This window comes from Acipenser ruthenus, chromosome 20 (assembly GCF_902713425.1).
Source record: "Acipenser ruthenus chromosome 20, fAciRut3.2 maternal haplotype, whole genome shotgun sequence".
Lineage (NCBI taxonomy): Eukaryota > Metazoa > Chordata > Actinopteri > Acipenseriformes > Acipenseridae > Acipenser > Acipenser ruthenus.
Genome location: NC_081208.1, coordinates 4,978,003 through 5,106,911, shown reverse-complemented (window position 1 = coordinate 5,106,911; position 128,909 = coordinate 4,978,003). Strand labels below are relative to the sequence as shown.

General features: G+C 37.5%; 4 protein-coding genes across 5 annotated transcripts; 2 read left to right on the top strand and 2 right to left on the bottom strand.

Moving 5' to 3' along the window:
- The first annotated feature begins 8,170 nt into the window (after positions 1-8,170).
- On the top strand, positions 8,171-15,814 carry LOC117425934 (tumor necrosis factor receptor superfamily member 9-like). 2 transcript variants are annotated; one of them, XM_034043255.3, is made up of 7 exons: positions 8,171-8,297; positions 9,943-10,056; positions 10,755-10,886; positions 11,303-11,369; positions 11,726-11,937; positions 12,368-12,481; positions 13,031-15,812. In XM_034043255.3, exons 1-7 carry the CDS (start codon positions 8,210-8,212, stop codon positions 13,096-13,098), a joined length of 795 nt encoding a protein of 264 aa, XP_033899146.1. In that variant the 5' UTR covers positions 8,171-8,209; the 3' UTR covers positions 13,099-15,812. The 2 variants fall into 2 exon arrangements, with proteins under 2 accessions (XP_033899146.1, XP_058849233.1); XM_058993250.1 differs by lacking the exon at positions 10,755-10,886 and having other exon boundaries at positions 13,031-15,814.
- A 9,614-nt stretch (positions 15,815-25,428) lies between these two features.
- LOC117424997 (tumor necrosis factor receptor superfamily member 9-like) lies at positions 25,429-31,454 on the top strand. The gene is made up of 7 exons (XM_034041596.3): positions 25,429-25,674; positions 25,978-26,082; positions 26,397-26,528; positions 26,870-26,957; positions 28,059-28,132; positions 28,329-28,457; positions 29,382-31,454. The coding sequence occupies exons 1-7, from the start codon at positions 25,512-25,514 to the stop codon at positions 29,513-29,515; spliced, it is 825 nt and encodes a 274-aa protein (XP_033897487.3). The 5' UTR covers positions 25,429-25,511; the 3' UTR covers positions 29,516-31,454.
- A 2,308-nt stretch (positions 31,455-33,762) lies between these two features.
- On the bottom strand, positions 33,763-47,355 carry LOC117425478 (probable pleckstrin homology domain-containing family N member 1). Its single transcript, XM_058993249.1, has 12 exons — positions 46,903-47,355; positions 45,649-45,727; positions 45,176-45,217; positions 44,914-45,057; positions 43,573-43,659; positions 42,707-42,785; positions 41,457-41,593; positions 39,626-39,772; positions 39,357-39,443; positions 36,025-36,100; positions 35,490-35,566; positions 33,763-34,998 (listed from the first exon to the last, which is right to left on the bottom strand). Exons 1-12 carry the CDS (start codon positions 46,989-46,991, stop codon positions 34,930-34,932), a joined length of 1,113 nt encoding a protein of 370 aa, XP_058849232.1. The 5' UTR covers positions 46,992-47,355; the 3' UTR covers positions 33,763-34,929.
- Positions 47,356-49,660: 2,305 nt separating this feature from the next.
- LOC131698837 (protein polyglycylase TTLL10-like) lies at positions 49,661-78,805 on the bottom strand. The gene is made up of 12 exons (XM_058993248.1): positions 77,392-78,805; positions 75,951-76,486; positions 71,162-71,315; positions 69,864-69,982; positions 68,345-68,465; positions 67,068-67,153; positions 66,189-66,356; positions 63,391-63,566; positions 58,110-58,250; positions 56,579-56,695; positions 51,163-51,256; positions 49,661-50,609 (listed from the first exon to the last, which is right to left on the bottom strand). The coding sequence occupies exons 2-12, from the start codon at positions 76,363-76,365 to the stop codon at positions 49,870-49,872; spliced, it is 2,331 nt and encodes a 776-aa protein (XP_058849231.1). The 5' UTR covers positions 76,366-76,486; positions 77,392-78,805; the 3' UTR covers positions 49,661-49,869.
- Between the last annotated feature and the right edge of the window lie 50,104 nt (positions 78,806-128,909).

Sequence of the window (128,909 nt, the reverse complement as noted above, 5' to 3'; positions counted from 1 at the left end):
TATATGCACATAAAACTATTCTTTATGGGATTAGGTTGCATAGCATGCTTTCCTCAACCAACACTCACTTTCCCAGTCCCACTAATAAATGATGAGGATGTTCAGGTCAGGACTGTGCTTGCAAAGCTATGTGCCTAACTGTAGCCAGTTTTCTTTTTTTTTAATGTCTGTAATCTGTCATCAAGTTCTTTTTCAGATCAAATTCACATTTGACCGTGCTGTATAATCGTGGTATAATACCACCCACATCAGGAACTGCTTGAATTTGTCGACCATTCTAGTAGTTCCCTGTGTTTTCTGGCTATCTGCATTTTACAGCATGTGGTCTGGAAAACTGTCAGCGGACTGAATGAATGAAAGCAAAATGTTCAGTTTATGTTCGTATTTATTAACAGCTTCATTAACAACGGTCACCTTTGCAAACCACAGTTTCCGTACCGCAACCAAACTCTGGTTTTGCACCTTGAATGTCTGCAAACTTTTACAATCCAGTTCATTACCGCCACCCTGAAATGGGTTTCGTTCTCTCTAAGCAGCTTTGTGGTTTGAGCTATGGTTAAAGGTCAGCGGTTCCTCTGGTCAATGCTGCCGTACTCAGGAAAGGTGCAGACTTGTAATGGATTAAAAACCTGTGCCATAAATTACATGTGACACTGTTGGGTCAGAAATTTTAAATCTTTGGTACAGTGTTACCAGATCTTTGACCATCAGCCGCTATGATGTCTTTTCCTATTTTGAGCCATATATCTGACTCAACCTGTTTGAGAATTCGATATTGAGACTGAATGAATCTGCTTGCGGAGTGAGGGGAGGGCAGTCATTGGAACAGCGTGCTCATCGAGAATGGTGTTCAGAACTGGGTTTGAGGCAGTGGAAACACAGTTTGGGTATCTAGGTCGGAATTAAACCTGAATTGTGAAAGGTAAGTGTTACTAACTCCATTCTAGTACGTTTGAAAAGTGAACACAAGGATAGCAGCTAATCCTTGCACACCGTTCAGATTTGAAACAACCAGACAGGAGGTGGGATTTACTCATCTTTCCTTGACTCTGTTTTGTTTCTGGTCTGCTAATGGTAGCAGCGTGTTGATTTCATAAAAGACCCTCTTTGCGGCATAAAAAAGCCACAAGACTGAAGATGAAAGGAAAAATGTGTAATACTTTTCATCAAGGTTTGTGTGTCTAATTATAAAGCAGTTTTCACAAGTGGTTTCATGGTAAATGCTTTCTAAATACACATGTTTTTCTGAAAGTAAAACTGAATAAACTATTTAGTCATTGAAAAAAGACCCTCTGTTGCCCAAACCTACGTGGTTAAGTCGCCCTGGATAAGGGCGTCTGCTAAGAAATAAATAATAATAATAATAATATTATGCATAACACCAGTAAACGATGCCTTTCAAAATCCTTTGCAGTTGTTTTCCCCTTACAAAGCCCACTGATAGACCACAGTGGGCTTTGAAGCAGGTGAAAATCCAAAAGGCAAATTTGATATAAAACTCGCAAGCAACAACGGTAGCACTTTATATAATTTGGGGTTGTATGGAGGCTGCCTGTCTGTCCGCACGTCTTTCTGTATGACATTTTAGAGTTTTGTATATAGCTCAATTGTGATGCTGTTTGATGTGGACATTCTGTATCAAAATCTTGTAACACTTGCATTTTTTTACATGTGCACACAGTAGATATAGATCATGGTGATCTACTTTTCCATGTTCTTATCCACTGTAATTCTGAAAGAACATCAGTGCTGGGGGAGGAATGTCATTAACGCAGTTGTTTGTACAGCGGATTCTAAATCAGATTGCATGTAACCTTTGCAACCCTAAAGAAGGCTCAGTTGCTTCGCCTACATTGCCTTGTGATGTGCAACACCATATGCATTTCCTTCTGGTTCCTCATAAAGAAACTGTATTGAAAACACTATAACCCTGGAGTGGCAGAGACGCTCTTGGTGTGCCTTGACTGAATGTATGAACTGAGCTGAGATGCCTTCATATAACCTGATGAAGAGCACAGAGTGAAGCTAAATTTAATTTCCTGCAAGTGAAGACCACATCAGTTACGTGTTTAGTCAAGGTGTGAACGTGTGCGTCATAGAGAAGTCTCCAAGTTCCTCAAATAAACAATAAACAGAAAAGGGACTCATTGATGGTAAACTCTGTTTTTTAGTTCTGCACACAGTCTGTTGAGCTCTATTAAGGACCCACGGTGTGGCATGTATTAATCAGAGATAACTAAGTTATACATACATTACCACATTAGTTCTGTAAGGGGAGGTTGGTCTATTAGGTTTTTAACAGATATATGAAAATGTTACAGAACACCCTGAAGTATCTACAGAAATGTAATTTCTTTCCTGTGCTGTATCCCGTGTTGTCTGTATCGCAAACATGTCTTTTAAAACCTTGAGGAATACATCTCTCGATGTTTACAGGGGAGTGTTTAGCAGCAGAAAGGTGTTAAAAACATCCTTGCATGTCCAGCTTGTAATGAATCTCCACCTAGTGGTTAAAGAGTTAATAATACTAACACTAGCATGAGACATGTACTTACCTCTCCACTGGATAGCTTGATCTTCAGTTGAATGGGAAGACGTTCGTCTTTGAACCGTATGGTTTGTGCTTTGGGTCCAGCCCTGGCCTTCCATTCAATTCAATGGGCTGGCATGCCAGTTCATTACAAGTTCATACTAGCTAAGCATTATGTTGAAAGGTTATTGCTGCAATATGGATAATACAGAATAAAGCAATGGTAGTTATGCATTTCTTGTAATCACTGCAGGAAGTTCCCTTAAATATATAATTGCAAACTAAGTAGCAAAAACCTGTATGTTCATACCCTTTAGTCTATTAGTTATGCGTTTGTTTGCAGTAGATCAGCTGTCCAAAGTGTTCCCTTCCACTCCTGGTCTTTGTTCCAACCCTGTGCTAAATTGTTTAATTGAACCAATACAACCTCCATCCAGACCCTGAAGTAAATGATCTCATTTCACCTGTTAAACCTGGAGTGGAATGGCCCCCCAGGACCGTGATTGGACACCCCTTGAGTAAATGAACTTTTCAGCTCGAATTCACTAGTCATTTATGGTAAAACACGCCTCACAGGGGAGTCTTACAACAGTGAGTTTTTGTAATTAAATGAAAACACGGTAAAGTGACTTTTAAAGGTTTGGGTTAAAGATGAACTTTAAGATTAGGATTGGGTTACTGTGCAGATCTGGGGTGTTCAAAGTTAGCCCTTCCAGTACTGGTCTTTGCACCAACCAATTGAACACCCTTGCTCCGGATGAAGAGACAACATGCGTACTTCAAGCAAGTCTCAAGGCTGCCCTAGACTGGAGGACAGCCAGCTTGTTTGTTTCAGCATTAACCTACAATATTTTGACTTTGAACCCTTTGCGCCTGTGCTCTTGGTACATGTATTCTTTTGTAAATTAAAGAGCTTGGATGGGACTGTGTGTTGTCTCAGATTTTCTTTGTGTCATTCATGAGTTACCTGCACATGTGACAGGGCAGAGTGAATCAACAGCATTCATTTCACAAGCTTTCTGTTGTAAACGGTTTCACTACTGAATTATTCACGGTTTCAGATTAGAAGATTCAGAATGTCTCAGAGCTGGAAACGTATTAGTAAGAATATGACATTTGTGGAAAGAGACTTTTTATTTTATGAAGCTATACAATTAGAACACTTACTGGTTTGTACATATTTGCATAAACTCCACACAATACATTTGCCGTGGGCGGGCTAATATACTTTTTCATCCCTTTTATCAATGAAGTTCTCTGTTCGAATCTGGCACTGCTAAACTATAATCTCAAAGACTCTGGCACGGCAATTGGGAGCATTATTGTCTTGAAAGTAGCCATTGCCATCAGGGTACAAGTGCAGCATTTTTGGGTGAACTTGATCCATAACTTTGCTTAAGTAAAGTACAACATTTCTTTCTTCCTGAGTTATCACAGGACCCAGGATACACCAGGAGAATGTGCCCCACACCAGGGCGATGCCACATCCAATCAGGTAGACAGGTCCTTATGAAGTGGCCAGGCAGTGAATCTTACTGGTAATGCATGGGATCCTGCAGCCCCTTGTCTAAACACTTTGTGGTCAATGTTTTTTCCACTTGGGTCCAAGTCACTTTAATGCGGCCTTGTTTAATGTGTCACTCTTCTCTTTGATCTTCAACCCAGGCTCAATGAAAGATAAAACATAATGTTTGTGTTAGGGTATTTTTTTGTTGAATCTGTAAGGCGCTCGTTTTCAGAGTGTGGGGTGTGCAACCTTTCTTCTGCACAGCAAAACAAAACTAGCATGTTTTTTTTTTTTTTAGTGGAAACAGTTTGTACTTTGGGTTTTTATTTTTATTTTTGTATATTGTCAGGCGTTTAATACGTAGTTTCAGGAGTTTATAATTTTTTTAAGTGCAGTTATGTCTGCAACTGTCATTTTTTTTATTTTTCTATATTGCAGTGTTTCGTTAATTTCATTTTTACTTCAAAGTTTGGAAACACTTTGCACTAAGTGTCTAATTACTGTGTATTTACATAGTAGTTACTCAGTAAATACATGTGTACTAACACATAATTACAATGTTATTATGCATAGGTACAATGTAATGTGTAAATCTTTTTGCACACTCTAACCCTAACCCTAACCCTTTTCCAATACAATTGTGTACTTACTTTCTGTCCCAGTAATATTAGCCTTGTTGTTCTCCCTAATTTAGAATGCTCAATTATGCTCCCTGAATGAAGTAACTCCCCTCAGCAGCTCAGGAGAACTGAAGCTCGCTGGGCATCTTATGATCCCTCCCACGAAGCAGTGGTTTATACCTAAACCTGAAGGTACTGGAACACCGCTAAAATACAGATTTATTTGTATACCGAACTACTTGGAACACATATAACAGTTAATGCGTTTATCACATTTCTACAAGTATTTCCACAACGTCTTTTTCTCCAGCTTCATTTGTGTTTGTGTCCACAGTCATAGTCTGTCGCTGTCGTCTTCGTCAACATGTTTAGCCTTTTTAAAGTATTTCTTAATAGAAGACGTTCCTAATGCTCTTTTCATTGTATCAAGAGGACGAATCAGACAGTTGTGTGGGAGATGCGAGTCATGTGACTTAGCTTGCCTGTTACGCGAGTTCCGGCTTGACTACACCACTTCTGCCAGGCCAATCACCTCTTTACACCCAGGCACTTCACAGTAAATGTTGGTAAGATAGCGGCCACTGGAGGACAAAGGCCAGCCCTGCAGATGTCAGCTTGCGCTCACTCAGTGTGTGGCTGAAGTGCCAAAGTTTCCTCCCTAACCAGAAGAAAAGCCAGAGCCAATATTCTGCTCTGACGCTGTTGAATTCACAGCCTGGACCCAAACCTGAGCTACCCTGACTGTATGACTCACCCTGCACACTACACGGTTGTGCCTTTACCTGGTGAACCCCTATATCTTAGGATAAACTTCACTTGTCATGCGATGGGTTTGTGTGTAAGAAAGCAGTGTAATGTGTCTTGGTCGGTGTGGCAAAGTGCCCCCCTGTGTATGTTATATGTTACATGTTGTGTGTAAATGTTGGTGTATAGTCCTTGGTACACGGGATATAAAATGTATATTTGTATTTAGGCACGAGGATGGCACAGCACTTCACGTGCAAGTAAAATGTAATATGTGAGCACGGGGAATTGCACTTTATTGATTCACGTGCAGTTGTACCGCGACTCCAATTGAATGATTGATTAGCAGTCGAGTCTCGGTACAACTGCATATATAGATGCACATTTCATTCAGTCAGGGTTGGGTGTTCGGTGAGTGGAGAACGGGATTGGAGACGGAGGTAGTAATTGTTAAAATAATAGTAGTGAAATCTGCTCACCGTGTTTTGTCTGTGTAGTCCGTTTTGTTTGTCTGTTTATTTTGGCCTCACGCGCCGTGTCCTGTTTTGTGTTTGTATGTTACAACCGTTTATTTTCTGTTCTGTTTATTTATTAAATGCTGAGAGAAAGCATTCGCTCAGCTTCACCAAACTCCACCTCTCTCTGTCATTTGTGTTCCTGTTTCTGCCGTGACGTCACCGCCGAGTCAACCTGTCACAGTCGGTCATGCCTGGTTGTCTGTCTTGGATATTTTCTGTAGCTGTTGTAGGTTCTATAGACATTGTCATCTCAAATATATTGCAAATGTCATGGACTTTCTTATGTTATGTTCTTATGATATTGTATCAGGAATCTACATTGAATGAACTTTAATCTAATTAGTCTAGCTTTGCCTAGAGATAACGATCAACCTAACACCTTGAATGCACAAGGCACTCAGGAAACAAAAGGCTAATCAAACCCGTCTCCGTGATTTAATTAACCTGTCTGGTGAAAGAGAGGTGGTTAGCATAGGAGTCTGAAAGAAAGAAAAATAGCTTAGAGATTTAAGACAAATTTCACATCATATTGATTTAATACCACTATGAGTACAAGATGCAAGCGTTTTTATTTTTAAATTGCCTAACAAGTATAGAATAACCCAGGTAATAAATCCCTAAGAGAATTAAACTGTTTGCAATGTCTAACCAAAGTCGCAACCAGACATGTTTGGTGTCTGAAGAAATGTAATTTCTTATGGTAAAAATAACGGGAATTCAGAATAAAATCTGAATTATTTAGCAAAAGTTATGCATGTTTTAAAAGTTTCCCCTTTCCAGATTATGATAAAGAACTAATCAGACAGAGGAAGGGGGAGCAATCAATCAAGATTGCAAGCCCATTCGCTACAAAATAGTCAATCGGAGCATGCAGCAGGAAATTCAAATAATCTCTTTGTTTGAAAAGTATAAAACCCCCTGCTTTAGCCCCAGCTCCTTGTCCCCAGCACTACCCCGCTACGCTTGCCCCAGACCTGCGTTGGCCCTCTAATCTGAGTCCCCAGCGCTATCCAGACCTGCTTTAGCCCCAGACTGGCTGCTGATCCCTGCTTGCTCAGACTCTAAGAAACTACAAGACTGCACCTGGAGCCCTCAGCTCTCAGTATTTATCCATCAAGGTTGGGGGCCCTGACACTCGGAGAAACACAAGGTAACAGAAAGCTGAAAGTGAATGCTTGCCAGGCTAGGTAACAATACAATACTAAAATATCTATTCAGGTATTGTGCGATCCCTTCTTGTTGTGTCAATATGTACTAATATTTCTTTGGTAAATTGTTGTTTTAAACCTTAGTTCTCATTGTAATGCTTTTAATGTGACATTAATTGTGTAACTGTTTTGTGTGATTTTCAAACTTATATTGTTGCATGGTTAATAAATACCATCTTTCTAAGAAGAGATTCCCAGTATTGAGTCATTCGCTCATGTTGAACAAACACGATTTATGAACTTTGAACAGTCTGGAATGTGGTCTATTTTTGGCTTGTTGTACTGTGTAAATCCGCCATCGTTTTCAGAGAGTGATATTAAAAACGGATTTGTACATTATAATAGTACCCACAGCTCTATTTTGGAGGTCCTTTAATTCATTGCTCTTAAGAATATATTAACTGCCTACAATAGTACCCACACTGTTGTATGATGTCATACTTCAATAAGATTTTCCTACTAGGTATCCAGGTTCATATTTTCAATATAAAATGTGCTAGCTTGTTAGTCAGGGCATTGACTGTTTATTTGTTTACTTCTGATTGGTGGAAAATATTGCTGCTAAGCATTACGCCCCCATCAACTGTAATTTGATCCATGCTTGCAAGGGCTATATTACAGGGTGTGGACAGTTTATTAGGAACACTGGAAACTACAAAGAACTCCCATCTTAAATCAATGAACCCTTCTTTAGAAACAGCTGAAAAAGATTGATACCAAACCTTACTCAGTTTGTCAATCAATAACTTAAGAGGTGCCTTTTTTAATTACTGCCTGGAAAAAAATATATATACATACATACATGCACAAATAATAACTGAATTTATTTGTGAATTAAATCAAATGTATATATGCGAAATGTATTCTTCATTAAACTGTGTTACCTCACTGTTAGATATAAAAATAGTATTTAAATGGTATTTTGGTTTGGCTTGGTACAGTACTTATGAAATGTGTTACATTTAAGCCACTCTATGTAATGGAACTAGCTCAGCAGTGATGTCATGGGGCTGCTCCCACCACGTAAGACACTGTGACAGGGAGGTCTATGCCACTGTGCCTGTGACTTCACTCAGCACACCATGGTGGCTCTGCATGGCCCAACACTTTATTTCTCAACAGCACTGTGCTGCATACTTTTTCATGGAATTGCAGCTTTGTGTGGCCCAGGTAAGTCTGTTTTCTTCATTTAACATTTTGTAAAATTTCCAGTTTATTCAGGGTAAAAATATCATAGTAAATAATCTTCATAACTTCAGTTGTTTAATGTATCTGTCATACTCTCTCATACATGAGGCACATACTGCACATGTTTCATACAGGAGTCTATTTATTCAGTTGTAAGAAGTGCACATTATAACGTTGCTAAAATTCAATGTCACAAACGACCGATAGCTTCCACGCCTTTCAAATGCTCTAGAATATGAAAGCCTTCTACTGTAGATTGTAAAATACTTGATTATATGTGTGGTTACAGTGAAACAACATAATATAAGCATGTGGAAAACCAGATGTAGGCATAGCATTGTTAACAGCTTCATAGAGACTCACTAACACTGTATAACGAACGCTGCAGTCGTTCTGCTGTGCTTTGTAGCCTTCTGAATGTTACATTGTTTCCAACTTTGAAGCACAACCACATCCATGTCAATTGTAAACAACTTGTGCAACAGGAAACATAGAGTTTGAACTGCCTGAAGGAAATCCAACAGCAACCACCAATAATTGAAGGAGAGAATTATATATATATATATATATATATATATATATATATATATATATATATATATATATATATATATATTCCTGAGTGCATGGGGTATACATTTTAAGTATGGGCTATAAATATGGATAACATATACATTTTTAAATACATTTAACATATATCAATATATGTTTTATCACTTGAAATACATCAATTTGATCATTTTAAACATATTTTTCTATAAGCAGACTTCCATTGAGTATAATTATGTACCGTAATTATCAAAAAATAACAAGCAAATACTGCCCTCTACTGACAGGTGATCAGTTTTCCCCTGTTATCCGAACACTCCCTTGTTATTTCTGGTGTTTTCTTAATTTTACAGAAATAATCTGATTATCTAAACAAGTTACAAAATGTGACAAACAAAAGCTGCTTCCGATTAGTTTGGTAATGATTAAAAAAGAAAAAAAGGATCCTGTGATTCCACAACTGCAATACCAGTCCTGCTTATTGATATATTGATTGATTACTGACATACAGTACTGTGCATCAATAACATCAGTAGACATGTTTGGTTATTTTGTAGTAGTCGCTATGCTGCCTTAATGCAACTTTCGGTAACACTACATAACGTGTCTCTTATTACTCTGTATTAACATAGTAGTTACTTAGTAAATACATGTGTGCTTACATATAATTACCATGTTATTATGCATAGTTACAATGTACTTAATGTGTAAATCTTTTTCATATAACTCTAACCACCCTAACCCTTTTCTGATACAATTGTGTGTTTATATATGTCGTGCAAAAAGATTCACACATTCAAAACATTGTAACTATGCATAATAACGTTGTGTATAAGTACACATGTATTTACTAAGTAACTACTATGTAAATACACAGTAATTAGAGACACTTAATGTAAAGTGTCACCCAGGTTTACAATAATTGTCTGTATTTGCAAATGCAATTGCTTATGAAGAGCAGATTGCATGTGCGATCCCTGTTAGAAATCCCAGGCATTTTACTGGTCAGAGCAGCAGGTTGGTTTTGCTGGGTCAAGTATGTTATTTTTAATGCAGTCTTTCTTTCCACGTTTTCCAGGACAGAAAAGTATACGTGGCTCGGGGCACTGTGAGCGCTGTCCTGAAGGGAGGTTCCAGGAAAAGAACGCTGATGTGGATGTCTGTCAATCCTGTTTAGAATGTGAAGTGCAAAGTAAGAAACAAAATGAAAGTGGTTAACGCACTAAATGCATTGCAAAGAAACATAAAGCAAATGCTGATTTGCAATATTTCAGATTCTAACATGCTGTACTTTGTTATTATGACAGCTCTGGGGGAATGACCTATAAATATACAATGTAGGGTGGGTTGGTCTTTATAAACGTTTACCACTGTATTTTCGCAGTTCTACCATGCTTTTCCCATGGTTATAGTCTGCATTTACAATAGTTTACCCTGATTTGCCATGTTTATTAATATGCTTTACCACAGCTCGCTATTCTTTACAATGCTTACCTAAGCTTTATCATGCTTTCACTATGCTTTAGTACACTTTGCTATGCTTTTACTGTAGGAAACATTTATAAGGGAAAGCAAGTGAACAAATCTCGACAACAGAAAACTAGATTGAGTTTGAGACAATATTCAGATTAGTCATGTGGGTGGGGACTAGAACACTAGAAGAGAGTGTTGGTGTAGTATATATATATATATATATATATATATATATATATATATATATATATATATATATATATATATATATATTGTGATGACATCATATAGTTACAACCTTTGTAAAGGTTAATGTTTTTATGTTATCTCTTCTTGATCATAAGACAATGGCATAAGCAGTACAGACCATTTTTGTTACATATTTTAACCTTATTTTTTTCTTTCCTTTTTAATTAGAATGGAGTATTCAAATTAAGGCATGTACATCGGTTTCTAATACACAGTGTAAATGCACTGAAGGGTTTCAATGTTCAGGGCCAGAGTGTGAGGAATGCTACTGTGACATGGGCAGTGGCCAGGAGAATAATGGTAGGTGAAATATCAGTGTCCATTGTTTTCATGGCTGCTATTAAACAGGAGGCAGGCCATTTCTCATTAGTTACCTAAAGATAAAAAGGAACTGTTTGGTTAAGGGATGTTTTTAAAGCCCATTTTTGATTCATTCATTGAAGTTTGATTTCAACTAAAAAACAGTCCCAAAATGAGACCCAAAATGCCCAGTGATTGTCTGTGTAAATCTTTTAAACTGGCAAGTGTCAAAGCCAAAGGCAAAGCGTCTTTTTCAGCTGTCGACCAATCACTGACAGTCAGAGGAGGGCTGTTGACAGTGTCCAGGAAGTACCTGTAATTTCAAGCATTCTACACTATAAATGGACTCACTGAGCTCTTTCTGCAGTGCCATGCATACCATTTAATAATGTATTTTTTCTTTTTTGAATGAACAGCATGCCAGCCCTGTCCAGATGGATATTATACAAACAACCTGAACATGAAATGTAAAAAATGGACCAAGTACGTAAGGTGTAACGATTCCTTGAAAGTAGCTTTGCATGTTGATTGAAGTATCATTAACTTGATTTTCCTTGATTGTAAAGATATTTAGCCTAGCAATAAGAAAATCACTATCAATGAAGCAATAGTGTGTGTGCGTGCGTGCAGGCGTGTGTGTGTGCGTGTGTGCGTGTGTGTGTGCGTGCGTGTGTGTGTGTGTGTGTGTGTGTGTGTGTGTAGTGGGGGAGGGTCTGGAGTGTAGCTGGGTTTGGCCATGGTGAGGCGTCCCTTTGTCTCAAGGTCTAGGATTACCCCGATTAAAGCCATTAGCTGAAACATATTGGCAGCTTCATTTGATGACCTGTTTCTCAATGCAGCTGTTCAGAACTTGGGGTGAAAACAAATGGGTCGAAAACTAGTGATGTGGTCTGCCATGAGGCTTCTCGTACTATTATACCAGCGAGAACTACCTCAACAACCAGGGCTTCAACCCCAGCAGTGACTAAACCAGCACAATTCTCCATTCATACTGTTGTTACCAGAGGAACCACCATACATATGCCTGCAGATGACTCAAATGTTCTGTTTGGTGAGTGTTCTGTTTTTGATATTCCGTTTGAAGCTCAATTGAAAGTTTTGTTGGGGAGTGTGGTTTACATTTTCTGTCAAAATATTATAAAAATGATAATAAACTGTATAATTTACATTTATGTTAGGGGGCAATGTTTGGGTATATAGAAATAAAATACTTTAGGGAATAAGTGGTTATATATTATAACATTCTTACAACTTATTACAGGCAAAAAAATATTTAAAACGTGTCGAGCCATTCAGTGTTATTATAAATAATTATAATTTATAACTGCTAATCGCATAGTTAATATAAAGAACCGTGTCCACCCAGCTGTACATAAAAAGGCTGTAATTCCAGTTTGGTTTTTGGTGACTTGTGTTTCGATTTTGCTGTTGTTTAATACAGCTGTTGGTATTTGTGTTTATACTGTCCTTTTTCTCCACAGTTGGTTTATTTATAGTCGGCATGTTTCTGGTGTTTGCCCCAGTTGTTGCATTTTCCAGACTGGTCAGGCCTTTCATTATCAATAGGAATAAACCTATGGAAAAGACGGCACGAGGTGAGTGAATCTTAGCTGTTATTTGCAATGCTGTTTAACACATCAACGATGGTTTACTAATGATGTTGCTATGCTTAGTATGTGCATGTGGTTCTGCAATACTGAGTTATCAGGGCTGACTTTCAAAACCCTTTTCTCTAAACAGTAAATTACTCATTTCCTTTGAAAACCTAAGAACATGCGTTAAGATTACGCAACTAGCATTGAACACTGATAAATCATCTATAAATCTGCCTTTGAACTTGCTTTGAGCTTGCCAGGGCTTTTCAACTCTGGTAATCTGCTCTACATAGATATTGAAAGGAGGAGTAGGAGGGGCTGGCTGAGTTGCAAGGTCAACTTGTCAAAATATTTGAATGGGATGAGGAAGGCTGTTCAGTCCCAGACAAGCTCCGATTAGCTCAAAGTCTGTCGATTATTAACCATTGCCCTTTCTCAATTAACAATCTGGGGGGGTGGAGGGGGTTATTAAAAAAGGAGACAAAATACAAAATACAAAAAATAAGCTCTGCTCTTAATTCTACAACACTGTTTTCGTATTTGTTACAGACAACAGCTGCCGGATCCCAATTCAGGAGGAAGATGAGAAAAGCAATTCTACAATAGTTAAAAACTAATCCTCGGAAAAATAAGATGTCTTTTTTTTTTGTTTGTTTTTGCTTTTCTTTTGATACCAAATGTTTAACCTCAGGCTTGCGGTCAAACTTTAACATGTGCATTTTGCTATTGCAAAAAACAAACAAACAAAAAAAAAACTTAACATTTGTAATACAAATATTAAATGATTGTATCTTGCCAAATTTGCGATAGATACAACTTGAAAACAATATATGAGTTTGCTCATATGAAACTCCTTAAGTAGACCCTATAAAACAGTATATATAATGGCTGCACACTCAACTTTGAGCAAGACTCTTCCTCTTGCTTTATGACCTATATTCCTTGTTTTAAAGGCATTGAAGGACATTTGTGGACTTTGTGTAGGTCTCCTGGGATTACATTTTCTGATTAATACTGTGAAGTGGATTTGTTTATCTACAGCGATGTACAGGAGAAGTCTATCCTGAAGTCTAAAACAAACCTAACGAGCAAATGATTTAAATCAAGCAAGAAAATGTCTTTGGTGAGATTCTGTTCTGTGAATAGTGTGCAATATGTTTACTGTTCAAGGCCATTTATGTTATGTACGATTGTGGCAAGTGAATAATTAGTAATTGAATCCCAGCACGTGAATTAATTCTGTGCAACCCCGTGCTCACATATTACATTTAACCAGCACGTGAAGTGATTTGTGCTCTCCTCGTGCCTAAATACAAATCTACACTTTTAAATACACGTGAAACACAGACCCGTTTATATCCCGTGTACCAATCTATACACCAACATTTACACACGCACGCAACACACAAATGCACACAGGGACGGGGCACATTGCCACAACGATATAGAGCACATTTATGTACTATCAGCGTTTCTGATTAATGCTAAGGGAAAGCTGGCATAACTAATCGCATAGCACAGAAACAGGTACAGATTTCTAAAGTAAAACTGTAAGAAACGAAGTCAAGCATACAAACCCCTGAACCACACAATCATTTCTAGATGGGTACACTGAAGAAGGCGCTAGCCAAAACTTTTGTAGACTTGACTTAGTTTCTCATACTTTTACCTCAAAGCCCTGTATTTGCAGCCTTGTTCTTTCCAGCAAGGGAACCCAACAATGTGAATGAGGCTCACCTTGAATAAGCAACCACACAGCCCTATGGTGAAAGTGTAGTTCAGTTTTCACTGTAAAAAGACACGAAATACATGCATTCGTATCATTAGCCAGCAATGCGTAACTTCAAGCACCGATAACACTTTAATTTAGTGTCTCTAACTACACTCTAATCCCATTGTAAATATAGTGTAATTATAAAAGCCACTGACAACATTTTATATTGAGTAATTACAGATGCTTTGTAACTATGCAGCCCTATGTGTAATTACAGATGCTGTTGCTTTGTAACTATGCAGCCCTATGTGTAATTACAGATGCTGTTGCTTTGTAATTATGCAGCCCTATGTGTAATTACAGATGCTGCTACTTTGTAACTATGCAGCCCTATGTGTAATTACTGTTATTAAAGTATAATTACTGTGTAGTTCCAGCTCTTAAAGAAACTAATATTACTTAAAGTAAAGACATTTTGTAAAAAAAAAAAAAAAAGTGAGGATTTTGTTTTTCAATCAGGTTTTAAAAATAAATGTGTTAGTATTTACTAGTATTGCTAAAATCATATTACTTATGACTTATTTCTAAAGTTGTATTGCTCACATTTGTGGAGCACTTTTCGCAGTGTAATGTTCTATATTACAATCTTTTTTCTGATGCATCTACAGCACGTGTTAGAATGCTTTCAGTTGGGGTGTTTTTAGCATGGGGTTTTGACTTCCATACTCCTCACTCTAAAATGTTGAACCCAACAGTAATGTAATCTTTACATATTACCTTTTGAGTATTTATAAATCACTCATCAAATAAATAAATATATACAACATAATTTATGTCAAGCTTCTGTAAACTGTTTATGAACTATTTAGAACTACCAGGAGGTTAGGGAAATAATTGTGTTTTGAAAATTGGCTTTTTATTTCCTGGCATTTCACTGGCTAATACCCTTGGCAGGGCGGTACGTTGACTTTCAATAGATGACCAGAAAATAAAAAGTACCGGCATAAGTGCCTTTTCACCTGGACAGATATCCTCGAGCCACCTAATGTTCTTGTTTTAAACCAAAAAACTTGTTTCTGTCTTTTTTTTTTGTAATAGTTGCCCATTTTCTAAGCGCAAAAAGTCCCTCCAGGGTGGGTGGTATGGGGAAATACCGGACCTTCCAGGCGCTATAAGGGCAATACTGCCCACCCTGAAGGGTCTTATTGCTTACATATATTATATAGAAAATGTTAACACATTTGCACTGAGTGTTTTAAAATGTCTTTAAATTGCTTCCCATTAAGGTAGTTTTACCTGCTTCCTCACAAATTGAAACGTTTGATTTCTGATTGACTGTTTTAAAGGAATCCTGCAAAAGTCTAGAACACTATAATAAATATCAAACTTTAAAAAAAAAAAAAAAAAAAAAAAAACTAAAAGTACATTTTCATAGCTTAGTTTTTTTTTTTTTACATGATGTTTTCCAGGAAGCTGTTTATTCAAACTACACAAAAGCTTTTGGTTTAGAGATAAGATTCACGGAAAGCTACAGCACAATTTGGAAAAAAAAAAAAAAAACATTATCAGCAATTCAATCTTAATTATTGTATTTACAATAACTTTGTATGTATATAATAGTATGTTGATGGCACCCCTGCAGTATTATAAGATTATTAAAACCTCTACTTGCTGTGATAATCGTGGATACTGTACAGTACATTGATTTTACATTGTTGCAAACACTTCCAGTTGCATTGGACCTCTCTCACAGTCTACAGTGTTGCCTACAGTACTGACTCATTCATTTGATTCAGACCTGTTTCCCTTGTTTTACATAGTTCTGTTAGCAGTAAGTTAAGTTCCCCTTGGGCTCTTCATGCATATATTGACATTTATGAGTCATAGCTTAGTTCCATAAACTTTCCACTGGTGCTTCAACCACTCATTGTTCATCCATTACAAAATGTCAGATCATATTGTGTTTAGTTCTTCTATCATTAGCAGTCAAAAAGATAGATAAAAATGATTCACTGTACATTTACAGATTTGCTAACTCGGTTGCATCTTATCCTCTATTCAGATGTGTATAGAACGCATTTAAAAGTGAAGACGTTTTCATGATTTCTAATAAGTTGAGGGGACATAAAGCCACTTTGTGGCTTGGAGCTTGGTTTCAGGATACTAGGTTTCAGCCCACTGCATGGCACACCAGGGGAGAATTGGGGTCTGAGCAGAGATCTTTCCAAAAAGCTTTAGTATAAGAAATATGACTTTACTGTTCTTGCGCCCAAACTACACAAGATGACATCACTTTTTACAATTACCCAACTCACAATGTATTGACTTAGAAAAAATAGACTTTTTGTTTTAAAAGTGGAACCCATACAAACCAAGTCTGATTCGGTGTGGTTTTAACCTTTTATCCCCCAGCTACAGTATTTGCTAATTAGCATGAATGGAAATGATGGAAATTCCATTTTTATGTTTTGGTTGAAATATAACTGCTATGGAAATGAACGCACCAATGTTGTTTTGGTACATATTTTAATAACTGGTATTGATTGATATCATTGTCAACCAACACAGTACCAACCAATTTTTTTCTAATTATAACTGATGGTTTGAAAACATGTTTTTAAATCGAGTTCATTTAGGTGAGAAGAACTATAAAGGCTGAGAATTTATTACATATTTCGAGCTTGATTTACAAAGTTTTGCTTTAAAATATCAATGCTTTTTACCCTGTTTTCTGAAAGAACCCTTATAAAGTTTACTGTTGCTTTTGCCATGGTTTATTATGCACTTACCGTATTTTGCCATGCTTTTGTTTTTTATTGCTTCACCATACCTCTGTGTAATTTACAATGCTTACCTATTCGTTTCCATGCTTCCATCATGCTTTATTGCTCTTTGATAGGCTTTTACTAGTAAACTTTTATAAGGGAAAGAAAGTCTTTACAAAATTGCAAAGCCATTAAGTACAAAATGCAATGTAAAATAAAGCTGTTAATCATATAAAACTAATAACAAACAATGGTTGCTATTGTTAGCCAACTAATTTTGTAAACTTAAAAAAAAAATGTGTTTGACAAATTGCATTTTGGGAAACACGCAACCAGTAAAGTTACTAAAACTGAAATAAACAGATCAGACATTTCATTTCCAGTTGGTGATTCACGTGCACTGCACTGTGCTGTTAGGAATATTATGATAAATGAGATGAAATCCCTAGTTCTGTTCTCAGTGTTGACAGACGCATACATGGTTTTGGTTTTTGTGCAATCAGGCGTTTCCAGTTAACAGGTCATTCACTTTCTCACTTGTATTTAAATAGCAGTATACACATTAGAAAGTGTGTCAATATTAATGAATTGTGATTTCCGCTCTCTCTTTCCCCACCTTCACACACAACCCTCCATTCCCTTTAAAGATCTGCTGGGCGGATAACGTGTGACTCATTTTTTTCAACTGTGAATTCCAGGCTCGCTGTGATAGTTTATTATTTCAGTTTAAGTGGGTGTAATAAAATAATTTCATAAATCTTACTTGCCTTGCACATCCATTGTCTGTATAGGTCTTAGATGTAGTATTTTCAAATGAAGACTTGATGTTTCAAATGTGTATTTTCATTTTAAAACGTGACACCTGGTTCTAAAATAAGTTGAAGAAAGTTCTCTGTTTGTTTGCCTTGCCTTCCTGGAAATCTGTTACACTTCCTAGCTCATTTCACTCGGCAGGGTCAAGCATCTTACTGGCTGCAAAGATTGTCAGTCATTAGGGGAAGCAGCTGGTTGGTTAATGACGGTTAATAAGGGGTGGCGACAATTTCACTCTCCAGGTAAAAATGACCATGAAAGTGCGAACAGATGTTTCTATAAAGTGGTGTCATAAAGTGACACATTTGCTAGCTATATAGTGCATGTCATGGAAAATGCACAGTGTGTCATTATTTAGATATCAACACTTTAAAGGAAGTGTGACAGGGAAGATGACTCTTAAGAATGTAAAAACCTGAACTGCCCAAGCAAACTGCTTCAATACAAGTCGTTAACAGAATATGTTGAAGTTCTGTCTCCTCCTCCACCCTGTTGTCTCCTCAGCAGCTCCACTTCAGGGGTTCAGTGGAGCAGCCTGGGTTAATCTGGGGCTCATCTGATAAGATCCAGGGCCACACCTATTCATTACTATTCAAAATAATGAAGAATAAGAATTTCAGCCTGGCAGTATCAATACAAAAATGCAGTTCCCATAAGTCGTTTTCTCTTCAGCCTCTTCTGCAGCAGGTTCTGTGGTGTCTAAACACCAAACAGCTGTTAAATTAACAAAGCTTAAGAATGCCACGAAGAGAAAGACAATTTGATTCAGATCACCAGCATTGTGCAGGAGGAAGCATGACCTGGAGTCACGTTTGAGTAATAACTGACTACATTTTAACTAGGTTTTTTTTTTCACTCAAAAGGTTAAGTTTCAACGTTTTCTGTGTTATTGTTTTTAGCTCTGGATTAGTACTTGATGTCATATTGGCTTGTGGTGGACCTGGTACTTTTTCTTAGCTGCTATACACCCGTTACAGGAAGACATGCAATGCTGTGTATAAACACAAGATGGCGACAAAACAAAGGGAATGGACTGTTTCAACCTAGTATGCTTCAAACAGCCAAATCCTCGATAGAAACAACATTAAGTAAACATATGGCTCCTAATTTAAAATAACTAAATATATAATTATGTATTTGTGGCTGTATTCACACATACAACTGCTATAACATGATTAAAAATGTTTTTTTTTTAACCATCTAGCTACCTAGCTATCTATTTACCTATCTAAGTATCTGGAATAGTTTCCTCCTTCCCAAAACAGAAGAGCCAGGGTATCCAGGATGTAGGTAGAAATTATCCATCATACATAGTAAAATACGTAAAATTTTAAAATTCAAAATAATGCAATGCAGTATGAAACCAGAAGGCGGCGACATTACATAGAGCATGCATAAAGATACTATTGGATTTTTTATTTTTTTTTCAATTTCCACTTTTGTAATTTCTCTCCTGTTTCTGAAAAGCAGATGTAAGAATGAGAATCTCGGTGTTTGTCGTGGGAAGAGTGTTAATATATTTATTGTAAAACTAATTCACAGATAAACAATGCAACAGAACAGCCAATAAGCAGAGTTCATGGCACTGTGCCATTCCTCTTTGCAGCTTGCACAAATTCAGTAAGTGCTTAAAGACTGATGCCTTCAAGAGTTCGAGATTTCTATCTCTTTTACCCGAATCTGTTGCGTAAATGGCATAAGTCGAAACGAGCATGCGCATTAAGAGCAGTTTGTAGAACAGGATCTTCTTCTTACATGTTACTGCCCTTGAGTTTAGAGAAAAGGACAGGGGGGAAACTATGAAGTTCAGTATGAAACAACGTTTTTAAGGGTCCAGGCTGTGGTCTTGGTTGTGAATACGGTCTGTTTTTCATGCCCGCCCATCAGAAGACGAATCACACAATCTAATTGACTGCCCAGTCTGTGTTACCCTCGTTAGATCAGAATGTGATTGCTTTGGATTCTTAGAGACATCACTGTGGAATTCAAGGGAGCCATGGAACTTTGATAACGAATGCATAAAACTCAACATCAAGCAATATGGCACTACTATTGCAAACATATTAAATAGTTAAGAGAAGAAAAAAAAGGTTAATAATTGAAAGGTTAATAGTTACTGTAGAAATAACAAGTGTAGCCAAGTTCCAATAAGTGAAAACCACAGTGCAACCAAGACCAAACAGAGCAACCAACAATGCATTCCCTGGCTGTCTGAAGGGCTGCTCTGTGACGTGGGTGTAATTGAACAAGCTTTCCAGTACACAGAGGGAGGGCAGTACCGTTATTCTCCCCACCTTCTCATGCAAATTACCAAGCAAAGCAGACAATGACTAACCCAGGATAGCTGGAAACATCATTGTTGTCATCATTGTCATCTTTGTTTACACAACAAATGTTGAGAGATTTAGCCAGGAATAACTTGTTCATGTTAAATGCTGCAGAGTGTTTATTATTATTATTATTATTATTATTATTATTATTATTATTATTATTATTATTATTATTATTATTATTATTATTATTAATGAAAGTTATTCCGCAATCCCTATTTGTGGAATAACTACAGTTGGGTGCTTTGAATTTTCATAGTGTCTCCTCTCCTCTGTACCGGTATATACAATCCTGCTCTGCATTTGAATATCAAACAAGAAAGAAATGTAATTCTTGTAACATGCTTTCCATTACCTTGTACAATATTTACAATATATCGTAGTGTTGAAGAGAAACCGTCAATGGGACTGGAGCTCGGTTTCTATCAAACTTTTTTTATGCGCTCATTCTTATGAGAAAAAAGCAGGACAGTTGTGATGGAAACAGGCATTTATGCGAGTGAACAGACATATGATATAATTCTACTCAAATAATTTCACAGATATTTCGTATCTGCTCGGCCTGTTTTAGATTTTCTTGATATGCAGCGCTGTTCTTTCAGCACCAAGAAACGGAGTTTGGGAAAGTAATAATTAGCATTGTTTTGGTCTGTAACAATTAAAGTTTTTTTTTTAATTGGAAAACTGCTATAATGATATTTTTTTCACATGTGGGCTAAGCGGAAGAACTAATCCCAGACTAGACGCCTTCGCCTCGTCTGGGCAGTGTTGTCTTGGTCTGGCTTTTACCCACTATTTGTTTAAACTCGTGACGCAATTACGTACAGTTGTTTGTTCGTTAGAATCCAGTTTGATTGAAATCTGTTTTGCAAGTTCACTAGAATTGTGTTCGTCTTGTTGATGGAAACATAGCTTGTGTCACCTGAAAACTCTCCCTTCCTGTCAGCCGTTAAACCAGTGTCGGGGAACTCCACCACACTTAGAAGAAACTCACCTATATTTAGCCTCTTCCTGTCATCCAGCTGTAATCATTTCAATATTAACAGCTGAGTTACAGCACATTTAAAAGCAGTTTAAAGTGTAATAGCAGTGGAACGATACACGTCCCCACGTGTTGCTACAACTGTTTATATAATATACCTGTCATTTTTCTTTTGTCTGCTCTAGTGCACTGATAGGATTATTAACCGCATTGTCAAACAGGCAACACAGCAATAACAATCCATGATGCGGTATGAAACAGAAAAGAGCACTTGTTGTTATGTTTATTTTTTGTTTTGTTTTGTTTTTTGTAACAGATTTCAAATCCCAGTGCACTAGGGCAGATCTTTTGAAAAGAGCTTTAAACAAATTTCAAAATTATAAGTGTAAAAAGTTGTCAGAATGTTAACAATGAAAAGAAAACTTACAGGTACGCTATTTAAACAGCTGTAGCAACACCTGGGGACGTGTAACGAGATATAGCAACAAGACACAAGGTAGTTATACTGCATCAACAAGGTCTCTCCCAGGCAGAAATTTCAAGGCAGACAGGGGTTTCCAGATGTACTGTTCAAGCTCTTTTGAAGAAGCACAAAGAAACATTAGGAGGCATCTGATTGGTCCCAAATTTATTCTGCAGCATGACAACGACCCCAAACATACAGCGAAAGTCATTAAGAACTATCTTCAGCGTAAAGAAGAACAAGGAGTCCTGGAAGTGATGGTATGGCCCCCACAGAACCCTGATCTCAACATCATCGAGTCTGTCTGGGATTACATGAAGAGAGAGAAGCAACTGAAGCTGCCTAAATCTACAGAAGAACTGTGGTTAGTTCTCCAAGATGTTTGGGCCAACCTACCTGCTGAGTTCCTTCAAAAACTGTGTGCAAGTGTACCTAGAAGAATTGATGCTGTTTTGAAGGCAAAGGGTGGTCACACCAGATATGGATTTGATGTAGATTTTTCTTCTGTTCACTCACTTTGCATTTTGTTAATTGATAAATATAAACTATTAACATGTCTATTTTTGAAAGCATTCTTACTTTACAGCATTTTTTCACACCTGCCTAAAACTTTTGCACAGTACTGTATGTGTGTGTGTTTTGTTTTTTGTTTTTTACACTCCCCTTTATGGTCTCTCTCTCTTGCTGGTCTCTCTCTCTCTCTATCTGTCTTTACCATGCTTTAAGAATCCTAACTTCCAGGGCATTGAACAGACTTCCTCCTTCCATTAAAATCATGTGACAATGTGACCTTTCAACTCTCCCAGCTTTTTCGGAGATATTGCCAGTGTTAGAGAATATATGAACGAAAATTCGCTCCCACTAGAAACCGGTATTTGGGAATATTTGTACCCCCTTATTATTTTGTAACACGGTCATCTTTCTTTGCATATAAGTTGATATCCATGTATTTTCAACCAAACCCTTAATTTTAAAACCACTTTTCCTAAACCTAAACCTGCGCCATCCAGTCCTCTCTGACAGGTCCAGTCTCTCATAATTTACATAGATAGGATACATAACAAACAAATGTTCCCTGGTAAGAACAGCAATTTGTTCCCCTGGGGGTACTGGAAACTATGTTGTGTTTCTGAAAGGAGGATCCTCCCTCTAATCATACATAATCAGACTGTTCCTATAAATAGCTTTTTGCCTATGCCTCCTTGTCGTCGCATTGTTCGGTCCTCATCCTCCACAGCCTCCACTTGTCCAGCCCACTGGCTATAACTGTCACCAATCAATGGTCATTGCATCACAGTTCAGCCAGCTAATGGGGTGGCTATAGATCTCCAATGGACAAGGCCATGGGCCAAAATGTTTATTACGTTCCTTCATGGGCATGGCTCAGTCGAATGCAATAAAGAATTGTCAATTCAAATCATTGGTGGATATCACCTTTCTGAACAAATATTCAACGAAATTTTTTTCCTGGGGAACAAATATTTGAGGGAACAAATATTCGTTTACACCGGTACAAGACAAACCTACAAGATGGTTGTCAAATTGAACACACAGGTTTGCTGGACACACAGGCTTACTACAATGTTGCTGGACAGAGACTTATGAACATACAATACTGTGCATTGTGCTTATTACATATTTTAGTATGAAAATAATGTTTTCATTTAATGACAATAAACAGTTATAGTAAGGAGGTAGAGTAAGTACACAATGACCTCTGAGCTAGTGGCTTGCTGTGACAGTAATGTTATCTTTAATGTTATCGCTGACGTCTTCATGGTTTGCTGTGCCTTTCTGTCCCCAGACACTGCAAAGCTCCAACAGACACCATTTGAAGCAATACAAAACACGATATGATAACGCTTTATGTTCTACGTCAAATTCTCAACATTTTGGGTTAAAATGTTGGGAACTTGTAGTGAGACAAAATCAGTTAATGATTTGAAGTTGATTTTGCAATCTTACAGTTACACACCCCCTCACCCCCTGGAACAAAGCCAGTGCCAGCAGTGAACTTTCAGAACAGTAAATCAGAACCAAATTCTGGTGAGGGCAAATGCTGCAAGGTTGAATCAGAGGTAACATTTTACATTAAGTGTCTCTAATTACAGTGTATTTACATAGTAGTTAGTTAGTGAATACATGTGTACTTACATATAATTACAATGTTATTATGCATAGTTCCAATGTACTTAATGTGTACATCTTTTTGCACGATATATGTAAGAACACTTACATCAGAAAAGGGTTAGGGTTATATAAAAAATGACACATTAAGAACATTGTAACTATGCATAATAACATTGTAATTATGTGTAAGTACACATGTATTCACTAAGTAACTACTATGAAAATACACTGTAATTAGAGACACAATGTAAAATGTTACTGAATCAGGTTTATGTGACTGAAAGTGCATACATTGCTACGATCAAAAGGAATAAAAAAATACAAAATACAAAAAATCATGCGTACTGTAAGGCTGATATCTCTAGGCAATTCCTTTTCTGATGATGGGATACACAGCAGGTATTGCACCTGACTGATATGCCTTTGGTATTGGAGTCATTCCAGGGATCCTCGAACACAGACACCATGCATAACCTGCCCTGTTGGAATGACATTTTCCCCGCCCACACAAACCAGTAGGAGGAAATCGCTAATGGGAACAACAGACAAATTACTTTTGCACTTCTTGCTGGCAGATACACTCAGTACCTTTGATATTCTGTAGCTGTAGCAGAGCTTTAAAAAGCTATGCATATCGTTTACTGCTGCATGTATTAAACATACCTCAGGAAATTGCGTTTCAGTGTAAAATTGAACACGATGGATGCTGGGGCTTTGAGATAACAAATGTAAAAATATTACATAGAAGTACATACACACATATTATTATTATTATTTATTTCTTAGCAGACGCCCTTATCCAGGGCGACTTACAGTTGTTAGAAGACATCACATTATACATATATCACATTATTTTTACATACAATTACCCATTTATACAGTTGGGTTTTTATTGGAGCAATCTAGGTAAAGTACCTTGCTCAAGGGTACAACAGCAGTGTCCCCCACTGGGAACTGAACCCACAACCCTCCGGTCAAGAGTCCAGAGCCCTAACCACTACTCCACACTGCTGCTTATAATAATAATAATAATAATAATAATAATAATAATAATAATAATAATAATAATAATAATAATAATAATAATAATAATAATAATAATAATAATAATAATAATAATAATAATAGATGGGCTTCAGTAAGTGATAGGAAAATAATTCCATCTAGGGTTTCTCTTTTTTAGGATACCCTTGTGATGCTAATATTAAAGAAGACGAGGTTCAGCAGTACGGTTTGGTTTTTTTAACTGTAGTGTTTCAGTGCTGTACAGACGTCGTTTGTCATTTATGTCGTTATCCGTTAGTGCTTCAGCTTTATTTGGATGATTGCCTTTACCTTGTTTTAATTTCCTGTTCCTCCCCAGTTTCTCTGAGATACGAATATACCAGCTTTACATCTTTTTTTTTTTTAACGTGTTCTCATCTTGTTGATCACTAATGAACATTTCTGTACTGTGGCTGATTGAAAACGAGACATTTTGTATATATATATTTATATATATATATAGAGAGAGAGAGAGAGAAAGAGAGAGAAATAGAGAGAGATACTAATGCATTACTATTGCATTTCTTACACAGTTTACAATAGTTTTAATACAGCAGGTCACTTGTTGGAATTCACAGCAAAAGTGAACTGTTTCTCCACCTTTCCCCAAGTATTACATACAGAAACTAGTGAGTTAATGCTTTGTCAATAGTGCTCTTAGTTTTGTGTGTACAGCCCACAGAAATTCCTGCTAGCAAAGTTTATGAGAAACTCACACAAGCTACAGCACAGTTGCAGACGTCACAGGGGAAGCTATAAAGCCCCGAATACCACAGAGCAAGTCACACAATGCTAGTGACCGACAGAACAGTAACCATGCGGATAGCTCAGCAACTACAATCCACAGTGTGTGTGCTTCACCTGTTTGGGATGTGTATCTTTGGAGAGGGCTTTTCAAACAGTGCTGCTATCAAGAGCACACCAGAGCAGTGCTGTAACAGGTGCTCCCCTGGTAAGAAGCTTTTGTGACTGACATAACTGGCAGTCATTAACTAGGGATGTTGTTCCTGGTGCATTGCGCTGGAATCTGAAATATAACCATATACAATGCAAGATATGTAAAATAAGAGTAAGGTGCTGTAGAAAAGAGGCATTTTTGCGCATTTCCTTTTTTAAACTTTGTATATCCTCATTGATCCTGATTTTTTCATTTCATGTTTAGACATTTGAAAAGAGTTTCGAGAAGGTGCCCTGCCAAAACATTTGAATCTCTAAATGCCAGAATTGCCACACGGTTAACTTGTCTTCTTTTCAGGAACTTACAAGAGTGACACCAGCAATCCGTGCACGCCTTGTCCACTGGGCACATTGTCTTCAGAGTGGAATGCTGACAAGTGTAAGCCTTGCCAGTGCAACGAAGGTAAGTCCATACACTACACTGGTACAAAGAGAGTGCCATATCGGCATAGGTGCAGAAAGACTGGCCACGCCCTTTACCTGGTGCAGAAAGATGGGCCAACGTAAACCTCTACCACATTCTTTTGATTAGTGTAAGGGTTAGGGTTAAGCTGAAATCTTAAACTCAGTATTCAAATTCTCTCAGCTGGCCTGTTGCTGAAAAGCCAGACTCTTCTGTCTACACCTGTATGCCGTCATTCCTTTCTCAGTATAGTTGCATATAATGGACTTAAAGATCATGTTTTTATAAAGATACAATACTCTTTTTTTTGTTAGATAATTATCTGCAGTGCAATACTACCAGCAAGGAATGTCAGTGTAAAACTGGTTATATCTACAAGAATCCTGAACATAGTCGCTGTATACCAATGGAGAATTGCAAGAGAGGCACTGAACTTAAAAGATCAGGTAAGAACTCAAAACCTTATCCGAAAGCAAAGCAGATCTGTAAACACTCCATAGAAGTGAGAGGATTGCTCAAAGCCCATCTCCTATTGTACCATAGTTATTGGAAAACTGGCAGATATAGTGTGGTTATTTTTTTAAAGGTTGTTATTATTATTATTATTATTTATTATTTATTTCTTAGCAGACGCCCTTATCCAGGGCGACTTACAATTGTTACAAGACACGTACCATGAAATATATCAGCCGGTACCACATTGAGATTCTTCTGCCGTACTTTATTCTCAATATCAGCACATAGGCATTTGGTGCAATCAATGTTAAGCAGTCTTTTGTATTTTCAGGCACTATCAGCTATATATATACATGTGAACAGTGTATGAACAATACCTTTTCGGACACAGTAGGAGGCACCTGCAAGCCATGGACTGAGTAAGTACTACATGTTCAATTTGAATTGGCCTCCGAACCTTTATAAAAGTTGCAAACGTGTTAAGTGAAGTTGTAAAATCCATTTTCTCAAAGCAATACTATCGCTGTTATCTATTTTCTTCTATGAGATAAGGTTCTTTGCTCTCTGTTTTTTACTTATATTTAGAATATGCAGGTTCTTCAAAGATGAGTACTAATTTAATTGACTTGCTGAATAATATCTTAATCATGACTTTAATACAGGGACTTGTCCTGCGGCATAAAACAGGATTGCAGAATTACAAATGACAAACGTCTTCCCCCTCTATATTGCTTAGTTCTGCAAAATGTGCATGTGAGCATTTAATACAAAACCACAGAGTCTTAGAAACGTGAGAACTGAGTCCAAGCATATCTGTTTTCTGTAGCTCAGTGTCAGTGTCTTTCTTACAGTGGCGTCACATAGGTAAAAACTAACTCACCTGCTTGTCATTTCATAGATTTGGTAACAATTTATAATGTGTCTTTAATTCAGGTGTACATATGAACATGCATATTATATAAGCCTTAACAAGGTTATGTATTACCTGCTGGATAACTGACTTGCAATGACAATTTTGCATAACTCATGTGTACTTACACATCATTACACAGTTATTATGCATAGTTATTACTAATGTATACATCTTTTTGCATGACATATGTAAGTACACAATTGTATCAGAAAAGGGTTAGGTTTAGGCTTCGAGTTAAGGTTAGGGTTATATTGTGCAAAAACATTTACACATTAAGCACACTGTAACTATGCATAATAACATTGTAATTATGTGTAAGTACACGTGTATTTACTAAGTAAATACATACCCCAATATGAGGATGCACTGCGTGTATCCTGAATGTATGTTTACTTCACATGAATGCATAACATACTGACACTTATTGTACATGTAATCAAAATATCTCACCTGTATGTTAATGTGGACTGCCTTTCTGCTTGATTAGTGGTGGGCTGTGGAAGCATATGCCATTCTTAGGTATATCCGTTTTGAAACTGCAGTAGGGAGTTCTATTTTCAGTGATTTAAATGTGTTCTCTAAATATTTATGTTTTCCTGTCTGTCAGTTGTCAGGCTTTGGGTCTGATTACAGTCACCCCTGGTAACCATACCCACAATGCAAAGTGTGGATGTGAGAATGGTAAGGATAACATTTTATGTGGTTCCTCTTTTAAAAGTGATAGTGGTCTTTAAATTAGATGAAGAGTCCATTAAGATATTTAGTAGCCAAGTTGTGATTTTCCATTGTAATACAGGTGTATTCTGAAAGAAAAGTGTACAACGCTGACAAATGCCACTGAGTAATGTCTATTTCTTTCTTTGTTTTATTCCTGAAGATACCAGATACCAAACCATTGCTGTGGTGGCTGCATTGATTTTATTTATTTTGTCCTTGATACTTCTTTCTGTGAGTCTCTTGATATGGAAAGCTAAATATAAGAATAGGAAAATGACAATTATTGCAGGTAAGTTTTCACTTACTAATTATGTACCTACAATAATACCAAACTTGCACCATGGACCAGCCTGGGGTTATACTATTAGAATTGGATCATTTGCAATTAATTGCAAATACAATGTATGTAATTGCAATTCTAGTTGAACCATATACAGGATCCATTGCAGTTCAATAACTGTAATTGACCTCAGGTCTGGGCCAAGTTTCCAAGCATTCCAAAGCAACCTGGTAGATGGGCACTTCTCTATATCTGGTTTAATTGCTCTGGAATTACCTCTGTGTTTTCATTACTCACACCTTCCATTAATTACCTGCTAGTGGTGATGTGTGTCTGTGAACTTGAACATGATTTCTCCTACCAGAAATAGTACATTCAACATAACAATAGTGATGTAGTCATGTGAAACTCTTACTGAAACTCAACAGCACATCATGAGAGGAAACAGAAAACACACTGTGATGATTCTTCTTGTTTAAGCCTTCCACATAACAAGCTCCTTTTTTATCTTTTGCCAAGGCAGCATTTAGTAACTTTATGACTGACACTCTGTTAACACCTCTTAATCCTGGTAGCTAATTAACTTGAAATTAAGACTGCCTTTTAAACCAGCTCTAAATGAATGGCCTGCTTCTTTGTTGTTTTGTTTTGTTTATTACTTCAATACACTTATTTCTATGATGTGCTGGAGAGTTTAATGTTCTCTTATGTATAAGGTGGGTGTGTAACAGGGTGGAGTCTGGGTACAATCCGGCGACCCCGTACATCACAAGCGAGTGTCTCAACCACAGTGCAAAAGAGCCGGGCTCCTCTGTATTCTTGGTTTTATCTCAAGAATCATCTCATCTCACCGACAGAATCTGTAACCGCAGTGCATCACACAACGCTGATCTAAGTGTCCAAAGGTAATGTTTTATGACTTTAATCTTTCAGAAGCAGGTCCCGATCCCCTGTTGAAAGAAAGATGCCAACTAGAAGATACCTGTAGCTGTCAGATATCAAAAGAGGAAAGTGGAGACAAGCCAGTAGAGGACAACAGCATAAAAAGCTGCATTATCGGTGCATAGGATCCAAGTTAGAAGAGCAGCCAGTGGAAAAAGTATACCTCAGACAAGGACTGGAAGTTTGATGGGTCTTTAGAAACCTCTGATACTTTTGATGGGAGGTCTTGTCCTTTTCCTGTCTCTCGTAATGTGCCACACTGACCATGTGTAACCTACAACCTGCTTTGATCTTGTTAGGAAGTGGAAGTCACTTGAGATGCCATAGCTAACTAGGTTTAACAGGGGTAAAATGTATTTACTAGGGGTGTGCTGCTACTCTTACACATACTCCTAATTGCCTTTGAGAAGTATTTATTGGCAAGTAATAAATACATCCACTCATTAATGTGTTGATTTCAAAACAAGAAAGCTGTCCTTCCCTCACTTTTACAACTGAGAATTCACTTCTGCATTGAGTGTTTTAAAAGCCGAACAGAAGCGAAATAATATTTTTATTGTTAGTTTACGGCCTCGGTTCGGCACTCAGCAGCCTCGGTATGGTATGATCAAAGGAAAATGAATTCCAATTGGCTCTTAAAACAATTTGTAAGAACAAAATCTCTGGTTGGACGAACAACTTTACCAAAGTCCTAATTTAATAAATTTTTGAAGGCTAACCACTTTTAAGTCGTATGTTTAAACCTTTAGTTTATGGATTATAAATAATGAATATTATTAACAAGGGGATTGTTAATAATAATAACATGCTATAAATAGTTATAGAATGTGAACCCAATGGGAATAAACCTTATAGTTAATTTTCCACATGAAGAGTCATTCAAATAAAATAAATAGCAGAGGAATACCTAGAACGATAATCAGTGTTAGTAAGCTATGACCTGCTGAGCATTGCTGTTATCTTAAAGGAAACGTGTTTCCACTCGGATAAGATGAAACTTCACCAGGAAACCCAGTCCTGTCCACAAAACTTGAAGCTACACTTTCTTCCCTTTTTTTTAGCTCTCTAGTGCTTATAGATTAAACAATCAAAGAGCCTGACCTTGCACACACAACGTGTTGAATGCATTTCCCTGGGCTCTCACTATATGGCAGCATCAACTAAAGAGTTTGCAAAGAAGTCAAACCATTCTGGCCTCGTAGTTTTCACAGTCAGTTAAGCAAACAAAAAAAGAGACTTAAAGTGAATTCCACTGTGAGTAGACACTTTTACATCTCCTTATCAATGTCAACTCAGTCTAAAGAAAACTTAAAGTTTAAAAAATATTTAGCAAAGAACTAGATGCAGAGCACTCTCTAGACTTGGTGAAAGTATACAGGCAGTCATTAATTATCTCTGAGACATAATGAAAGCAGTTGAAATTTGCCACAACTGTGACAGTCTTGGAAATACCAGAATGCGTCTTCAGTACAGGGCATATCTATTCTGAGCAGGGTGATCAGACCGTTCTTTGTATCACAGTTTGAATCAGCTGACTTAATTATTCTTATTTAACAAAGTATTATACAAAATATAGCTTGTATCACAAAGCCCTCTTTACAATATGCTATATTTAGTACCATTGTACCAGTGTGATAATAAATCAGGACAACTGTGCAATATTTGCTTTCTTTACCCATAGTGTTGACATTGCTGTGAGCTGGTTATGGTCTAGGGTTCTGTGAAACTAATTCAGTATTAAAATGGTGTCTCAATTGTATTTCACTTTATTCTTTAAGGGAATGCAGGACTTAGAATAGTGCCATAAAGTGACACTGTGTTTTTTTATAGAATCTACCGTATATAATAGGTGGGTATGCAACTAATGTGTTTATAATAAGGTTGAACTACAGTGCATTAAAACAAATACTTGTATATACAAGCTTTATATGCATCTGTGTTGGCTAAAGGCGCTATAACAATGTAAATAAATAAATAAATAAATAAATAAATAAATAAATAAATACAAATCTTTGATGAATAGTGCGTACATTTTTTGGGGGGCGTTTCACAACAGAACTATTGAATGGCACTTGCAATTCTTAAACTGTGACCTTTTAAAAAGGTGGAAAATGTTGCATTTGTAAATTTGCAAATAAAGATATACAGCGTTGTACCTTTTCATTGTCTTACATGTTGCATGTTTGAAACACTGCAGCCTGGTTTATCTTTCCGAGAGTGATATATTTCCACGTACATCAGAAATAAACCGACACAAAAAAGAACACCTGAATTTAAAATAGGGTGGACGGGGACATCTACACAGAACTAAAACCCCTTCTTTCATGCGTGGCCTACCCATCAGTTTGTACATCGATCAATAGGGGCCCCCTGTAAAGTGCTGAAGCCCCAAATATAGTAGCAGTGAAAACATTTTAAAAAATCTGATTTAGGGCTTGACATAAATTAAAATGAAACTAAGTTAGTTGAAATGAAACAAGTTGGTCTGGTCACAGCTCAAGTTTCCCCACAGCTTTTAGGAATGAAAACACTTGTGCATAGCGGTACTGAGTTAATACCAGCACTACGTTTAAACACCCCAAAGTACAATAGGTAGATAAAAACTGTCCCCTTCATAAAAATGTAATTCTGTCTATGGCTTTTGCATGGTTACAAACCATCTATGATGCTTTATCAACACCCTATAACATAGTTATTAAGCACCTATGCAGCACCTTAATATAACGTGTTACCACTACATTTGTACACCTTATAATCAATGTCAAGTCATCTGCAGGTTCCTTATTACATACAGGCATATGAGCAGCCTACAGAAATGTGAGCGTTTCACTGAGATTACCTAGAAAAGCTGAACAGCCACAAGAAATCCTGGCTGGTGATTGCTATCGAGCCACAAGATGTAAACATTGACCAAACATGCTTTTCATTTCTAACAACAGCGGGGGAGTACACACAGCAATAACAGTAAATAGCAAGTTTACTATAAGAGAGACACGTGCAACATCTTCATTTACAAAAAACCGTTGTACCAGTGTATTGTGTGTGAAAGATTTGGGGTCACTTTCAGTAACTTTTTTTCACAACTTTTTTCAGTTAATTCGTTATTTTTTTTTATCTTGCAGTGCTCAAATCAAATATAAGGCTTAAACTTCTGAGTAAGTGTGATGAACAAGGAGCTGTGATGAGGGCTGAGTCAGGTTGCTAGAGATCAACCTTGTATTTTTCAGACCACTAACACATCATTTACCTGTAATAATATACCTAATGAAATACCACCCTTAAATCAATCACGATCTAGGGAGCTGAAGCACTTAGTAAAACAACAAGTCAAATGCACATGTGTTACATTCAGTTTGTCTAAGTTTAGATGAAAGCTAAATCAGCTCATTTCAGTTTTCTGAAAACTTTTCTGCTTCTATATTATTATTATTATTAGTTTATTTAGCAGACGCCTTTATCCAAGGCAACTTCCAGGAGATTAGGGTGTGTGAACTATGCATCAGCTGCAGAGTCACTTACAATTACGTCTCACCCGAAAGACGGAGCACAAGGCAGTTAAGTGATTTGCTCAGAGTCACACAATGAGTCAGTGGTTGAGGTGGGATGTGAACCGGGGACCTCCTGGTTACAAGCCCTTTTCTTTGATCACTGGACCACACAGCCTCCTCTATATGACTTTAAACCATTTATCCAATATCAATATCGCAACATGCGTTCTGAAAACAGTGCATTTAAGTAATAGAGCCTTTCTAATTAAAATATATATATATTTCTAATGTCATAACTTGATTCACAGACATGTGGTTAGCTTGATCACTCTAATGTTACCTTTACTTTTTAAATGGACTGTACTCCATGCGGACCATTTATGAAATATGCATTCCTATAGGATTGAAATAAGACTCCTATTGCACAGCAGTTTCACCCACTCCAGGTTTTAATATGTGGATCAAACTGCTGTGGAAAGGGATTGTATTTATTTCCCTATAAGCACATACTGTAGGTCTGTGTGCTGACTTCAATCCTTTTTAGGTCTGGTTTAACAAAGGTGTTCTCCCAATCCTCATTGCTTTGTTTTCATGTATGTCTGTGACACAGTGAGGATCGGATTTAAAGCTGCGTGGGTTTATATTTTACACCTGGGATTCAATCTTCAAAGACATGCCCAAACATTAGTCAAATGAGTTTTGATGGGTGTATGTGAGGGCACTACACTTCACATATACAGTAGCTTGGCATTTCTCTTAAAACCACTTAAATGTAACCTTTCACTTCTGACAGCGGTTCGACACATTTTGCAATATAGTCAGTAAGTGATTCAGTAAGAACTCAAACGAAAAGTTTTTTTTTAGTTTATTTTTTCTAGTAAAAGCCCAACAGCTGAAATGCAAAAGTGCCATTTCATGATGAGGTAATGTTGATGTCCCAAGAGTGGAATGTGTTGCGGACAGATTAATATTTCTGATAAATGCAACAGATGTTGGTTCATATTTATGTAGCAAATACGCTTTAATAACCACACTCTTTTTTCACATTACATTCATTGTCATAAAAAAAACAATTTCAGTCATACAGAACTTGAAGCATGGAGGCTGTTAAATATGTTTTATATGTATGTTATATTACATTGCCATTTCATGGTTGACATAAAGAGTAACTTGATTCAGGTCTGGAATATCACAGTTAATTTAACTAATGCCCTTTTTCTTGTTGTTTAGAATCACATTGTGGGAACTTGAGAGAAGTCCTGTTTTAGATCCCTTTTTGTGGCAGTTTTAGTTTCTTGTCCATTTTTAGTCCAGACCCGTTTCATTTTCAATTTTCACAGCATTGCCATATGGAACTACAGCTTTTTATTAAGGAAGTTTTCTTAGCAGATGTATATTTCTGACAGGAAGCCAAACCATTGTCATTGAGTTTAACTACATCATTGAACTATGGAGTTCCTTCATCGATAAACACGCACCACCACTTTATTTCTTTGACGTGACTCAGAAGATTTAGTAGCTTACATTTTTATTTCTTAGCTGAGAGTAATTCTTAACATATCTGTGTTACACCAACATAGTCAAGTTTTAGCAACCATATATGACAGGACTGTGAGAAGAACAAGATACTTTGTTTTTAAAGTGCAGTAATCGAGGCCTAGCGGGATCCAACAAGTCTCACAGAAGAAGCTATGGCATGTCATAAACAGGTTTTTTTTTTCTGGGGGGGGGGATGCTGTTCTCTGCTTTACAGTTGAGGGCAAATACATTTCAAGCAGCTTCTTGAAATAAATACTCTCCATTATTTGTTATTCAGCAGGTCTTTGAAAGGAACAGTTTGTCCATATTTTTAGTGTAAACTCTAGTCCATCTAGAGCCTGTCTGCTGATATGCCATCAATAGCTCGGCTATAAAAACACTGTCTCATGCTCTCAGATGATCTGGAGTCACGTGTTTTTTTTTCTGTTCATCATTTTCAGGAGAATATATACAAGGTGACTGTGGTTGATGTGCAAACTCAACAGCTTTCATCTGATCTTGGTACCACAGTATTAACTCTTCTGCTTCTTTGGTATCAGAGGGGGAGGCTGTTCTGTGATGGCACTGAAGATTTGTTCGGGCTGAAAGAAAAAAAAAAAGATTTGTATTATTTATCTATTGATCTCAAAATTTACAATGCTTCTCCAGCTGACCAGAATCATCGTGGTCCAGTTGACTGACTTCTCAACAGCCAGGGCACCATAGACAGGAGGTACAGGCCTGAAATAAACAGGCCTTCACGTGACTGTCATCATGGCGGCAAACTCAGACATGTTGGCCATGACATATAGAAGCACTTTTTATGACCCTATTTGTTTGAAGAAAAAAAAAAAGGTATATAGCTATTTTTGTACCTGTGATTACTGCTTGGTTATTTAGAATAAATAGAGTACACCTGTTACTTTTTAGTGTACATTATAATTGTAATTACTGCAGCATAAATGTGAACAAAATAGCATTGTAATTGTGATTGGAATTGGAATTGGAATTGGAATTTCAGTGAACAATTTGAATTATAACTGACCCCAGGTCTGCTACACGCTTTAAAGACTTGGGGAACAGCACACCATACCTGCTGCAGTCGGAAGAGCCAGTTCTCATAGTCTTCAGAAGAGAAGCAGGACACGAGCATGGGCTCCATCATGTGCCCTACAATGAGGAGTGTGGCTTTTAAAAAACTAGAAAACAGGCATCTAATAAACACACTGCAGTCACACATTGAAGAGATAGTGGTGTGAGGAGATAACCATCTTCTGAGTGGATACAAACTTTAATAAACACACTGCAATCACATACTGAAGAGATAAGGGTATGAGGAGATAACAGTCTTCTGAGTGCTTACAAACTTCGATAAAGTGTGTTTTATGAGCCCTTGCAGTTGTAGCTATTATATGTTACACATATTGGTCGTTCCTTTTTTTTTAAAGTCATGTGCTGCTTCTGCTCAGAGTCTGACTTTCAACTGACTTCTGAGACTGCATTTTATAAACACATTGTATACAGGAAGCATCAGATGAGCAAGTGTTTGGGGCTGTGAGTGAGGAACCAAATCAGAACCTGACTGTCATCTGAACCAGGCATTACTGAGCAATAAGTGCTCAACGCACCTGTAATTTCAAACTCCAGCCTTCCCGACACTGCTGATTTCTCCACAGCCTGGATGCTGGTTAGGGGTAGTCGTCCCTGAAGGGAGAGAAAGTCACATTAACCAGGTGGTATTAATAGTAGATTTCCGTGTGTTAGTAATTCTGGGCAGAAATCCCAACACGAGGACAAAAACGACTAGAAAAATTCAAATACAAATGTTCTTAAAATAATATTAACAAGCCATAATCCGAACTTAGCAGCGCTCTGTCCTCTCTCTGCTGCTGCTCCCCTAACCCCTCTAACCTCATCCCTCTGCCTCCCCCCCCCCCCCTCCCACTCTCTCCCCTCCTGCACTCTCTCTGGTGCCCTCTGGAACTATCACTCTTCTGCTAACAAAGTTGATTTCATCTCTGCCTTTGCCTCCCACCACCTCTCAAAATCTGTCCTCCTTTTCTTCCCCTCTTCATCTTCCCCCTCCCTCTGGAATCTACCACGCTCTCTCCCTCCTCCTCAGTCAAGAACCTCGGAGTAACCCTGGACCCCTGCCTCTCCTATTCCCCGCACATCTCCACTCTAGCACGCACCTGCCGATTCTTCCTGGGCAATACGAAGAATCCTACCCTTCCTCATCCACTACTCCATACAACTCCTCGTCCAGGCCCAGGTACTGTCCTGCCTAGACAACTGCAACTCCCTCCTTGCCGGCCTCCCTGCGTCTGCCACCCGTCCGCTCCAGCTCATCCAGCTTGCCTGGTGTTCTCTCTGCCTCGCTTCTCCCACGCTACTCCACTGCTCCACTCACTCCACTGGCTCCCGATTACCACTCGCATCCAGTTCAAGACTCTTGTACTTGCCCACCGCCTTAACCAGACTCCACCCAGCTACCTCCAGACCCTCATCTCTCCCTATGCCCCCACCCGACCTCTCCGCTCCACCTGCACTACAAGACTGGCTGTACCTCCTCTACGCTACCCTGCCTCCAGAACCCGCTCCTTCTCCACCCTCGCCCCTCAGTTGTGGAATGACCTACATACGGATGTCAGGACTGCCCAGTCCCTGACCACCTTCCGGCGCCTTTTCAAGACACACCTATTCGGACCTATTCTGGTCTTTATAGCACTCTGCCTTTAATGCACTTTAACTTGCACGTGTCTGTTCCATGTGCTAAGAAATAAATTATATATATATATATATATATATATATATATATATATATATATATATACATATATATATATATATATATATATATATATATATTTTTTTTTTTTTTTTTAATGTTAAAACACAGTATCGCATTTTTCATTTGGTGGTCTAACCGCTAAGAAAGGTAATCTGTAAATGAATGTATTACAGACTGCAGCCAAAAATCTGCCACCCCCACGTATGTGGTCTTTTATCTAGCTGCATGGTGACGTGTCATTGTAGTGCGCATTGACGGTGTGTTTCGTTGGTCCCACACCCTACTTTCCACACAGTCAAATACGTCATAAACCATAAAAACCACTTCTCTGTCAGATAGTACAAAGAAAGAGTTTTTGAAAAGGTTATCTTACCTATGAGTTTTGAGTGAAAAAAAAACTTGTACAGTGAACATCTAAATGTCTGAAGTTTACAGTAGTGATACCTCAAGAAGAAAAGGGAGACCCTGTTTGTACACCAGTGTCTTTAGCTAAAACACAATTGTGGCCTATCTTGGGCCAGGTCTGCCTCATTGTCTTGAAAGGGACACCAGACAAAAATAAAAAATTCCGATATCTGAAAGTCACCATTCATTTTTGTCTTGGTCCTACAGTATTATTAATTAATCATTTAGTAGATGCTTTGATCTACCTCGGCAGAATGTCAGCTCTGGGTAAGGGCCTGCCACCTCCTTTTCATTCTCTGAAATAGGCACTGGATTAACACGAAGCATTGACTAAGTTTCCCACATCACAGCAGTACATATCAGATTGATTAGTGCAGCCTGATATAACAACACAGCACTGTTATCGGTAAACTTAGATTGGTATCAGTGTGACAGTGTAATGATTCACAAAGCAATCAGTATTTTACATCAGTGCCCCATGATGACATCGGGTGATTACCAGAGCTGCAGCCTGTGAGACCGCTGTGATAAACATGCTGCCTCTACTGCAGTGCAGAAACACGAGCGTCTCCAGACTGCAGAGCACCCTGATCTTGACCTGCTTGGAGACTGTAGCTGGGGCAATAATCTGCAGTCTAACTTCAATCCTCTGTATTTTTTAACCAACCAAAAAAAAAAAAAGAATATGCTGTCAGAGAATATTATTTGGAAACTGCAATTTGCAACTTGCTTATAATACGATATTCATATTTGTAATGCAATATATTAAACGTGTTAATAAAGTAGTTTGAAATGTACGGCTTGTTAGATTAATAACGGAACTCTGTTCTCATTTTCATAAGGAATTCTGATAAAAAGCAAAGGGGGATATTGGCCCCTCAGGTTGGCAAGTTTAAATCACATAGTAGCTTTACATTTTCTGAACAAAGCTATTCCAATACTACACCCCCTTGGTTATGTGTTACCTTGCTACACTTTCTAATATTTTACTGTGGCAGTAAACATCTATACATTTTTATTTTTTACTGATGGATTTATCAGAGTATTTACCACTGATTTAAATATGTTTGTAGAACCTGGCAATAGGAAAATAAATACTGGCCGCTACAGGTCACCCCCTCGCCTTTCAACAAATGTTAAATTCATCACCAAAACCACCAGTGGCAACCCCCCTTGGAGTGGTTCAAACCACCCACAGAGCTGGAGGTGTGCAAATCCATTCAGGTGCACACCTGTAGCAAGAAACTGCACTTTCACTCTTACTTGTGTGAAAAGACCACCACTTATTTCATCACAATAACAGACACTGTTTTCTTATCATCACCACCATCTTTAACCCGTTAAAACCCAAACTTTATTTTTAGACTGCTACTCAATGTATCTAACTACATTAGATATTAAAATACGCATCTTCTTGTTCATAGCATAGCCCCCATGCAATCAAACACAAAACCATTTCAAGAAGAGATGCACTTCAAAATAAAGGCACATTAACTAGTTCCCTGTTACTAGAAGCACACAATTCTGTGATTGTGAGAATGGGACTCTGTACGTTAACAACATAAGTACTAGTATTAAATATTGTAACAAAAGGGCAAATAAAGAGCAGTTAATGCAGCTGGATTTTGTATTTCAAACTTGATGCATTACAGCCAGCCAATATGATTTTAAAGTACACTAGCGTGAAAAAGATGATGTGGAAATCTGTACACTTGGCACCCTCTGGTGTTAGTTCTGATGATGTTACATGATCAAAAACTATACCTCGTAAATGATGTTGGCTCTTTGAAAGTCAAAGGACAGTATAACTAGCTCACTGGGAAACAGCACCAGAAGTCTTGTTTGATTTTCCTGCAGAAACAATAAAGACAGTGGTTAAATTAAGCAGACAGCATTTTTCCCTTTCTTCGTTTTCAAACACTATGTAGAGGAACCCTCCGTTCCATGTCCATTAGAACCCCAATGCAGCTACAGTGGGAATCCTGAAGAGAGGGCTGCTTGAAGAATCCATTGGGACCAATGCAAACTCCTACCTCCTGGTTTGAGTTGGTGACAGCAACCATAGATATATAGTGTATGTGTCCCAGGTGTTGGATTGGAGTTCCCTCCCAGTTCCATATTGGATTGTGCAGCAAATACTTCTCCAGCTCATTCTTCTTCCACTTCTCATCAAAAGGCATCTAATGATTTAAAGAAAGAAAAACAAATCCTTTATATCGCAGTAATACGATTGCACCAAAATGAGCCTGTGTATTACCTGTGGTACTACCCATAGATGGCGCTACTAACATGCGGTGAGATGTTGGTTTGACGACAAATTAGAAACACTTTACCAAAACAGTCAGCAGGGTGTAAGGCCACCATAGACAGCCAGGATATTGTTGTCAAGCAGGGCCTCTGCTATTATGGTTCACTGCTATTAAACATCCTGATTGAGGACCCCCATCCAATAAATACATAGACATGTGAAAATGTGTTCTCCCTACAATCAGACTCCTTTGTATTGTTTTTAGTGCTGACATTGCACTTGTAGATTATAAATGTGGATATTGCTGATGTCATAATACTAAGAGTTACATTTTGAAATAACCCCAAGAACCTAACAGGATAGTTCTTGTGAATAAATTAAACTTTTGCATTGTCAGACGTCTGGGTCATTTGAGGGAGAATATTTCCACAGTATTTATGTGATGCAGACTCCCTGAAACCATCTTGTGGCCCTTCAGGGTCCCTGGCCCTTAGTTTGGGATCTGCTGTTCTAGAATGTTTAGGTGTCTTGGTACGTTGTCCTCTAAATGTTTGTATTTTTAATTTCATCCACTGGATGGAGCCAACGTACAATACATTTCCCAGTTGACTAATTCATGAATTAAGCAGTGAAGTTATGACTGGTGGATAAAAAAATCTACTCTTTATGTCGATTAAAATAAAATTGCTTGTTTCATAAGCTTGAGATCTTTGTTTGTACAATTGTTGTTTTTTTTTTGTGTTTTTTTTTGATCCACCAGTCATACCTAGAGCTGCTTAACTAGTCAATTGGGGAAAGTACCTTCTGCTCGGAATTATTTTGGTTTGGCTGCATTTAAAAGAAAAACAAATGAAAGACAAACCGTGAGGGTTTCGTGTGTTATCAGTGTTTTGTGTTAACGTTTGTTTTCATACTTGATAGATTGCTAAACTTACACCCCGGGAGCTGTAGCTAACAGGTCAGCCCCACCCCGGAATTCACTGCACCAAAACACCCCGTTGCAAACAGCTGTTCACCCACTGGACTTTGACTGTGTTTGTGTTACTGTGTCTTGTGTTGTCTTGTTTGCAGCTCTGTTTTGAAGAGCTATTATTTTGGGGATAGAAGCCTATGTTTTCCAGGCTGCGTGTTACACTTAGTTGTGTATCACCAGCCACCTATTATTTTGAAAAAGGAACCATAAAGGAAGCACAATAAACCTGCCCTTTGAACTTTGTGTGGTCACATCATTTCCTGCACTGCTTAACTTCCACACCTGTGCACTACTAACTGCTTTGCCACAGTCGGATATGTGAGTGCTGACTATAGATGGGTTACTCACTTAACTAACAAGCATCATAATGAAATTCACCCCTGCCACTACAGTTAATAGAAGACTAACTTAATTTTGAAGAACATTTTCAGAGAGAAATAAAATTATTTTATCACTACAACTCGATCAATTTAATAGTTCCTTCCTGTGCAGTTAACACACTGTTTCCTGTTAATTTTACACCAGTACACAGTTGTTTTATTTATTTATTTGCTTGTTTTTTTTATCTTGATAGCAGAAAACATGCATGTAACCCTTTCTTTAGTCTACAACTAAACCCAAGATTACAAAGGGAATTTCGTACCAGAGAGGACAAAACACTCTGAAAGGGGACCATGTGCTGCGTCATGGATTTCTGCACTCGGTCCCTAATGTTATCAACCCAGACCCTCCGCTCTGTAGGACTTGTGCAGATGACCATCTTAGGCTCAACCATTGGAGCTGTGGAGACAGAATCATACTGCAGTATCAGAAACAATTTTCAATTCCATTGTCAGCAGGTAGAAGCAGACTCGCTCTCTGTAACACTAGAGAAAAAAAAACCTCCAAAAAACCCATTCATGCAAAAACATTATTTTTATTTTTACATCGAATGTTCAGGACAAGGTGCAAGTGCAGTTAAAATGCAAAGTGTGAATAAGTGAAGACGTTGCAGTCACAATCTCTAATATCTTCAGTGCTATGAGACTGAACCACATATCACAATAGTCGAGGCATTTAATGCAGCCCAGCTAAAAAATAATTAGTGATTAGGTTCAGACAATTAATTGTCAACAAATATTTGCAGGTCTATTTAATGGATCTTAACAGTAACTAATCTAAATACCATTGTCATTCAAATCAATAAAAAAAACTTCAAGAAGTTTGAAATGCTGTTACTGAAGGAAACAAACTAAAAAAAGACTTGTTCCAGTGGAAATCAGACTGCACAGCAGTTTCACTTATTACTTATTCACTTATCCACTTATTAAACCAGGAATGGATAAAACTGCTATGCAGTGGGAGTCTTATTTCCATCCCTGTTATTCTGTACAAAGAGTTCTTTTAGTGGTGGCGCTATTAAACTCCAACACATTTTAGATAAACTGAAAACTCCCCTTGATGTTTCATAACATATTGTAATACAGTTATTGAAAACAATTAGTGATTTAAATTACACCATGAGAATATTTCTCTTCATTGCAAGACCGCATCTGTTCTACAATTTAACATAAGATGAAAGTACATTTAAAACGCCTATTGCTATGAAACATGTGGTTTTGGTTTTTGGTGCAGACAGGAAATGCATTTTTCATTTTGATCTGTCGGAGTGTATGATTGTTCTGCTAAGCTGTCGGAGAGTATGATTTTTTCTTCTAAGTGGGTTTTTGATTTTACAATTACATAGAGATATAGGATACTTTTAGTAAAGTTGTATGTTGGTGTTATTGAACATGTTAGACTTATGGAACAAAGTAAAGCTTCGCCAAGTTCCATCAACAGATACCATTAGTATTCCAGGCCAGGTATTTTGATCTTCTCTGTTTGCAGTGTGCTTAGAGTGGATCTACTCACCTGTAATTTCAAACATGTTTGAAACGTTTTCACTGTTCTTTACTTCTTGTATGGTCATTCCTGAGAGAGGGAGAATACCCTACAATAAAAGCAAGCAACCTGATTATTAAAGACATGGAATAAGAGACGTGCCTGCACCCCATCCAGTGCACTTGACATTACATTATTATCGAGTGAATATTCGCGTTACATATTGTAGTCAGGGTTCTCATAATGATAAATGCATTTGATTTGTTCTTTTAATTTTCTCATTATAAATAACGGATGAGAAGTCAAGCAATCATCGTTAAGGATTTGTCAGGTTCCAGTTCATCTTATACCCTGTGTATAGGTATGATCCCAGGCATCCTTTTTATATTTAACAGTATTTCCTGAGTACAAGATCAGTTTTTGTGATTTTATAATAAGATAATACAGTTGACAGTTCTTACACAGTGACTACACATCACGTATTAACTTGGTGTTGCATGTATCTCTTTCATTACATTAGTAACACTGGGCACATTAACATGAAATGACTACTTTTCACATAGTTTGCTGTTTTGCACTTCAACATGTTAGCAATACGTTACATTTACAGAACATGGCACATTTGCAGTTAGCACTTGCCATCTTACAGACATGCGAATCCCACCTTATCTTCACATTCAACCTCAATTTAATTGAACAACTCCTGACTGTGTGCATTGATGCTATTCACCAACCCTCCATTCTGCACATGTACTCTTTTTAATTGACACAAGGGGTTGGATCATGTCTTCTTGTCTAGCAGTTTGATTGAATAGCAAACTGTGGGGTTGTGTTGGACACATTTCATCTCTTTTACCCTAACTTATAATGAAAGAGAAAAAGAAAGAGACACTAACCTGGTACACAAACCCTCTTTTAGCATGGTCCACAGCTAATATTAGCAGATGGAAAGAAAACAAAACCAGATATATTTCGCTTCTTTCCTATAAAAAAAATAAAAGGAGTTAGTAGGTACAGTGGGACTTTTGTGTGACATAAGATCATGAACAGTGAGTTTTGCACAGCTATTGGAAACTGAAATGGGTTTGTCTAAAGATTCAGGTCTGTGTTCTATTATATGAAATCATTCAGACTGGCTTCAGGGCACTTTATTTGCTTGGTCTTTATCAGATGCAGGTGAGACTGGGTATGATTTTTTTTTTTTAAATTTAATAATTGCCAATTGATTTTACCCCGTTTTTCTCCCAATTTGAAATGTCCAATCGTATTTTTTTTAGGCTCAGCTCACCGCTACCACCCCTGCTCAGGAGCGACGAAGACGAACACACGCTGTCCCCCGAAGCGCGTGCAGCCTGCTTCTTTTCACTCTGCAGGCCCGCCATGCAGCCAACCCAGATCTACAGAGTCGAAGGACAACGCAGCTCTGGGCAGCTTATAGGCAAGCCCGCAGGTGCCCGGCCAGTCTATAGGGGTCGCTGGTGAGCGGTGAGCCGAGGACACCCTGGCCCACCTAACTCACCAGTGGCAACGCATTACTTCAACTTAAGTCTCTGTTAGTCAATTAAATTGACTTCAGATGAAAGCAGTGCGGAACAATCACAACAATTATGTCTCTAAAATATCGATTCCAATTCCAGTTCCTTCAAAGTAAATGTATTTTAAAAAGGGATTGGAAGTGACCCCAACCCTGTTAGGAACTTCACAATCCTGTTGTATTTTGAAGGTGGAAATTGAAGAGTTGTATTCCCTATCTGCAATTATTTATGTAACCTCTTCACACTGCAACCCTCTGCTCCCCACTGCCAATTACAGCAGGATAGCAGAGCAGGCATTTTCAATGGAAAGTAAAGAAAGCACAGAGAGCTCTCATAGATTCAAAACAGCATGTAAAAGAGGGCTTCCTCTCTGCAGAGTCGTACTGTACCGCCACACCTTTTTATCCCTCCATACCCTTTCAGTCCTAAGCACTGTATGTTAACATATGCTGTTGTAAATCACATTGGAACCTCACAGGACTCCTAGGTCCGTCTAAGGTAGTGTATAAATATTGGTTTGTCCTGTTCTCGTGTGCACTTGATAACGGAGTTCCCGTTTGAACTATATAACTTAATTTCAACAAAGTTGAGTTTGTAAAGTAAATTTATGTGTAATGAAATGAATTGCTAATAATATTAAAACCATCCATTATGTTAATAAAATGACAGAGCAGCTATCCTCGTTGAACAAGGGAGTATTACCTGAGTATGACTGTTGTGCAGATGTGCTACTGAGGACCAGATGATTTCTCTGTAGGTGTGGATGGCTTGTCCTTCCCAGCCGTCTATAAGATCATTATATATCTTGCTATGAAGAGCTTCTTTAGTCTGCCCCCAAAGTACAGCCTAAAGAAAAAGGATAACAACAGGAGCTGACAATATAATTGACTTTTCCCAGATTAAAGGTTAACTGAATCTGTCTCAGTGTGCAGGAAGCAGCCCATACAAATATATAGTAACTTACCTCATGCAGAGTTTTGTCCGATATTCCATTGGATACTGGGCTCTAGAAATAATGTAAACAGTTTTATTCAGTGTTGTATCTTAAACAGTGGATCCATATCTACTGCAAGCATTTGTACCATAATATCTGTCACAACAATGTATACAAGCTATTGTCTTTTTGTTTTTGACAAATGCATTTTTTTATTGGTTAATGCTATCTCAAAATGGGTCATTTGTACAATGATCCGTACCTTCAGTGTGGTTGTAAAGTAGACTCACGAATATTGTCTGACATAAATACATATCATATAATCTACACCGGCAAATCCAAATGAATATCCTGAGTTAAAATGACTCGACCCATGAAAGAATTTAGGCAAGGCTTTGTTAAATCAAAAATCTGGATTGTGTAGGTGGTTTGTTTACCACCTTCTGTAGGCTGAGTCCTAACACCATGAGGGACGTAGTATTCTGTAGTATGTTGTTACTCACCTGAGGGGAGGAATCAACAGAATGTCCTGATCGGTTTTGTAGTGGAACACGATGGCTCGTCTCACCTAGAGACCATATACTAAAACAAAATAAAACCGTTTTTATTAATGACTTGTTTTTAAATCTACAGTATGCTGAAATTGCTGTCTGTTTACTACGTTCTTCCAAAACGTTTCCATGCTTTCATCAGTAGGCAGAAATGTAGAAAAGCACATTGAACTGTATGTGTCAATGGATCTCTGCAGAACAGGAAAACCCAAGGCTTGAGTTCAGGTTTCATTCTTGCCCTGGTTTGCTCACAGTTCCTCTTTTCAAAATGAAAATGGGGGTTCTTTTTCAATGCAGGCCTCAAAAACATGGTCGCTGGGCTCATTTAGTCTTCATTACAAGTGGCTTATGTAGAATTTGATGAAGCTGTTTAATCACAAAGAAAGACAAGCCACCAAATAAAGATTTTCCATGGTCCATTTCTGTGGTTATTTTGTTTGGGCTTGCTCTATACTATTCTTGCATGCTTTATCACGGTTGGGCACAGTTTTTACAAACATTTACCCTGTTTTCCTGTGCTTTACCCTGCTTTTAATGAACTCTTTACCACTTTCCTATGCTTTTCACATGGTATCCCACAAGAAACATGTAGATCCTTTTTTACGTCACTTGCACTGTACAGTAGTTGCTAATACAATAACCAAATAAATGAAGCAATCACCTATAAATCAGTCTAATGAATACTTTATTAAGATGAATTGATTACTTTACATTGGTGGACTTGAAATTACCAAGATACTATTCTGGTGCAAATAGATTAGATTTGAGTAAGAATGCCTTTACAAATACATACACCTTCTTGGCACTTGGTACTTACAAAGGAAAAAAAAGAAATGATCTGTTACAAAACACACACAATACAGCATCTGTACATATGTTATAGGAAATGTAATAACACTAATAACAGCAATGCTAATACACGTATAGAAAGTATAAAATGTGCAATAAGGTAATTATAAGAAACTATCACTACTCTATAACAAGGATTTCCAAAGTTTAAAATTTTAAACTTAAAACAACAAAAACAAAAATAACTGTCATTATTATTGTTTTGTTATTAAGAAATCAATAAACAGCAGACCATGAATTTCACTTGCTAATATTCTGTAAGTAAGCTAACTGATTTGGCTGAAGCATGCTGGAGGCCTATACTGATGAGCATGGGCTCAGTCTTTTTCTGGCAGTTTAGAAAATGCGCACACCTACCCTCCGTTCCCTATTTCCAAGAGCTCCATTTCTTCAGGCCCAACCTGGTCAGTCCCAGAATGCCTCTGGGTCACGCTACAGCACCCCATTCCACTTGGAATCACTGCAGTCCTTCGATCGTAGAGCTTGCAGGTTTCAGTCTTTAAACTGGGAAATCACAGACAACTTCTTCATCACTAGAGATTTTCACAGTGTCTGTGTGTCAAAGCATCTGTCTGTGAGGATAGGCAGTTTGGCAAGCATCTCCCCCAAGATGGCTAGTTGCATGAAGTAGCTTCTCCCGTGAACAAATAAGTAACCTAATGAGATTCTCTTCAAGAGCTGAGTTTGTATTAGAACGGATGTAGTTGTCATCTGACTGACCGAAAAGAAACGAAAGGTTGCTTTTTCCTGTTTGAGCTTCACTAACTGTTACACATGCTACTTCCTGTTTGACACTTTCTGTATGGGAAAGCAAGCAAGTTTCTGCTTACAACACACAGGCTTTACTAACATGATGAATAAGTTAATACAGTGCAGTATGGTATTCGGGTGGAACCTATCAACCAACAACCCACCCCTAGACAAAAAGTCGTGAAAAAATATTCAACCTTCAGGGCTTTTCATAAGAAGCGCAAACTGTACAGCAGCAATTGTCTTAGTAATTGCAATGACTAACCTAATGGCAAATTATGAATAATAATGAGCATGAACATGTGTGCAAGAATTTCATACTGGCAGCAGAAGTGTTGATTTACAAACCCCAATACCAACATAGCCATTTCTTTTGTAAGTTTTTGTTATGGCGACAATTATTGTGCGCCAGAATTGCGTGAGTAATGCAGTGTTCAGTGTTTCTCGTCTCATTAGACCACCCTTTCCTCGCCTTTATCTCCTTTTTACGGGACTTGGTTGACAATGTCAGAAACAGGGAGCGAGATCCTATCCTATCATTCCCTTAAACACATATTCCAACACTTAACCATGCTGTCGTCTCGCTTACTGAATAGGAGTCAAACAGTAGTATCAGAACTGGGCTTATGAAACGTTTTATACAGCAATTACAGTTGAAAATTCAATGCTGGAATCCAATTTGCACAGCACAAATGTGTCACAAAATACTGCATCCGTCACAAAAAATGGTGTGTATAACCAGTGGAGGACAGTTTCTCATGCGGTGCGTGTGATTGCTTTGAGAAAGAGAGAGTGGCTTTGTTGAGGCAAGGACTTTTTTCCTTGTGTTTTATCGTTATTAGGTTTAGTTTGGTGTAAAATCCCTAGCTGCCTGTTACCAAGACGTTGTTATTTAAATAATATTTTAAACATCCTCTTGCTTTAGGCTTTACCTCTATGCTCTGTTTTCCTCCCACATGTATTTCTCTTGTTGGAATCGCTGTTGAGCAATTTATCCCACTGACACAGAATTGATTAAAGCACTTTTTTTTTTTCCGGAACCAGTATGATCTACTGAACAGTAAACAACTTTAAACAAGAGATCATTTCTTTGTATTTCTAACAGTTTTTTCTTGATGGTGGGGAATCAATTTTTATTATTATTATTATTATTATTATTATTATTATTATTATTATTAAATAACCCATCCAAAAGTGCCCTTTGGGGAAGCTGAATTCAAACTGCACTAATATAAGCATGGCATTGCCTAATGTCTGGACTGTGTGATCTGGCAAGTACACACATGTAAGTGTGTGAGGGTGTCCTTGAGAAGGCTGAATACAGGGTTGCTTAACTAAAGAAGCAAGATGATCAAATCAACATGGATTGCTTAATGTTGCTGCAATTAAATTCAAGCAAATCCACACATTTAGCTCAGGATTGCATAAACCCTTATTTTTAGAGGTAATGCCGGGATTAAGCACAAATATGTGGTTGATGCAACCCGGGGGGGGGAGGGGGGGGGGGGGTCCCAGTACTGTAAAATGCTCTAATTAAATCCAGCTAAATCTTTTACAGGTCAGATAGAGAATGATCAAATATAATCCCCTAAACTGCTGCATTTATAAGTCGGAAAGGTCTTGCTTGCTGGCTCTTATTTCATTCTGCTGTAGGATGGTTATGTGTGTGGCAAGCCCAGCAACGCCTGTAACTGATGGTAATTTCTGTCACTTTCACAGCTGTAAATGCTAGAAGCAGCAAACCACATCTTCCGTTCCACTTACTGTTTGTACTTCAGAGCCAAACTCTATAGATTAGAATATTGAATTACGATATCCTTTTAATACCTAGAGAACAAAAATATCAGACCAGAGCAATGGCAACGCAATGGCTTCAGAATATTGCAAACGAGGCCTAATAATGTAAGATAATACGTCAGGTGTAGGGCATCTCTTGGAGTATAAGAGATGCCATCTGGTGCAGTTTGGGCAACCTGGCTTTTACAAAAGGTACCAGGTATGGGTTTTAAATATATATATATATATATATATATATATATATATACATTGGAATTACAGTAGATGTGGTGTTCTATGCATGGGATGACATCTGTACACAGGATAAGAGGTAGTGGAATTTTGGTCAAATACATCACTATTATTGGTTGATTTGTTATATGCGATCTATAATGTAGCAAATTGTCTGGTAAGTATCTTCATACAGTACCATCATAATGCCACTGATAAGTCAAAATATTAAAATGTTGTGGTACACTGTTAACAGTGGCTCATTTCATTACCACAGAGGTCTCCAGATGTCATTTTGCCAACCAGGTCCGGCTTCCATTAAACTATACTGTGTATCTTCATGAAAAAATAAACCACCTCAAAATGTTTATTTTTATTTATTTCAAATATCTACTATATTTAAATATGTACATGTAATTTAAACAAAAATATATAAATAATAATTAGGAAGCACCGTGAACAAATGACAACAGAATTATACAGTTTGCGTTTCACATGTTATATAATTAAATCACATCTGAAACACCAATTTGTTGCACAAATTCCTTCCGCCCTCAGTAAGGAAGATCAAGCCCCTCGGTTGGGCACTTCCTTTCCTGGTTTGGGATCTTCCTCTGAAGCCCTTTGGTGGTCTTCTGCAGGGTCAGCTGCCATTATCTCCTCTTTGTTCAAAAACTTTGCTGCAGGAACCCTGGGCTGGAGTTTTACTGCTGTAACCTGGGCGCTGCCTAAACAAAAATAACTGTAGCTCCTGCTGGTGGATGCAGGAGACTTCTCTGTGGAAAAGGATCCTGGGTGTGAAGAGGTGAAAGACCTTTCTGACAGGACTGGCATCGAAACAGTGGTCACTTTGTCTTCCTCTTTGCCTAAGATTGGGGAAGTAAGATTTCCGAGATCTGATGAATTGGGGTCATTGCTACGAGATAAGGTGCTTTTACTTGGCTTTAATTCCGCCTTGTTTTTCGGCTTAACTGAGCTTGGAGAGGGGTTGTTTGGTGTCTCTGTGCCCTCCTCCTGTGCTGGTCTTTGAAGAGGCTGGCTCGCTGCACTGATGGACACCTTGGCTGTGAAAGGTCCTGCCTGCCTCTGCTTTTGCTCGGATGGTTTGGGAGGGGACGGACTGGTCTGAGTAGCGCTCTTGGGCCGCATTGCAGTTTGAAAGTTTGCCCCAGCTGCTCTGCTCCTCATTGGCTTCACAAGTAGGTCGTTGAGTTCCCCGTTGTATAACAAGGTAAAGTCCTTCTGAGCATCCAAGGGCATGATACTTCGACCTTTCCGGTACTTGTTAAAAATCTCAAAGGCTAGATCTAACAAAACAAAAAAGAAAAAAATGGAGAGAAATTAGTTCAATTTACTTTATACTGTTTTTCACTTTTTTCACTGTTTTCACATACTGTTTCTCTTTCTCTTTAGTAATACAAAAATATTTCAAAAACATTCAAACGCATGTTTACTTCATGAAATCTCTCTGCTAAAACAGTATCTCATTTACAGTAACCACTGTAATTATAGCACCTACAATGTCACTGCAGCAACTTGCAAAACAACAAAGAAGGCCTTCTAAAAATCAGTTGCAGTATACGGCCCTTAATACAGACTTTTCACATGTTTACTTAATTAAATCTGTCTGCTAAAACAATACCTTATTTGCAGTAACTAATTATAGCACCTACAATGTCACTGCAGCAACTTGGAGAACAACAAAGAAGGCCTTCTCCGGTAAGTATTTGGTGCAAGAATAGCAATAAAGCAAACCTTTTTCACAAAGGTCATGGCACTTTTGGCATCCCACATACACTGTATTTATTGTCAAGATGGGTTTTAACATGTGTAAAGTTAAGAATGGCAAGTACAGCTTACCTAAGGTTTCATTGACAACACTAGGAATGACCTCCTTCAGAACCTCACAGTTTGTGTGTAGAGCAGGGTTACAGTTCATCTCCAGGAGCCATACCTAAATACGAGAATAGAAACAAATAGTGTATACTGTACGCGCAGTGTTAAAACCGTATAACATTTTACTGAGACAAACTTGTCAAGTAACAATGATTTGCCACTGCAATAACAGATTAAGATAGCATGTATTTAGTGTTTGGAGTAGAGTCGGTGCCAATAGTAAAATGAGAGAGAGATACGTGTGCAAGAAGTGTAAAAGGAGGAATGTGAAAACAAACATCAACGTGGAACTGTATTGTGGTATATTTAAATAGTGTGGAGTTGAATCTGTCTGTTTATTTGTCTGGATGAAATTACATATGCATTCTTTTTTTTATATGGGCTCCGTAGAGCTCCTCACACACAAGGACCATGTGATATATCTCCTTCACTAGACTAGGGCCTGTCTACAAATGCCAATACTCTCTTTAGCAGGGACTTTCTACAAATTACTCTTATATTTAACAAATGTATGAACCCCCTTTGCTACACACATGCTCACATAAATTAGCCATCTATTGTAGCTGGATGTGATTTTGAATTGGGCTCCTGCTGGGAAACGGGATTAGAGGCTGATGTAAAATGCCCTCTACAAAAGGGGAAAGGAGATTAACACATTATCAAGGCACTCCAGCCACAGCTCCTGTTGAGGAAATTAACAGGGTTCATTAGAAATTTGAATTGAGTAGCATAGCAGCATATTTTGACCCTCACTTGCACTTTCCTCTGAGTAGATGGATTAGTAAAGTCTGACACCTTCTAAATCTTTATAATCCTAATTAAACCTGACAGGATTATAGATTAAAATGTTTCTTGTTTGCCACAGGATGGCAGTATTACTTCATAGGATCTCATTTACAGAAAACCTGCCTGGATTCAGAAGTGGATTTAAATAAAACATACACCTACATATTATATGAAAATGATACGTGGGCATGTATATAGTTGGACATACATACATTCTGAATTAAGTTATCTTTCCTAAACCTGTGTGCAGGTCGTAGTGTTGAAGGAGTTAGTGGATTTAATAAATAATAATAATTATGAAAATGTTTATTTTGAAGTAGCCTTTACAAACTAAAAAGGCAACAAGAGTACCAGATGTAATCTCTATTTAGTATATTTATAAATGTGTTCAGCAACACTGTAGAGACCACAGTGGTCTTTCACCGTCGATTTTAAAAACATTATTATTATTCTTTTTACATATACCTATAAGAGCATTGAGTATTCCTTCACAAAATAACATAGAAATCCTGCAAGCAGTCATGATTTCTACTCAACTTCACACTGTAATTCCACTCAAACGCCCAGACATTTACTTTTTGGCTACATCTGAACACAGTAAGGAATAATATGGATTCACCTGCTTTCTAAATGAACTTTGCCTAATGTGATCAGATATCTCTTTGCAAGGCATAGAGCAACACGTTGTTCCAAGGTGACAGTCTGTCTGATGGGTAACTATGGCAGCAGTAGCACAGACCCCACTCTGTCTCTGTCCTTGCTGCTGTATGTAGACAGTGACAGTCTTATAATTAAAACTACAGTCTTCATAACAGACGACAAGCGCTAAGGTTATGGGTCTATACTCTGCACTGTTCTGGTTGATGTTTTTTATAATTGTAAAATTCAGGGGCGTCCTGTATATTGGTGCTTGATTTCCTGGCTACATCTGGTAGCCACTTGCATGTCTGTGGTTCAAACTGTTTAATCATAAAAGCTACACATTTTATGGACAGCTACTGCTCTAGGCCTGATATACTGTGCGGCTACAAGGTCCATCTCTTGTGCATTGTCACAGGATGTGCCTGCTTTATTTCCTACTAATTTACTCAGCTTTACAATTCATCTCTGTACCACTTAAACACCTTTAAAGTAGGTCACTTTGTACACAACAAAGGCATGCTTAAAAGGAAGGCAATAGATATCCACACGTTGAAACATCTCTGTGGTTTTTATTAGGTGTCAAAACATTCTTTACTGAGAGAGCTTCTAATACTTTATTAATCTACTATACAGGCTCTTAATAAGAAGTAGTCCTCCAGGGGTCAAATGTGGAAGGTCGGGATTCAAAATCGAAATCCCGCTCAAAAAACTAAATATTGGTATTTGCTTTGTTTCCATTAAAATTGTTCGGCACTGCCTCTAGTGGTTTTAGTATCATTTTAGACAAGATTAATTACATTGTATTTTACTATAATAAAAAGAATATTAAATAATGCCTTTTACAATGGGACTTTCCTGGTGAGCAAACCAATCCAACTCCACTTTGTCTCTGATACGGGAAAGGTACAATTAAGTTTTTATTTGCTAAAATTGCCAGTTGGATGTTGGAGTATGATACTACATTTCAGAGACAAAAGTGAAAGAGTAAATGAAAGGCGAGGCTCCCTACATAGCTGGGGGGGGGGGGGGGGGGGGGGGTAGCGTTACTATTTCCCATCATGGGAGCTGCTTCTAATAACCAGGCTGCTAAAAGGTGTACAGCTAAGTAAATGTGACAGGTAGGGTCTGTGTGTTTTCAGGGCTGCCTTTTGTTTCATCCATAAGATTCACACAATGGTGATACCTGATTAAAGACTTGCTTTCAATACTGTTTATATATATATATATATATATATATATATATATATATATATATATATATATATATATATATATATATATATATGAGTTGAATGAGAAATACTTTGCACTTTATGATAATGTAGTTATCTGTGGCTAGATTAAAGTGTGTATATAACAGTGGTGGTTTGTGTTGCGAAGCCCACACATGGCTGCAGTTAATGAAGACTGCACGATGAAAGATCAGTCCTGGCATTTCTTACTTGAACTCGCTGAGTTTGAGAAGATTTGGCTCGTGGGCAAAGCTTCAAACAGAATCTCATTCCAGAGCAGCAAGAGATCAAAACCCTAGTCAAATTCCTATTCTGAGGATGAATTCAAAATGCAGAGCTTTCATTTGTTTTGTTTTGCATTTAATATTTGTGCACATAAATTACTGTACATGCTCTTGGCCACTGGAATAAACTCAGTTTTTTTTTTCTTCAGTGTAAGTAGTTTCAGTTTCCTTTTTTATTTTTATAACGGATCCCTTACCTTTTTATGAGGTTTGCAAAAAGTGTTTCCTATTGCAATTACTCAAATACTGGTTTGATATTTAAGAGTGCAGGAGCTCCTCTTCAGTTCTGCTTGCCTGCCACATATACACGTATCAGGCGAGCTCAGCCACAGTGTCTGTATAAAAGTAAAAGCCTGTAGCATCCAGTGATTTGCCACTTTGAATCGAGTTTCCTTTAGTTTTGCTGGTATAAAAACACGTTGCTGATCTGACCTACTTTGCATGTGTCTATTTCAGGCAACTAGAAGTGAAGAGCGGCTGCTGAACTAGTCAAAGCAAATCGAACACAGACTTTAGCAGAAACTAAAACACAATAATACAGAAGCCATTTCAATAAGAACCACAAACACAACTATGCTGTAAATAGTAAATACAATTAAGAACGTGGATTTAAGTTACTTTCTCTTTAGTCCTCCTCCTCCCTGCCTCCCACGGCTTGCACCTGTATTATCATTTTAAATGGAGCAACACAGCGTGATTGATATCGGAAAATATGTTCCTCCTGAGTTCATCATGTAAAACAAGGCTTAAAGAAACAAATTTACAACAACGAGAAATAAGACACAGTCTGTATAAACAGGAACACGAACGAGCGTCTACAATCTTCATGGAATACTGATGCAAAGCAGATATTTGATTCATTAGTGAACGTGGTGGAGTTTATACCTGATTAATGCTTGGCAGGACAAACTGCTGTCATACCTAACCAATAATACAATCATAATAGAGGGGTGCAGGGCATTGCTTTCTGTCTATGGGATCTGCAACAATGCTCTTAATGCCATTTTACTGAAATTTGAAACGTCTTTGCTTTCTAATTTAGCAGCAAACCTTGTCTGCTTTCCATTCACTCTGTTCCAACAATAGCTGCCACTGTTTAGTGTGTTGCATGTTTTTGAAAATGTCAATGTGATCTAATCCAGTCCCTCTGCTACCACTTAATTTGCATGAATCTGTGTGTTTATCTCTGATTGCTGGGATATTGCTAAGCAACAGGCTCTCAGGTATTGTGTGTATGTTGTGTTACTAAGAAGGACTGGTTCTTGTTTACACCTGAATTTAAAGGGCGCTAGACTTGCTTTGCACAAACTGCAGCTTTCTTTGGCAGTATGGCAATATCAAGGTGCATTGTGGTTCTGTAATTAACCGCAGAAGGAGAAGTGTAACAACCGGGTTAATGTATGGAACTTCAACCAGCTTGGCTAAGGGTGCTGCTCCTTCACCTTGCTTTGAACCAGTAGCCTCTTGACTTGTAACAAAGTGTTTTGATATTTTGATCTGCATGCCCTGGATCGTTAATCAGCTGGGGTTTGCTCATGAAACAATTTCACACCCCTTCACGTCACATTGTCACTCGCTGCTGTGTTTTCAGAAACCTCTCTTAACATCTGTTGTTGTTAAAACGAAGAAAACAACAGATCAGTTGAGGGGGCTAAGATCAATTTAAGCAGAATCCTCTGAGAGCCTTTAATCTTGGGTATGCTTATTCTGCATTGCATCATTTGTTATTTAGAAGAAGAAAATTATCTATATTCTATATTTTTAAGAATATGATGTAACTGGAGAGATCGGTTCCCTCATTTTTCCCTAGGGAACCCCCACCCCCCACCCCACCCCACCCCCTCCAAAGGAATTATGTGTGCCATTACCCATGGGGTTACCCCACATTGAGCAAAAAGAATCTGACTTACAATGCATTCGTCTAACCTTAAAGACTGTGTGTAATTCAAAACAACATTGTAAATATGCAGGACTAATATATATATATATATTGTAATATTGTAATGAAACCATCAATAGACAGGAATATGAAACTTGATGTTATTCATAAAACAGACTTTGAAAAAGCATTCTTTAAATAACTTATCAAGGTTTGTGAATACAGCTCATTGTATACTACTGGTATATTACCATATATCTATTTTCCCTATGGGAAATGTAATGACAACTGTCTTTAAATGATGCATGTTCGTTTTGTGAACTGATCTCACCCAATCGAAGGGAGTGGAGCATGCTGTCTGTGTTTAGAGAACTAGTCTGTTCTTTCAAAGAGGACCCTCTGTTCGCCTATATCTGGGAAGCTTTAACTCAACAGTCTGCTTGTCTAGTTTATCAATTGCAGGGAGTAAACCACGGCCTGGTGTCTCGCTTCAGTATTTGAATCCCTTCCAAGCTGGCCGGTGCAGGGGTAGGGGGCCAGCTACAGGGACGTCTCACCTTAAAGTCTTCATCGATCAAAAAGTCGCAACCAATGAGGTCGAAGTAGCCCAGTTTACACTCCAGCTTGGATTTGACTGCGAGGAAGCACTGCATCATAATCTGCTGCATTCGTGTCTAATTGAGTACAGAATATATCAGATCAGAACTTCATTTCATTACCACCAAATCTGCGTTCTCCTCTTAAAAAAATACCACTGCTGCTTATTAGGTGGATCTCTCTTATAATGTTCATGAAGATCTGTTTTTACAGTTTCTTGCTTTGCACCTGAGTTATATGCCTGTTATATTTGAGCTAGATTCACTGAGCACTGCAGAATGCTAGCTTCCTGTCATTGTTTTAATTGCAGCCTGTTTGATGTCAGCTGTGTTGACCCCATCTGCGCCATTGTATAGTTGAAAGGTTACTGGACCATGTGATTTTCTGTATTGAAGAAATCAAGCACAGCAAGTGCTCAGCGAATGTATGCAACAAACTCACCAATGGTCCAACAGAACCATGAGAATGAACCATGAGAATGCTCCCACAGAGGTCAACTGTGACTCCTACAAAAATACTTCAGTCTCTGCACTCTGGGCAGTGCTGATACCAGCTGTGAAATTATCAGGGTGCAATACAGTTTTCAATTCACATCTTATTTACTGTGCTGTCAGTAAAGCCTCAATCTACCCAAATGAAAAAAGAAAAAGCTAGGATATTACATTTTATATAATTTAAATATCACTATGGTGTCTCTGAAATATATACACCAATCTAGTTTGACATATGAGAAACATATATTCAGAATACAAACTATGCCCACAATATATCACAGACATGTGTTTGAGAAATGCAATATATTTCACTCGAAATATAATGAAATACATTTGAAAAGACCACAGCTATGGCCAAAAGTTTTGCATCACCTGGAATATTAAGGTTGAGACATAATTTAATAAAATACAAAATAAAATAGAAACATAATTTAGATATTTTATTTAACATCATGTAATGAAAGAAATTACATTGTAAAAGTCTACCTGAAGCCATAATAGTAGTACAGTATTTCATGTTAGATTTTGAAACGTCATATTTATCAATTTGTGTCAGTTTTTCAGTATATGGAAAACTACAAAGCGGTATGTAATTCAACATGTTAACGTAACATTATTCAGCAGGTTTCATTCGACTTCATGAAGCAACATTAGTTAATTCTATAGGGTGATGCAACACTTTTGGACATAGCTGTATATTTTTTCATATAGTTTACTGTACACAATAATGAGTAGTAATATACTCTACAATATATTCAATATATATTTTGGAAACATCCACAAAAGATTAAAAACAAGCCTTTTCATCACACTTTCTGGTTTTAAACATATTACCAGGGTGCTGGCTGCATTGTCAAAAGGCTTCCATGGCAACATCGCCTGCATCATCCATGCTGTTTGTCTCCTCCTTCGCACCACCCCTGAGACCTGGCTAGCTGAGGAGAGGTCCCATGATCCTAATTAGGACCTCCTGCATCAGCTCTTGCACGCAACTTACTGCAAAAACAGTGCAGACCCAGTCCTCAGGGAGCCCTTTGGCAGCTCTAGACTTCTCATTAACATAGTCGTTGAAGCGCTCCATGGACCAGACTGTCTCTTCCTTCAGATCATTATAGAGCGGATTCTTCTTCTGCATGTACTGTGGGCGAGAGCACATGGAGTAGCAATTAGCACAGCCAGCGAGTCCCTTCCAGGGAGAGGAGGGGTGAGATAGGCCAGTCACCCTTGCACCTGGCTGTCTCACAAGCTTAAACTCTATCTGTAGATGGACTGATCATAAAACACGGTGAGAAAACCACAAAGCAATGGCAGTCTACTCTTTCCAGTGTGATTCAGCCTCCTGTCCACCCCAATTTTAGATAAATTGGTTTCACATTGGTTTCACACTAGGCAGCCTTGGGTAAATTGTTGGACAGACATGCAGCCAGGCAGGCAAACAGACAGTTAGTTATTCTAAGTCAATGCCGAAAGTTGTTCTAAGTTAATTCATTGTGTGTGTAGGGTTTGTACTGGGAGATGTCATCTTGTGCATTTTCAGGTGCTTTCTGATTCTGTTAGAATGATTTATGTTACAATAACAGACCCCCTACACACCACATGTTTACTTATTACAAGTCACAAAAACAAAGATTGTAATCAAGAACAACTATTGAACGTATAATGTGTTCGAATTCCGTCACAGTGCATGGGATGACATCTATACACAAGGTAAGATGTACTGGATTTTTGACAAATCCTTAACAGTGATTGCTTGATTTATCATGGGTGATTTATCATGGTGGAATGATATCGGAGTGGTAGTAGTTTAAATAAATAAACCGCTGATAATCCATTACCAGTATGTTACTATTTCAGCAGCACTGTGCAATATTTGCAATCCTTGTGTTGCCTTTGCAGGCAGTGCTGTTTCATCAGGGTAATATACAGGTGTTTTAGTGGTATCCCAACGGTAATGCTTTCCAAGGGAAGACAGTACATCACATGTATATTCAGTGGCACTGTCAGTTCCGGAGTCTATTTCTCCATTGAATATGACCTTACAGAAGCACATTTCCCTATGGGAAATGTGCTTCACATGTGGAGAGCGTAGTCCCACAGCAGGCAGAAGATGCAGTTTGATGTACTTTTCAAATGAAATGCATGTCTTGGGACATGTGATGAAATTATGGTGCAAAACTGTTCTGTACTTTTAATGAAGAACAATTATTTGCTTGTTTTGCGCCGTAACTGTTCTCTGTGCTGGAGTTATGATTAACACATGCTTTGCTTGGCGTTGTTTTTATTTAAGCTTTATTTAACCAGAAAAGTCTAGTTTGAGATTAAATTCTCTTTTTCAAGAGAGATCTGGTCAAGAAGGTGTCATATAATAATAATAATAATAATAATAATAATAATAATAATAATAATACAGTAATCTGTCACGTGTCACACATCCGTCCTAACCATTTATCCACCATGATCAAGCTCTTCAGCAGCATTAGTTTATTATTGAGCAAAGAAGATTAGTTCAGAGATTGTAGATCCTACCAAAGTCTTTGTACACTGTGTTATATTGCTGGTAGTGTCACATTAGCTGTTTGGTGTGTTGACTTGATATGTTAATAAATCCTGTTCGCCTGCGGGGCGTATCAACTTCAACCTCCATCTCGATCACCTGCCTGTCAGTCAGCAACAAGGGATTTAGGGGAGCTCCCTAATAAAAGCTCAATCTCAAAACAATAACTGTGTGAATATAGTCATTTTTAGAGCTGTGTATAATGGTATTTAAAACAGGATTAATTTATCTGACTTTTTACATATCCACCCTTACACTGGTCCCACCGCAGTCGGATACGCGACAGATTACTGTAATAATAAGTTTAAATTGAAATAAACACAGCCAATACAAACAAGTTAATCAAATTACAAATCAGATTTTGCCAAGGATAGCCTTATGGACAATTATGTACCGGTGTTTCAATCTTTACGACGATAAAGAAGTTGGACCAGCCAATCTATATAAATCACAATGATGAACAGAATAACCCAATCTGGTTAGAAATCTCAATGTAGAATGGCACAAAGGATCCAGTATTCTTAAGACCATGGTAATAGATACTCTAGAAATAATGTCACCATAGTGGATCAAAGGCGTAAGAGCATGCTTGATTTTCATTAGAAAGACTACAGCTCAGTTGGTTGTGCTCAGTTTTACATTACAGTGTAAACATTTCACAAAGTTTTTCATTTTTATTTTGACGACAAGAGTTAGTGCGTCACTCGGTGTTCCGTCAAGGAGGATTCAATTCTACAGTTGCATGTTTGTGTATATTCCCCAAGCTGTACGGACACAAGCTCAGTGAAGCCTGCTTTCCACAATGTTAATCAGAACTATTTGCAGCAGTACTACAGGTTTTTGAAAAGTCTGAAAAGCTAAGGAACATTTACCATTTTAAGGTTTGTCAAACTATGCAGCTATAATGACAATGTAAAACAGATGCAACTGCTTATGCATTCATAATCTGCTTCAGATGTAACAAAAAGGCTTAGCGTACTTAGTGATTTCTGGGTGTATGGATAACACTGCTATTGAGTAGCTCTATTACAGCATGACCTAGAACTGTCAAAATATAAAAAATCAAAGGCACGGAGAAGAAAAAGAAAAAACGAACGAGCCGCAGCATGTCACAGATGGAAGTGACACAAAGTAACAGACGTGAAGCAATTGCCTTTATGTTCAACGCCCCAGACAGCTCAATCTTCACAGGTACAGATCAAAAATATATAGTTAAAAGGAAGCAACAAAGTGGAAATGTAACTTATTTGAATTTGTTCAAGCTATATTGCAAAGCCAGATAAACAGGTGGAAATTTAATTAAAAAAAAAAAAAAAAAAAGGTGAAGGTGAAGGTTTAAATCTAAAGCTAACATAGTGTGTTTCAAGGGTTGTTTACAAACAAGGAAGGAAGAGGGATAACATTTTTTTTCATAGCCCTAATGTACTGACTGATTTACAGTGAGTAGCTTCCATACAGTATAGTTCTCCTCTGCTATGGTGTCGGTAGCTGCATGCCAGCCTTTGCCTAGCAGTGTTCATGTCTGAACAATACCAGTGGCGTGCTGATGAACAGGATCGATAACATAGCTGGTAAGAGTGCTTGTTTTTTGGCGTTGTTTTTGAGTGTAATAAAAACAGTAATTGTCTTACTCATAGATGTCGCATCTTAAAACATGTTACAGAACACTACTGCCATTCATTTCATGGAACAGGAAATTGTTTTTTTATTATACATGTTCTGTATATAGAGTGAATCCCCCCCCCCTCCCCTCCCCTCCCCTCCCCTCCCCTCCCCTCCCCTCCCCCATACGGTTCATCATTTGTAAACAGAAAAAAAGGCCCAAATAAACCCCTGGTGTGTTTGGGATCTTATCCTTCCAACCAGAATTTTACAGTTAGGCATGAAAGAACAGGACACATGTACTAGCTAAAGTGTAATATTTAAAAGCTAGAAATAAGCTCATAGGTTTACAAAATCGAAAAATACTGCAAATGTCTACAAACAGTACAGCTAGATTCACAAACTGTCCATTGATGGTTTATGATATATATTTTTGTCATTGTGTAATCAAACATGCCCAAGCAGCTGTCCAGGTGAGTTTCCTAGCCCCACCTCTGCCAGTTTCCTGTGCTAATGAACACCTGTCCTCAGAGTGAGAGCAGCTGTTACCAGGAGTCTCATCTGTGCCAGAGTATCCCCCCGAGCGCAGCATGAACACATACACTTCCAACGAAAACAGCCACCACGCACCTGAGGGCAGAGAGCCAGCACAAAGAGATTCCCAGTCCTCACTTTGGAAAATATACAGGATTACATTCATATCCTGGCTCGGTGCTGGATAATGATTATTTTATTTTTTTATCTAAATGGTGTGGCAATAATAATCTTCTTGGTAAAATTTGTATTTTTTTTATGATCACAGTTTATCATAAAGATCGAACAAAGATGCTGAGCCCACATTATTATTATTATTATCTTTATTTTTATATAGTGCCTTTCAAAGTGGACCACCATCTCAAAGTGCTTTACAGAGGTAGGCTGTAAACTGTGCATTATATGCAGAGTCACTTACAATAGGACATTGATTTAACATCTCATCTGCAGGATGGAGCACATGGAGGTTAAGTGACTTGCTCAGGGCCACACAGTGAGTCAGTCAGTGGCAGAGGTGGGATTTGAACCAGTGACCTTCTGGTTACAGGCCCTGGACTTTAAGCACTGCCTCCAGAATTACTGACACCACTATTAAGTTGTTTATAGTTTTTTATACAAAATATTCTAAAACATCATAGTTTGCCAGGGATGGAAATAAGACTCCTACTGCATTGCGGTTTCACCCATTCCAGGTTTTACTACAAACTCGATTAGCTACAGTGTATAAGCTCGGACGTGTCATAGTGAAGCCAGGAATGGATCAAACATGCAATGGGAGTCTTTTTGCCATCCCTGGTTTGCAACTATTAAGCAGTACAGCTGACTTTTTAAAAGAATAATAAAAGGTTCTTTACAATTGCAATGCTGTTTGTGTTTTTGGGTAGTTGACCAGTATTTCTGTATTTTGTGTAGAATTCTATGTTGTGCTAATCCTATTTTTAAAAGACTGGGTGGGGGTGGGGGAGGGAAACAGCATTCTCTTCCTGCTCTAGGTGGATAACTTTACCTATTGACCTGTACAGGAATCGATTAAGAGCTGTGCTGTAAACACAATGTTTGAATGTCATTTAGAGGTCATGTACTGTAGCTTATTTTTTTGTAACATTGCGGCTGTCAGCACTGGATGAAACCCTGTACAGTATATACTGTACTGAACTATCTATAACCTTTTAATTCTATTTTTTTCTCTCAGGACTTTCCATCCTTTTACAATAGCATCCCTGTTAAAGATTCAAGCTCACAGGCAGTGTGTCTGGCAGAACATGCAGCTCCCAAGCCAGTCTTAACCACGGTACAAAAGGATCAAATCCTTTTGGAAGGGTAGACCTCTCATATCCCATTACTTTATCTTACCCACAGGGGTCAACAGGTTCCTTAACGGCAGCACGCCAATGCCAGTTACACCAGCAGAACAGGTTTAAAGCTGGTTGGAACTGGCTGTTTTTCAGCCTGGCGTTCTGGTTATACAACTGATGTTCTTTCACACATTATTTTAAATCAAGACTAAAAAAAACCAAAATCATCATGTATGGGTTTTCTGATCATGGCTTATCATACATATTTGATCTTACAAAGACGGCAAACCCACCTGATTGGTTAAGTGTGCTGTGAGGTCATTGGAGTTGGGGTCATAAGATTCACAGGTCAATCTGACGTAACCATGGCGGAAGAATACCATGTAAGGCACTGTGCTGGCAATGAGGAAGTAGGAACGGACGTCAAACTTCTTTCCTTCTAGGAGCAGAGGGTTTTGAACATACCTGTAAACAGATGCAAGGAATTAGATACAAGATACAATAATATTGGAAGATCTCCAGATTCTCTCGTTGTATTGCCTTTAACAATTTGCTACATTTTAGCCAGTTTCTTTTATTTATTTATTTTGAGGATTTGAAGCAATTGGAAAACAAAACAAACTTCAATATTTGTACTAGCCTGAACCATTGCCTAAAAACAAGGAAGGCAGCTATGTTGAAACCTGACTAAGTCAGATCTATTTAAAAAAAATCAGTGTGTGGGTTGTTTGCTTGGCTAGTCTACAGCAGGGGGCGCTGTAAACCAATAAACTGTACTGATAAATGCCTGGAAGTGCCAGACCACTGTTGCATTCCAAAACTATTTTCTAATCAAGGTAATAAATACCATTTTGGGAATCCAGTCAGACTTTAAATAGCCGAATGTACAGTAAAAATGTAAAACACAAAGCTATGTATTCTGTTTTAGACCTCCCCAATCCTGGCAAACTTCCATAGGGGGGAAAAAAAGGATTACATCAGCATTACTGGAATTTATTGGATCACTGCATTTTGTATTACATTTTAGTCACTTGATGGTTAATTTTTACGGCCAAAACCATATTCCATAATGCGATATAGAATTCCCATATAATACGTTCTCAATCTAAATTTGTTTTATATTGTTTAACACTCTTCTTAGTTCAAAGTTACTGTTGTTAAAAAGTTCACATTTTACTAGTAATGAGTCATTTTCTCCCCTCTTGATTGGCATGGAATTCAGGTAATGGAATGATAGACATATGCTGTGTGTGTCCACTAGATGACATCATGTAAGGAACATGCCTGAGAACACTCTCACAGTACTCGAAATACTGGGAGTAGATGGATAGCAATTTGAGATGTAGAGAGCGTGTCTGTTGAGACGCTGTGTTAGGTACGGACAGTGTGGCAGAATGACAACTTGGGTGGGTAGATGCAAGTGCCCCATTTTGGGAAACGTTCAGTGACAACCTCCTATGTACATGTGAGTCAGTTTGTTATGCATGGATTACTTGAGTGTGATGGTACAGTTTCTAAAGAATAAAATCACAGGACAGGGCATATTGTTAAAAAAATAAATAAACTAGGTGGCAACAGCTCGAATCAAAAATCTGAAAAAAGCTGAAATTGAAAAAAAAACATTTCAGAAGTGAGAAAATCTAATTATACATACGAATGTCATACAGCCGATCAGAAAGACCTATTTGTTTTAACTGTTACTTTACACTGCAATATATAAAGCTATGTAATCAACTGCCAAACCATAATGCTAAGGAAATTAAAAAGATGCTTGGAGCTCGCCGCTGTCAAATTGAGGGCAGCGCACACACGCCACGTCATTTCACTCCTGCTTTGCAAGTATTTAAATGAGATGTGATTATGCTCTAGACCTGACACCGGCCTTTTAAAAAACTTTAGGAGGGCGAGGCATGAAAATCGACAGATGCCCTAACTCATTTTGTTAAAGGGGAAGTACATGCATTAGAGTAATGTTGTGCGGTATATTCAATTCATCTAAAGTGGCGGATCTAATCATTAAAATGTGTGCACCTTGAGTACAATGGTGATGTTAGGATCCGCCCCCATTTAGATCAATTGATTCAATGCCAGTGTTTTAAAGAAGAGTGTATTATATACTTAATGCTTTTTTTTAAATGATAGCACCTGTAAATTTCAACTTCTTTGCCCAGATTTATTCTAGCAGTGAGTCTATTTAAACTATGCAGTGTCTGATAATCAGCCAGATAAACTCCTCATCAGAAGTATTATTCCTATGCAACTTGAGGAGAACCAAGGAACATCTAATAAAGGCAGTAGTCTCCCCCAATTTTTCCTCTCTCTCGTGTGTTATTGCTCAATTGTTACACCTTTCTTGCTGTGCTTTCTTCCCTGTTGCATGCAGTTCCCCTTTAAGCCACAAACCCTACAGAAGGAAGATTCCTTTACCATTTCTCTGAACAAGGAAGCGTAGGCAGGGAGAGTCTTGAAACGTTGGAAATGAGGTGAACACAGGCAACACACAAACACTGCCATACTTAAAGCTTTAAAAAAAAAAATAGATCTTTTCAGAGCAACTTCTAGTAGGCCCGCCCTTGTAATGACAGGGCCCACAGTGCACCACTGCATGCCTGAGAGTAACTGCTTTTTTCACAATAAAGAAACTTCTTGTCAAGACCAGGTCTCTTGGTTAATTGACTGCTTTACTTAAGAGATTAATTTGTCATTTATTAATCCTGTAAATATAAGGCAGACCCCCAAAGTATCAGCCAAGAGTTTTGGTTAGACCCGCACCACAATTATGAGACAAGGTTTCAGGGTTACCTAACACTGTGTGATTTTTACAGCAGTAGATGCTTCCTGTGTGCCACACTTATAACCCGAACCAGTCACACAGTACTCAGAAAACATCTCAATGAAAAGTGGTGCAGAGGGACATTTTATTTAGAATCAGAAGACTGTTGTGGTAGGGAACCAAAAACAATTGTTAGCAATTCTCCAGTCAAAAAGCAAACTAAAACATCAATCACTATAGTACTTATTTAGCGTTGTATGAATGATTTAGTTCACAGAGATTGATGAGTGGTTTCTCAGGTGTAATATCCTACCTTTGTAACTATTCTGGCCTGAGGCGATTTGAAAGGTATCTTTTTGTAAAGTGGGTTCTCTTCAATGTTCTGCAGCCTGGAGCGAAAGTCTTCCATATCTTCAGCTGTCTTCAGTAGGAAGATCCCGCGACCTTGATTCAGACCTGTGGGCTTACAAATCCAGACCTGTCTCTCTGCAGCACAAACCAAGAAAGGAAGTTAGCCAGGATACAGGGCATTTTTTTTACCCTGTATTTACAGGCGTCTTAAAACAAAACAAAAAAATCTTTTCATACAATTTTGGCTGCCGAGATATTTCAAACTTTAATTTCACTTAGACTCAGGAGAAGCTCCAGCCACCACACTATAAAACCCCACTTCCTGTGCAGCAGGATGAAAGAAACATGCGAGTGTGGTGCTCTAACACTTGCGAGTTAATCTATGGCAGATGTGTCCAATCCCAGTCCTGGAGGCTTATTCCACTCCAGGTTTAACAGGTAACATTATATAATTAACTACTTCAGGGTCTGGATGGAGGTTATATTGGTTAAATAAAACAATTTAGAACAAGGTTGAAACAAAGACCAGGAGTGGAAGGGACCACTTTGGACAGCCCTGATTTACAGTGTGCTGGAAATACTCATTTGTTTTTTTCCAGATTGTCTGCCTAATCCTCTGAAATCTAACCAAAGGTAGTAATTATCAAAGATTATAAACAGGTGACACCTCAAGATTATGTTCCTGGTACATGTAACGAGTACCTAACACCCAATTCAATTTATTATAGCAAACATATTGTATTAAACAATGCTATATAAACAGAATTGAATAAAAAGCTTTATACTGAATATACTATCAAAAAAGCCTGTGTAAGATAGAAATTATAGATAATCGGCCAGGTTTACCTTCATACAGCGCAAAGAAAGCTTCCCTTTCTTCCTTTACATCCATGCGGAATGTGTCAGGAAAGAAATCTTCCTGTTTTAATAGCCTGCAGAATAGAAAATAAAAGGCTGTCATGCAAGTGTAAAAAGCAGAGCAATGCCAACAATACCACACGCCACACAATATCATCTCTGAGAAAAAGACATGTGGGATGGGTGTGATAAAGCAGAAACTAATTCATTCTGGTTATTATCTGTATAGAAGGTGTGTGCTTGGCTTCAAAAAGTCACTATAATTCCTTATATTTCCACCAGGCTTTTTCTATGTGACTTCTCAAAGTCTCGCTTACTCTAGTGCTTGGTCATCTGTTGTGACATAAACGGCATTGCAGACAAAAATAATACAGTAACCCTTGGCTTAGTGGCCACACGATCTTCTCAACAGCAAATGTGGACACATTAGTAACGATAAAGACTTTAAGTGCCTGTGGCAAGGTGCCCGCCCCTTTTATTATTTATGTATATATTGTATATATTATTATTATTATTATTATTATTATTATTATTATTATTATTATTATTATTATTATTATTATTGTGTTTATGTGCAGGCGGACGAACTGTCCATTATTATATATTATTTGAGACCGGCGAAAAGCCGGCTATATAATGTGAAGCTGGGTGGATGGGGTTAATTCCCCATCCCTATATAAAGCTCATGGGAATGTGGCTGGAGCCTTAATAAGGTCATTGTTTGATGGGTAATTAAGGCTCCAGCCACAGGATATAAAAGACCCACTCCGGGCTCAGAGGGAGAAGAGAGTTGTTAGTTAAATGGGCCAAGAGTGAATGCTACCAGCCAGGGAACAAGGTACTCGTTTTTGTAAAATAAATATAGTTTGTGTTTGTTTTGTTTGGCCAACGTGCCCTTTCTTTGGTGTTTTGTTTATTTTTGTTATTTAATAAACATACTGCTTTGGCAGTTTCAGCCCTGTATCCTTTGTGTTTGTGCTGCTTCCTGAACCTGCAGTCACCACCCACACGCACCACTCCAGCCATCCATGACAGTGCCACAGAGTACCAATCACCTTTATTCCCCAAACACCCACAGCTTCTCTTACTTCAGAGGTTACACATGCTTTTGTCAGATGCTCTGGCAAAATGGATCTCCAAACTAGACCCAGTGATCAGTGTCCAGTTTATCTGGAGGTAACAGGGGACAGAATGGGACATGCAGGCTGCGTTGAGGAGACGTCCATGTCCATGTTAGAAGCCAGCGCCTCGAGCCTGACACTTACTTTGAAGCTCTGCCCAGCTGGATCTTGGTGACAACCCGCTCATACTCCCTCAGGCTGCTCAGGAGGCCTATCTTGGTGGTCAGGACCTTGTTATTGGGGATTTGGTAAACAAGCTGCTCGCCTGTAGCGATGAAAGAAAGAGGACGGAAATGTAGCTAGACGGCTGTTCACACCCAACACACACAAGTGGGAAAGACATGGTGTGGCAGGGCAGAAGGAAAGCACATCATTAGAGGGGGCAGGGCTAAGCCCTGCATGGGAATTAAATGTGTTGTGCTTATTCAGCGCGGGTGAATGTATGGTTATGATTTAAAATGTATTGTTTAAGTTTATTTAAAACAGGTGATGTTATTTTTGTCATCTTTGAATGTATTTTGTGTTTATTTAAAAAAAAAAAAGTTTTTGTTTCTTATTGTTGGTTTAAATGTGGCCTGGCAGAGGCGGTGTTAGCAGCTCGTCTCTGCCAGACAGCTCGTGAGACTGCGTGGTCGGCAGCAAATTAATGAAGTTGCTGTCGACCACACAGATATTTAAAAACCCTGTGCAGAATGTGACCATCTCCAGATTAATTGATTCATTTTTTGCTAATCTGGTGATGGTAAAAACCTGCAGCTTTTTGGTTGTTCAAGGAGGTGGAATGTGAACGAGAGCGAGTGAGACAGACAGACAAAAACAAAAACGAAAGTTAAAAGAAAAATAAGCAATTGCTACTCGTGCTGGGCAGACCAGCACAGTATTTGTTTGGGAGTCATTTTGGGTTTGAGATTTGTTTTTGTTTGAACTTTTATTTTTGCTCTATGAGCAGTGTTTTTGTACAACCTTTTGGTTTTCATTAAAAACGTCGCACCAGCACTTTGCACTCGTAGTACCTGCCTGTGTGTCTCTGTCAGCTGTGTGGTCTGGGGACGTCAACGCTCAGCCGTCCTGTCACACATGGCCTCTATCAAATCACTTCTTCAATGTTTCTGTATTGCTTATGCTGGTTTAATATAAGCTACAGCTATGGCCAAAAGTTTTGCATTACCTAGAATTTTACAACAGAACCTTCAATATGTTAACATAACTTTATTCAGCAGGTTTCATTCGATTTTATGAAGCAAAAATCATTAATTCTATAGGGTGATGCAAAACTTTTAGCCATAGCTGTATATTATATACAATCCATTGGTAGAGAGCTACCACAGTGGTAATATCTGTATATTTTTTTCATACCAATGTTATCATTATAGCATGAACTACTGTAAATCATGCTTGTGTAATCAATTGCAATACTGTGGTAACATATCGGTACCAGCTTTGGCTTGCATTGATGACTGTGCCAACAGTATTGTTTGGATCCTAGTTAAATGTTTCAATGATCATGCTCATCAGTTTTTCTTTCGCGTTTGTTAGTATAGTACCCAATCGTGAGAGTTGGGGAGTGACCTGAGAAAGCTTTGGGTTGTGTGTACTGTATTCAGAGACTCTTATTTCCTGTATGCAGGGCAAGTGGATATATAAACTCCTCTGTTTTCTTTACCTTGGCGAAAGTTGATGTACGTGGCATAGGATTTGGTCTCGCACCATTTCAGTTTATAATCCTCTCTGTTCTTGTTGTTGATGCGCTGCCAGCCTTTACTCAAACAGTAGGCACCCACACTGAATTAGAAATGAAGAAATAAGCAGACATACCAACCTTTTGACAGTTTCCAATTCTCAAACCAGATGGCATACTTCCATTTCTTGTATAGAACTTTTTACAATTTCTCTTAATCATATTCTACAGTAACAAGAATGATATACATATACAAGCTGTGTGCGTGTGTGTGTGTGTGTGTGTTAAACATGAGAAGATTGTATACAAACACGTGCTGGAGTTGCTGTCCCGCTCATATCTATCTGTAGATGAGCTCTGTATGTCAGCTACACCATGAAGCATAAATGCACTGGCAATGGGTCCATTATGCATTAAAAGAAGCTAGGCAGCAGCAGTGCTAGACAAGTGCCGCTAAAGCATGCAGTTGCAAGAATGCAGGTTATATACTAGTGCACATAGTATACCGGTAATTACAGTATCCACTGCAATTAGAATCACCCAACTTTTATTTTTTTCAACCTTGTTTTAAAAATGCATACTTGTTTTCTGTGCAAGTTCTAGCTCATTACACTGTTAAAGACTGCTGATCATGATAAAGACTGGGCCAGGCTCCCGCTCTTACAGCAGAGGCATCTGAGCAGAATTGCCTGCTGATTATTCCAGTATCACACCAACAGATACAGTCAGCAGATAAGCAGACTGGAGCAGCACACACGAGACAGGTGTCTTGATTAATGTACAACCAAATAACCAGGAAGAAATCCAACTCCTGGTATCTGCTCATAAACTTAACGGTCTCTGTGGCTTTACAGCTCTTCCTGACCTTCAAATCACTGCACCTTTTTGTAAGTGTGCAAAACTTGAATAATATATATATATATATATATATATATATATATATATATATATATATATATATATATAGATATATATATATATACATATATATATCTATATATATATATATATATATATAGATATATATATATATATATATCTATATATATATATATATATATATATATAATGTTTTATTGAAGATTGAAATAATAGATAAAAGTACTGTAAGTGTTCTTCATGTGTTAACATTGTGAGGTAGACTACTGTCCACCAGGCTCTAAACAGAGACCCCTAAATTTAGAACCTTACCCAGATTTGAACCCAGGCTTCCAGAAGGTAAAGTCTTGGGAATTAGCCCACATTCCTATCCTAGAACAGTAGAGAAGGTTAAAATCACTCACAGGGCGCCCCCGTTTCCTCCTCCTATATAAAAGAAAGGCCCGGGTCCTTTGGGGTCCTGTTTTTTGTCAGACTCTGAGCTTCTTTTAAAACTCAATTTGCTGAGGCCTTCTTCTTTCCCACAGTCGGGAGACTCGATTACGAGGCCGTCGGGGGCTAAACAAAAGATCACATTTAAAAAAAACGTTATCATTTTCTACAATTTTATTGTCTAATGGTATGGTAAAAAATAAATATTTAGTATACCTTGTGTAATAATAATATGTTATGCGTTTCTACTGTGATGTCATAAGCAACATCAGTGGAATAAATGGGATAACTTTTATCACATGTGTGAAAGTGTCATGCCACTGATAAAAGTTGCTATCACATACTAAGACCATGCAGTAGCTGCTATTCACACATGCTGTACAGTATTTATGGGGACAGATAAATAGAATACTAGAAATCAATAATGCATCACTTTTTAAACGGTTTCTTACATGCAAACATACCTGGGAAATTGTAGAGTCTCCTGGCAGTGAATTTTGGAATGAATTGGGGGAAGCTGCAGAGGCTACTCTTGAAGACCTGCTCCACAAAGAGAATGACAGGCATAGCTTGTCCTGAAGCCATGTCATCTCTAGGTGGGTTGTATGTAGGCTGTTGCAACAGCAGGCTGAGTTAGAGAGCAGGTCATCATAAAGCCAAAGCATACAGTAAGTGCTGACCTTATGTGTCTTGTGCTTTGTTACACACCACTGATCAGGTGTCAGGGCTGAGAGTGAAAGTTAGCAGCTCCGTATCACTTTTCTATGTCAGTTATAGAAGATCACACTTACCTGGATGTGAGTTCTTTTTACGAAAGAGTAGGCAGGAGCACTGACTTTTTGTTACAATCCCTTCAGTCCCAATTTTTTACTTTTACTTTTTTTATGAACTTTAGTGGGGTACAAGAAGTTAGTCTGCCAATTTATGGATTATAAAAGTATAGCTGAAAAAAGAAACTTAACATTGAACAATGTAGTGACTGAAAGGAATACCTACATATTAAAAGTTAATAGAATCATTGCTGTTTTTCTTTTTTTTTAAACAGTGATATTTCCAAATGTCATTGTTATTATGACATCAGATAACCAACACCTCCTTCAAAACTGCTACAGAGAAGTTGGTTTGGGGTTTGGAAAATTGTTGGTAGTTATGTGGTTGCATGCAGGTTGGGATTAGGGTAGACTGATGCTGATGTCAGCAAAAACATACAGCCTCATAAAGGTCTGTGGAAACAAGTAGAGCCTTTTTAAAAGTCATTTTAAGAAATGGGGAGGGCCAGGCTAGCTGGTGCTGTGTTACATTGGCTTTTGATTAATGGAAGGTGATATGAGGTGTGACATGACATCTCAAGCAATCAATTAAACACTGCAAACAAAAACAGTGGCTTTCAGTAAAGCAGACAGTTACCATACAAGGCCATTTTACATGTGCATATATATATGACCGTATGGTATAATCCTAGTGTATTATCCTAGGTTTTTGTCCATCCAGTCAATGATCAAATAGGAGATATTATATATCCTATTTACTCAGCTGCAGGGAAATAATAGGACTGAGGACTTAATTTCCTTAGATTTTAGACAATGAAAAATATGGGCAAAGCGCATTATATGTTTTGCATGCTGTGAGTTACACACACACACACAAGGCAGGCTATACTGTAACGTGCTATATAATACCTAATATGGACAGAAAACCGAGCTTGAATACTGAGGTGTTTTTGATAGAGTAGTATACAAGGGTGCACGTTATACACTGGATGTGTCATGCTTGTTATACACAGGATGTGTGCTATATGCTTAACGTTATGGTAGGCCTGGTTGTTTGTCATGCTGCTTACATGGTCCCTAACGCGGAATACTGAAGTCAAAGACAACAGAACCTGCCAACACAGTGTGTAACTTAAATGGGCAGCACAGGTGTCAGGGTCGAGGAAGAGTGCCGCCTTTGAAGTTTTTAAAATGCAGCCACTGACCACTGACACGTAATGCATGAATGCATGCATCTGGAATCATTGCAGACTTTACATTGAAACCAACAATTATGCAACAAAATCTATAATTGGTTGACATTCTGTGGTTGTTATGGCAACTCCTGAATTGACGTACACAGTACTGGGCACCTCTTAGGTTAAGAATGTGTAAGGAGTAAAACACGCCTCTAAATACCACAGCTGCCTAAAAACCTTGTTAGATTCCTGAGAACGTACTCAAATAGCAACTGGTACAGGAGTGTTCAGAATTTATTTAGTTTATTAATTATATATATATATAAAAAATAATAAATGCACTAATGCTATAGCCGCAGTATATACAGTAATGTAGCTTCATGGAGCTAATTTGTCATGCATTTTTATTTGCTAAATAACAAAGCTTATTATGCAGATCATTGAAGAAAATACTATACTCAAACAAATTAACATACACTTAATTGTATAGAATATATATTTATTTATTTCTTGCAATGGTGTAATGAATGAATGAATGTCAGTTATTTCAATGTAATAATGAATATATGTATATGATTTAGCATAGTGGCAATTAACCACATTGGGGTTTTTTTTTTTGTTTTAGTTTTTTCAATTTAATGCAATTCTAAGAGGAGAATGAACATCACTGCATGGAAAACCAGTGTGTGATTTTTAAAGCAATAGTCTTTTATGATTAACTCTTTGAAGCTGGTTTAATTCCAACTGGCTTGAAGTCAAGTGAGCTTCCCTTGTTCAAGTCATTCATAAGCAACCCATCAATGACTTTGCCAAGGCTACAGGGAGCTCAAAAGCAACACAGCAATGACTTTGCCAAGGCTACACAGGGAGCTCAAAAGCAACACAGCAATGACTTTGCCAAGGCTACAGGGAGCACAAAAGCAACCCATCAATGACTTTGCCAAGGCTACAGGGAGCTCAAAAGCAACACAGCAATGACTTTGCCAAGGCTACAGGGAGCACAAAAGCAACACAGCAATGACTTTGCCAAGGCTACAGGGAGCACAAAAGCAACACAGCAATGACTCTGCCAAGGCTACAGGGAGCTCAAATGCAACACAGCAATGACTTTGCCAAGGCTACAGGCAGCTCAAATGCAACACAGCAATGACTTTGCCAAGGCTACAGGGAGCTCAAATGCAACACAGCAATGACTTTACCAAGGCTACAGGGAGCTCAAATGCAACACAGCAATGACTTTGCCAAGGCTACAGGGAGCTCAAATGCAACACAGCAATGACTTTGCCAAGGCTACAGGGAGCTCAAATGCAACACAGCAATGACTTTGCCAAGGCTACAGACAGCTCAAAAGGAACACAGCAATGACTTTGCCAAGGCTACAGGGAGCTCAAAAGCAACACAGCAATGACTTTGCCAAGGCTACAGGGAGATGACTGTTCTCAATGGGGGACTATTTTAATGATCTATTTAGTGTCAGATCTGCATACTCTTATTGTAGATTATGTATGCAATATAGTATGATGTACTTATGAATATATATGAAGTCCATATTAAATCAATGTTTTACCCCCTCTAGATGTATTATTGACCCATTTAATAATATGAATACAGTGGGTGAGTACTGCAGAAAATCAGGCTTATCAATTTAGGAGCGGTGGTATTAAGCTCCGCCATTGTTTAGATCATTAAAATAGACCTCTAGAACTCCAATCCCAGCATCCTTTGGAAGCTGTGTTGTCAAAGACTTGATAATGGTAATGATTCTCTCATTGTTAAAAGCAACAACGAACAAAAGTCTCTTTAAAATAATAATAATAATATATATATATATATATATATATATATATATATATATATATATATATATATATATATATATAGTTTTAAATCTATGCTGTATACCAGATATGACCAACAATACCAGGAATCTTAATCACCCATCTATAGAGATGCCATGCATTTGATTACTTAAAATTCACAGTTTTGAAAGAACAAAGAATGGCCCATGCTTCCAAACTGAACAAGAACATTAAACCTTCTAATATTCTTTCATAAAGTCAGTGGATTTAAACTAAATGCATTTCTGCTTGGGCATGCAGAGAACTGTTCCCCTAGAGCAGTGGTTCTCAAACTGGTGGGCGCAGAATTATCGCGCACATCTTATCCTATGTATATATTAATTTGAAGAAAATCTTACTGCTGGCATGTCAAGGTTTCTAGATGGCGCTGTGCATCTGACTGGTGTCTTTTATTTAAGCTTGCATACTATTGGATTAAGTCCGCTACCATCTGGTGATGTACGTTGTTTATTGGCTTACTGCGTGGTGTGTGCATTAGTAAGCGTTGGACACAATCGGTAAACTGTTATTTGCAGTGTTAAGTTTGCTCTTATTCGTGCAAAAGAAAGTGACATACAGAGAAGCCAGTGGCATATTGGATTTTCTTTACCGGTATATGTACATGTGTGTGAAGGGGAGGGGTGTCAAGTACCACAAACAAGAGAAAGAGGGGCACAGTCCAAAAAGTTTGAGAACCACTGCCCTAAAGAATGATATACAGTATATTCAGATTGATTTGTAAAGCTACAGTACATGATCATTGTACATTATTCTTAGTGTCGTTTTCTATTTTGATTACATTTCCACAGACACACTCTTTTGAGGCCCCAGCTAATAAAACAGAATACTTGCACACAGATAACTGCACAAAATATTAAATCAAATAACTCTTGAGGATACATGCTAACACAAATGCAAGCACACATATAACAAGAGGTGCCCTGGGAACCGCATAGCCCAGCACACCTGGCCCACCTTCCTCAGCTGCTGGTCCTGAAGCACACTGCTGCTCCTGCTCTTCCCCTTGACCTCTGCACTCCGCCTTCTTCTTCTTCTTCTTCTTCATTTTCCTCACGGTGGCCCTGGCCGTCTTTGGGTTTTCACTGGTATTCGTCTTTGTTTCTGTTTTACGAGGGTTCAAAATATTTTTACTTTTGGTTTCTGGCTTGGCATCTGGCTGGCCGGTTTCCTGAGCTTGGTTGTCCAGTGCACTGACCTCCCTCTCGTTTGGTGAAGTGCACACCCCTGCACTCTCTGTGCTTGGGGAGTCGATATCAATCTCTCCCTCACTGTGGACCTTTGATCCAGTCCTGGGAGCATCCTGCAAGTCCTTACTGTTCTCTGGCTTGGCTTCACTTGGCTCTGTTTGGTCTCCATGTTTCAGCTGCATGATGCCCGGCTCACTGTTTGACTCCTCTAGTTCAATCTCTTCCTGTACATCCTCCTCATAGAAGATGGATTTTGGACTTGGCAGCTGCTTTGGAAAACCCCACTTGTGTTGACTGCAGTGACTGTGAAAGAAATAGTAAAACAACAGGCTCAAGCTTTAACTAAATGCTTAAAATAGGTTAAGAAGGCCGTACTTTATACCATGATATGTTATTCAGTTTTTCATTTACAATAAATTGAAACTGCATAAAAAAACAGGATTAAAAATCACTAATTCAAGGTGATGTCATAAACCAAAAGTTTCCACAAGGGCGATGTCATAAAAGGAATATGACAGGTTAACAATTAAATACTTAGTGCAGGTTTGCCTGTGAAAGTTAAACAGTCAGATTGTCATATGCAATTTATATAACATAAATGCAGTAGCAAAAAAAACATCTAAAACGTAGTTAAAAATAGCTTGGAGTTTGAAACTGGTCAGCAGTATGTTCATCTTCATGGAAAATTATCTTGGTAATATGTAATGTCTCTCAGGTTTTAAAATAAAAAAAAGTTAACTTATCTAAGTTGATAAAATGAATAATCCATTAATTGGATACACTTCAAAATATCGGTACATTAAATACAGTACTTTCAAAAAAAGATATGATCAAATACAGTACAATAGTTGATAACGCATTGAGTTATTATCAAAGTATTGTGAGTGCATGTAGTAAAAACTTCAATAAATGGTCACTACAGTACATTGTACCTACAGGTATTTAATGTGCATGCATTTTCAAGTAATGACATTTTGGGTTTGGTTTTTAATTATATAAAGCTTTTTTTATGTAAACATAACTCATTTCTGGTATTCCTACATACACGTTTTCAGTTTACCATACTTGTGCTGTACTTTATATACCTATGCTTTATGACACTTTGCATGTAATGTAAGATCTAGAGATGTCTGTAGGTATATATATATATATATATATATAAACAAAACAAAGTAAAATATTTGACAACATCAAAAGAAAATTCTAACCTTGTGTATCAGCAGCAGACTAAAACTCTTTGCAGGGCTTTCAGGGTTAAATGCATCTTTGCAGAACTTTAATTACACTTTTACAAAGCACAGAATCTTGCAGATGTCGGCACTCAAGAGAGTTCTTCATTGATCCTGAAGACGATTGACAGGTCCATTGAAAAACATTACCAATCAAGGTGTTTTCCTCCCAGATATTTCTACTTTGTGGTACAAAAGTTGCTGGACAAGGTTCAGTAAACACTTGGCACTGTATACAACTGCATGTTGTCCTAGCAATGGTTGTCTTGGTAACTGTTGCTAATTGTAGATGGATTCTAAAAACTAGGTATTGAACAACATCGTTGCAGTGTGATCAGGAAATAATTACATCAGTCATTCAGTTTGCGTGTATTAAATATTCATATTTACCAAGCTCATCATCTGATTTAGGAGAATACAGTGATCACCATTTTTTAACTATAAAAAACTTAACTATTATTATTATTATTATTATTATTATTAATAAAAGCACACAGTCTTGCATACTTTTTTTCTTCAATATTTTAAGGTGAATCATTCCAGACCGCTGATAAAATTTAAACAAAGTTAACACTGGGATGTAATATCACACCCACACCCAGACCAACAGTTATAGCTGAATGCAAACAAAGCTACACCACCCCCTTTATTTAAACAACAGTAGAAAAAAATAGCATTAAAGTGTGCAGGGGTGTACAGAAACAGACCAGAGCATACAACCCCTGTCCTGCAACACTCCACTGCATGGACTGTTCAAATTGCCAGTTGGCATCAGAACGCCTGCATGTATCTGTCTAGCAACCAAGTTCTCAACCTAAAACAAGCCAGTGAACTACCATAAAATACAATGGCTTAAATTGACAGGGAAAACACCCGCAATGACTAAAAACACTGCCAGTTTGCTCCCAGTTAACCAGTTACTTAAACCGGCCTTACAGGTTCCGTCTGACTGTAAACACCATGGCATGTTACAGCCTGCTTAGGCCTGTACTGCAGTTAGTATCCCATGAAATATTCTGTAGTGCAGTGTGACAGATGGCTTGAGTGGTGCGTGTGGGTGGTGACATCAGACCAGGAAATGAAACAATAACAATAAATGTATGGGGAAAAAAGGGGCTGCAGCGCTCGTATTTTATTAATTAAATATAAAATAAAAATGTAAACAAAATCACTCTCCTCACAACTCCCAACTCTGAGCCTGGAGTGGGTCTTTTATACTGAGCCTTAATTACCCATTAAACAATTACCTTATTAAGGCTCCAGCCACATTCCCACGGGCTACACTTTACGAGACCGGCTTTTCGCCGGTCTCAAACAATAAACAATAATGTCGGACGGCTTTCGTCCGTCCACACACACATATACAAAAATATATAATAATAATAATAATAATAATAATAATAATAATAATGCATAAATAATAAAAAGGGCGGGCACCTTGCCACATGCAGTCATAACTCTGAATTGCTGGTAGATTATAAATATTGTGGTCTGGTTCAAAGAAATGAGAAAACAGATGAATTCACATGGTACTAGAGATTTCCTTGCCGTTCTGGTTACAGCTTTCATGAAAGATTCCTTGCTTGAGACTTTTAATGAACACATTAGCAGGTTATAGTGGCAGTATCCATAAGTCCTATACATCAGGGTAATATTACAGTATTCAGTGTAGGAGCTTAAAGTACAGTAGCATATTCTTATCATGCTGGGCATAAACTACAGATAGGAACCATCTTAAGTACTGAGCCATCGAAAAAAAAACTCTGTGGCTGCTGTTCAGCTCCACCACACCTCAAGCTATATAGTCCTCTATCCCAGCTACCCTTCCCAGTAACAATTACTTGCAAGATGCATTAACTTTCAATGCTTGTGTATGACATTTCATGTACTTTTCATCCGCAAATACCAAGGATTCCAGTTTCTCTGCATAGTTTGACAGCGCTGCTGGAGTTGTGATTTATGAGGAGAATGCTAAGTTCATTTCTCAGTGTTGCCTGTACGAAGATGCTTGCCTAATCTGCCACGTGTCATTTAAAAAGCACTGCACGGAAATCGGAAAGCAGCGCTACAGGTACAGTACCTGTTTCCTGGGAAATCTGAGTTGCTGTACATATACCCTGAAGATAATGAATAAATAACAGATGACAAGGTACCGAGCACCCTGCTGGCAAGACCTTTGCATCTGTTTATTGACTTGTCAAACACAAGAGCAGACTGCATCTCCCTTTAAAGAGCACTAAACTTACTGTTATCACAGCAGTGTGATCATTTGCTGAAAGTGCAGTGGAAATGTGTGTGTGTGTATATTGAGTATATGAAGAAGGACCCTAATGTTGTTAGTTTTTTTTTAATGATGTTGTTTTATAGGACTTATATTGTAATTTCTCCCAAATATCTGCAATGTGCTGCATTTCTAGAGAATCTATGAGTTCCCATCTGATAACTGGCCATTACTTTTCCTGTACGGATCAACATGAAGTATGTATTTCATTAAGTCATGCTGGCTTGCTCTACCATGAACTTACCTTAGGAGGCAACTACTGTGGTTGTCTCTCTATCATTTTCTGTCTTTACAGAGTTTTGTTTTGTTGTTTTCTATTGAGAGATACAGTATCTGCCAACACGACCAGGCCCACCTTGCTTAAACCTGTTCAACGCTGTGGTAGTTTCACATTGCATAATAATAACCCTTTCCATATATTATTACAAGGTTATGCACTGTTAAATTAAACAAATAAGATAACTAAAGGGAATATTGTAAATGGAAAGTGGAGGCTATTGAAGTCTTGTCATTGCAGCTAGACAGGAAATTACTGTAGACAGGAAAGTTTCACTGCAGCTCAGCATTTTTACCTTAATGTGCATCTATTACAGACTTTTATAAGGGAATCAGCTTGGAGGGGCATTAAAAAGAGGAGCTTTTAAAATTTATTATTAATACTAGTAGTAGTTTTGTTATTGATGTTACCATATGGATAGCCTTTTGCCAAAGATGGTTATGACTACATTTAACAGGAAACAACAGCAATTCTAACCCATTTTTCTAAAATCCTAGTTTTTGGAGTTGGTTTACATTGGCCACCCACAAGTCAGACACAGACTGTGACACCCTGGTGGATATACTGTATTAATGCTGTGAAATTATTATACAGTGCATGGGCACATTACTTTGGGTATTGAAGTATGATCCGGAGATGAAGACAAGGTCCCCGGGTTTCATATCAGCCTCCGTTGCCAAGGTGAAAGGGAGGGTGTCGTATTGATAGGCCTGGTTTCCGGGGCCAATAACAAAGCCAAAATCCTCCTTCAGGTCAAGCAGCACTTTCCGAATCAGCCCACAGCAATCCAGAAACAGAGGGGACTCGTACTCTGGAGCTGGAAACCAGGGGAGATAGAAGAGGGGCCCCTGTTTGAATCAAGACAAGTGACAATCCCAAACAGACCCTTCACTTTAAAACACTCAATCATGAGGCATAAGGCTAAATGTTTTCAAAGTGTTTCCTCCAGTCTTTGAAAATCTGGCCCATATTATTGGAAACTTTTGAAATGTTTGTCTAAACTACTACCTACAGTAGTACTACAGTATTAAGATCTGCCACTGTTTAGATCATTAAAATAGACCTCTTTCTTCTCTATAGTAGTCATATCTGCAGTAAATTCTATTTGTCTGGCCATTGCTCTGTTGCCAGAAATAGAACTAGCGTTGGCACTGTTAACTCCATAATCATCAAAGTATTTAAAATATCTGAGTTAATATTACTAATACATTCTGTGCAGGAGAATGTTTATGAATACTCTGAGCTGGCCCCAACTGTCGACAACCACTACTTTGAAAATGTTGAATGAATAAATTGTTTCTTTATTATATGAGCTACAGTAATCCATCACATGTCCGCCATGATCAAGCTCTTCAGTACAGTGTTTGTGTGTGTGTGTGTGTGTGTGTGTGTGTGTGTGTGTGTGTGTGTGTGTGTGTGTGTGTGCATGTGTGAGTGAGTGAGAACCAGAACCAGGGTTGGATACCTAAGAGTGAGTAAGCAAGTCGAAACCACCGACAGCCAGGCGAGTAGCCAGAGTTTGTTTATTAGTGAACAGAGAAGATTAGTTCAGAGATTGTAGATACCACCAAAGTTTTCATACACTGTTATATGTGCTCTGTGCGCTGCCATTGCACTGTTCAGTGTGTTGACATGTAAATAAATCCTGTTCGCCTGCGGGGCGTATCAACTTCAACCTCCGTCTCGATCTCCTGCCTGTCACTCAGCAGCAAATGCACGCACTCACATGGCAGACGGCTACTCTGTCACAAGCATTAATACTCTGTATCTTTCTAACCAAGGGATTTAGGGGAGCTCCCTAATACAAGCTGAATCTCAAAACAATAATTGTGTGAATATAGTAATTGTTACAGCTGTGTATAATGGAATTTGAAACAGGATTCATTCATCCGACTTTTTACATATCCACCCTTACTCTGGTCCGACCGCAGTCGGATACGCGATGGATTACTGTAATTGGTCAATTAACAGATATGAAAGCATTTAAAAATGCTGTTACAGAAATTCCACAAAAATAATCCAATTAGTAGTTGCAATCCATTAAGTTTCTTCAATATCATTGGGCAGTTACACAAGACACCAGTAACCTGTGATATGATTCTGATGAAATGGACTTACATCCAGGCGGATGGTACCTCTTGTGGTATGGCATCCCAATGTAGCTCTTAGCTTGCTGCAGGAACTTCATCCGTAGCTCCCATCTTTGGTCTGGATCTTGCAGTCGCTGCTGGACTTTCACTTTCATCTGTTTCAGCTTCTTGAGGTTTTTCTGAGCAGAACAGAAGACATTGATTAATTCAGCCCATTTCAAATGGACGTCCAACCTGATGATAACTCCTGCACTGTGTCACAAAAAACTTCAACATTGGGGATTGTGGTGTAGGAGATAATGTACCTATTACAACCTTTTAATGACTACCCTTATAAGGGTTTATCTAGGTAAACTTGCACAGTAATTTTGCCTTTTCCCATAGTTATACTATGCATTTACCATAGTTTACCACTGATTACATGTTTTTTTTAATATGCTTTACCAACCTCACTTTACACTTTGCTAGGCTTTTATGGTAAACGTCTATAATAACATTTACAGTATCCTAGATATGTTAGCCTTGGGCTCTAAATTCAAACTGCAATTTAATGCTTCCATTGACTTTTCATTGAATGACTCATACTATAATACCTGTTCTCGTGCAGAATTGCATCACAATATGTGTTTTTCAAATATTCACAGTGTTTCTCTTGATTTCAAAATTATACATTTCCCTATTAGACTTCCTACAACAAATAGGTGTATACTAGCCTATTACAATTGAGCAGACATGGAGTATACCTAAACAGCAGACCTAAACAGAATGCTATATATTAGACAATGAGAAATTATAAATAGCATGAAAGACAGGAACTATTGTTTTGTCAAAGGAACACGTCCGTCTGGTTTCCCAGCTAGAGGCAATATGCTGCGCCTGCCTGGTAAACAGTCATTAGAGCAGGTATTCATTGACCTGATAGGGCCCACCTGAGGAGGCGGTGACATCTCATTCTTAGATTTTTAACTGTTTAGAATACACATATCTGGAGAATTCGGGTTGCAATGGTTTTAAAGCAGCAGGTATCGTTCCTGTCTATATAAAAATAAAAAACTGGGTCGAGATGTCTGGAAATATATTCCAAGTCTTTATTAATAACAGGTTTCTAAAATGACAGCATAGCCACTTAAAAAGTAGACTACATGCACAGTCTTTTACCCGAAAGCTGTTCATATTTCATGCAATGCGTCCTGGCTCCATGGAACCAGCTGACCTAAGTAGTACCATCGCATTGTTATAATTTTAACTACACAACCCCCTCAAATTGATTTGTGAGTTCAGTTTCCCATCTAAATGTAGTACGCAGTGATAGTAAAGAAACGCTAAGAAAAGTAATCTTATTTTGGTGCAGCAAAACAAAAATGACATGGGAGGGCTTTGGAAAGGATCTAGAGAAAAACTTTTCCCAGGGCTAAAAGATATGAGTTAAGGGAACAGAATCTATTTAGTTTAGAGCATACTAGTTTGGGGAATACTAGTTTGAAGTTTTTCGAAACCTAAAACAAGTTGACAAGGTGTGTACTATTAGCATTGGTATGTACATTTTTGGTAAATATTGTAGTAGTGTTCCGTGGGAAAGTCCAAGGTGTTTAGGAAGGATCCATTGCTCTTGTATGATCCATATAATATAGGAATCAAGGTGGCAGCCTTTCTCTGTTACCCCAAACAAAAGGATGAAGCTTATTTTACAGATGTTCCGGAGACAAATTCAGGCTTGCCACCTGCTATTGTTGACTGGGGGTCTCCAGTTATGCTTATCACCTACAATTCTATAAGATGATGTAAAAAGCAAGCAGCAGTTCTATGTGCATGCCCAGAGGCTCCCCCTCACACACATTGTACTCGCAGAATGCATCTGTCTGGATGGCATTAGGGCTTAGGATTGATTACCAAGAAAAACTGATCAGGTTTTCACAGTCTTGGAGGAGGGAAACAAGAGCTTGAGAGTAGGTAAATCTACATTGCATTCAGAATACAAACAAAAGGACGTGGAATCTGATAATCTCAATGTGACTGCCTGTTGTGACGTTTGTAAAGCTCTCTGGCAAGGCAGAGGTTAAACTCCAGCTCGAGCTGATTGTGTGGGAGTGATTGTGTGCTGCACCTGAACCTCTTTTTGACAGGTACACATTCAGACTTGTACTCCTGTGTGGCAGATCCTCATAGCAACCGATTAACGTCACTGCAAGCCCTCACCATTCTAACCGCAAAAACAGGAAGCATGGCATCATTTCGGAGTTTTGATCTTAGAGAACTGTGAGGACAACCTAGAATTAACTGTGTCTGCTGTTCAGCTAGACATGCAACACAGCTTTACCTGCACCCTTTAGCGATGGAGGTGCAGGGCTCAGATTCCAAAAAACACTGTAAAGCAGACTTACAGTACAGAGTAACTGTGGATATGAAAATTCATGTTTGACATTCCTATTGTATGAAAATCAGATAATGACCGGAAATAACAATAGCTGCACATTCTTTACTGCACTCCCTCTATTTAAGTGGGATTTGAATTTTTAGGTTTGTATTTATAGCAAGTGTTCACCCTCAATCTGTTCCTGGTATTTCAATGCTCTTCCCCGATAAGCCCAACACGTAGCTGCTTACTTCATTAACTAGGTCACCTGACCTTGAGTTCTGGAATTGAGGTGGTATAGGAAGCTCCTAACTCCTACTTAAACTTATCTCTAATGACGGTCAGATCAGCCAACTGAAACCAAGGGTCAAGTAGTAGCTGGACTACTGTTTACAAATATGGGAGGTCTAAGTGAAATCTAATGGCATTCTCAAGAAAGGAATCAACAGAACATTAATAAAATAGCTTTGCAAAACATTACAGGGAATTCATTTAAAATCACTTGCACAACCAAAAACAAATGAAATAAGACATTTTAAAGTCACAATCCCCAAGTACAACAAAAAAAAAAAAAGAATTAAAAATGTTAAAATGCATTCTCTGTCAGTGCTGTTAATATAAATATCAATGACCAACAAAGCCCCTCAAATTTTACAGGACTTGTTATTTGATATCACTGAAGGGGAGCTGTACCCTATGATTTCATCTTACTGGAACATCTAGCCTTTCTACAGCCAGTGTGAGAAAAACAAGAGTGAAAATGACCTTATCTCTCACCTTGATAACCGAATCGAAAAGTGTGAAGAAGGCTATTGTCCGGCAAAGGGTTTCCAAAGCATTGTTGAACTCTGAGCACCCCTTTTCCATTGTATTATACACCTACAATACTTCTGGGGACTGAATAGATTGTTTTTTTTGGACCAGAACAATGCTGCAACTACACACACCTCACATTTGGCCATTGTAAATTATTAAAGCTTGTAGACCAGTATTTCACTTGCTTTACTGCTCCTGTTCCTCTGTTCTCTGCAAATCCCCTTTCAAGGGGGTCAATTCTTTAATCTACTAGAATGGTAAGAAGTGGCTGCTAAGGCCAATAGCAGGTGGTAGTCTAAACCTTACAAGCAGGTCCTATACATAATGATTTAAAATGCAAGTTATTTAATGTCTGTTTTTATAAAAAAAATAAAAAAAATACTGTTTGATATTTGTGAAACTGCATGATGAACAGGTTTATATTATCAAACCATTTTATTCATAATGTCATTCTTTAAAATGTCGTTAAACTGATTTAGTATAGCACCTGCTAGTATGTATTGTAGACACTTGGGATTCACACTGCTCAGCTGCACATACGTATGGCCTTACAATATAGCACAAAAACAAAAGAGAAAGCAAGTGTCCAACATGCTCTGGATCACAATTCTTAAGCATTTGCACTCTTGCAATGTTGTGATTCACTGCTTTGTAACATATATCCTATGGAGTGGCCTCTACATATAGTATGTGAGTTTAAACAGGGATCAAACAGACTTGTTTTATCTTGTTCAGCCCCTTCTCTGTAATTTGACTGTTGATTGGCCCAAGTTTGGAGTACAGTATGTATTACAACATTTTCCAGTAGGCATGGCAACACACTTGGATTAAAGGAGACATGCATACTCCAAAAAGGTACCATTAACCCAAATTAATGAGACTTTCTCATTCAAAAAAGCACCCACCCAAAATATAATCCCACACATGCATTATTTCACTACTCAAGTCTGTTTAGCCCTTTTCAGAGGTCATGCTATTTCCAGTCTCCCTTCTCTGAAGCAGCAAGGTTCCACCTTAAATGGGCCCCCTGCTTAACCTCCTCACTCTCTGAACTAGCAGAAAATAATCCAGTACAGCAGTTCACAACATGTCCAATCCTGCAGGCCATTTCTCTCTCTCTCTCTGTGATGTCACAGATTTCAAGCCCATCAAAGTGATTAGATACTCTCCACCTACTCTGACTGCAATTAAACCAGCGTTACACTACAGCGGTTCACAAAGGTACAGCACAAGATCCTGGACATAGTCTCCACATGAGACTGTCCATCCTGTAGAATTTGACTCTATTTATCTTGCACACTATCTATGCTAATACTGCATATTTTACAACAAGCGTTGGGAGATCTAGCATTGAATCTACAGCTATAGATTCAATGCTAGAAAGTTTTTGCATCACCTAGAATTTTAGGCTTGAGATATGATTTAAAAAAAAAAAAAAAAAATATATCAGTTTGTTGTTACGTATATGGAGAAACTACAAAGTGGTATGTAATTCAATACGTTAACATAACATTATTCAGCAGGTTTCATTCAACTTTATTTAGTTAATTCTATAGTGTGATGCATTTTATTTTATTTATTTATTTTTTTAACATTAATTGTTCATTTTCAATGCATCTTTCTAAGGAGAAAAAAATGCTCCATTTTTTTCCTGGCAATGAACAGAGGTAGTTTGCCAGGAATGCAGTGTACTCCACTGTGCACAAGGATATCCTAGCTGATCCTGTGAAAACCTTCAACGTTACAGGTCAACACAAATAAAGGAGTGGTCTGTGTAGCTCTGAGGAATGTGTCTATTTTTAAATTATTGGTAATAGGGCACTGAGTATAAACCTGTCTGAACTGTGAGAGTTTCTAAATGTAATAAAAAAAAAAAAGACAACCAACATATACAGATTCCTTTGGAATAGTACAGAATGATTATCAAATTACTTCTATGACAGTAAGTAGTTAGCCTACTTATGGAATTAAAGATGTAGACAAATATAATTTCAGGAAGAAATTAAAAAGTTTAAGCATCTATAGTCTTGAAACCTTAAAGCCTTCAATAATGTTGTCAAGATATCTTTGAGTACCCCCACTTTTCTCTTGGTTTTGCATGTTATGTTTTCTAGGTGTAGGCAGAAGAATTTTCCCCTTTACAATCTCATGAGAATATACTCACCAAGCCAGCACAGAAAATGTTGTCAAAACACCTGAAGTATTTTGGGGTTCTGGTGGGTCAGACACTTCACTCTGATATTGACTCAGTGCCTTACCCTTTGACCTGAGCAGATCCAGTTTTTAACCGCAGTGAATTATCTGGGGCATTTACACTACAACAGTACATTCTCTAAAAGCATGCAGTCTGAGTAAATGAGGACACACACATATACACAAACACACTTACTGTATATAGACCCAGAGAGAGAGAGGCAGTCCATTCGGTCAACAGTACTGACCACATCATGTACATGTCATGTTTTCAGGGGTCAAAATAACTACAGTGTAATTACAATAATATAAAGTTAGTCAAAAAAATATTTGGCAAGCTTTACAATGGTTTTTTGACTTACTGTAACTTAAGAAAAATGTTATTCCTTAAACTGACCACCACTGGTTCTTCAAGCCTGCTGTGTCTTACTGTGTATTGTCAAATCTTCATTTCCTTATCCAATGGTATTCAATGCCAATGCAGTTTTCTGTATTAAGGGAAGGGTGGCAGGTATAAGACATTGGCATGATGGTATCGCAGTGGTAATAGTTTCATATTTGGATTTACTAATGGCCTCACAATGGTTTGAAATCATACACACTGGTCACCCACTGAAGTACCATGGTACAGTACCTTATCATGACTGCAATTTGTGCCCTAAATCCATTGTGATGATATTCCTGATAATACCGTGGTCTGATAAAGGTGCTGCTAGGGTTGCTACTCTGGTATTATAATGGGATTGCAGTGGACTTTTTACTTTTCAGTAAGCTGGATCATTTTGTCTGCAGTTTGTAAAACAAAAAGCAAGAGCATTATCCATTGATTCAACAGAGTCACTTGACGTGCGCTTATCGCAGTATATAAATCAGCCATTCCTAATGAGGCCAGGGACTTGGCTGCTGATTAGCTGAAGCTGAGTGGTGATTATCATCAGCATTGTGCTTGAAAGACTTAAACAGGAAAATCTCCAATTAACAGCTCATTGCCTAATGGGCGCTGTATTAATATGACTACCAGTGAAGGTAGCCGTAGAACAAACAAAATGTATAACAGAGCCAATCCTAATTCAAGCTACCCTTTTTGTGTGTTTGTTCAGGCCCCTTTAAGCTAGCGGATAAATGAGTGCCTGGGTTAACACTAAAAGCCTGCTTTTAAAGGCTTTGTACTGCATACAATCAGGTCTTGGCAAGAGAAAAGAACCTTAGGGTAAATAGAGGCATTTAAAAGGAGTACTGTTTGCTGGTAATTCTATCCTCACCCTGCTATGATGGTTGGTTTTGTTTGGTGGATGTGATCACATGACAACAGCGAATGAGACAAAGGCGAACAACTGTGGCAAGTATGGCACACCAATATTAGATTTTTATTTTCTATATTGAAGCAAACTGTGAAATGAACAGCATTGAACTGTGTGAGGAGAGTCCAAGTCGATTTTCTTGTCTCAGTATTGAGTTCAGTATGATTAGTAATGTAACATGGCTGCATATTGGTAAGCTGTAGTAGTAGTACCGGAAGTGGACCTGCTAGGCTTCTAGAATTTGGCAAGCAGATACATCATGTGTTCCCTGCAGATAAAAGTACCTTTGGTAAGTAACCTAGAACCATGCAAATAAGGTCTGCATTCGGAATGCTCAGAAGGATAAAGAAGTTTGTGATGTATGAAGAAGATCAGCGCATTCCAAAACGTTTCAGAATTCTAGAACAGTATGTGTAATAAGTTGTGTGTTTTAAAGGCTGGATCACATGGTTATATGGTTCCAATATGGTTGCTTCTACTCCACGTGGCCATTGATCACTATGCAGATAGAAATACAAAAAAAATAATTAAAATAGCAATTTAACAAATGGGTGCAAATATGATTTTTGTTAAAGTGATAAGGTAAGAACCATTTTTTAAAACATTTTTTATGGAACACTACACCTTTAGTTGTGGGCTCCTCTGATCAAGGAGAAGTTTGTATACAGGAGAGTATAAGGGCCATTGTGATCCAGGGGTTGGGGTGTAGGATGAATAACCAGGATATCCTGGGATCAAGCTTAGAGACTGGTCACATGTGTGACCTCATTGAAAATCCATTGACCTCTTCGTCCCTTGGTCTCACTCAACTGGAAACGAGGTGTTCTATTTCACTTTGCTAATTTGAAAACCAAGAAAAGTGATAGTATCATTTTTTGAAGGTTAAACTATAAGAAGCTATGGGTCGAATTCAAATGACTTTTATTAGGAAAAGAGCATTTTAGGATAATATAAATTCATGCAATAAACCTAATTGTTTCGATGACAACTGAAACAATGTAAAACAGAATCTTCACATTCTCTCTGTTAAATGCATGACTGTATATTTTCATTTTTTTTTTTTTTTCCCCAGCTCAAACTTAATTGAATCGAGCCTTAAGCCAAGTTGGCAAATGTTTTGGCTAATGCATTAATCACTGTTCTTTTACTCTTAGAGTAATGTACCTTTAGATATAATTAGCAGGAATGACACACCCAGTATGGCACCAAAAACATTTTTGTTGGCAATGTGTCTGTTTTCTTGATAAGAATGGTAGAAGACGCCTTAACTGACAATACTTGTACAATAAACTTTCATTACCTCGGTTTCCACTTCTTACCCGCAGAACATGCCTTTATGAAAGGCATCACCTAAAAAGACCTTTGTTGTACCTGGTTTATAATCATTTGAATTACCACTCAAAAGGAAACTGGAAAATCTGGTCAGCTTATCCTCTCATGTTTTTTTTATTAATATTATTTCCTTGCTGTTAATGTATTCCTTTATTATTATTATTATTATTATTATTATTATTATTATTATTATTATTATTATTATTAAATGGTTAGTATCACTCCAATATAATACCGCATGTTGTTGTATCTTTGGGGCTGATCAATGTAAAACATTGATTTAATCATGCTGTGTCCTGCACTGTATTTGTATGACCTTTCATTTTATCTGTGAGCTTAATATTTGACATTATGAATCAGACTGATTTCCCCCAGTGAAACACAACAGCAATACCCCTGTTGGTTTTCTATTGCATATTAAGGACACTTAATATTCAGGAAAGGTTGTCTGGCTAAAAGCAGACTCTAGTTCCCATAGCCCACTCCATTCCAACAAATGTTAAATTCATCACCAAAACCACCAGGGACACCCCCCTTGGAGTGGTTCAAACCGCCCACAGAGCTGGAGGTGTGCAAATCCATGCAGGGGCAGCGGTGTGGAGTAGTGGTTGGGGCTCTGGACTCTTGACCGGAGGGTCGTGGTTTCAATCACAGGTGGGGGACACTGCTGCTGTACCCTTGAGCAAGGTACTTTACCTAGATTGCTTCAGTAAAAAAAAAACCCAACTGTATAAATGGGTAATTGTATGTAAAAAATAATGTGTAAAAAAATAATGTAATTGTATGTACAAATAATGTGATATCTTGTAACAATTGTAAGTCACCCTGGATAAGGGCGACTGCTAATAAATAAATAAATAAATAATAATAATAATAATAATAATAATAATAATAATAATAATAATAATAATAATATAAGTAATGCTGGAAGGTACAGCAAAAAGTACATTGAAATACAAGTGTACTTACGTGACCTTGTAGCAATTAATACTGTATTGAATAGTTATTTGGGGGTTTTAAAGGCCAGAAATCAGTATACCTCTTTACAGACTTCTGCACAATATTACTAAATCTGCTGGGGTAGCATTAGCATCACTTTTTGTTTAGCTTGTTGTAGTTTGACTTTAATAAAAGTTACCAGTCAATTGTTTTTTTGTAATTTCTTATACATTTTTTTTAATGTAAACCTTGCATTAAAAAGACCAACAATGCCAAAAAGTTGTAATTGAAACTTTATTTTATTGAATTGCTCATACAAACTGTTATTGGTTCTTACAGACATATTTCAGTGACTGGAATCCACACATCAGACAGAAAACACAAAATATGATCAGCTATTTCATAAGGGAACTTTGCCAACCATCATATCCTTAAAATAATGAGGTTTTGCTGTGCCAGTGAAGTGAAAGATTACAGTGGACCTACTACTTGCCAGCTTGGCTGAGTCATGCTTGTTTGGAATTCAGGTAACCATGACAACTGTGAATTCCAGTATACAGGCCTATTCCTAAATACAATACTCTGATTTTGTACTTTGAGTTTATGAACTTTTAAAATTACAAAAAAAAGAAGAAGAAGAAGAAGAAAGCAGAACACAATACCAGTACTCAAATATCATACATTGGATTTTATACATTAAAATACAAAACGTAAACACAATATCCAAATCCAAAAACAACATCCTTTGAATGTTTTTTCAAGAGGTTTTTTTTCTTTATTTCTCTAAATATTCTAAGAATGATTTATAATTATGATGAATTACAAAATGTCTACTAAAAATTGAATTTCTTTCAAAAGGAGGACAATGGCAAAACCACACTTACAGCTCACGGACAGAAGACAACACATGCACACCTGATAGCAAGAACTACAGCTACAGTAGGATACAAAAGTAGATGCTTTGAGGCTATGTCAGCGTAGACTGTCAACTTCATCTATTATGGTGTACGGTACACAGTGTAAAACTGGCAGGCCAGATGTACTTACTTTATACTCTGAGACGATGCACTTGGAAGAGCTTTTAAAGCACGCCCATCTTCCAGTGCAAGGTCCATAGTTCACGTGGCCATCCCCAAAAAATGTGGACTGTCTCCCCAGAAAACGAAGTGTTTGAACCTTGTGATGGACGGCATTACCAGACAGTATTAGACTGGAATAGCTAGATCTAACCTTGTCTGGTAAGACGTCAATCAACAGGCAAGTCAGGTTGCAGGCATCTGTAACCTTTGACCTACACCTGGAGTAGTTAGGATTCCAGAAAAAGAAAGGTGAAACTGGAGACAATGACAGAAAAATTCAAGTTTTAAAGGGTTAAGATGACAATCATGAAATACAAAAAAAAAGAAAGAACTACATTCAGAACAGCTAAACTTCAATGCAAATCTATTCTAATTTCTGGAAAGCATTTGGTAATTAATTCATCATATTTGTTTTTACTAATAGCTGGATATTTTATATGAAAATAAACATGTTAACATGTGACTGCTTGTCATCAAAAACACTATTTCTCATGCACAGTACATTCATTAGGTTAAATAAACATAACACTGAAATTAACAAAAATAATTAAACAATTGCAAGAAAGGCTACTGTCTAAATTACATGCTTCAGTGTCATTTTTAAAAATACTTTGCAGAATCTTAAGCATATCTCATTCTAGGCTGTTTATCAAACAAACAAAAAAACTGCAATTCATACCTATATATATATATATATATATATATATATATATATATATATATATATATATATACAATACATAAATCAGTTTATTTTGTGTAGAAAGCTGAAACCTTAAATACTTTTAAAGCAACACCTGCCATGGCAGTAACACTGCTTTCTGATCTAACTGTCTTAGGGTGTGTGTATTTAATGAAACATCAATGATCAGTTTGAATAAGTGGAAGGGAAAATATTCCTGGAGATCACGTCATTGCATTCTTTGATATTTCCCTACAGTTCCTGTTCAACTGAATAAATAAAGGTGGGTGTCTTTATTTGCTGGCTGGTTTAATATTAAACAAAGAATAAAGCTGTTCTTATGCTGTACATAGCTGCGCCCTTTATCAAACACAGATAGGGCACCTATAACACAACTACTGTACAGACAGATGAAGGCACTGTGAATCTCCTGTATCAGCGATGGAAAAACTGAAAATACAACTAGTGTTCACTTGTGGAACATATACATTTCAGAAAAAATAGGTGCTTCTAACAATTATTTGTAAGATATATATATATATTGAAGAAGAAGAAGAAGAAGAAGAAGAAGAAGAAGAAGAAGAAGAAAAAGAAGAAGAATTGATACAGAACTTAATTTGCTTGGTTTTGAAAAAAGAAAGACTGAAAAGTTGTTCACTAAACGTAAGGTGAACATCAACTATGTTAACAGTTTATACTGCATCAAACTACAAATTAAAATGATACAGCATTATCTAGTGTCAACAATATTATGAAACCAGTATACCATTTTATTGAATATTCCGAATAGACTTTTAGCTGAAAATACAGAATGCATGCTAAAGGATTTCAGTTCACCTTCTTTGGGAAACACCACTTAAACACGTCACCCTTATTTATAGTATTTTTATCATATAAATGATCCGTCCTTTTGGTTTAATGGACAACCAAAACCTGTTGCACGGGTGAAATACAACATGCAAATAAGTGCTGACGTGGGCCAATAAAGGCAACCCAATACACTCAAAATCTACAACTAGCCCTTGGTACATTTCCTGAGCCTGGAGAGTCTTCTGTCATCAGCTATGACATTACAGCACTGTCAATAGCAGCTATTCTTTAACTAAAGCTGGGTGGGGCTATGGTCTATTCAAATGGCAGAGTAGCAAATAAATCTCCAGGACAAAGAAGGGTCCACACCCTGTTTCTGCTCTCTATCTCCACACCATACTTGAAATGTCCAGCTGCATCTAAGGGTATACTTGTCTGCTCCACTCACTGTATATTACAGCATTAGGATTTAAATATATATATATATATATAGCTGTACATAAAATACTTAAATACATGTGTGCCTGTGAATTTCAGATTCACCTTTTGAATGTACTGCCGACACTGTACATGGTATTGTTCGTTAGTATTCTTTGCATACCCATGCAGGGCTGTAAAAAGAAAAGCTGAAACTCAACTCTGTGGTATGCATTCATAAAACTGGTGTGGGTTTAAGCAAAAAAAAAAAAAACAGGGCGTACAGGATGAAGTTTTCCAACCTGCCCTCTCTATAAACCTTGGGGTTTGATCAGTGTCCTTCAAATATGCTGGGTAGCTGAGATGCAGGGATCTCAGGCAGGGTTCAAAATGAAATGCTGATGTAGGCAACGACAGATCATGATCTGTCACAATTAGTCCCGTGGTCACACCTGTCCAACGAGACACAGGTACTTTGATGGATCCTCACAGCAGCCTTTGGTTCACCCTTTAAACATCGTTACCAGACAGTGTTAGAACACAACAGAACAATCCAGCACTGTCTAGTAAGATGTCCACAGAGGGCCATTAACTTCTACTCCAGGAAAGCAGGATGGCTCAGCCCTAACCCTGGTTGTTATCGCACATGCTTTCTCTTAGCCTAGCCCAGCATTTAATCAAGTTTCTGTGTTAAAAGCTGATATAAAAAATTAAAAAATAGGTTATTTGCTACGGCTTTACTGAAGTCAAGTAAAACATGCTAAGCTAAGCATTTCTCTAAATCAAATAAAAAATTATATCAAGAGCATTCAATGCCTTTTTTTCTCTGTTTGTTTCTTCTGGGTAACATCAAATTCCTCAGATGAATGGGGAAAACCACTATCATCATTACCAGGCAGTATTAGAAAACTAGTTTACATCCAATGCTGCCCAGTAAGATGTCAATGGCGATCCAGAGTAGTGTAAGCGCTGGTCTTGATCCACGGGAGACAATATATACAGTAGATATTCTGTCTTTAAATTCATCTACTGTATTATTACCAGTAAAAGTAATTGTCCAAATTACATAACTCAAAGCAAAACTGACGATTTCTATAACAAAAAATAGCTCACCGGCTTCTTGAAAACTACATTCAGGTGGTACTAAAGAAAAGTCTCTACAAAGGTTTCAAAGATCAAGTTTAAACAGGCAGGCTGTGGCTAGTCAATGCTGTATTATTAATGTGTTTTAAATGCTGCATTCTCAGACCAACTGCAGTAATTACAGGTTAAAGCAAACATTGGTTTAACTTCCAGACACATTAGGAAACTCTCCAGTCTCCCTTTACACTGTTTAAAAACACAGTGTAAACGGTGTGTAAAAATGATTTGAAATTTAGTATACAGTTACAAACCAGAAGACATACTTGACTTGATGAATGAAGTGTTACTAGAGCATGGCTCATACAGGATAGATCAATAACAGGCACGGATCTTGTTATACACAGGAGCAGATGTACGAATTAAAATGGTTCATGAGAGCTCAAAAAATCCCTTTTGCAAAGTAACACTCTGGAAAGTAGAGGCCTGTGGTCTGAAGTGCATCTTTTTATGCTAAGTGTATTGACTGATCTGACAGAGTCCACACTGTCTACTGTTGGCTTTTTCATTTTATTTTTTAAATTTTTTTACAAAAGCTACTTGAAGGACTAATTACTCCCCCAAAATATGCCACCATTTTGTTTAGCTCTTAGGTAACTTACAGCAAAATGGCCTCCTTGACCCAAATTGGGCCTGATACTTCAACAATGAATTCAGATTAGTTTCATATAATGTAGTGTATAACATAGTCACGTCACAAAAGGCGAATAACCTAGCTCTGCTAAACCCTCCAGGCACACGCAGCCCATGCACTGTAAAAACCACAACAAGGTTATGTGATACATGTTTAGCATAACTAATTAATGACAGGCACAACCTGTGCAAGTATTAGTCCAGTAATATACAGTACTGCACTGCAGCTAGTGAAAAGCAAAAAGACAAACTCACTCCCACAGAATATAAAGGCCTGTTTTTAGCAGTATTGGGCATTTCATTGATCTGACTAATCCAAAACACCTGACTCAATTAAAGACAGTGAATATATTTAGGTTTATTATTATTATTATTATTATTATTATTATTATTATTATTATTATTATTATTATCTTAAAAGCAAAAAACATGTATATACTAGCTGGTACTATATTTCTTTTTGGCTTTTTTTATTAGACTAACTGAAAGAGTTCTATGTAAATGTGCAGTAACTGCCAACTGTCTCACAGGGACAATAGTCTACTGTTCTGCTTTCCCTGTTCTCCTTTTAAATAACAAATGTTTCTTCTGGCCTGTCATTATTTTTAAAAAAACAGGTGAACAAAAACACAAATTGAGAATTTTTAAGCGCAACAATAAATAAATAAACAGCCTACAATGAGCAGATTATATTAACTTTTATGCTGTAGCGAAGTGTTACCTTGTAGATAATTATTAAAATAGTGAGTTTTCAGTTGATCGACTTTCTTCTTATATTTCTGTACTGGTTGTAATAAGTTAAACACATTTGTTGCAATGTCTCAACACTAATAAACCATACTGCAGCTATGTTTGTTAATAATTACTGAAACCTGCCATGACTGGTCTATTTTTATGACTGCTGTTTGCAACAGGCAGTAATTATAAGAGACAGGCAAGCAACGAGGATGGAGGCAGCAGCCTAAATCCTTCCTGAGGGTTCAACTACAAAAAAAAAAACAACTAATAACACAAACCATTACTGTCCCCAAGTCTTTTTTGTTTACATATCAGGCCTCATTTTTGCAATATTTATACACAGAAGAAACAAATAAATAAATAATAAAAACAAAGTTAACCAATCCATACCTTTCACCCTTTGAACGGAAGGCAAATAAAGCAAATACTGAAGCAAAGATTGTTTATAGTTGAAATAATATTACACATTTGTGCCAAAGCTAGCTACCTATTCTGCAGTTTAGTATCCTTTCAAGTCGAAACTGAGTATTTCACTTCACCCCTTTTTGTTTGTCCTCTCTGATGGTCTGAGATAAAATTCTGGTTAGAACGTTGAACTAAAATAACCTGTAACATGCTATTGCCCTTAGAAGGTCATTCAATGATACACAACTTACTGAATAACGGGAAAACTAAATGCTCTTTTGTTTTCAGTTATGCACTGTAACTTTTTTACAGTGTTTTTATATAACTATAACCTAATTTTACTACATTACAAAGAAAACAGTAACCATAAATAAAAAAAATAAACTCAAAATATTTCCTTGCAGAAATAATCATGAAATTCTCACGCTGGAAGAAATAGGCCTAGTCAAGACTTCTAAAGCCTCATCCGCTTTAGTAAAATATAATTTACAGTAAGCATGTAGGAAATATCAAATATTCTAAAACAAACATATTTTAACATCTCTTACCATAACAATCAACAACATTATCCGAAACATTGACAAACATTTAACAATGAGAATCACTACAACTCATTTTCTAGTTAACTATTCTTTTTAAATTAAGTTAAACTGTACTTAATTTTTTCTCTGCATAACCGATACAAAACTTAATAAAAACCAATAAAAACCATGCAAACCATGGCACACACTCACAAAAAGTATCAATATTGCCGAATCTCCAAAGAAGAAATGCGTGAGGTGAAGCAGTAGAAAGTGTGCGGGCAGAGAGCATGCAAGCTGAGAAAAGTTCACATGGGAATGAGAAATCACCTGTAACCTTACCGTTGTGAAAAGGCCAAGAAAAGAATGCAAGGGAGAAATCTCGGTTTTCCAAGTCCTGAATACTGGTCAATCGGAACCCTTGAAATAGAAAACCCAACAACTGGTTGCCCAGGCGACAGCCCTCATTTGGTTAATCATCAGCATTATTACCAATGTTCAGGCCTTGGGGGGAAAAAGAAGAAGCAAAAAAAGAGGAGAAGGAATAAAGGCGACAGAAAAAAAAGGAACCTAACCTGGACTCCTTCCTGCTTTAAAGCTTGTAATTACCCAGTGGTGTTACCTGGGCATGCTCCTCCCCTTTCAGACTGAGCGAAGTTTAAAACATTTCAAGAAAAAAAAAAATCAGGTAAGACTTAATCCTTAAATGTTGAGGTGGCCATTCCTGCCTCTGGCCTCTATTCAGGTAGTTTTCACAGTGGAATGTGACTCCAGTGTGAAACAAGCAACCTGTTGGTTAAGCTGACCTGCACCTTAATCAATAGTTAGTAACTATGTAAAGGACAAAGGGAAAGAAACCCAAAACCTTATCTAAAGCTGTACCTTATCACAATTCCCTAGCGCCTGCAGACAAAAAAGGCCCTGTTTTGTCTGGATTACAGGCATCTTACAGCACATGCAATTTACTATTTGCATATTAAGACTGCCAGGCATGCAAATAAAAAAAAAAATATATATATATATATATATATATATATATATATGCCCTTTGTGCTTTTTTTCAGAGAATTACGTACTTAACAATCTTCTGTTTAATTGTATACATTTAGCATGTCTTTTTAGTAATATAGTTTTCAGAATAAATAATATGTTTATAATGTATTATTCACAAATATATATATATATATACAGGCCCAGTTATCAAACTTCAAATGTAAAAGTTACAAAACATGCAAAGAAAAAAACAACTCGGTACCTTGGAGGAAATAATAATTTAAAAAAATATATATAGTCTATTTTTAAACTTTGCTCAACTACAACAAAACTGCAAATGTATTAGGACACCAGCTCTTACACACACACACACACACACACAAAAGAGAAAGAAACCAAGCCACATACTAAACTTGCGGTTAAACATTTATTTTTGTCCATTTCCAAATTTATAATAATTTGTTTCTTATATAAAGATTTTGTAACGTTTTCCTCTGATCTGCAATGTTTTATTTTGCAGTGTGTTTTAGGTACTAATAAGGGATGTATGTTAGAAACCATGCAAATGCTATTTCTTGAAATAAAACAAAGAACAAGTTGCTTAGTCATAACTACAAAATGGCTGTCCTATACACCAGGCTTACTCTGTATTACAAGCACCAGCTTAGCTTTTCACCCAGAAACAGCAGCCATTAAAATTTAAACCAAATACATTTACAGACTCCATAAAACATGAAAATGGTGGTCCTAAAGCATGGCATGTATGACACTTAAGTTTCTGACTGATCTCTATCAAAAAAGCATTACAGCAGTAGAGACAAGATCTAGAACCATTCAACTGACACTTAACATGATAAATTGATGTTTTAATCTATAGCAACTACGATATGTGATCTGAGATTAGACAATGTCTCATTTTAGTTTTGTAAGTAGCTACGACTTCATTACGAACTACAGTAAGGACATTCACTTAAAAGGTTTAAGGTGTTATGAAACACACACAATGCAAATAGAAATGATACATTAATTTATTAATCAACTGGTGATGTCAAGTATCTGCCAAGTTATACTGAACATTTTATTTTTTTCTCAACAGAATTCAGAACAAACAGTTCTCTGAAAAAGGTAGATTCCCAGCTCCATCTAGCTTACTGTATACAAGCATGTTATTATTTTTTGGTCCATATTGTCTTTGCCAACAAAAATAGCAATTACATAACACCTTGCTATCACACGATTTGTTTAGCCAACACCACGGCACCACTTTCTGTTCACTTATCTGACCCAGAATATGAAGCAGAAAAATAAAATACAAAGCTGTATCCAACTTAGAATCTCAGAATACCAAGAATTAAAAAAAATAATAAAACATATTCATGAGTTTGTTTCCCTTCAAAGTATTAGTGGATGAGCAGACAAGTCGTATTAACATCAAAGCAAAAAAAAAAAAAATTATTTTGTCTAACAGATTCAGTGCCATACCAGATGAAACAAGTACGGACAAGACTAGATCGTCAAAAAAACCCACTATTCTATTGAAAACCAGCCCATGACTAACACAATAAAGTAAAAGACCAAATACCAATTTAGCCGTGTCATTTTTAGAATGCCAAAAAACAGCAACAAAACATAAACTTTTCTGATTCTACATTAAAAATATATTTTAAAAAACCCAGTGAACTCATGCAAATGTATTACGTTTTCTGTCATGCCGACAGTTCCTCAAACCCTTAATGGGTGAAAGTCTACAGTATCTACGTCTGGAGCTTAAACAACTGAATGCTGAGGTCTAGCCATTATTTATTTTATTTTTAAGAATAGCCCTCTTATTTAATACATTAGCCGTTTTATTTAAGTCTCATTGGGCGTATTCTGTAAAGACAAATGTAACTTCAAAAAAGAAAGCCAGCTCACACAAAAAAAAAAAAAAAACGGCCTTATTCCTTCTACCTGCCCAACAGGTTTAGCCTGTTAAAGAATGAATGGTTTAATACGCTGTCCGCCCCTTTTTAAAACAGAAATCTGATATTAATGACTTACTTTTTGTATAACTCCTACTTCCTGAAATCCACCCGGAATTATAAAAGAAAGAACAAATCAACATTTACAAACTTTAAAAACACAACAACTGTAGCCTAAAATACAACTGATTTATTCTAACGACCTCAGAGCGATGGCCCGCATAACACAAAAATACATTGTAAAGTAAAAACCTTAAAAATAATACACTTCTGTGCCCTGGAGCACATTAGTCTGGTGCTCCACAAACCGAAAGCCAACCACCTTCAACAAAAAAGGGCTGATTGTCTGGATGCAGTAAAGATGGGCTTTATCTTCTCATCTCTCCTCTTGTTGAAAGGCAAATGACTTCTTGAGTTGAGCCTTTGAGGTAGCCTAAGAATACCAACAAACTTTAAACTTAAGCAAAAGAAAATAAAGAAGTAAAGACTCTCTTCTCTTGGTAGCCTTCTTCGGAAGCTTGCTGCGATGCTACCTGGTTAAGCTTTTAATGCGAAGAGACAGAATTTGTAAAGGGCTTGGCTTACATGTAGCCCTCCACCCCTCCCCACGCAGGTGTATTATTAACAACCGACCAATCTCTTTGCCTTTGGCCGTTGACAGGTGTGTCCTCAAGCCAGGGATAGGCTAACCGAAGCAACTCGTTTGGGTGATGTCAGCCTGCTTTCCGTGAGAATAATCCCCCATTGCAGACATACCTGCCTTCCCGCCTGCCTTACAGGTTAGGCACTGAAAAAATAAAAAAAAGAAGACATGGGTGGAAAAAAATGTGCAGGTACAGGTTCAGCCCAATGCATTCAGATGTAAGGTGTAGCGTGGGTTCAGCTAACCTCTTTATCTCTACAACAGACGCTACGACAGATAATGCACTTATACTTTTATTATTCTAACATGTAACACGCACACACATGTGTATGTATAGAGATAGACAGACAGATAGATAGATAGATAGATAGATAGATAGGTAGATAGATAGATAGATAGATAGATAGATAGATAGATAGATAGATAGAATGAAATATAATTATTGAACTAAGGGAGGTTAGAAAATAATTTTATGACAGCAATAATGACCTTGGTCAAACAATGGAAAAGAAATACCTTCGCCATTTTTGAAAGGGCATATTTGCATTTGATTCAGAAAAGTTTGAGAAAAGTAAATATGACTCGCAGGGTTCATCATGATTTGAAAACAATAAAACATAAATATCAGCAAGAATCACAGTGGTAACAAGTCACATTAAAAAAAAAGAAGAAGAAGAATAATCAAATCTGAGCGTGATGTATTGTTTCAAAGCAATTCTAGAAAGCTAGCACCCTACATGTTTGCCAGACATCTTTGAAAGGGTTTTAGATGAGAATGATTATGATGATGAAAACCGCCCAGTTGAATCGTTCAGAGGTTTGTTACTTGCATGTTTTACATTTGATCAGAATATTGCCTTTATTTTAACCACATAAACAGGATTTCTGAGTATCTTTAAAGAAAATCCAACATGTTTTTTTGTTGTTTTGTAACATATTAATTATTATTTGGTCCAGGTGTTATTAAGCATATATACGATTTAAATATTTTTGTTTCTACCTAATAAGCATGATATTTATGCTCTGAAAGCCTTTGGTTGATTTTACATTAACGTCCTGTTTAAAATCCCAAAAGAAGAATGAAAGAATTGATTTAGAGCAAGTACTTATCAGTCCAAATATAATTACACTTTTACATTAAAAAACTAGTACAATTCAGTTGTTTGCATAACAGGGCATGGCATCTTTTTTCACTTGAATTCAAGATGACTACTGCAATGTGAACAATCATTAATCTAAATGGACTTTTGGATAATCCAAAACTCTACATTTCGGTTTCCCTGGGAACCGCAGAGAGTTATTCTATGAAAGCTGTGAAGGGCCAATAAGAATGGGCTGTCATTAGAATCCTGGTAAAGAAAAGGCGTGTCCCTCAGACACAGAACCGCTCTTATCTTTAACGTTCATTTAAGTAAGGGATTTAATCACCTGTGTTTGGAAGCTGAGCCACAGAACACATACAAAAAGATTTGCTTCATTCCTAGCTCACCGCATAAAAAGGATTGTTCTTAGGTTTTTGTCCCCACCAATGTATTATGACAAATATTACTACTTTGTGCATCCATAAAGCCTTTGCTGGCTCAGAAATGTATGACAGCATGTCTCGGTTTTATATTTACTTTTCTCAAACTTTTCTGAATGAAATTCTTACTGGAACAGGAGTCACAATTGCAAACCATTCAATACAAAGGGAAGACCGTTCTTGTAACCCTTTCCTTATTGCTAAATGTAATCCTTCTTTATTGATTCAGTTTTCCTTCCTGCGATTGTTGCTATGTTGCACACACCTGTAGCCCGTTGACCATGTACAGGAACTAAGGTTGAGTACGTTATATAGGAGTAGCAGGGATGCTGAATGGTTCATATTGCTTCTCACATATACATGAGGGTCTACACTAGAGTCGGCACTCCATATTCAGATTTTAAATTACAGTAGGTTTTATCCCCTCAAAAGCAGTTTGTATAATATTCTGTTAAAGGTTCTATATAGGAACAACTGCAATGGGCAAAGGCAAGTTTTCTGAAAGGAATAGAATAATTTTAACAGTATACAATGAGCAATTCGTAATTTGCTAGCTATACCATTAAAATAAATTAAAAATATTTGACTTTGTCCTCACACTTTATTACTATATAAGGCCCGTATTGATTTGCTCTATAGGGGGGAAAAAGCAAAGCAGTATGGCATACATCCCAGAACTTGAGATAAACCCTGCGAGTGACTGCACTCTATATATAGCTGAGCTTAAGAGAGACAATGAACTTAATTTACAACATACTATAATCTGTACCTTTGGACTCTCATTCAAAGAAAGCTAGTCAAAGAGCCATGAGTCAGTTACTGGCAGAAAATAAAACACTTTGTCAGGGCTGTGAGCTCAACACAGCAACTGTGGTTTATAATCAGAATATACTTTGTATTGTAAATTACTTTTAAAAAATAAACTTATAGTGCTTCTAAACATGCATGACAGTGCTCTCTGGAAGAAGAATTAGCCCTCCTGTACTGTAAATACAATATCAGAGCTACAGTGACAGTGTTGTGACAAATTAGATCACCATCCACCGTATGTACATATAAAAATGTAAGTGTGCTATTTGTGCAGATAGAAAGACTGGTTCCTCTGTATATCCCTGAATACTGATACTCAACAGTTTGTGATAAGGAATGTTATTACCTAGTTTATTACAATTGGATAAGCAGTTTTCTTGGTTCACAGGAAGTAAAACTCGAAAGTGGAACAAAGATCTACGGATGCCTCCCCCTACCCCCACCGCATGCATCCTCTCTGATGGTTAATAATAAATAAGGCAACTTACTGTAACACAAAACTTGAGACAACAGACACTACTTAAATATAGACAGCTGGGACTAATAATGGCCCTTGGCGTGTATTTTTTAAATAATATTTGTTTTTCGTCGTCTTGTTTTGTTTTTAGGCCTAATAATTTTCATATCAGGTGAACCAGGTGCGGTCAATATTCGGAGCTCATGGCTGGTTAACCCTTTGAATCTTGTCTATATGTTACATTATGCTCATTATAAGTTGTTTATGTGCCTTGTTCTGTACAGTCTTTCTATTCTGCTGTCTGCAGGACTACAGCTGGCAAGAAGGTCTAATTGCTATTCTGGGGTTCAGTCAAGCATGGAGAATCCCCACCAATAACAATTATGAAGAAGGCCATTAAGGCATACAGGTATATATATATATATATATATATATATATATATATATATATATATATATATATATATATATATATATATATAGTACTTTGCAAAAGTTTTAGGCAGGTGTGAAAAAATGCTGTAAAGTAAGAATGCTTTAAAAAATAAACATGTTAATAGTTTATATTTATCAATTAACAAAATGCAAAGTGAGTGAACAGAAGAAAAATCTACATCAAATCAATATTTGGTGACCACCCTTTGCCTTCAAAACAGCATCAATTCTTCTAGGTACACTTGCACACAGTTTTTGAAGGAACTCGGCAGGTAGGTTGGCCCAAACATCTTGGAGAACTAACCACAGTTCTTCTGTGGATTTAGGTAGCCTCAGTTGCTTCTCTCTCTTCATGTAATCCCAGACAGACTCGATGATGTTGAGATCAGGGCTCTGTGGGGGCCATACCATCACTTCCAGGACTCCTTGTTCTTCTTTACGCTGAAGATAGTTCTTAATGACTTTCGCTGTATGTTTGGGGTCGTTGTCATGCTGCAGAATAAATTTGGGGCCAATCAGATGCCTCCCTGATGGTATTGCATGATGGATAAGTATCTGCCTGTTCTTCTCAGCATTGAGCATTGACCATTAATTCTGGCCAAAACCCCAACTCCATTTGCAGAAATGCAAGGAACCTCCACCATGCTTCACTGTTGCCTGCAGACTCTCATTCGTGTACCGCTCTCCAGCCCTTCTGCGAACAAACTGCCTTCTGCTACAGCCAAATATTTCAAATTTTGACTCATCAGTCCAGAGCACCTGCTGCCATTTTTCTGCACCCCAGTTCCTGTGTTTTTGTGCATAGTTGAGTCGCTTGGCCTTGTTTCCACGTCGGAGGTATGGCTTTTTGGCCGCAAGTCTTCCATGAAGGCCACTTCTGACCAGACTTCTCCGGACAGTAGATGGGTGTACCAGGGTCCCACTGTTTTCTGCCAATTCTAAGCTGATGGCACTGCTGGACATCTTCCGATTGCGAAGGGAAGTAAGCATGATGTGTCTTTCATCTGCTGCAGTAAGTTTCCTTGGCCGACCACTGCGTCTACGGTCCTCAACGTTGCCCGTTTCTTTGTGCTTCTTCAAAAGAGCTTGGACAGCACATCTGGAAACCCCTGTCTGCCTTGAAATTTCTGCCTGGGAGAGACCTTGCTGATGCAGTATAACTACCTTGTGTCTTGTTGCTGTGCTCAGTCTTGCCATGGTGTATGACTTTTGACAGTAAACTGTCTTCAGCAACCTCACCTTGTTAGCTGAGTTTGGCTGTTCTTCACCCAGTTTTATTCCTCCTACACAGCTGTTTCTGTTTCAGTTAATGATTGTGTTTCAACATACATATTGAATTGATGATCATTAGCACCTGTTTGGTATAATTGTTTAATCATACACCTGACTATATGCCTACAAAATCCCTGACTTTGTGCAAGTGTACCTAGAAGAATTGATGCTGTTTTGAAGGCAAAGGGTGGTCACACCAAATATTGATTTGATGTAGATTTTTCTTCTGTTCACTCACTTTGCATTTAGTTAATTGATAAATATAATCTATTAACATGTCTATTTTTGAAAGCATTCTTACTTTACAGCATTTTTTTACACCTGCCTAAAACTTTTGCACAGTACTGTATATATATATATATATATATATATATATATATATATATATATATATATATATATAGATACTGCAATATAGCATTTGCTCCACTATAAACTGTACTGATCCACTAAGATAGAAGATGTAATGTGTTTTAGTGTATGATAGTCTGTCATATGGAATGACATCAAGGAGAAACATTAAATTGATCTTCCTGGATCCAATGGTATAGGCTGCATACAACAGAATGGGAAGCAGTTTAGATTCAGTTGAATCCTAATTACCATCTATATCTGCAGCCCACAAATAATTAAGAGCAGTCAACTGCAATGCTCTTACCAACATCTTCGCTATGGTAGTAGGTATTTCTCCCCAAAATGATCTACCTTGGGGCATAACCAGAAACACTGCATGCCCCCGCTGTAATTGTGCATTTATTACCCAGGCGCATTTTCAGATCTAAAACGTATTAGGCCTAACAGGTGCATTTTATGTGAATTTTATGCAGAATTTTAAACTGGGTCTCTTTTACTTTATTATCTGAATTAATTCCATTGTGTATTCACGATCATCTCATTCCAAGCGTTAGTATATTTTTAAACAATAGTCTAATATCAAGGATCAGAACCCTAATCAGTTTGGCTAATCAGAACCCCAAAGCCCAAAGCCCAAAGCTTCCTCTGGTTGGTTGGACTTTCAGCGTTTCACTCCTTTGAATTTTGAGATTAGGGACTCAATTTCCTTTGCCTACCCCTTCCCCCTGCCCTTCCCAAACACGGTAATGCTGGCAGCGACCCAGGTCCCAACCCGGCATGGCAAACAGAAAACGTTCCAGGTGTCGCTTCACACACACACAGTAATGACTCAATACTAGACTGCAGAGTAGTCCTGTGGCAGGCAGTCAGGCTATCAATTAACCATAACCTGCCAAGACATCTATTAGCCTAAGTGGATTACTGCAAACGGTAAATTACAATTTGAAGAGGCAGAACTATTAAAAGCTTGGTTGACTACCTTATATATATATAGATATATATATATGTAAGGGGTTTTAAATTACAGCTAAGATTTTGAACCAAAATAAAAAAATGAATAAAATAAACAAATACAATAACACTGTGCAAGCCTCTGGCAGAAAAGAAGGTTTTCTTTTTTTTTTTTTTTTTATCCAATCGCTGTTTGCAGACAAATAGTACAGTATGATAAGCTACACGTTATGTTTGGTCTCTTTCTGCTGCCTTGGCATTTCTTATTTTGAATTGTTTTAACAAGACAGACTTGTTGAGAGGTAGCACAGCAATGATCAACAAAGAAATGAACAGCCTACAGCAACCATATCAAATACTTTAAATCACATTTTATAATATTGGACTGCATGACTGTTTCTATTTTTTGAAAACTGGGGTTTTTTTACTTTTGTAGAATTTAAAAAAAAAACACTTTGGAGAGAAAAGTTTTTAAAATATCCCCCCTTTATTTCAATGGCATGCTGGTGGCCATTCACAATTATTATTATCATTATTTATTTCTTAGCAGACGCCCTTATCCAGGGCGACTTACAATTGTTACATTATACATTATTTCACATTATACAGATATCACATTATTTTTTTACATACAATTACCCATTTATACAGTTGTTTTTTTTTTTTACTGGAGCAATCTAGGTAAAGTACCTTGCTCAAGGGTACAGCAGCAGTGTCCCCCACTGGGGATTGAACCCACAACCCTCCAGTCAAGAGTCCAGAGCCCTAACCATTACTCCACACTGCTGCCCAATGAAAACACTGATAATGTGAACTTTCAATTCGCAATTCTCAATATTGATAATACAAAAAAAACACTCATATTGTCCCACTGGTTACATAATGCAGCTGCTCCAGAACAGAATATTGCTCATTACACTGACCTGCACGGCTGGAATCCAGTTAGGCACTGCCATTGATGAAAGTGCTTGTAAAAGTGAGGTCATTGTAAGAGTCCGCTTGATTCCACATACCCTTTTATTTCGATGTACTGTAATCAGAGAGAATGCACTGGGATGCCCGGGCCATTACACAAGTACAGAGGGCATCTGTCACTGCCAACCCAACCAATAAAGCTGCCTGTTTCGCTTATTTCAACCCTGCTGTCTTTCTATCAATAAACATTTACTCAACTCATCAGTTTTTGAAAGGAAACACCAAAAACTCCTTTTATAACTGTAACAACAATAAGAAACAACTTGAGGCCAGTTACAAGACCCATAGATTAAATACTTGAGAAGTTTATTTTTACTAACTGAAGAAGTCAGCAATTTGAAGTAAATAATCGGATTGTACAGCTGTAATTGCTAACTGCATGAAGATGCAGATGAAGACTTGTCATCCATCAGTATTAAACACAGTGTTGAATTTAGAAATATAAAAACACAAATGTAAGTTTATTTTCCTTTAAAGAAATGTAGCGCTTCTTTAAATTTCCAAATTGACGAAGACGTTGATATAAGTTTGTCAGATAACTGAACTGGCTTTTTTTTATGGCTTTGCAGTGAAAAAAAAAAAAAAAAAGATATTTAAAATGTGGTGAAAGTAAGCCTGGTAACGTACAAGAACCCTGCACGGCAGATCTTGGTAAATGCATGGCATAAGAAGGGGAACGCATGTGAAACTGCACACTTACTATGGTAAAGACATGCAGGATGGGGAGCTGAACACTGCGTTGACTGTTGACCTTTTTTATAACTATTGCTAAATAGCTCATATCTCCTTCTGCCTCTTTACAACTGGCACCTGCCAAACCTGCTTTAGTCTTGCAAAGGAAAGCTGCAATAGGGAAGATCTGAAGGATTGTTCTTCCCAATTTATTAGGCCTTGACCCGTTGGCTTCTATTTTAATAGAGAACAGATTAGGAGGAATCCAGTTACCAGTGTAGTTCAGAACAAACCTGTTCTACTGTACATGCAGTACAGTAGCCTCTTGCTAATTGGAACCAGCTGAGACCAAACCCTGTTCTCATTTGTTTAGACTAATAATCTGTATCACCCCTAAAATGTTAGTTCCTTTCAAATGATGCCCTGCACTGTACTGTATCATAAATGTGTTGTGCTTTGCAAACCCTTTTGATTACTGAAGTCCAGAGTCTCCTGTATACACAGGATACAGTACAATATTTGTCTTTTTTTTCTTCTCACTTCTCAATAGAAATTATTATATTTAGTCAGGATATATGCAGTTCATTATTCTTTTAAATAAACTGTACAATTGTGTTTGTTTTTATATTACACATCTTGAAAATAATTGGCGCACTGCCAGTATTACAATACTGGAAAGGCTAATTGTTTTTTTTTCCATTGATTTCCTTAAGAAAATAGTTCATTTGAATTTTAAAACACTTTTTTTTCTTGGTATTTGTATTTCTCATTTCAGACATTACTCTAACTCTAACTAGACACTAAACGAAATGGTCCCTTAAAAAAAAACAAAAAAAAAAAAACAACATGTGATTTTAAATCATTTTCCTAAGCCTTTACAGTAGTTCTCACTTTCATGAATCACATCATTCCACATTTGCCTGGCTTTGAGAAAGAAATTTGAAATTCAAAGTGCGTCAACCCAGCGGCAAGCATATTTCAATACACAATATACAGCTGCTGTAAACAAGCAACTGGTGTGGTGTAAATCTTATCATGGTCCTTGTTTAACCAATCCGTTTCTAAATCGACATCTAAATTGTAGTTTTCACATGCTTTTCCATTATTATGCATTTATCATAGTTTACCATGGTTTGCCATGTTTTTAAATATGCTTTACTATACATTAATGGGATTTACAATGCTTTAACCTATGCTTTCACTATGCTGTTTTACACTAGGCTTTTGCTCTGCTAAACTTTTATGAAGGGGATCCCAAACACTTTACATTTAAATAATAGAAGATTGTAGAAGGGTGTTTGCAGCACTAATAAAAGGACACTATACACAACTTTAGGCATGCATGATGTGCTACAAATTATATTCGCCTTTACGATTTTCCCAGTGCTAGTATTGATTTAAAATCTCCATCTAAGATGTGATACGGCATAGTTACACTTATCTGACTATCAGGCAGTTGTGATGTTTGAACAGACAACAAATAAAGTGGCACAGGCATGCTGGCTTGTTTTGAAGAGAGTTCCCTGCACCTGCTGTCTGTAATCCATGCTTGTCTCCAGTGAAATAATAACAGCATTGCCTAGTCAACATACTCATAGTTTATTAATAATTGATTCCATAGTGTCATCCCATAATCGAAGCAAGGCTAATTAATCAGTCTTGGTAATGCACAGGTAATACAGATAATTGGGAGGGAAGAAGATTAGGAAAGAGAGAACTTTGGTTTACTAGTGAATTAATAAGACACTCATTAAAATCCTATGTGCAGCACATATTTTAACTTTAGACTTTAGTATTAAAGCAATGTAACAACTACATGTGGGATTTACATAAACTGGTGTGTGTATGTTGAAGGCTTTGGGGTTCTTTGTATTTCGTTCTATTTGGAAGAATCATGTGGCCCTGTATAACTGTACAGTTTTAGGTTCTCTTATTATTCAAATCTGATTGAGATCAACAGAAGAAATACTAGACTTTTATTTTCAACTCTAGCTGACTTGGTAAAACAAGTGCTGTTTTTGAAAACCAGCCTACTTCAGATAGATCTAATAAGTTTCTCTACATATCCCACATTTTTGTACCTTGGCCTCCAATAAGGAGTTATTTAATCCTGAGCTGTCTTTTGATGCCCATATTCAGACATCAGAATTTTTAAGAAGTGGTCTGTGGATTTTGTCATAGTGGGTGAACAAATCAATTATTACACCAATTGCTTGGGTATTTTGCATGTGTTTATTGAACAGCATTTACAATACGTGTCTTTTATGCTAGCGAGGTTATTCAAAATACTCTTATTATTACTGTACACTTAGGGGCAGCAGTGTGGAGAAGTGGTTAGGGCTCTTGACTCTTGACCAGAGGGTCATGGGTTCAATCCCTGGTGGGTACACTGCTGCTGTACCCTTGAGCAAGGTACTTTATCTAGATTGCTCTGTATAAATGGGTAATTGTATGTAAAAATAATGTGATATTGTAAGTCACCCTGGATAAGGGCATCTGCTAAGAAATAAATAATAATAATAATACACTTGCGCATTTTAACAACACTGATGATTTTATTTAGACAAACAACTGGGATTTTATTGTGCTAAGTATAGGTGGTAAAAGGGTTTAAGGTGCGATGTATTCTGTGTGAAATATTTTCGCTATTTTTTAAAATATATTAGTGAACAACCCTTTCATATGTTAAGGTATCTGAAAAACAATATCAGGGAGTTTCACTGTTGAGAAGAAGTGAAAAACACTCCATCAGTAAAATTGTAAATAAATGGTTAAATGCATTCTTTTGTTTTGTGGTATCCATTACTGTACATCCAACCCAATGTGTGGTCAATAACAAAATCTGCTTATAAATAGGCCAATGAATCATGAATTCACTGAAATGGAGAGACAAAACACGAGGCAGAAACCGTGGACCTTTAATGGTGAACATCAGTGGGGCAAGTATGACCACATTATTGTGTTTTTAATTGAAATTTGTATTTTTAATTGAAATGTTCTTTTCTTTTTACTCTAATCTCCTGTAAAATTAAATCAAACTGTCTCGAACTGTCAGAACTAATGACTCAAATTGACTTGAGCCAGATAGGTGACTGGACTTGATTTGAGCAAACTCTGTGACTTGACTCGACTCAACTCGACTTGAGCTTGGCATGTCAAAGACTCAAGTCTTTAACCCATTGTGACTTGACTCAACTTGAGTCCCAATTTTTGTGACTCAATTACAACATTGGGTGAAAGGACATTTTCTTACCTCGTCCCTAGCTTTTGGAGTTCCCTACCACCTTCCCCACCACCTTTGGTCAGACAAGCTGAGTCTTTTTTAAAATTTTGTTTATAAACATTTCTGTGTGAAACGGCATTTGAAGGTTGTGAATTGGTTTTGAAGAACTGACTAACAACTTAAATGTTTCTTATTCATCTGGCAAAATGTGTTCAGTGCTTTGAGAAGGCCTGGTCTTGAAAGGCGCTGTATAAGTGCAAAGTTGTTGTTGCTGTTGTTCTGAATCATATAAGAACAAACTGCAGTAATAGTAATACTCCAAATCATCAATAAAATGACGTGTGTTGTTGTAATTTGCAAACAGGAAAGCAACAGGGAAAAGCATGTGGCTTTGTTTAGTAATTTTATTTGCATTGCAAATATTGCCAGGATCCAACCTCATGCAATAGCCCCTGATGATCACCATCTCATTTGTATACAGATAAATATCTGCGCTAGATGCAAAGGTATGTCACGCAAGGGGTTCTAAGAAAACTTGTGAATAATGATGAAAGCCAATGTAACTATCACAAAGAATTAGAAGTGTATTCATATAGCATTGGGACACAGGTCGGTAGTCTGTAATGAACAAATCCAAATATGTACAGTACTTATCAAGCATGTATTCAAGTTCAAAGTTTGGCACAAATGAATGAAGAATTCATTGTGTCCCAATCACAGGATCTATGCAACCAGATACTCAATATAACAAGACGTGTCATAAAAAATGCTTGTGTGGTTTTTTAACTTTAGAATTGTACTGTATGTTCTATGCACGGGATGACGTATGTAAAGGAAAGAAATGTTGACAAATCCGTAAGTGTAATTTCTTATATGTGATTTTAAATACAAAGCTAACGAACAGTGATTGCCATTCCTTTTTCACGTTTTTTTTTTTTTTTTTTTTTACCATGGTATACCACAGTAAGCCTGGCCATGATTATTATTATTATTTATTTCTTAGCAGACGCCCTTATCCAGGGCGACTTACAATTGTTACAAGATATCACATTATTTTTTTACACATTATTTTTTACATACAATTACCCATTTATACAGTTGGGTTTTTACTGGAGCAATTTTAGGTAAAGTACCTTGCTCAAGGGTACAACAGCAGTGTCCCCCACTGGGGATTGAACCCATGACCCTCCGGTCTGGAGTCCAGAGCCCTAACCACTACTCCACACTGCTCTAATAATACCCCACTCTCTTCCCATGTGGTCTTACACTAACACTCAATTAAACACAAACGACCTGGATATCATTTTCAACTTCATCATCATCTTTAAACACAGTTTTGCTTCCAGGTCCCAATCACGATTCTGAACAGGTACCCAATCTAACAGGTGGTGCAGTAGATTCATATTTTCTGCACGCATTATAGATTAGCCTGGCTTTGAGGTGTCTTTAAATGTATTGTATAACATTTAATGTTGTCTTTAAATCACTGGCAGATAAGCCACATGTTTATGCAAAGAAAAAGTCTTAGGAAAAAGAAAGGCACGTTCAATAGAGCCTGCACACCACTGAAGGGCTCTCTAACACCACAGCGTATCAGTCATTTAATTCTATTTCCAATTGAATTCTGACTTTAAGGAATGTTTTATAAAGGACTTTTTAAAAGCACACTCTGATTAATTAAATCAAGTTTGCATTTACAGCTGTTTTGAGAGGGTTTATTAGTGTTTTCTCATTTGCCAATGGTTAGTTTAACCTGTGGGAACGTTTGTAACCCGATAATGTATGATCAGTTCCACTAGTCACAGAACATCCTTGTTCCAGCTCTTCATAAATACTCTTTATACATGAGTAGACTGTTCAGGTAGTGTGTTACCCGTTACATGTGTCTAGATGCCTCACATGCTCATTATAACCCAGTCTTGAAATGGTTAATAGAGTTCTCCACCTGGTGCATGTATGTATCATGGGACATTCCGGGCTAAGACTTGTCAATTCCCACTCCTAGCAACGGCAGCACTGCGTTCAGTTTCACCTGAGATAATTGGTCTCTGAAGGGAAGGGAAATGTCAAGAAGCAGACCCTGGGCTATAAGGTGAGGTTAGAGATGAAACTTAGCACCAATCTTTCCATCCACATTTACATGTAATTACTTACATTTATCACATCAATAACTGAGAAAACACTGGGCACTGATAAACAAACTCTTATTTAATATGATGTTATCTTTGTCAGAAATATGACGTTTTTTCTTCCCTGCATGATAAAGAAGTGGTAAGGTTTGTCTTTTGACAGATTGATAGTGCAGCTGTTTGACTGATTGCAACATTGGAATATGTCATGATGTAACACAACAAACTATGCATATCTTTCAGTGTTTTAATTATTTTGTGTAAAAACACCCACACCACGGATATCTTCAATGCTTTCTAAAGCAGTAGTAAAAATATGCAATGTATGGTGTATACAGGGTATCCTGTAAGTCAGACATGATAGGAATTGTTATTGTTGGGTGTGAAACGCCTTTAAGCAAAGTGGAACAAATTCAGATCATTTGTATGTGTGGTGCAGTTAGTCAACAGAGTGTGGCCGCCCACATCCTAATCGGCATATTATATGATAGTGTCACTAATTCATGACTTATGATTCACGTGCCATACCATTGTCAGTCAAGTTGAACCGAAGAACGCCACCTTTTACCGAATTAAAAAGTTTCCATTGCCAATTCATTTTTGATGCTGTTCATTTTTAACAGTATTTTTACAGTCTTAATGCAAGTTTAATTTATTCCAAGATACCATTTCAAGAAAACGTAAGCCAAGATGCATGTTGTTTCTTACAGGTGAAATGACACTTCAGTTTGGTTGCCATGGGGAGTATGGCTTCTGTTACTGTGAAATGATAGGACCCCAAGCACATCATTTTCAAAAAACAAAAGACAGCAGGGGAGAGGGGATTGATTTTTTTTTTTTTTTTTTTTGCTGGCATTTATTAGTCAACAAACGAAAAAAAAATGTACTATGGCTTATCTTGTATCATTTCAGTGCTATCCACCTATAAACTATCTAGCAGTGTTTTTGACTGCATAGGTTAGATATTGGTCAGATTTAGAGCTTGCAGTATTGAGACCATATCAAACAGCACAAGCTGTGCATAATGTATAGGTAGTTGAGAAGACAAAACCTTTTGCAGGTAAAACCTGTCATTGACGGCCCCCTCAATTCTGAATGAATGTGGTCTCCTATGACAGGTGGCACCTCTACACACAGCAGTTTAAATAAAAGCAATTAACTGAATCCCTTCTGAAGGCGACCGGCATGTAAAGCAGGTGGTCTCTGATTCCACTGTTAGGTCATGTTAGAAAAATCTGAATTTACAAAGCAAACAACTTTTACAAAGTTTTCACGTATCAGCCCCTTTGTGTCGTCTGATAACTCACTTTGGCTACAACTTATAAACATTTGCAACTTATAAGCAGTTATAAAGAATAGGAATTTAGTTATACGATTAGACGATTGTGTCAGCGAGACGTTACTGACATGTTTTAATAAAATGTTGGTCTCATTATAAAACTACATTTAGTTTTTTGTAATGCTGATTATGCTATTGCATAATCCCCCCATAGCAAATATTCTGGTACTAGAAAACAGATATTTTTTAAAATACAAATTCCTAGCTATAATTAAGGTTAACTACAGTGTACAAAACATGCCGCCTACAGTATTTGTGCAACAGTAAAATTCCATCCCCACCTTTCGCAAGTTTCTCAGTTACGTATTTCATTACTCACTGCCGTCAAACAAGTTCCTGCACAGTGTGAAAACTTAGTTTCAAAATGACCTTTATTTATACTGTACAACTCCCAATGTTGAACTTTAACAACCCCCTCCTTGGATAGTGCATGGTACACTCTCGGTTCAACAACTTTGTGACTATATTCTCAAGAATGTTCATTTAGGAGATAGTGGCTTTCTCTTTCCATGCACTGGCTACCGTGATTTTTGGGAGAAGCTTATTAACAAAGGCATATTTGAGTAAACTGAAAATTGAACTTAAAATATATATTTACTCTACCATACTAAAAAAATATAAACATACTAGAGTAAAACTAAAGAAATGAATGTTGTACATTTTGACAAGTCTACTCAAAACATTTATCTTCTCTAAGACAAGGCTATCAAGCTGGCTTCCAAAAATGTGAGTGAGAAGAAAGTGAACTCCTACTTCAGTCAGATCATGTGCCACGTAACGCACTCCATCTCTCATCACGGCATTCTGTGTTTGACATTACAGAACACCAATGCTAACAACAGCCTGACCTTCCCTGGAGCACACTGCATTATTATTGTATTCTTTAAACACAGAAAGACAGAGCCGAAGCAGTGTGGGTGTCTGACTACTCAGTCTGAAAACATACTTAAAATGCAAGCTGTAATATGGTACAAGTCTCTGCAGCTAAAAAATAAATTAGACAATTGCACCATCTCCACTCTAAAGACCTAGAAGCATACAGTGCAAATCCTGAGGATGGTTAGCTTTACTAAGATTGAACTCAACTGAATCGTTTTCATAAATCATGCTTTATCTTACACCTTTAATCACAGTGCATTTGAGATGACCAGGTCATGCCAGGTCCAGTTACATTAACCCAGCAGTTTGTTAAAGCAAAGACATGAGCTCTCATATTCAATAGTTTCCCTTGGAAGAAACCCTAGGATTTTACCTCTTACCTCTTTTTTGGGGGTTGAACTTTTAAATACAAAATCACAGATGCATATATTCTTAACTTAAATTCACACAATCTAAAAAAAAAAGAACTAGAGGTATAAGTGAGTGGTGCACTTTGGGTAATTATTATTTGTTTGTTTTATGTTAGAATTGGCGTCTTTGAAAAGTATACGCGAATTCACCTAACACTGTGCTGAAGCATGGCATACTGTAGTTCAGGCATAAAACATATGAAAACTATGATTAAGAATAGCATCATGGTTGCTGTACTGGGTTAGTAATTGCTTATATAATCTGTTTGGTAATTTTTTTTTTTTTAAGTTTCTCCTGTGTATTTATGACAGGTTCCGCTATGTAATGCCTTAAAACACAGAGCATTGTAACCCAAAAGATGAGGCATCAGGAAACATGTACAGTAGATTGGTTGCTGGTGCTGTATGCTCAGAAATGGCAAAAGGGTGCTGAAGTATTAGAATGAGTTTGTTGTAGTCTATTGTTCATCCATGCCTGTAAATACCAGTACCTGTGACTTTGACATTTTTGTTATCACCATAATAAAAAAAATGATGCGACGGCAGCCAGCTTTTGATTTTCATTTGGCATGCTCATGAAAAAGGAACACGCTGCAACACTCCATTCTTCTGCCTGTGTTTGTATTACAAATATGAGAATAAAATACGAGAACACTATTTACTGTAGCCTACAAATGTGTCTGACCCGTGTGCTTTCAGTCAGACACAGTGGATTCAAACTTAAATGATAAAAATACTTGCATTAAACTTCCTAGTTACTCACCTGTGGTGCAGTATCCTTAATCCCTACCCATTGTACAAACTAACGTGCACACATGCACAGACACACACACGTCCTTCCCCCATGACCTCCAGTTGACAATCGAGCACACCTGGGCTGGTTTTGCATGGAGTTGTGTGTTCAGCAACAACAGCATGACTTCAGAGTTTGTTTAGGAAATTAAGAAGAAAGTTGACCTGACAGTCATTATCTCTGTTAATGGAATCGCTGTATTATCTCCATGGGACCCTTTATATTATTATTCATGAAAGCAATTTCTTTATTTACCTAATATATAAAAGAATGACCTTTGTTGTATTAGATGCACAGTAATCCAGAGCCGGCCTTACACATTTCACAGCCCTAGGCAAAATATAAAAATGCTGCCCCACCCCCCCCCACCCCACCCACACACACCCACACACACACCCACACCCACCCACCCACCCACACACACACACACCCACAAACACACACACACACACACACACACACTCTCTACATCGCACCTGGCAAGCTGTCACAATTACCATGAACTAACATTAATAGCATGAAAAAATCTCGCAAATGCTCCTGATACATTACTTTAGTTAGAATTTCTATAACATGCTACTTTTTTGGGGGGGAAATCGCTGTTATATTTTTGATCATCTTGTTGTCACACTGGGTAGAGTCATGTTCATGCTTGTCAATCTTCTCTTCATTTTGTGTATCAATGATGCTGTCTACCACATTAGACTGACATGTATCCCATGTGTCACATTTAACATATTAAGAGATCCTTTTTGGCGTGATATAAGAGCTTCTTTTTGGGCTTTTCTTTTCCGATATTCAGCCCCTGACAGCCGTCATCTTCCATCGGTCATGGTTCGTAATGATAATAAAGAGCTAATCTAAGTTATTAGAATATACTGTAACTGCTGAACAGCCAACAAATCTAGTTGAATCTAGTTTCTGTTAACTCAAAGGAGAGGTTTTAAGAAGTCATTACGTGCACACAGCATATATTAAAAAAACTGAAACGCTGCACAAAAATACACACACATATGTTTCGAAACACCTTTATTTTACAGCTAACATATTAAAAACAGACAACACAGAGAACAAAGCAAGCTGGTGGTGCTAGTTGATTCTCTTAAACGACTAAAACAGCCTGAAGAGTTGTCTTTCATTTTGCAGCCATAGGTGTTCGCCTACTTCGTCTACCGCTAACGCTGGGCCTGCAGCAATCACAATGGGGTGCAATTGAAAAGTATTGTTTTATAGTTTTGTTTTTTTTTAGGACTAATATTGAAAAAATACCCTCCCCTCTTAAAAAAAAAAAATCTATAGCACTGTACTCACAAACCAATTCATTGTCCTAATTTTTAATCCTGAGGTCATGGTACTGTATCAGATAACCAGAGCGTATTACAGCACAGTGCTTTGCTATTGTCAGGACAACTGTGTGTGCAAATCCATTGTGTTGCCATTGCTGTAAATGCTGTGCTTCACCAATGGTTCTGCTTGGGTTTCTTTAGTGTAATACACCAGCATTACTTTTTAATGAAAGGGTCCTCTGTATTGTTCAGCGTCTTGGGACGCTGTACCCACAGCGGGAGGTGCTGACAGCTAGCTCTACACACAGTCATCATTAGAGAGGGCAAGGTGTTTATGTTTGTTAAGCTGTTGCTATGCTGAGATAAAGTGGGCCACATACAGTAGAAACAATGACTCTTTAAAACAAAAGTCATTTTTTAAGCACCCATACAGGGTACTAGTATAACAGGGTACTAGTACTTTAAATTAACCTAATTAATATACTAATACAAACTATACAATATCCTAGTACTAAACGTCCAGTCACATTGGCTACAGTAAGCCAGTGCTAGGTTTGCTGCACTTTTTTTGGTAACTATTAAACATTAACTTTAGGTGCTAATTCTTTCCTTAGTAAATCTGGCTCATTGTCCAGTGAATAGCTTGCTGAAAATATTAACTTCTATTAATTTGAAATTGGCATTCACCTGCTGATTGCAGTTTAAATGTTTAGGTTGAATTCTACCGAATCCGGCTTGTTATGTGTATATGTGATCCCCTTGTTGCCAAGCCAAACCTCTCTGTGAAGGTATTATTTACAGTATAACAAACAGCCTCAGGGTTAACTGATTTGAGCATGCTATTCAACAGAAACAATTACACTGCAATGCTCCACCTTGGTAAAAATGGAAATGGAAAAAAAAAAAACTGATTTAAAGTTGAATATGATTGATTTCTTAAATTTGAAATGACAATTATTATTGCTACCCTTTGTTATTCACAAACACCCCAGCCCTTTCAAAACATTTAGTACATTTACAAAGTAATATTACAGTTTTCAGGGTTACACGTCTTTTTACAATACTTCCTAGATATCTGTGATTCACCACACGTGTCTGGCCTTGACTACACTTTGCTATGCATTTGCCATACTTGGGGCAGTCCCATTGAAGAACACTAGCCAAAAGGTTTGTCAACTTTTGAGTGAGTTTCTTATAAGTTTTACCTTTGAATTCCCATTGAGCATTTTGAAGATATGGATCACCCACTAAAAAAATGAGTCTTTAAAGTCTGACAGAGAAGCCATTATTATTGCCAACCGTGACATTGCATTTTGTAATGTGGTCAACTGGGATACTGTAAGCACCCAAACAGCAATCACATACACATTTTATCATTAGAGAATTGAGTTGCAATCCAACAAGTGTCCTACAGGTGAAGGCTTTTAATGCAGTAATGATGCTTTTTATCTATAAGCATCCCAGCTCCACATACTGTTTCCTGAGATAATCTGAACAGGAATCTAACTTTATATCCGGGAAAGCATAGCTGCTCAGTCGGACATAAATCTTAAGAAATCGTTACCATAGCGTTTGCCCCTTAAATGAACCTCAGTTATCAACTGTGATATCACTTGTTCCTGTTGGGTGGATCACACTGGCATTGGCTTCATTTTGCAGCTTTACATTAAAAAAAAACCACTTAAAAAAAAAAAAAAAAAAGAATGTCATTTCCTCGAAGTGATCTGACTTATAAGGAATGAGATGATTTCTCTGGCCAACACCGAATGAGAGAGCACCCTCTCTTATCTTTTACAGCACACATGCCCACAGTTCACTTCCTTCTAAAAGAAACTTCTTTAAACTGTACACCATTCCGACGTTCCATGCACTTATGTGTGGAAATGCACATAATGCATAAAACAATACCACACAGACAGCATGTTCCAATGTTGCTCTTCAACTTCAATAACTGTCTACATCATTCTTGAATTCTGTTCTGGCTTAAACATCAGATTTTAAAAAGCTGCTATCTTCTGTAAAGAAAGACAGCTTACAACTCTGTGTCTTTATCCACTTTAACCCATCCACAGTTCAGGAGTGTCCTCAATTTAAACAGACATTGTACATTTTCAGGCACTGTTAAAACGGAAGGCACTGCAGCATTCATACCAGCATTTTGACCATTTTATAACCTTCATCCCCGAGTCAATTTAGAATGGAGTGAACCATAAAAAAAGTAAATTAAAAAACCTTTGTGAGGGCTGAAAATCATAGGAAGTGACAAACCACAGGTTACAGGGGGAACAACTGTCTGAAAGTCACTGACAACAAAGGCCCACAGACAGAAGCTTAAACAAACCATTTGATGTTATGTTTGCTTAGACACAGACGTTTTCATTAGCCTATACTTACTGTATGTATAGGGGCAGCTAAAGCTAAGCTATTATGTATGATTTTAGGCAGTGAGATCAGGGCCTAAATAACACAACAATGAGAAGAAGGTGTTGGATTGGTAGAAGAGAGACACGAAGTTCAGAAAGAGTCATTATGATGCGACTGATCTCACTTCCACAAGCTGGGTATTGAAGTCATTCGGTGACCTAAATGTACATTGATTTTGTGTTTTTATTCTCCAAGTAATCACTTATATAAGAAGCAAAGATTTATTCCAAATGGATCTGGGTTTGCATTGACTCTTTACAGTAATTCCGCTACTTTAAATCCAAGAACATTTCTGGTAGCCTGTATCCCCTTCCTAATTGAACCAGAACGGCTGCATAAACTGCATACCCTATTATTGATTACATGTGGGGATTTCAGCAGCACATCACTGCACTTCCCAACATGATCTCTATAGTGAATTTTCAAATCCAGCAAGAATCAATCTCAAGTGGTTCATCGAGTAGGACGATTACAAGCACTACACCTCTCGAGACATTATATACACTCGCACATCTTGGTTTCTTTGATATCGCTTTGATAAACCCTTCTTTAACTGAAAGGTTTCATGAAATGGCATTGGAACATTTTCTTTTTATTCAGAGTAAGGTTATTATTTCATGCCATTACTGTATGTATGCAGCTTTTTTAAATAGTGTTTATGGCACCACATATAAAGTAAAACCTGGTACATGTTAGGGCATGCAGTCACCACCTGTCTCCCTTCCTGGATTTGTCTAATGCCCAGACAGAAAGAAGAGTGTGCTCAGATCCCCTGGGAGACCTGTCAGCACAATGAACCGCATGTCTATTCAAGGAGGTTCTACAGCTATGGCCAAATGTTCTGCATTGCCTAGAATTTTAGGATTGAGATATAATTAAAAAATAAATAAATAAAAATAAATAAATAAATATTATATATATATGAACATAATTTAACATCATGTAATCAAATAAACTACAATCTTTAATTGCAAAACTCTACCGGAAGCTATAATTGTAGTACAGTATTTCAAGTTAGATTTTTTAAATGTCAAATATTTATATTTTTTCAAGTTTTTCATTATATGAGAAACTGAAAAGCAGTATGTAATTCAATATGTTAACGTAACATTATTCAGCAGGTTTCATAAGAACAGAAGAACATAAGAAAGTTTACAAACGAGAGGAGGCCATTCAGCCCATCTTGCTTGTTTGGCTGTTAGTAGCTTATTGATCCCAGAATCTCATCAAGCAGCTTCTTGAAGGATCCCAAGATGTCAGCTTCAACAACATTACTGGGGAGTTGGTTCCAGACCCTCACAATTCTCTGTGTAAAAAAGTGCCTCCTATTTTCTGTTCTGAATGCCCCTTTATCTAATCTCCATTTGTGACCCCTGGTCCTTGTTTCTTTTTTCAGGTCAAAAAAGTTCCCTGGGTCGACATTGTCTATACGTTTTAGGATTTTCAATGTTTGAATCAGATCGGTGCGTAGTCTTCTTTGTTCAAGACTGAATAGATTCTTTTAGCCTGTCTGCATACGACAGCTTCATAAAGTTCATTCAACTTTATGAAGCAAAATTAGTTTGGGCCATAGCGGTACACTCAAATTATCAGATCATGTGAACATAATGTGAACAGTTTCAACCAGGTTTCATATGGCTAAGGTATTTAGATACATTTAGATATTTAATTCCCCTTCCACTGAGTCAGCATACAGTACATATTAGTATTCTTCCCACTTAGCCCTTTGTTATCAAGCTATTGAGTTCAGGGCAGTTAACTGGTGATCAACTCAGTGCCAAAAACATGTGCTTTGTCACTTTGATTTGGGCCAGTTTCAAATACTTATTTACCTGTGTTAATACATTGCCTGCTTTCATACCTATCTTCAAGTCATATTGTTTGGTTGCAATTTTTGAAACATTAGGGTGGGGTCAGACATCATGCCTAATTTCTTCAGTTATACAAACACATTAGAAAGTCCCTTACAGTCCCTAGAAAAGCAGATGTTAATGAAAACCTTGGGAGGAATAGGTGCGATGCGGAGATTAGGATTTTAACGAACACCAAATCTAGTCAAGCTCGGGTGAGCTGGTGGGAAAGATCTATCGAAACTATTTGAAACAGTAACTGTGGAACCAATAAATTAGAGCTGAACAGTTTATCAATAAACTATTGACAGTTTAAAAATTCTAAACACATGATTAATACATTATAGGGCATAACATTGTATAATTAGTTAACAATTATATGTTAAATATTGTCCTATTAACCCGGCTTTCCTGTTTGTACGCATGCGTAATACAAGTCTATAGTGGACTGACAATACCTGGGAAGCCTGGAAGTACTAGGTAAGATTCACTTTTATTTCCTCATAATGAAACAGGAAAAATAATCTCAATCTAAAACCTGATGGTGACCTGTACAGTACTGAAATGGACAACGTTTTTAGCAAGTTTTGCCAGTAACATAGAATTTGAATAGGGAAAGCCTGCAATATGAGCTCAATGACTGTGTGGGGTATTCATTCCATGCATCATAAATACTTGGTTATCCAGAAAAACTTGTTTAACGTCACCATCAGAACCCAGAATCTGTTTGACAGAAAATGTTCTTGCACAAAAGTACACAAGGAGAGCTGGAGAGTTAACCATTTAATTATTGGCCACAACCAGTCAGCAAATCACAGCTGTAATTATAATGTCTTATACTGTAGTTATCTAACTGCTGTAAATGTCTCTTTTTTTTTTTCAAAGAGGAAGCCTTTTTCGATCTATTAGAAAAAACACATTAGGTTGCTTTTGCACCAAGTACTATGTTATTACAGCTATGCTATGAAACCATAATAGTAATAAAATGATTATAACAAAACAGTTTTAGTGCAAATATTGCCCGAGCAATAAATGTATATACACTTAATGTTTAAACATTCATGAAATTAAAACATAATCTAACACTCCTAGTCCATTTCCGTATCTGTAGATCAACGCTATGTAATAATAAAACAACTCTTCGATTAATAAGGTGAGTTTAAACCTTTTGATAGGAAAATACAGACAAGAAAGATTAAACTGAAGACATTCAAATGACACCCCATCTCCTGTGAACAGGAAATAAAGCGTATTCTAAAAAGGAAACTGGATCTCCCTGTAATTAGAAATGGGTAGGTTCAGTCTGGATAATGACAGTACCTGCTACCTTTCAACTCAGCACAGCCGAGATTCAAACAGGTCCCAGCCATCCCAGGGTTCAATGAATAATCTGTTTCCAAGACCCGCAGTGATAAACCACTAATACTGATATACAGCTTACAGACCCCAGCTTCATGTTAAACTCTAGCGATGTACACATACAGCATATCCCCACTTGCTGGCCTAAGATTTTTAAGAGTAAACAATTAATCATTGTTTTCCTTTCCTTTATCTTTTATGATGTTTAATTCCTCAGATATGGTGTTTTTTCGGTAAGTGTGTTAAGGTTCAGAAGCTGCTTTTCATTTCTGGTTGCCTGCCATAGAAATGTGTAACGAAGGCAGTGCCTTCTAGTGATATGCCACTTTGGATGAAGTTTCACATACACAGCTAAGCACCATATGGACACTTTGGCTGATCTAGCCTTCATTACAAATGTCTATGGCAGGCAACTAGAACTGACATAACATAAAATAATTTGAAGCTACTTCCTTTGATATCGCTGTAAAGAACTGTTTGAAACACTGAACTACCAAAGATTTGTTTCTATAGAAGATCCGTAGTTCATCTGGGATTAATAAAATACAATACCAAATTTAAAGAATTTCTGATTCTAATTCTTTAACGTAGTTGATGTTTCTGTCCACAATGATGCACTACAGAAGCTTAACTTGTACAATTAAGTCAAATCAATAAACACCTCATTAAGTTTGAACTTCTATTGAATGAAAAAGGATGCTGTCCCAACCTGTAAAACATGATTTTTGAATTGCGAAACCGAGATACGTTTACTATGTTTAAGATAGGTTATGCTAAATTATAATGATTGTACAGAACCATTACCTAAGATAAGTCATCATGATGAGTCATGAATTACAAGACATTCTCGTCCATCGTGTGCTACTCTATACAGAAACTTGTTGAGCAATTCTACATACTTCTTAGGCACGTTTACACTTGCTGAAATAAAATTGTCATTAGCCTCCCCATGCCTCATGTCTTGCTAAGGTCATAAGGGATTTGAGTTAAGTGGTCTCAACCTAGACCCCTGATCGTAAAACCACACAGATTCCCCTCCCTATTTGAGAGAACCCCAAAACAGAATGACAGGGTGTGTCACAATCAGGACGGAACAGACTGAGGGTTGATGATTATAGCAGGGGGCCTATAGGGATAGCTGCATTGACCCTTGCTGGGCCATGGGTTTCAGTGATGAGTTGACCTTTGGGGGTTCCAAATTGCCCAAGAAAATGTAGTCTTAATACTTTTCACAGTAGGTATTGATGTTTTGAGTTTGAGTTCTGAGGTATTGGTAGTTTTATGCGTTGTTTTATTTCTATCTTTTTGCTTCATTTAAAATAGGGCAAAGTGTGTAACATTCTTCAAAATATCACTTTAATATTCAGCTTTTAAAGACATCCTTACGGATTTGGCTCACATGAGCATCTCCTCACAGATGCTGTAAGGTTTGTTGTCATCCTAGCTGCTACTGTTTTGTATGCAGAGTGTACCTTCTCCCATTTTATATAGTGAGACAGAAAACAACAGCGAAGTCAAATGTAAATAACAACATTTGAGGACGAAAATGGTTGTCCCTACATAAATTAACAGCATGGCTCTGTATCACAAAAAAATAATGTGAGATAATATTAATATTCTTTTTAAGTGTTAGGCTGTTGTGCACATTTTAAACAACAGACTAGAACATATACCTGATTACACTATGTAACACAATTTTTGTTCCTGGGTAGTAAGTGTTATTTCCTAATTGCTTATGCCTCAAAAGTATAGAAAATGGCTATTATTCCCCACAAACTTTGCTTTTGTGACCAGGACAGTGATATTTTGAAATTTACCTATTTCCAATGAGAAAACGGGCGAATTTGTGTCTTTTCGTTCACATAAAGTCAGAAAAAAACAACATATGAATCCAAATTAACATGTATTTATACTAAAGTAATACAAAAATGACTACAAAAGATTTAGAAGTGAGTAGTTTTTCGAGATTTACGATTATACTGTAAATCACTTTCACGAATCAGCCCCCAAATGTAATCTCCCATCATGTTCTCGTTATACTGTCCTTGGTAGCGGCGTTCAAAGTCCAGTATATCCTGGTGGAAGCGCTCGCCTTGATCCTCCGAGTATGCTCCCATGTTCTCCTTGAATTTATCAAGATGAGCATCAAGGATATGGACTTTGAGGGACATCCTACAGCCCATTGTGCCGTAGTTCTTCACCAGAGTCTCAACCAGCTCCACATAGTTTTCGGCCTTGTGATTGCCCAGGAAGCCCCGAACCACTGCGACAAAGCTGTTCCAAGCCGCTTTCTCCTTAATAGTGAGCTTCTTGGGGAATTCATTGCACTCCAGGATCTTCTTTATCTGTGGTCCGACGAAGACACCGGCTTTGACCTTTGCCTCAGACAGCTTAGGGAAGAAGTCTTGAAGGTACTTGAAGGCTGCCGACTCCTTATCTAGAGCTCTGACAAATTGTTTCATAAGGCCCAATTTGATGTGCAGTGGTGGCATCAGCACCTTCCGGGGGTCCACCAGTGGCTCCCACTTGACGTTGTTCCTCCCCACAGAGAACTCGGTCTGCTGTGGCCAGTCCCGCCTGTGGTAGTGCGCCTTGGTGTCCCTGCTGTCCCAAAGGCAAAGATAGCAGGGAAACTTGGTAAAACCGCCTTGGAGACCCATCAGGAATGCCACCATTTTGAAGTCTCCTATGACCTTGATGCCATCTCAGAAAAATGCAGATATATATCGACTAAACTGAACTGGGGGGCTTAAGGCCCCTGTATTTATACTACTATTTATATTACTGGAAAGTTCTAGAAAGTTCTAGAAGTTACTCCAAGTTTACTCAGCACTGAATCTATCTGGAATGTTCTGGAAAATAGGTAAATTTCAAAATATCACTGTCCTGGTCACAAAAGCAAAGTTTGTGGGGAATAATAGCCATTTTCTATACTTTTGAGGCATAAGCAATGAGGAAATAACACTTACTACCCAGGAACCAAAAAAAAAAAAAATGTTACACGGTGTTATTAAACTTTATTTTATTCATAAAAACAATATAAAAAAATAACAAGTTTTTATTTTATTTTTATTGGCCCAACAGTAATGAAATCCAAAGCCTTCCCATTTTTTTCAGGAACTTCTTGTTTAGGATCCTGCTAGGATGTGCTAAATACACTACACTGTGTACGTTAGCATCTGTTAGCAAAAACATGTCAGAAAAAAGAATACTAGATAATGTATGGACCATGTGATAGAGAGAGAAAGAATACAAGCTGTAAATCTCCCTCCCGACCAGAAAGGGCGCTTTGTAAGGTTGGTGGTATGCTGCCCCCTAGAGAGGTCAACTCGACGGTAGGCAGAAACCAGAGGTCGGCCATCTTGACAGAACGACGCCCTTGTGATCAGCTACGGGGCAGCCAGCGATTGGAGAAACCCTGGTGCCGGGCTGATTGCAGGGAGGAGTTGGGTAGTACAAAGTGGACGCAGCTACGTAAGTACAGCTCCTTGTGCTGAACGCGTAACACATGACCGGAGCTAATATTTATGAATGGTGTTACGTTTAGACCAGCAGAAGTTGCCGCCACAGAGCCAGCATGAAAACCCTGAGCACTATCCTCACTGCACAGCACAGATACGCACCACAATTCCACAGATTTTGAAGAGCACAATTTCGGATGGATTAGGACTGTGATGCCGTGTTGCCCCCCACCGATACCATCATTGGTAGAGGGGCAGTTCTTTTGTTTTGCATTTAAAATAAACACGGATGTTATATTGGGAGATAACTACTGTCTGGACAATCACTTTGTACGCCGCACCCCTCGTATCGTGATCACAGACCAGTAAAGTTAAAGCTAATAAATAGTGGTATGACAACAATCTTCTTTGATGCTTACAAATACTATATAAATAAAAAAATATATATTATAAAATCATCCGACTACTGTCTATAAGTCTGCCACACAATGCCAGTTAAAGTAACATTTACATGAATAGCTGGTCAAGCTATCACAGTATTTTCAGCTCCATGACTCTGTATAGAGCAGATAAAAGTACAGGTTATCTACTATGGCTGTTATGGGTTTAGACACTCGAACAGGAAAGCCTGGTGCAATTGTGTGTTTTACTGCTTTGGAAATAAACCGTACAGCCATTACGTTTCGAACAGGTGCACTGCATGTTCATTAAACACTTTATTTGTATATGTGTTATTGATACAGCCTGGCCCCACCCAATCACTGTCTGCCACAAGTGCTCTCATCAGATAAAACAAGCTTACCCCATTGGCTTAATATTAAACTGATGGAACAATAAATAAATAGCTGCTTTAAAATTATTGTACAACCCCGGGTTTAATACACTACACAGTTACTGTGCTGTTGTTAAATGCTGGCTTCTAAATTGTTAGTAGGGTGTGCCTCTGCAGAGATGTATATACTTGCATTACTGAACATCACACATGTGATTAGGCTCTACGGTTAAATATAATTCAAACTTATGATATATGATGCAAAGAGGTTATATATTTACTTGCTACAGTGGAGCTAGTTAAATTCCTATAGAGACAGATCATATCAAATCAAAATACTGTACTGCAATACTGCATAAGATACTGGCACTAAACAGTTGAATGGTTTAGTATTACTACCATCAAGCTTCTTTTAAAAGCAGTAGTGAAAAGGTTTGTTGATTTACAACTATGGCATACTTTGATCATTATTTATTTTGTCACCAAGTTTCTTGTGTTATTTGGGCCTACATTTTGACGA

What these genes read in the sequence shown, in the direction of transcription:
- LOC117425934 (XM_034043255.3), top strand. Translation starts at nt 8,210, where the DNA reads ATGGTGGCTCTGCATGGCCCAACACTTTATTTCTCAACAGCACTGTGC. An exon ending in AAATGTAAAAAATGGACCAA is followed by an intron (nt 11,370 to 11,725) that starts GTACGTAAGGTG and finishes TTCTCAATGCAG; the next exon opens with CTGTTCAGAACTTGGGGTGA. An exon ending in TATGGAAAAGACGGCACGAG is followed by an intron (nt 12,482 to 13,030) that starts GTGAGTGAATCT and finishes TATTTGTTACAG; the next exon opens with ACAACAGCTGCCGGATCCCA.
- LOC117424997 (XM_034041596.3), top strand. Translation starts at nt 25,512, where the DNA reads ATGCTAGTGACCGACAGAACAGTAACCATGCGGATAGCTCAGCAACTA. An exon ending in GCCTTGCCAGTGCAACGAAG is followed by an intron (nt 26,083 to 26,396) that starts GTAAGTCCATAC and finishes TTTTTTTGTTAG; the next exon opens with ATAATTATCTGCAGTGCAAT. An exon ending in CACTGAACTTAAAAGATCAG is followed by an intron (nt 26,529 to 26,869) that starts GTAAGAACTCAA and finishes TTGTATTTTCAG; the next exon opens with GCACTATCAGCTATATATAT.
- LOC117425478 (XM_058993249.1), bottom strand. Translation starts at nt 46,991, where the DNA reads ATGGGGTGCTGTAGCGTGACCCAGAGGCATTCTGGGACTGACCAGGTT. An exon ending in AGAGTGTTTTGTCCTCTCTG is followed by an intron (nt 39,773 to 41,456) that starts GTACGAAATTCC and finishes TTAAATCATTAG; the next exon opens with ATGCCTTTTGATGAGAAGTG. An exon ending in GGCTCTTCCGACTGCAGCAG is followed by an intron (nt 34,999 to 35,489) that starts GTATGGTGTGCT and finishes TTTTTCTTTCAG; the next exon opens with CCCGAACAAATCTTCAGTGC.
- LOC131698837 (XM_058993248.1), bottom strand. Translation starts at nt 76,365, where the DNA reads ATGCAGCTGAAACATGGAGACCAAACAGAGCCAAGTGAAGCCAAGCCA. An exon ending in GTACATCAACTTTCGCCAAG is followed by an intron (nt 68,466 to 69,863) that starts GTAAAGAAAACA and finishes TCATCGCTACAG; the next exon opens with GCGAGCAGCTTGTTTACCAA. An exon ending in TGTTGTCAATGAAACCTTAG is followed by an intron (nt 50,610 to 51,162) that starts GTAAGCTGTACT and finishes TTGTTTTGTTAG; the next exon opens with ATCTAGCCTTTGAGATTTTT.